General features: G+C 44.9%; 9 protein-coding genes across 12 annotated transcripts; 5 read left to right on the forward strand and 4 right to left on the reverse strand.

The window, feature by feature from the left end:
* The first annotated feature begins 3877 nt into the window (after window positions 1-3877).
* LOC100839607 (1-deoxy-D-xylulose-5-phosphate synthase 1, chloroplastic) lies at window positions 3878-8396 on the forward strand. Its single transcript, XM_003568419.4, has 7 exons — window positions 3878-4214; window positions 4463-4759; window positions 4908-5058; window positions 5189-5460; window positions 6544-7407; window positions 7500-7784; window positions 7924-8396. Exons 1-7 carry the CDS (start codon window positions 4125-4127, stop codon window positions 8083-8085), a joined length of 2121 nt encoding a protein of 706 aa, XP_003568467.1. The 5' UTR covers window positions 3878-4124; the 3' UTR covers window positions 8086-8396.
* A 17334-nt stretch (window positions 8397-25730) lies between these two features.
* On the forward strand, window positions 25731-27105 carry LOC100843251 (E3 ubiquitin-protein ligase SGR9, amyloplastic). The gene has a single exon (XM_010233076.3). It carries the CDS (start codon window positions 25938-25940, stop codon window positions 26811-26813), a length of 876 nt encoding a protein of 291 aa, XP_010231378.2. The 5' UTR covers window positions 25731-25937; the 3' UTR covers window positions 26814-27105.
* A 22431-nt stretch (window positions 27106-49536) lies between these two features.
* LOC100839914 (lipase) lies at window positions 49537-53528 on the forward strand. Its single transcript, XM_003568420.4, has 8 exons — window positions 49537-50241; window positions 50371-50465; window positions 50604-50707; window positions 50798-50898; window positions 51768-51868; window positions 51979-52416; window positions 52543-52674; window positions 52984-53528. The coding sequence occupies exons 1-8, from the start codon at window positions 49960-49962 to the stop codon at window positions 53141-53143; spliced, it is 1413 nt and encodes a 470-aa protein (XP_003568468.1). The 5' UTR covers window positions 49537-49959; the 3' UTR covers window positions 53144-53528.
* A 718-nt stretch (window positions 53529-54246) lies between these two features.
* LOC100843550 (squamosa promoter-binding-like protein 9) lies at window positions 54247-65010 on the reverse strand. Its single transcript, XM_003566202.4, has 10 exons — window positions 64064-65010; window positions 62667-62839; window positions 60715-60968; window positions 60572-60646; window positions 60366-60473; window positions 60081-60198; window positions 59454-59589; window positions 57439-57610; window positions 55561-56124; window positions 54247-54760 (listed from the first exon to the last, which is right to left on the reverse strand). Exons 1-10 carry the CDS (start codon window positions 64693-64695, stop codon window positions 54443-54445), a joined length of 2550 nt encoding a protein of 849 aa, XP_003566250.1. The 5' UTR covers window positions 64696-65010; the 3' UTR covers window positions 54247-54442.
* A 5206-nt stretch (window positions 65011-70216) lies between these two features.
* LOC100843861 (pentatricopeptide repeat-containing protein At2g30780) lies at window positions 70217-77864 on the forward strand. Its single transcript, XM_003566203.4, has 2 exons — window positions 70217-71822; window positions 76712-77864. Exon 1 carries the CDS (start codon window positions 70311-70313, stop codon window positions 71817-71819), a length of 1509 nt encoding a protein of 502 aa, XP_003566251.1. The 5' UTR covers window positions 70217-70310; the 3' UTR covers window positions 71820-71822; window positions 76712-77864.
* Window positions 77865-91413: 13549 nt separating this feature from the next.
* LOC100840216 (gibberellin receptor GID1) lies at window positions 91414-94412 on the reverse strand. Its single transcript, XM_003568421.4, has 2 exons — window positions 93923-94412; window positions 91414-93306 (listed from the first exon to the last, which is right to left on the reverse strand). Exons 1-2 carry the CDS (start codon window positions 93959-93961, stop codon window positions 92278-92280), a joined length of 1068 nt encoding a protein of 355 aa, XP_003568469.1. The 5' UTR covers window positions 93962-94412; the 3' UTR covers window positions 91414-92277.
* Window positions 94413-103762: 9350 nt separating this feature from the next.
* On the forward strand, window positions 103763-114563 carry LOC100846503 (LEC14B protein). Of its 4 annotated transcripts, none has more exons than XM_024459181.1 (10): window positions 103763-103985; window positions 108223-108668; window positions 108776-108895; window positions 109941-110018; window positions 110508-110684; window positions 111837-111914; window positions 112755-112927; window positions 113034-113189; window positions 113289-113349; window positions 114148-114563. In XM_024459181.1, exons 2-10 carry the CDS (start codon window positions 108285-108287, stop codon window positions 114310-114312), a joined length of 1392 nt encoding a protein of 463 aa, XP_024314949.1. In that variant the 5' UTR covers window positions 103763-103985; window positions 108223-108284; the 3' UTR covers window positions 114313-114563. The 4 variants fall into 4 exon arrangements, with proteins under 4 accessions (XP_024314949.1, XP_014754959.1, XP_010231379.1 ...); XM_010233077.3 differs by lacking the exon at window positions 103763-103985 and adding an exon at window positions 106883-107078 and having other exon boundaries at window positions 108219-108668; XM_003568442.4 differs by lacking the exon at window positions 103763-103985 and adding an exon at window positions 106883-107078.
* A 143-nt stretch (window positions 114564-114706) lies between these two features.
* Window positions 114707-115401, reverse strand: LOC104582660 (small EDRK-rich factor 2). The gene is made up of 2 exons (XM_010233078.3): window positions 115249-115401; window positions 114707-115093 (listed from the first exon to the last, which is right to left on the reverse strand). The coding sequence occupies exons 1-2, from the start codon at window positions 115253-115255 to the stop codon at window positions 114894-114896; spliced, it is 207 nt and encodes a 68-aa protein (XP_010231380.1). The 5' UTR covers window positions 115256-115401; the 3' UTR covers window positions 114707-114893.
* Window positions 115402-126093: 10692 nt separating this feature from the next.
* Window positions 126094-128406, reverse strand: LOC100842958 (probable inactive leucine-rich repeat receptor kinase XIAO). The gene has a single exon (XM_003568430.4). The coding sequence runs from the start codon at window positions 127758-127760 to the stop codon at window positions 126564-126566; it is 1197 nt and encodes a 398-aa protein (XP_003568478.1). The 5' UTR covers window positions 127761-128406; the 3' UTR covers window positions 126094-126563.
* Between the last annotated feature and the right edge of the window lie 7824 nt (window positions 128407-136230).

Raw genomic sequence — 136230 nt, forward strand, 5'->3', positions numbered from 1 at the left:
ATATATAAAACCCACCGCGCGTCTGAAACAAACCGCGTCGTGCGACGCCGACCAAGCGACCAACAACGTATACGTGCCGCTCCCACCCACCTATCGAAATTGCTCTGCCCACCTATTGTACTTTCTCCCCGATCAGTAGGACTCAACACTCTCTCGCAAGCAGCGTGGCCGGAGGGAGCCCGAGCGCGTACGTACGTAACGCCCTGGCCCATCCGTGGCCTCCCGAAGTGGCAAGGCACGACCCCGACCGACGACCGTGCAGCAGGCGCGACACGTCCGCTGACCGCGACGTGCACCGCCGGCCAGTGGCCACGTGGCTCGACGGACTCACTTACCCTCGCGCGCCCCCCCACCGGTCACAGTCCGTGGCTCCGTGCGCCCGGCGTAGCCCGGTGCCGCGGTTGAACCCCCGCCCTGGAACGCATGCACCTTCGGGTTGGCCTGTGCTTCGTCCACGCGCGCGGGCATGCATGTAAATGCACGCATCTCTCGTTTTGTCTCATGGTCGATCGATGCACAATTGCACATGCAGCATGGGATTGGCCACGTTTGGGAACGAAGTTCCGTTTTCTTTGTGCCTCTCCACTGATCGGTCGATGAGTACGTCCAGCTTGCTAGATGAGGCCGCGTCGGTCCCTGTCCCCATGTGTCTGCGTCGGACGGGAGGATCAACGATAGGCACTAGTTACGGCACGAAATGGCACCATCGATCATGTGTTTTGGCAAAAGCCTCGACAATGGATTTGTTTAGATTTTGATGGACTCGGTCCTGTTATGTGAAATAAGATGGCTTCGTCGATTCCAAGAGGTTGATTTCTAAGCTACCGAGATAAGCATTAATGCACTATCCTCCAAAAGTCATGATTTTTTTTCGGATTTGTTAGGGGAGAATTTTGTTTTCTCAGACGACGGCGGAAACGGAAATAGGTTTGCAAGCTAATAACCGAACTAAGTCTGCTAAAGGCTGTTGTCTGCTGGTTTGTCGATATTCAGTCCGTTGCACAGGTCGCAGGGTCGGTTCTCGTCCCTGCCTTTCTTTTGTTTCCTTTTTCTTTTTCTATATTTGGTTTCTAATTTATAAATCATTTCATTTTTTTCTTTAATTTTTATTTCTCTTACTTTTTTGGTTTTTAACTTTATATATGTGCACTGTCGTAAAATTAATAGCAGTATAAGATAATTTGTATATTTATTTATTTGTTTGTATCCCAATTTTGGACGAGTTGCATATTCCGAAAACCATAACGGCGAAAATATTATATGTGCAAGTGTGCAATTTCATAGGTTGCACAATTTGAAGCCGAAATCGCACATTCGATGGTTTCACATTTTTAAACCTGTTCTCGGTTTACCGCACATAATATCTCATTGTGTAACATGATGGTTGGCATATTCTTAAGCATAATCTTTTTTAAATTGCACATGAAATTTTAGGTGCAATTTTAAAACTGGCTACTGAAATTTAACGGGCAATTGAAAAATTGAATGTGAAATTTTATGGGTGTATTAATGTTCGTATCATTACTCTTCCTTTAGTAGTAAAATTGAGCGTCCATCCCATGGGCAATTCGCATGTCAACAATGTGAAATCTTTTTATTAAAAAACTTTAAAAAAAAATATCGTTCCCATTTCACCCGCAATTTTTAGAATTGCGCATAAACTTTCACACAATTTTTAGAATCGTGCATAAACTTTCACCTGCAAATTTTCTGATAATTGCACTTAAAATTTCATGCCAGTAGACACGCGCCCACGCACCTGTACACGCACACGCACGCGCGCACACACACACGTGCGCGGACACAACACAAACATCACCTGAGAAAGTTTCTCAGTCGAGTTAGACCTAGGCACTCCTTTTTTATATACATTGGAACATAGACAAGACATATATGTGTATATATCTATTGTACCAAGAAATTCCAAATCTGCACAGCAAAAAAAAAAGACAAAAACTGTGTAACTAATTCAAACTTCGATGTGAATTACTAATATGAGCAACTGCTTATTGAAGAATTTGTCTTAGGATTATTCTCTTTAAAAACGTACATCTTTTACCATTATTTTAAAACAAAATTAAAAAAAATGTAACCTTTTCGATACCGAAAAATGCACCGGCACCATGTGCTGGCAAAAAGATACGGCTACACAAGATTACATAATTTCTGCACGGAAACTAAGACCCACTATTAGATCACATGACTGTCGCTAGATGTGCAAGCCCGTTGCAGAATTAGTGGGGTCAACTATGACTTCCTTGTCCTTGCCAGTTTGTCGAAGTGTCACATAATTTGCAACTGACTGCAAAAGTGCTGATATGTATGGATCGAGAGGGATGTTGCGGACCAGATTACTAGATCAGACAAGGCAACTTAGGTGCGCGACGGGTAGATGCATGGGCGGATCGGGGGGGGGGGGGGGGGGCGCCATGGGTGTCGTGGCACCCCCTCCAAAAATGCTAATTTGTACCATATACTAGTATTTACACTTGATCATTAGTGAAATTCTAAAAAAATACTAGTAATTCACATGGTTGAACCACCAAGCCAAAACCAACTTCTGGACCAATTGCTGGCGGCGGGGCTTAAAATTTTGTCAAAATTCCCTTAATTTTTCTAAAATTTTGGGTAAGAAATATGTATCTATAAAAGTCATATCCATTTACATGATTAGTATTAATTCATTACAAAATCCAAAATAACGTCAAAATTTCCAAGACTTTGGTCATTTCGGTGAGGACTGAAATATTTTTGTAGTGTTCCGTACTAAAAAAAATTCTTCATAGTGTTCGTGTAAAGTTTATATGGATTTATATCAATATATGAAAAGGAAGGATTGGAGAACTTGAGTTAATGGATATTCTTTCCCCCCTAAAGAACTGGAAATCATTAAGGATGACCAATATAAACATCAACAACTTCAAATTGGACTCGTCTCCCCTCAACAAATAAAGGATTGGGCTAACAAAAACCTATCTAATGGAGAAGTCATTGGTCAAGTCACAAGGCCCTCTACTTTTCATTATAAAACCGATAAACCAGAAAAAGATGGATTGTTTTGCGAAAGAATCTTTGGACCCATTAAAAGCGGAATTTGCGCTTGTGGAAATTCTTGAGCGAGTGGGGCTGAAAACGAAGATGAAAGATTTTGCCAAAAATGCGGGGTAGAATTTGCGGATTCTCGGATTAGCAATCTTATCAACGTCGTCTACTATGCTCGGAAGGGAACATAACCATTGCAATTTTGCTCTTAACCATCTAAGTCTCTAACCTACGTTGAAGTCGGACATCTTACTTTTGAAAGCATCACCCATCCTAGATCAGGTGGTCTGGTTCCTTGTGGTGGAACCAGCCCACCCAGATTCAAGTCCTAAACTTGACATGGGTGACACATTTCCTTGGATTATTTCAGGATTTAACTGGCGCTATTCTTTCAGTGGTAGGTGATGTACCCGTCAACAGCGAGGCGACAGCGGTGACTTCGTCAATCTCTCAAGAACTGGCGGCTCAGTCTTTCAGAGGTGCTCTTAGGGGTAGGGCTGCGTGTGTGGGTTCATAAGGATGAGTGTATGCGCGTGTTGTGAGCGTCTGCGTTTGTACCATGTTCTAAAAAAATATTGATATAAATCTAATGTTAGCCCTACGAATATCTCCCATATTATCCTCTCGTGATACTTTTGTCGAGCTGGCCCAATGGGGTGCCGGATATGTAGCACGCCCATTCTGCTCTCTCTCCCTCTCTATCTCCGCCGATTTGCGCGGGCTCCCGGTGCAGTGAGGAGCGAAAAAGTGAGCACCCAAGCTCTTCATGCACGGCCGAATCAATACCAGCCACACGCGGGGCGATGGCTCGCTGGTCACCAGCACAGCCTATCACCATCCAACCTCACCCCATCACTTCCCCACACCACTATAGAACACACGCACCATCCCGAGCACGGAGCACCTCGTCACTCTCCGGCTCCACTTTTTAGATCCCCACCCGTTTCTTGTACTCCGTATAGTGTCAGCTGGCCACTTGCTTCGGCTTCTTGGACGCATTGGGACATACTACTTATTTGGATAGGAGAACTTAGCTGTTGCAATCTTGAGCGGAAGGAGGAGGAGGAGGAGGGGAAGAAACAATGGCGCTCTCGACGACAGGATTTCTGGGCGTGCTCCCTCAGGAACACCATTTCGCTCCCGCGTTGGAGCTCCAGACTAGGTCTCTCAAGGTTAGCACTCACATGCCTCCTCTGCTCTGCCTCCCAAGGTTGATTTCATTCTTCCCTGCTCCTGTCAATTAAGAAATTCCTGCTCGAGTGAATCGATTGCGGCTAGCATTCTTCTTCTTCTTCTTCTTCTTCTTCTTCTTCTTCTTCTTCTTCTTCTTCTTCTTCTTCTTCTTCTTCTTCTTCTTCTTCTTTGTAATCGTCGGTGCCGTTGCCGTTGCCAATGCCGGATTATTATTCTTGGGTTGCAGCCGAGGAAGAGGTCCTGCATTTCTGCGTCGCTGTCGGCGGAGAGAGAAGCAGAGTACCACTCGCAGCGGCCGCCCACGCCGCTGCTGGACACCGTCAACTACCCCATCCACATGAAGAACCTGTCTCTCAAGGAGCTCCAGCAGCTGTCCGACGAGCTCCGGTCGGACGTGATCTTCCACGTCTCCAAGACCGGCGGCCACCTCGGGTCCAGCCTGGGCGTCGTGGAGCTCACCGTGGCCCTGCACTACGTCTTCAACACGCCCCAGGACAAGATTCTCTGGGACGTCGGCCACCAGGTTGGTAATCCGTTAAACAATGCGCACAGGCCCAACCCCGCCGCGCTTAGCCTTGTCGGACAACGTGCTCTGCCGGCTCCATGTGAGGTTCTGCTAGCTAGCTCGGAGACCGATTTTAATTATTCCATTCCCCGGGGTTTTCGCGCAGTCGTATCCGCACAAGATCCTGACCGGGCGGCGCGACAAGATGCCGACGATGCGGCAGACCAACGGGCTCTCGGGCTTCGTCAAGCGCTCCGAGAGCGAGTACGACAGTTTCGGCACCGGCCACAGCTCTACCACCATCTCCGCCGCACTCGGTAATTAACCAAGGATCGATAAAATAAGAGTACCTCTGGCAGCATCTGATTATATACTTGCTCTGTCAGTTACTCAGTTAGTAATACTAGTTTAGTTAACCAAGTTTGCCGCGTGTGATTATATCGGTAGGGATGGCCGTGGGGAGGGACCTCAAGGGCGCCAAGAACAACGTGGTGGCGGTGATCGGGGACGGGGCCATGACGGCCGGGCAGGCGTACGAGGCCATGAACAACGCTGGGTATCTGGACTCCGACATGATCGTCATACTCAACGACAACAAGCAGGTGTCGCTGCCCACGGCCACGCTCGACGGGCCGGCGCCGCCTGTGGGCGCGCTCAGCGGCGCCCTCAGCAAGCTGCAGTCCAGCAGGCCGCTCAGGGAGCTCAGGGAGGTGGCAAAGGTATGGCCTCACACATGTTATCTTATCTACGCTGAAACGCTCTGGTGCGATGCCAGTCAAATTCTAACTTGCTGCATCACGGATTCGCAAAGGGAATCCTAGTGACTTGGTGAGTCCTGTGTGCATTTGCAACTCAAAAGTCAAAACTTGCTTGAAAACGAAAAGAAATGTAATTCTACAGGGGAATGACAAGAAAATTAGTACTACCTCCGTCTAACAACAAGGGGCGTATTAGTTTTCTTTTGACCAATGTTTTGACCACAAATTACTCTATTAATATATAATTATATGACATAAATTCATATCCATTATATTCCTATTCAAGGATATTTGCTTATGGTTATGATTTTGATCATATTAGTCACGTATTCATGAAATAATTCGTGATCAAAAGTTTGGTCAACTGAATCCTAATTATCAAAAACCTCAACAGCTTAAAATTCAGCTAGCGTGTCAGTATCCCTGTGGGGTATATCACGAACTTTTTAAATCTTAAAATTTTTGTATGCTTGCATGGAACATGCCAAAACAAGCTGTCCTAGATGCAGTGTGCACGTATACTCTATCCATGCCAGGTGTACTAATGCATGGTTATCTCCACAAAAAATGGAGATGAAACTTATGGCAACATATCTAGTCCTCCCACAAGGCAATTTTGTCTTCAACAAAACTGCACAAGGGAGTATCTTAGCCAATGATGTGGCACAAGTCCAATCTGACAGCAAGTGACTCTTTTTTAATCCTAGATTTGACATGGATGATAACTTATGTTCGTCCCATGGAGAGGTCGGAATGGGAAATGCTAACCTCTTTTTGGAAAGAAAGAAAAAACTTCAAATATTTTTTTTGAGCGAAAGAAAAACTTCAAATAACATCAGCCAAACGAAACACTCGAAAGTTCAAATTGGTGAAGTTCACTGGGCTGGGCCGGCCAGTTTTTATTAGAAAATACCGGTCAGATTTTATAAACCAGGCCGTAACCGGGTTAGTGGGCCGAGCAGGATTGCCAGAAGATAAAAAAAAGGCCTAGATAGAAAATCAACTCTGACTCGGCTCTTTTTTCTGGCGCGTTGTTTTGGTCAGGGAGTGACGAAGCAAATCGGCGGGTCGGTGCACGAGCTGGCGGCCAAGGTGGACGAATACGCCCGTGGCATGATCAGCGGCTCCGGTTCTTCCCTCTTCGAGGAGCTGGGCCTCTACTACATCGGCCCCGTCGACGGCCACAACATCGACGACCTCATCACCATCCTCCGGGAGGTCAAAGGCACCAAGACCACCGGCCCGGTTCTCATCCACGTCGTCACCGAGAAAGGCCGCGGCTACCCTTACGCCGAGCGAGCCTCCGACAAGTACCACGGCGTGGCCAAGTTCGACCCGGCCACGGGGAAGCAGTTCAAGTCCCCGGCCAAGACGCTGTCCTACACCAACTACTTCGCCGAGGCGCTGATCGCGGAGGCGGAGCAGGACAGCAAGATCGTGGCCATCCACGCGGCCATGGGGGGAGGAACCGGGCTCAACTACTTCCTCCGCCGCTTCCCGAACCGGTGCTTCGACGTGGGGATCGCCGAGCAGCACGCCGTCACATTCGCCGCGGGGCTCGCCTGCGAGGGCCTCAAGCCCTTCTGTGCCATCTACTCGTCGTTCCTGCAGAGGGGGTATGACCAGGTCGTGCACGACGTGGACCTCCAGAAGCTTCCCGTGAGGTTCGCCATGGACAGGGCTGGGCTGGTGGGCGCCGACGGGCCGACACACTGCGGGGCGTTCGATGTGACGTTCATGGCGTGCTTGCCCAACATGGTCGTCATGGCCCCGTCCGACGAGGCTGAGCTTCTGAACATGGTCGCCACCGCTGCTGCCATCGACGACCGCCCCTCCTGCTTCCGCTATCCCAGAGGCAACGGCATTGGCGTCCCGTTGCCCCCCAACTACAAAGGCATTCCCCTCGAGGTACTACATTTCTCAACATCATAACTCAAGACATTAACGGATTCTGTAATTTCGACGAGACGAAGAGTTCACTGACGATGTTTGGGATGCAGGTGGGGAAAGGCAGGATCCTTATGGAGGGTGAGAGGGTGGCGCTGCTGGGGTACGGGTCGGCGGTGCAGTACTGCGTGGCCGCGTCGTCCATCGTTGAGGAGCACGGCCTCAGGGTGACCGTCGCCGACGCCAGGTTCTGCAAGCCGTTGGACCACGCCCTCATCAGGAGCCTCGCCAAGTCCCACGAGGTGATCATCACCGTAGAGGAAGGCTCCATTGGTGGATTCGGCTCTCACGTGGCTCAGTTCATGGCCCTGGACGGCCTTCTTGACGGCAAACTTAAGGTAATATCAAACCAACATTGCTCTAATTTAGCCATCACCCACCTGACAGGAACTCTCTCACACATTACAGTGATGAACTCTGTAACACTGATCATGGCCTGTGTGACTAATGATGAATTTTTCCTGTTGCCTGGTGCAGTGGCGGCCGGTGGTGCTTCCTGACAAGTACATAGACCATGGATCACCGGCTGATCAGTTGGTGGAGGCTGGGCTGACACCGTCGCACATCGCCGCCACGGTGTTCAATATCCTGGGGCAGGCAAGGGAGGCCCTCGCCATCATGACGGTGCCGAATGCCTAGAGCCAGCGTGCTGCCTGCTATAGAGATTCTTGTACATTTTGGCATTAGATGATTCAGAGAGATTAGCCGGCGTCTTAAAATTAAAGATAATGATCCTGGTCAGGGGAGGGGGGAATGACAGTTTTCGTTCTTTATTTTTGATGTTGGCTGCCTTGAGGTACGTGGTTGTTCACGGATTGGAACACAGCTGTGGTCTTTGTATCTATGTAATGATGTATGTTGATAGATTTTGGAGGACAAAGATACTCTGTATATACATGGAGAATGAGTCGATGTTGTTTGAAGTTGTGGTATTACACATCTTTTTTTTTCGTTGTCGTGTCTCTCGTTCTATGTGGTCAATGATCCAAATAGCTTCTAATCTTACGGGCAGTACCGATGAAATTCAGATGATGTTTGGTTCATTTCACCAGGGGTGTGACTTATGGGCATGAGTTGGTGGATTCGGCTCTCACATAGCTCAGTACATGGCCCTGGATGGACTTATGAGAAGCTAATTTAGAGTTGTAGATGTTGCTAGATTTTTCCATAAATTTGGTGATTTAAAAAAAACTGATTTATGTCAAAGTTAAAAACATCTTATAATTTGTATTAGAGGGAGTAAATTGTTAGATATAGAAAATTCTAGTACCTACAGTTTAGATATAGAATGGGGTGCCCAAGTCCAACTGCCCGTAAAGATGGTTTATAAATAAAATATAACTGAGATTTAAATAAAAATGTTGATATTTCCTGGTTGTCTGATTTTTAAGGAAAAACTTAAATCTCAGTTGAAGTATTAGAGCCAAATGCCAAACTTGTCATATTGTTAAATAGATTAGGTACATAGGCCATCGATGCTAGAGTACAAACTAAAGCCAATCATCGACTTGGTGAATCTGAAGTTAATTAAAAATTAGTAATACTGAAAAACCGTCAAGAGTACAGGGGAAATGGCATTCAACCCTGTCAAATCTCTCTTTGTAGGTCGGTTATCCATGTTGTGATATAGGAGCAGAATCAATATGTTTCACACACACAAAAATAGATTTGTAAATTGGAAGCAATCACGTGATCTTTCTTTGTTTTGGAAATCTGGTGGTGTCTGCCTTCTTCCGTTCAGATCAGATGCTATATGTGATTATTTTTTGGTGGCATGATTAATTGATGGGCTCAGTCTCAGTCTGTCCACCAGCAAGATTGCTTGCTCGTAACATAATCATTTAATGTGATGGGAAAACATTATGAATCAGCTTGAGAATTGAGTGAGAAGAGAAGAAGAAAAAGGAAACAAATATCATGAACAAAGAACACCTAATGAGGAATAATATTTAGAATAACTTGTTAGATCTTTTTTTTCTTACTTATCCCGTGCACACCAAGGTCAAGGTTACTACAATTAAGTTTGTTCTGTCAATAGCATTTTTTGAGCCTAGGATTGGTGTTCAGTTCCAGATATCACTTGTCAGTGGTGTTACAATTACTGAACGATAGCTGCTCGTTTTATGTTTTCTATTTTTGCAATTTATGTTTTCATGAATAAAATCATGGACTAACTCCCTTCTGTGACATGAGTAGGGATACAACAGTCAGGAAATGGTCTTCAAAGTTCAATAAAGCCAAGTAAGTTGCAGGGATTAACTTATTGCGAAGTGGGCTTTTGGTAGAATTTTCGAATCAAAATATCCATGACATTATGAACCATGTTAATTGCACTGGTAACTACTTTAGTCTATTGTTGAAACATTATTTTGTACATTAAGATATCAATCCATAAGGAAAAAATTATCAGTTATGCTATAATTTATGTGGTTATTGATTCAAACATATGTCGATTGAATGTCATCAAATTGACCTTTTGAAACTGGAAACAGGGGAATAATTTGACTCTGTCTTCGGGTTAAGTTTTTTTAAAAATGGTTAGATACAAGATTTGACCCAGATCCGCCGCTGAGTGAGAATTTTCCTTTGAATGTCCGTCTGTCCTGGTGAAGTTACGACTCAGTTTTGTTAATGTCTCTATCCTCCAAGATTATTCTGGTTTCGTTTTATTTAACAAAAGTAGTTTAATCTGATAACAGACCAATTTTTGCAGACTCCGAAACCAATCTTCGGGAAAAAAAAGTTGTGCAGATTCAGATGGATCCAATTATTGGATAATTATTAATTAGCAATAGTGCATGTCAAAAAGGGTAAACAAACATTTTTTGTGTCAGGGTTAACATATACTTTGATTAAAGTTGGATCAACGGCAAATGTACTTGGATCTAAACAAATTAGAATTTGTGCAAGTAGTTTGGTATATGTTGCCCACACACTAGGCGAATTCCTTATTAGAATTTGTGTTGACATAAAAATTTCCTTGTGAAAAATTCTCTTTGAGATAACTCGTAAGCTTAAAACTGTTTGTCCGTAGCATAAAAGTTGATCAATCAGAATGCTTGTGAAATTTCTTTATCCTCCGTGTCTATCCGTGTGAAGGTTTTGGGGTCCGAAATGTGAATTAATGTAAACCAGCTGCACGGGGATCGTTTCTGGGTACTATTCCTTGTTTTGGAGAAGATACGTAGTGCTAACAGGTTTTTAGGTGCTCCCCAATAGTGCCATGCTCATGCTCCGGAGCAATCTCGTCCGCTCAATAAACGGAGCAACTAGAGCACTTGATTTATTTGCATTTTAGCCCCTCAATTTTGTGTGAATCAACCCTCGCTCCACCCATTTCTCTCTCCTCCTCACACTCTCTCTCCCCCGGCCTCTTTCTTCTCCTCTTCACGCGAGCTGCCTCCCCCAAGCCCTAGACGCGGCCGCCCTCCTCCGGCCCCTCCCTGCCGACGCCACCGCCTCCGTCCGCCGGATCCGGCAGCCGGCGCCCGGATCCGCCGCCGGACCGCGGGACTCGGCCGCCCCCGCGCGACCGCCCCCCTCCCCTGCCCGCCCCCGCACGACGCCACCTCCCCTGCCCGCCCCCACGCGACGGGCCGCCGCCGGCCCGCGCACGACCGGCCGCCTTCCCTGCCAGCCCCCGAGCGACCGGCCGCCGCCCGCCCCCGCACTACCCGAGCCGACGCCGGTCTGCTGCCGCAACTGCCGCCGCACGCCCGGAGTTTTTGTGTTCTCGTACAGTTCTTGGATCTGAAATAAGTTGTGAAATTTGTCGTTGTTCTGCGCTCCCTTCCCTCCCGTCCTAAATTCTTATCTCAGTATTTGGATGTATCTATTCTCAAAAGACGACTACATCATGTAATATTTCGTCAACAATTTAAAATCGGAGGTAGTACATAATTTCAATGGTTCCATTGAAAATTCGTAGATTCTCGTTGAAATTTCACAGATATATCATTGAAATCCATGATTTTGTTTCGTACCGATAAAATTTCAAACAAAATTCATTGACACTCATTGAAATTTTGTAGACACACCATTGAAATCCATGATTTTGTTTCGTGACGATCGAATTTCAAACAAGTCTCACCGAAATCTCATTGAAATTTCACAGATGCACCACTGAAAACTCAAATGTGCTGTTAAAATCTCATGGAAATTTCATAGATGCAACTTTGAAAATCCAACCATGCAATTAAAATCTCACTAAAATTCACGGACGCACGTTTGAAAAATTGAAACGTGCAATTAAAATCTCAAATCTCATTGAAATTTCACAGATGCGCCATTGAAAATCCAAACGTGCAATTAAAATCTCATTGAAATTTCACAGATGCGTCATTGAAAATCCAAACGTGCAATTAAAATCTCATTGAAATTTCACAGATGCACCATTGAAAATCCAACCGTGTAATTAAAATCTCATTGAAATTCACAGATGCACTGTTTGAAAAATCAAAACCTGCAATAAAAATCTCAAATCTCACTGAAATTCCATAGATGTGCCATTGAAAATCCAAACGTGCAATTAAAATCTCACTGAAATTTCGCAGACGCGCCTTCGAAAATCCAAACGTGCAATTATTTCAATGGAATGACAATAAAATTTCGTTAGCATCAATCACTGCGAAACCTAAGGGTGTAAAATAGAAAAATGACGGGAGAGAGGAGTGTAGCGAGGGTTGATTCACATGAAACTTAAGGGGCCAAGTGCAGAACTGTCAAATGCTCTATTTTCGGCCCTTGGATCCAGATTGGATGGCCCAGGTTGTTAGGGAGCATGCACTGTGTGGGAGCACTCTATGAGTCGGTAGCAGCAGATCCGGACTCCCTTGTTTTGGTGCTCTTGCTAATCGTCATATGCAGAATTTTTCTCAGTGCCCAATCTGCTAGGTGGACTGTGAGAGTATTGGACATGTCTTCTTTAAATGCCAGCGAGCAAAGCAAATTTAGGAGTACGTGGGTCTTGCACGGGCCATTTGCTGCTGCATGTGAGTTGGAAACGGAAGGGGCAGCGGCCTTGGGATTTCTACTGCTCCAATCTCAGGTGAAATCTCCTCTTCTCCCAGATGTATTGCGCAATGACTTAATTGCTACTACTATTTGGTATGTTGGTGGGAGCGTCGTCAGGCTACGCATGGAGAAAAAGTTCAAATTCCGGTTAGGTCGGCACATGCTATTTGGGTTCTTGTCTCTAACTATTCGACGGCAAAGAAGAAGGGGTCTGTGGGTATAGAGAGGCACGGATGGCAGAAGCCTAAGGAAGATTTCGTCAAATTAAATGTCGATGGCTTATGATATCGATATAGGGGCTGGTGGTACAGGCGCCATTATCCATGACGACCTGAGTTTGAAGTGATCGCCCCCGTACAAGGGTTCGATCTCTGTACTTTAGTGCTAGTTCCTGGATCGACTCACTGGCACACACAGTTTCAAGATGTAATATCATAGAACAAAGGTCTCAATATTACAACGTATCATCTAGAATTTAAAAGGTACTTACAACTCGCATAACCTCACGGGTTAGCTGGAAATAAAACAACTGTTTAGCAGCGGAAAGCGAAAGATACAAGAGCACATCAACACCAAGGTAAAAGCGTGTTGGAATGTAGGCCCGTAACCCAAACAAGCAGAACGTATATCTTACTCGACGTCGGAGCTTCCTGCATCATTAAACGATGCAGCCACTAGGGTCAATACATTGAATGTATTGGCAAGATTCACTAGGAGTTATATCAGAGCCTACCAAGTATATGCATAATGTGGCAAAGTGGGGTTCAAGGCTATTTGCGTGGAAGCGGAACATAAATTACCCTACTACAAAGGAATGTTATAATAATGTTAACTAATAGACACGGGGTAGACACACCCATACTCCTATTAACCTAGAGCACATTGAAGTGGATTCATCATGTGCCCCTACCCTGTTCAAACCATTCATTTTATTAAGAAATTGGAATGAGTGAGACTTTCCTTACAGCCCCACATCTAGTTGCTCAAATTGTCCGTTGCCGGGGACACGGCTAAGTACTTAGTTTTAACGCTCTCGAGAGTTTGTACACATTCCCCACAAGAAACCGACGTGTTAATCCCTTACTGTCCTCAGGGTAGAGTAGCAACGGCATCGATTACGAGATTTTCAGAGGTAATTCCCTAAACCACGAGAGAATCACGCTCCCCCTACACGGCTACCTCAGTACAATTCCTCGGGTCTAGGTTCATACAACTTACTCTTGTCTCGCCAGAGCCCATATAGCATTGTGGTTGTACTGGAAGCTTCTAAATAGGAAACTAGTCCAGTCTCGGTTACCCCAGGTGGCATTCCACATTTGCAACGTAGGCGCTCCCCGAATCCACGGGAGAGACGTCCATGGACGATCCATTCCTGAATCCACAGGAACTCGACTCAGAGGGACTCATAGAAATGGACTTGACGCCGCTAATCCTCAAAATCTTCAAAACAGCCCACCCAGGATGGTTCATTGAATTAATTGTTTTGCCTTACATCTAACAAAACATTTCATATCGCCAAAGGCATAACAATATCATAATGTAGTTATTTTTCCCACGATACTACCATAGCCTAGCATTCAACCAGAATCGATGGCAATTCTGATAGCAAGGTAATGGCAAGGGTAAACTATACTATCTGGGATTTATAGCTAGCATATAGGTACGAGTAATAGTCTTATCAATGCATCTCTACCAACAACACTAATGCGTAAGTATTTTAAAACAACAATAATAATGGGATATGATCAAAGTGAACTTGCCTTGACCAAGGTTGTGATAGTTCTCGCACTCTTCGCAACAACAAGGAAAACACTCCACACAATCTAAAATAAAAGAAACATGCACACAATAAACACAACATTCAATGCAAAAATCATGCCATGATGCATATGCTATGTTAATGCACACTTGGTTACTTTTAGTGTAACAAGTTTTGTTTCTGTTTTGAAAAGTTTTTCAAATGATTTGGACAGATTATACAATACCAAAGAGGTAATTAATATGCATGAAACAAAGATAAGGTTTAAATTAAAAGATTGCGTGGTTTTTGCAACATAGAGCAATATTTAAACTAGTATGCCATGATTATTCACAAAATAATTTTTTTTCTGGTCTAATGGACAGAGAACAAGTTTAAATATATTTACAGCAAGATAACATGCTCAAAACTATTTTGAAACAATTCATTTGAAATTTAAACCATATTCAACCATTCTGTAAATAGCTTCTTTCTAAGTTGTTCAAAACTGAAATTAAAAATTGCCAAAATATTCTACACGTTGTAAAGATTCCAGAAAGGTGCGGAACACAAATTTTGGACAAATGGTTTAAAAGATATGGTGCTTTGAAGTTGTAGGGTCTTTTCTGCAAAATTGCATTATCACTTTCGGCCGAAAAAGAATAAAATAAAGTTTTGCCACGTGGCAAAACTTGACTGGCCCGGTTCTAGGGTTCTGGCCGGCGGGCTAGCTCGCCGGCGGTGGCGCGGCGCGGCCAGGCGGCGGGCGGCGCAGGCGGGGCTGGCAGGCGGCGCAGTCGGCGCGGGGCGCCGGTTGAGGCGGCGGGCGGCGGCTCTGGCGGAGCAGGCGGGTGGCGGCGGCGCGTGGGTACGGCTGCGCGAGTGCGGGAGGCCGGAGGCGGGGCCGGCGCGGCTGGGCGGAGCAGGCGAGCGGCGGCCGGCGTTCGGGAAGACGGCGGCGCGGCGGCCCGCGGAGCTCCAAATTGGAGACAGCTCGTGTCACCACGTGCGCAACGAAGGGAGGAAGAGGATTAGAGGGTCGGCGCGGGGAGAACCTCATCGGAACGGCGGCGAATCGCGAAGAACGGCGATGGCAGCAACGAACTCCGGCGAGCAATTAATTTCTAACCGGTGCAAAATCAAGCGGGGAAGTTGGGGGAAACTGAGGAGAAAAGAGAGGGGCTCGAGGTGACGCGCGGGGTTTCGGGATTAGAGGCTCGTGCGCGGAGAAATCGGAGTGGAGGCGTGGGGTGGTTTCGCGGACGTGCGCGGCAGGTTTTCTCGGGTGGCAGTTGAGGAAGAAGATGACGCGCGGGTCCCACCGGTCAGTAAGAGGAACCGGGCGGTTCGGGCTGGGCCGGTCTGGTCCGGTTCGACTGGTTCGGCCGGTTCGGTTCGGTTTGACCAGTTTTCTTCTGTTTTTCTTTTTCTTTTGTCTATTTTCTGTTTTTGAACCTCAAAATTGATTCGAAGCTCCAAATAAAATGCAACAAAATTTGTAAAATCATATTTTCATATGATCTAACTTTTGGAACAAGAATTTCTTCAAAATAAAATATTTAAAAATACATTTGCCTATAAAATGTCTTTTAGGGCCCTTAGGCTATCAAAACAAATTATTTTTCAAAAATAATTTCAAAAGCCAATTTATGGGATAGCTTTATATATGCACTAAATCTCTTTTTACCACAATACCCTCATGGGTTAAAATGTAAATACTCAAAAGCAAGATCAAAGCCCAGAATCAAATAAAAGCATTTTTGCAAAAGGGTTTTCCGGGCAAATTTTTGGGTTTTTCAAAGTGATCAAATGCAAAGGTGACATGATGGTGATGATATGCAATGCATATGAAGGGTTTTGAAAATTGGGATGTTACAGAGTTTCTTTGTTGCGGCTGCAAAATGCCAATTCCAATTTGTTGAGGACGTAGACACTACGGAGGCGATGGCTCTTCGGGATGGTCTAGCTCTTGCGGAGTCTGTTGGGTGCAACCGAATTGTCATCAACTCGGATGGCATGGAGGTGATTGAAGGGATGAAGGTAGGTGGTAATTCGCTTGGCCTTGCGGCGGCCATCTTTGAAGATTATTTCCTTACTTGTCCTAACTTTGAGTCGCTGTATTTTGAGCATTGTCGTAGAGAGTCTAATAGGGCAGCGTATCTTGTTGCTAGTAGGGCCGTTGGTCCTCTTGAGTGTGTTTGGCAGTCGGACCCTCCCGACTTCGTCTTGAATGTAATCATGGATGAGGTAACTATTTTTGCAAAGCAATAAAGTCAGCCAATAATGGCATTCCTTTTTAAAAAAAAAGACCCCCGAGCTGCCTGTCTGTAGGTGTTTATAGTACAATTTGTAACTGTAGCGCCAACGCGGCATACAAATGGATTGGTGCGTTTTTGACTGTTTATACATCGATAACAAAAGGATCGGCGACCTAGGATGTTCGCTTGTTCTTTAAAAAGTATCGATTGTTGTCCAAGTGTATGCTTTTCCATTTCGAATAGTGCGCCCCGCGTGTGCGTTTTCATAAATGCAATAATTGCAAGCGAGCTGCATGGTTCGTATTCCGACGCGTCTCTAGATAACTAGATGTGGGGAAAAGTTTAACTAGAACATGATTGTCGTTTAAAAGTAATTATAACGATGCTACCCCTCCCTCTGTGAAACTCAGAACAACGAGTAATTATTTATGATGAATTATGGGCATAGAAATCTTGATGAGAGTTCAACTGTTCAGTTGGTTGAAAAAAAAATCAGTTGAAATCTTTCGTTTACTTTCTTGTGCTACAAATTAATTTCGTCCAAATTTGCCTATGAGTTTGGGCAAATTATTAATTTTTTCATTCTCGTGCTGTCCGATTGTACTTTTACTGCTTCCTAGTGCTGATGGCTACAGGTGTTACATTGTTACAATGGACGTTGGTGCCTTAAATTCGGTTCAACTGTGTTATTTTTTTTTTCCCGAAAGAACATCTGTTTCAAGTTCGGCCGCACACCAAACTGGACAATCGAGCCGTTGGGAGGCGAAAGACGGCTAGAATACAATCTGGACAGGAGGAGTACAACGTGGTGGAGCTCATGCAGGTCCATCCTGATGCGAGGCGTGCGGTATCATAAAGAGCGACAAGGGGCTTGGGCGCTGAAGAGAGTTTTTGGTTCTCGCACCTCTTTTTTGTTTATCCTATGTTAGATGTTATTGGAATGATTTTGAATCTAAACTCAGTGGTTTTCATTTATGGCATCTACAATAGGCGAATCTCAGTTAGAAGTCTTTTTGACAAGTATGTGCCTTAGATGAACAATTCTGTGGTTTTACAGGTTTACTTTGTGAACGTATATGTGAAGGACAAATTGAAAAGTGCCCACACTTGTGCTTTTGCGAGAAGTGCTGAGGAGCGTACCATTATTATTGTTACCATGCTGAGGCTAAAGCATGTTGGTATAATCTCTTGGTTTGTTTTCCTTAGTTTAACCATGTGTATAATATTATTTGACATATATTCTCAAATTTCTTCAGGTTCTGTTTGTTTCGCATACTGAAAAATGTATTAACGATCAATAATTTTGTCTTGCAATTATCCCCATAAACAAAGCAAATTAAGTGTATGTACGATATAAATAATAGAATTTTCAAATATGTGATTCTCGTTTGTTAACTAGAACAATGTCTGCGTACTACTACCTTTAGTAGGGTGCACTTTGGTCCAGATGTTGATGTTGCACGTCACATGAAGACGATGTGATGACTTGAGATATTTACTTTTATTTGGATATTATTTAAGTATCTTAACTAAATATCAATGTCTAGTAGGATAACAATGACCTTAGCTCCATGGATCCGCTTTAAGTTGGCACGAACAGTGGTTGGAGCCTTTAATTTGCAGTCAGCTTTTGACCAAGCACACTAGAAGAAGCAAGAAGTTGATGCGTTGGGGGAAAACACGCACAACATCCGTTTGCATTTATGGAAATGAATCTTTTGCAACCACCTTTCGATGCTTATTATGGCCTCTTAGCACTACTTGTGGCATGAATTATGTTATGGTGGATTAGAAAATGTTGCCGTTGTGATGGATGAAAATGTATTATTTGTACCTCGCCACAAGTTATGATATTTTGTGATCAGAATCGTGTCATGTCCCTTGTAAATCATACGACAATAGTGATTTCATACTTTCTATGGGTCTAATTGCAAATGGATATGAGCTTGCTTTGGGAGTCTATTTATTACTTTTTGTTGTGTTGTGCTACACAGCTCACCAGAGATTCAATAAATCAAAGTAAACAATTTTGGTAAAAATCAAACATCAGAATATATAAGTGTTATGATTTTGTAACAATGTAATAAGTGGTTCCTTGATTGCGCACATACACCTTGTTTTTAAGAAAAAGTTAAATAACAGTTGACATATTAAGCTGTTGGATTATTAATTTGAACGTCATCTCACTCTCTTTTTTCCATCGTTCGTTCCGAATCTTAAAACACAAACCATATTCAATTGTTGAGGAATCAACTTATCTCTGACTAAACATCAAATGACTTAGATATAGGAAAACCGGTAGAGATTTTAGGCAATAGCCGATTGATGTGACAATGGACCCACACTACAGTTCAGATTTACACAAGTGCTCAAACACTTACATAATTAGTATGTACTAGGGTTGGCAATAGGGACCTTTTACCCGATCACGGATGAGGTTTTCCTCTATTAGGGGATGGACACATAGATAATTAGTCCCCATGAAGATCTCCACGTCAGAAATGACCTCCCACCGGGTACAGTGGCACGGGTGACGTTCTCATAGTCCACGGACCCAAACCCGTGGGGAACCGGTTAACATACATAGAGTGGCCCAGGTTTAGTAAAATCAGTTAAAATTCCACTAATCAAGTACCTGCTATCCAATTAATCCCGATAATCAGGTGACTAGCAATCTAGTTTTACCATTATATAAATTTATCCTCAATTAAATTTTCATTTTTATCCTTGTCACCGCCATGGTAATGATTGTTAATTTAAAGTTGCTCGTTGAGATGAAAAATAGGAATAGGGACAGAATGATTTTTATTCAAGAAATAGCGATCCCGAACAGGTGGAGACCTGTTGCGACCGTCCTCCCGCGGCATAAATCACATTAAAAGAAGATTTCCCACCACACTTCACTCTCCATTCCGTCCAAAACCTGCTCGCGATCCCGATGGAAGCCAGCCATGTCCACTCCCCTACAGCCTCCTCGTCCGAAACCATAATGGCCGCTCTCCTCACATCCGTCCCCGCCCTGCAATTCCCTTGGCTCGTGCAGTCGATCGCGGCCAACGCGCGCCGCAGCGCTGCCGCCTCGCTTCCCTGCTCCTCTCCCCAGCGCACTTCTCCGCCGCGCCCTCGCTCGGTTCCGCTGCATGCCACTCCAAGGCCGCGCTCCTCTGTCGCGTGCTTCTACGGTCCCTCCTCTTCCTCCTCCCTGCGCTCTCTCCCCCCATCGATGGCTCGCACTTCCTCCGTCCAACAAGAGAAATCTTTTTTTTTGGGAACAAGGAGCAAGCTCCTGATTTCATTGAATGTTCAGCAGAAAAAACAAAAGAGTCGCCAGAAAACTCCTGGAACGACCAACACTTTAACTCCTATAGAAGTCTATTATAGTTCCATCAAAGGACCAAACTTCAGCGAACAACCTCTTGCGTAAGTGCCAGCCATGGGATTTGCTCAGCACATCAGACGCAACCCGCCGCAATGTAGCTGACGCCTCCAGCAGCTGCATCTTCATGTTAGGTTTCTGTAATATGGACCAAGCATCCAACCAATAAGATAGTGCAAACACCAAATTAGTGGGATCACCAGGAAAAATATTCTGAAAACAGATAGCATTTCGGGCTTTCCATAAGGACCAACACAAGGCAGCTGACCCAACAATTAAAATCTGTCGACAATTCCCACTGAAAGAGTCAAACCAAGTATGTAAAGCAGACATGGAAATAGGAAATGAGGATATGCCAAACGTGCAACCAACCACCCTCCAAATAAACTTAGCAACAGGGCAAGTTAAGAACAAGTGATCTATACTCTCATCATACCCACAGAACACACAATCCTTTGGTCCCTGCCATCCTCTATGCAAAAGGTTATCTCTAGTTAAGATACTATTTTTATCAATTAACCACATGAAAACTTTAATCTTAAGAGGTAACTTAATTTTCCAGAAGTACTTAAAAGGGAAAACCACCTGTTTAGCAGCTAAAATATTATAAAAAGACTTAACAGAGAACTGACCATTTTTCTCCAAAAGCCAATGACTACTATCATCATGTGTACCAGTTCTATCTGAGAGCAAAGAGTTTTGAGATCCTCCCATAACCGGTAGGTCTCTGGTGTAAAATTTCTTCTAAAAGTCATATGTTGACAGCCTCCTTGGAGAGGATGAGCCATAGTAATACCATGATTCAGAGAGATGTTGAAAAACCTATAATATTTAACACTAAAGGGTTCATTTCCTAACCAAAGATCTTCCCAAAAAAGTACATTCTTACCATTGCCCACTACTTTCCTACTAAACTGATTATAAACATCTTTAACCTGCATCAGCCCATGCCAGAAATGGGACTGGCGAGCTTTACTTTCACATTGACTTAAGGTCTCTTTGTTCAGATTTTAGCTCTAAGCATCTGTTGCCATAAACCATTTCCATTCTCCAGTCTCCACAACCATTTTCCTAAAAAACAAATATTCTTAATGGTCAAGTCCACAACCCCAGCCCCCTTGATCTTTGGGTTGGCAAACTATTGGCCAACTCACAAGGTGGTACTTTCTAACACCTTGATCCTCGTGCCACAAAAGTCTAGCTCTAAAATGATCTATTGTTTTCTTAACCCCCTTAGGAAGCAAATACAGAGACATCATATAAGAAGGTACATGACTAAGACTAGAATTTAAAAGCATCAATCTACCACCTAGAGAAAGAAGCTTCCCTTTTCAGCAACTAAGTTTATGTTCTACTTTATCTTCAGTAGCTTTCCAATCAGCATTACTCAATTTCCTAACATGAACAAGTACTCCTAAATACTTCATAGGCATAGATCCCACCTTACAGGTAAAGATCTGAGCTAAATTTAAGCTATTCTCTACAGCATCCCCAAAACAGAAAATCTCACTTTTGTGAAAGTCAATTTTAAGTCAATAGACATAACAGAAATTTAAGGTTCCTTGCACCATGTAAATCACCATCGAAAAGAAAAATAGTGTCGTCTGCATGTTGTAACATACTTTAACCTCCACTAACTAAATCAGGAACTAAGCCATTAATCAGCCCCTGGTTTTGAGCCCTTTTAACAAGGACATTCAAGACATCAACCACAAGATTAAAAAGAATAGGAGATGAAGGGTCCCCTTGGCGCAAACCTTTTTTTGTTTTAAAATAAGGTCCATTAACAGTAATCTCTACTCCCCCCCCCCCTTTGACTATTTGCATAACCAATGAGATAAAGTGAGCAGGGAAATCTTTCATATCTAAAACTTGCATAAGACATGACAAATTAACTTTGTCATAAGCCTTTTCGAAATCTACTTTGAACAAAACAGCTCTACTCTTTTTCTTATTAATCTCATGCAAAGTTTCATGTAGAAGCACCACATCATCTAATATATATCTACCCTTAATAAAAGCTGACTGAACCAAATCGACAGCCTTATCAGCCACTAACATTGCTCTATTATTCAGGACTTTGGTAAAAAAAAATTAAGCAAATTATTAGATAAACAAATGGGTCTATACATCTGGATCTTATCAGCCCCCTCCCTCTTGGGGAGCAGGGTAATATTTCCATAATTAAATCTATCAATATTGAGCTTACCGTCATAAAACAATCTAAATAAATGCATCAAATCATGCCATACCAAGTTCCAGAATTTCTGATAAAACTCAATTGGAAAACCATCAGGTCGAGGTGCTCTATTCCTCCTCATGGAAAAGACAGCATGTTTTACTTCCTCTAAAGTGAATTCAGAATCTAGCATGATCCTATCATCATCATCTAAAACTTTGTTAACAAGAATATCTAGACTAAAAGAAATAGAATCACTAGGACCAAATAGCTTTTTATAAAAGGCAGTAGCATAATCTAAAATATGTTTATCACCTACTATCATCCCCTCCTCTTGATTTAAACTAAATTTTTAGTTTTCCTTCATCTCCCACTAGCTCTAGCCATAAAATAAGCAGTATTGTTATCACTTTCCAATAAGTCCTGTTCCTTGGATCTTTGGAACCAAATGATCTCTTCTTCCTTAGAAATAGAGTCTAACTGCAGCTTGAAGTTATGTTTTAAATTCCTATCATCAACAGAAAGACCAGCATGCTCACTATTTCTATCAATTACATCAATCTGTGCTGAAAGATCTTTTTTAAGTCTCTTGGTAGCCCCTATCAGGTTAATCTGCCAACCTTTCAATTGTTTCCTAAGAAAACTAGCTCTATTTTGCCGGAAATCCTCAAAATTCTTACCAGGAAAACCTTTAGTCCAAACATTATGAACAATCAGATACATTTCCTGATGCAAAAACCAGCTAAATTCAAATTTAAAAGGTCTAGCAACTCTGGGTGGTGTTTTACTAAAAGTCCTAAGCAACCCAGCATGATTAGACACATCTCTATGCAAAGCAGAGACAGTAGTTAAAGGATAATGGGCTAACCATTCAGGACTAACCAAAACTCTATCAAGCTTCTCAAATAAAGGATCATCATGATTATTGGACCAAGTAAAACTTCTACCAGATAGCTCTATTTCCTATAATGCCCAATGTTCAATAATACCATTAAACAGGCCAGTCCACTTACTAGGTTTCTTAGGTTTATTCCTATCAGACATTTTCCTAATAATGTTGAAATCACCACCAATAAAAAATGGCAAATCATTATAACCCAATATATGAACTAGTTCTACCAGAAAATCAGCCTTATCATCATAAGCAGCTCCATAAACAATAACCAAATTCCATTTAAAATCATTCTTCCTATCATAAATAACCATTCTAATATGGTAATCACCTTTATCACATTCACCTACTTCAAAAAAGGAATCATTAACTCCCAACAGCAATCCTCCTGACGGACCTTTAGAAGAAACCCAATTCCAAATAAATCTCTCAGTACCAGTCAAGGAATTTAACCAAACATTAGTAAAATTCTTTTTCTTGGTCTCTTGAACACCTACAAATACTAATTGCTGCTCAAAGATAGTTTCCTGAAGAAACTTCTTTCTACTATGTAGACCTAAACCCCTAGCATTCCAGAAGAGACCTGACATTTAACTTTTCTTTTTATTATATCTCCTACTCTTAACCTTAGGTTTAACATTGATATGCCCAGTGTTAACCTTAACACTTTTTTTACTACTGCTATTACCAAACTGAAAGTTAAAGAAGTCAGACAAGTCATTATGTTCATCTTCAGAAGAAGAAAGTAACTCATGCATAACTTCAAGATCAAAACTATCTAACTTTGCATTATGTTCCTGAATAACTTCATTTTTTGTTCTCAAACTAGACATATATAAAGCCGTTCTAGCCTCCTCCAACCCTTTCATAACTTGTAAGTTGTTATCAATATCTACTGCAGAATTACCAATATTGACACCTAGTTGAGTAGCTATTTGATGTAAAGTAAAAGCTGTAGAATTTAAAACAGTAGGGAAAGGATTGTCTGAATCATTACCTTAAGTAGCTTCCAAGTTCTTAAACTTTGCCCTGTCCATGGCCTTGTCCAGTGCTGCTTTGTCATCATTAGCATTTCGACTGCTTCTCCTTCTATTCCCATCATCAATCATATTGGCTTTTTTACTCTTACCCTCTTTAGCTGGCAGAGGGGACTTGACTGGCCCATTCTGTCCATTTCTGACTGCATCTGCATAGTTCTTAGGAGTACCACATTCTTCAATCTATGCAGGTGGAGTACCAATAGAGACAACATTTTCAGGAGATTCCACATTATTGTCCATTGCATTCATCTCATTAATAGCTCGTGTACCCAGGCCACACTTCGTAGCAAATTGAGCGGGACTGTTAGGTTCAGACTCAGCATTAGAGCATTCCAAGTTGTCTAACTGTTCTGTCTCCTTAGCAAACCTCAAGTTAACTTGATTGACAGCAGAAATCCTATCACTGTGTTCAGCCCTTTCACCCTGAAAGTCCAGCATACCATCTATACTTTAACTATTACACCTTAGAATTTGAAATAGAGAGAGTACATGGTTGGATATAAAAATTCTAGTATTTCCTCCGTTCAACAAAAGATTCTCAACGTTAACTAAATTTGAATGCATCTATACACTAAGTCATGTCTACATACATCCAAATTTTGACAAACTTGGGACATCTTTTGTTGGACGGAGTGAGTACATGCAATTTAGATATATTATGGGGTTCTACTGAGAATGGTTTAGAAAGAAAATATAACTGAGATTTCGAGAACGGGTTTGTTACTGAGAAATCATTTGTTTTTAGTTAGAAATCAGCTGGCGTGTTTCGCTGTTAGACTAAGGGTGCGTTTGGTTAGCCTACTTTTCTGCTTTTGCTTCCAAAAAGCAAAAAAAAAAAGCTAACCAAACAGGTATTTTCCACAGCAAAAGGCAAAAAAGAAGATTGCTTTTTTAGTGAAATTCTCAAAGTAGGTTTAGAGATACTTCCTGTGGCTTTTGCTTTGCCAAGTTGAAGTTTTTTACCCACGCTGCCATCCCTCAAGTGAAAAACAGTTCGATGTTTCTCTTCTACCCAAACGAAACACTGAAATGCAGAGCCCCTCGTCCTTCCGCATCAAACAAGCACAACGGCACAACCCTAGCCGACGGCGCTCCCCTCCGCCCTTCCCCGACATGTCCTCGCCCGGCGCCCGTCCTCGACGCCCATCCCTGATGCCAGTCCCGGCCTGCCCCACCCTGACACCCCTCTGCAGCCTCCTGCCACGCCCGACCCCGGCCCGGCCTGTCCCTGCCACTGCAACACGGGTAGACCTCTACACTGTTGGCTGTCTGTGTCTTTTTTTCTCAATTGCTTCTCTCAAATTATTCGAGGATGCCTGTAGGTTCTTGGTTACAACTTACAAGTATGTATGAGATGTTCCAAAATTGCTCGCGGTGTTGTTTAGCTATGTCCATGGCTACATTATCACATCAACGATATTTATTTTGTGTTATAATATAAAACGAAGGTTTCTATTTCTTATGTAAACATAATCAACGTTGCAGACATGAATTTTCTCCTCATCATCACAATCAATGCAAAGATCATCAATTTACGATCAATTCGCATATAAACAGTCATTAGGTCATTACAAAAGCAAAAGCAGATGTTTCAACCAAACACGCTTCCTACTTTTAAATAACAGAAAAGGCAAAACAGTTTTTCCACATTAGAAAAAGCAAAGCTCAGAAGTAAAGCAGAACCAAACGCACCCTAAGACCGAAGAGCAGCACATGAAAAAAATAAATGAAGATGACACACAGATCTTGATCTAACGCCCTGATGTGACCATTGTGATTTATCGAGCAATCGAGATTTAAGTTTTTGCATTAGATATTACTCCTACTCAATAACCGATTGGTGTGAAGATGGACCCATACTACAGTTCAGATTTACACAAAGTTCCCAGACACGGTGCATTGCCCTCCCGCGGCATATAAATCACCTCAAAAGGAGATTTTGCACCACTTCACTCGATCACTCTCCACTCCGCCCCAAAGCTGCTCGCGATCCCGATGGAAGCCAGCCATGTCCACTCGCCTGCAGCCTCCTCGTCCGAAACCATAATGGCCGCCCTCCTCACATCCGTCCCCGCCGCGCAATTCCCTTGGCTCGCACAGTCGATCGCGGCCGACGCGCGCCGGCAGCGCTGCCGCCTCGCTTCCCTGCTCCTCTCCCCCACGCACTTCTCCGCCGCCCTCGCGCGGCTCCGCTCCATGCCGCTCCCCGCCAAGGCCGCGCTCCTCGGCCGCGTGCTCCTGCGGTCCCTCCTCTTGCTCCTCCCCGCGCTCTCTTCAGCCGAAGATGGCTCGCACTTCCTCCGGCTCCCCGCGCCCGACCTTGACGCCGCGCTCCTGCTCCTCGCCATGTGCAACTCCTACTCGCCGTCCGCAGACTCCTCCCCCGTGGACTGGCACGCGCTGCTCCGCGACGACATGCTGCGCGGCGCGCTCTCCATCTCGGGCCTCGGCGCCACGCCCTGGGCCGCCGTCGCGCCCTGCCTCGACGCGGCCGCCAAGTGCCGCCGGTTCGCGGACGTGGCCGCGTCCGAGGCCGGCATCGGCATCGGCAAGGACGGCGAGGGGCGCGGGGCCGCGGCGCGCGCGGCGGTGCTGGCGCTGCCCGCCGTGGCAGGGAACGGGACGCCGTGCGCGATCTGCAGGGAGGAGATGGCGCCTGGTGGTGTTGTGTGCGGGCTGAGGCCGTGCGGGCACCTGTTCCACTGGCCATGCGCGCTGCGGTGGCTGGCGCGGCGCAACACGTGCCCGTGCTGCCGCGCCGAGCTGCCCGCGGAGGACGCGCTCACCGAGACCCGGCGCCTGTGGCGCGCGGTGGAGAGGATGGCGGCCGCCGGAAGGAGGAGACAGTGTGGGCTCAGGCTGTGCGCGTGACAGCGTCGATCGGATGAATGAACCGTGGCATGCTCGCGTTTTGGACGCGCCCGTGTGTCTCGGTATCTAATCGTAGTGTCAGATTCGTGGATGGCGATGGTCATGGCGGCCGGCATGGTCATGGACCTGTATGCTGAATAATGGTGTAGGATCACTGTTAGGTACATAGAAAGATGGATGGGTAAGTCTATTATCCTCGCAAAAAAAAGAAGAGGAAAGTCTATTAATTCGTTGAGTAATGTAGTACTACTACTATTTTGGCGTATGATATATGCTATCATTAGTTTGCAAATGATGGGCATAAACTCTGATGGATCCGAAGTGATCGAGTGGAGGAGCGAGGCTTTGAGGAAGGATGAAGGGTAGGTATCGTCGTTTTGCATCCTGATTGCTGCTTTTGAGGCTTCTTGGTGGTGATGTGCGCGCCTCTCGGAGCACATGCATGAATCGTCGAAGTGTTGATTGTAGTACGAAGATAATGATCATGCTACGTACTATTTCTCGGCACTATACATACTGTTACCGAATGGGAGCTTGCTTACCTGTAGATCCAGTGGTCTGCGTAAATTAACCCTGATGACGACCGTAGATCCGTGGATATCAAGTGAACGAAGTGTTCGGCGGTGCTCAGGATCAGCCCGTCAAAGATTGCATATGTCGACAGAGTTTCGAGTGAGGGTGGGCTATGTACTTTTCCAGTTGATTTGACGACCAAACCGAAAGTGGTTTGCATATGATTAAGCTTATGTACTAACCTATCCTGTACGATTGTGAGCATTGCTATACGATACGTTTTGTGATCGTATGATTTTGATATGTAGGCAAGGTGAGTGAATCAACTTTGTCGTGAGATCAGATCGATGGACGCCGTTATTCAAGAGTTACGTGCGACTGATATGACGTGGGCGCACGGGCGGCCGAGGGCGTAGAAGAGGAGATTGCCGCACGTACGGGATTGGCCGATTGGATCGTCCGATTCGTCGTTTTCCACTTTCTCTTGTTCCAACCATGCAATCGCTCGATGTTCCCTCGTGTACGCGCTCTCCCCTTCTCTGCTCGAGCGAAGCATGTGCATGTGTGCCCATATGTTCCCCATCTTCACCGTAGAAGACTATGTGTGGTCTTTGCGTGTTGATCTGCCAACCTTGTAGCGACTGTATCTTAATTCGCATATCCTTATATTACCAATGCCAACTCAGAAATTTGTCGTGAACTAAGACTACATCAGGTGGTTTGGTTTTTTATGGTGGCACCAGCCCATCGAGGTTTGAATCTTAAAATTGACAAATGTGCTCACATTTTTTTTTGGATTTATTGTGGTAAGTGACATACGCGTCAACATGACTCCACTCACTAGAGTTCAGATCCGGACAGTCATTCATAAAATCTCTCAAAATTTGCCGACTCAGTTGTTGTGAGTACACCTATATACTTATACAATATCTTTTGGACGAATCAACAGCTAGCAATAGTAGCGCGTGAATATGTGAAGAGGCGAAGTCAGGATTTAGTATAACAGTCTTGGAATATTAGCTAGTACTGCCTCTCTTCATAAATGTAGGGACTACTAGCTTCTAAGTCAAACCTCTTAAAATTTGACTAAGTTTATTTACTACGGAATATGCATCATGTAGGATTTAATAAAACTAATTTAAAGTCGTAAATGTTGATAATTTTTTTTATAGACTTATTCAAAAGTTTAAAAGTTTGACTGAGAACAAAATTATGACTTCTTACATTTAGCAATAGATGAAGTATCGTTTTCCCTTTTTTTTTCATCTACTAAGTTTTCTCCTGCAATAAAACTGTCAGGTGTGCTCTAGGCTGATGGAGTGGACTATATATATTTAAGTGCTTGAACAATACTCCCTCCTGTCCAAAATACAAGACACATTTTCCATATGGATCTAATGATCTTCATTTGACACCATAAATGTTGATAGTTTTTGTTATAAGGTTGGTCAAACTTTAGAGACAGTCGGCGTAAGTTATATGCTCTAAAATTTTGAACATGGGATAGATTCTGACTCACGATGATAATCATTGTTTTGTTTTCATACAAAAAGAACTGTACTCTCTTCATCTAACAAAAGATGTCTCAAGTTTGTCAAAATTCGGATGTATCTAGATGTGACTTAGTGTATAGATGCATTCAAATTTAGTCAAAATTCAAACATCTTTTGTTGAACGGAAGGAGTACTTTGGCTCAGTTTTCATTTGTTGTATGATGTAATGCCGTACGGGCCACGTTAACTTGGCATGGTTGGGAAGTTCACAAACTGGGCCCATTTGGAACACCGTATGAGTCCAATTGTCAGCCCGTTTACTGGAAACGGAATAAAGAGCGTTGAAATCAAAAGGCAGACAACAGGTTCCAGAAAAAAAAATGCAGGTGCATAGCACAGTCCAATCTGTTCTTGCGTGGAAACACACCACTAAACGAGCTGGCAACGTTTTAAAAACATACTTGCTCCTTTTCATATTTTTTGTCGAAATCTTACATGTATCTGAACACTTTTTAGAAATAGATACACCTATTTTTGTATAAATTTGAGACAATAATTATGAAAACGAAGGAAGTACCGTAGAACTAAATTAGCCCCTCTTTGAATTCAAGACGAAAAGATTTAAAAAACTGTCGTTCTTGCAATCTTGCTTGTTGAAACAAACACATGACGGTAGGTTTGCCAATCATGTTATGCTTTGACAGGCATTTTGGAAAGTGTTACTCGTACTATGTTTTCCCATACGTGTCAAATGTGCCTTCATTCCACTGTCCACAGAAGCTGCCTACTCACCGGCCAGGGGTGATTCCAGATTATTTCTTCTTTTGAGAAAAAGCTGAATCCAGGCGCGTCGTCCGACTCGAAATGTCTCCCGAAGCTGCACACAGATTCTGAGCGAAACAAAAACAAAGATGTGGGAGCAGGGAGTCTCGGGGGGTTCGGCAACGCGTTTTGGCCCCCCACCGGCCACCGTTTTGTTCTGCGGTGCGATGCGACGCCACGTCCGCGGCTCGGTTAAAAAAACCGGCCACGTGCGCCACGAGCCCGGGCACCCGTGTGGTGAGTTCCCCGTGTTGCTGTAGTATATACTCCTCCCCTCCGTTCCTAAATACTCAGAAACGGAGAGTACTGTCTTGTCTGGGGAGTGGGGGCAGTAACCACGAGTAGACCATTGGTGCTTGGAATTGGATTCAAGCTGTAGAGCGGAGTAGACTTGTAGAGAGTAGATCATGGTGCTGCTTCGCGTAGGTTGGGGCTGGCGGCTAGTCAGAACTGGAGTAGTGCATGTAATTCAGTGATCTTTTGCGCCAATATATGGCCGAGTGTACGTGGTGGGTACGTACTTAATTTGTGTACGTGACAGGATCATCCTGTTTTGGAGAACTGGTCTGCATTCCGATACTGGGGCATTATACATACATAGTCATGCAGCATGGGACGTGTTGCGCCTTTTCCATTGTAATATTGCTTTCTCCGGACGCTTGCATGCATCATGTTATACGCAGCAACGCAGATGTCGTATAACAATGAACCGCCAGGTCGACAAACGGAGCGGTTCCACATTTCCCCTGCAGCGATGCCCACATGCCATCGCTACATCAAAGTGCGTCCTATGTATTTTCTGTAAGCAGTGTGGTTTTGTCACTAGTGCGCCTCCTAGAACAAATACCGAAGACCAGTGTACTATAGACTACTAGTACTAGTAGTTTCCACGGAAGTGCCTGTATCAGTGCCGAGTGCGTCGTCCTGGCGTCCACTGTTGGACTGGACAAAGATGGGTTGCTTCCACGTAAAAGTTCAATGACAACTTGACAAGGCATACAAATTTCTTGCACACATTCCAGACAGTTCGGAGAGAAAAAAGAGCAAGTAGGCGGAGCTAATAAATTGTTGACGCGGACTGGGCACTTGCATTGAGCATATATTTCCTCACCTCCGTTCTGATAAGAAAGAAGAAGAAGCCGATGTCGATGAGTCGACCCTCACATGTGTGTAGGGTCGAGCACCGTGTGTATCATTTGGCTCCATTCCCTTTTTGTTTAGACAAACAGGGACCAGCCCCCGGCGCGGCTCATCATTCTGATCATTTAGACGATATCGCTGTGGAGTGTTCTCGAGGCCATGTCTGTCATGTGGAGTATGTCACTCACTTAACCGCCATGTAACTCAATCAGCTCCGGAGCGTTTGGATCGGGAGCCAGCGAGCATGCGCGCCGTTGCGTACGACTCACTCCGCTGCGGGATTGATCATATTTGACGTACGACGTCCCATTGATCAGCAATTCCTCTATTTTTCTAAGTTAAACCGTAATAGCTGGGCGATTGCAGTCCGATAATATATAAATATATAATTTTGTAAAGTGACACATCAGAGTACGATCTTTGAGAATCGAACTCTGGTGGGCTGGCAGCATATCTCGCTGGCTGACCACCCAAGTTATGATTGGTTCTCAACAATTCCTCTACTAGGCATAACAGTTGAGACTTTTCTTGAAACGGGCCCGCCAGGCCCCCCGTTTCGTCAGCGGCAGGCCCCAGCCAAGTATGGCATGTTCATCCCGTAGCACAGGCACCCCGTTCTTCTACCACTGCTCCTACTCTCTCTGTCCCCAATTAATTGGCGCCGTCTTTTTTGCAAAATAAACCCTGTAAATTTTCGAAATAAACCTGCAGTCAACATTTTCAATTAAACGTGTACTACGCGTTAATTTCGAAAATTTACATGGTTTTTTTTCCGCAAAAGTTCCAATAGAACGCGGACTACAGGTTTATTTCGAAAACTTACATGGGTTTTTTTGTGCAAAAAAAACCGACGCCAATTAATTTGGGACGGAGGGAGTATCTTTTTGAAGGAGTTAGTGCCACTCATATCAGGGTGGGTAAAAAAACCAAGAAACCGAGAACCGAAACCGATTAGACCAAAACCGAAGAACCGCATGAAACTTCGGCCAGAAAACTCAGAAACCGAAGTTTTTCGGTCAGTTCGGTTTCTGGTCTCGGCTAACCGAAAATACACGAAAAACCCTAAGTATTCATATGTCGCGTGCATGACCGCCCCTCTAAACAAGACACCCCTAGCCCAACTGTGACTCACACAAGATTATGTCTTTATCTTTGTGTTCAACTTTGTAAGACTTAAACCTATGTGATGTTGCTAAATCTGTTTTCAGTAATGTTTTTACTCAATCAATTATGTTCGGTTAGTTCGGTTCAGAACCGAGAACCGAATAGAACTTTCGGTTAACCAAAAATTCGGTTCTCGAAAATTTCGAGGTGATTTCGGTTTTCAGTTTTGAAAAACCGAATTTCGTGAAAACCCGACGAACCGAACCGAATTTTCCGTTACAGCGGAACGCCCACCCTGTCATATCTACTTGCAGCAAACTGGCCCAGGAAGATTGTGAGTTAAAAAGGGCCGCAGTTAGCTGTTGCCGTCGTGAGGATCATGTCGGACGACCCTGCATGTCAGCACTCACCGCCAAAATCCGGAAGAAAGTGCACTGCAGTGCCGGCCGTGCCCGTGCTGAGTTGCTGACAAGTGAGCTAGACCAATAACTCCGAGAAAGACAATAGGGTGGCAGAAACTAGTTAAGAGCCCGTCAAAACTAATGAACGAATGCTAGCGGTGACGAAGGGTGGGGAGATTTACAAGGTGCGCCTCCTCGTGTCAAAAATGGCAACGATGGATGCCATGCATTTCTCCGGTAATTACGGTGGTCAACCTATCGCGGCTGTGTCGGTTCCTTCGCGAAATGTTCTTTAAGCTATCTGCACGTACTGCAGTATAATGATTCAAAATTGCAACTCGAGATAACTAGACAGGGACGACAACAACAACAACAACGTGCAATCAAAGCAGCGCAACGCCAACCAGCTTAGGCGGATACTTAGATGGAACAGGTCAATTCATGCCCAAAAAAAGAAACAGGTCTATTCTATAAGCCGTCGTGCATTTCCTGGGTCAATCGTATACTAGTACCAGTACATACTTTTGCCTCTGGCTCATGCATGTTCCCTTTTAAATTGAGATTTTCTATCGGCGAACCGAGCTTACACTGTGCGTGATGTGTAGGATTTTTGTGCCCTGCAAATTTTCCAACATGATGTATGTGCCGCTATCTATTTTCTAGGCGACTCGATGTTTTCTTTTCTCGGGAGCTTCACGTCCTCGAACAAGTAGAAGGAAATGCACATGAACGGAAACGTCGGGATAAGAGGCCTGAGACCAGGCCGCGTGGAAGCCGGGAGTTCAGCTGCCTGACGATGAATCAATTTTGATCCACTTCAAAACTTGATTTTGAATCAATTTTCATCTGCCATCACATGTCTGTGTCCTCTGCAACCGCAATGAGATGGAATCTAGAGATCATCTTTTTTTTCATTGCCCATTTGACTTGGCCCGCTGGAGATATCTTTGCCCCTCCTTTTCACCTCGGCTGAATGTTCTTCATAACCTGACGGCCCTGAGAAGATTGCTCCCTAAGCAATTCAACATGGAGATCACTGCTTTGGTTTGTTGGAGCATCTGGAGGATCCGAAATGATTTTATTTTCAATAATGTGCTGCCTTCACTTTATAGATGTAGGAAGATGTTTCGGGAGGAGATGAATCTTGTTTTTCATAGAGCCAAGAGGAAAAACTCTGAGGCCTTGAGAGATTGGCTGCTAGCCTTTCGATGACCCCTTATATAGATGTAATTATCCTTTTTATTAATATATTTGCAATAGATCAATTGATCTACTGTTTCCCTAAAAAAACAATACTTGATTTTTCTTCGGCTCGAAAAAACAAAAGGAAATAGTAACTCGTTCTCGCGTTAAGTACATGGATTTCTGATTCATCTTGAACATGCAAAATGGACAGGAAAAATTAACAGACATGACTCTCATGAGGGTTTTGATTACCGAGCGATATTTTTGGTTACGATACCGTCTAATAACCGCATTTTTCGGACCTTGCGAAAAAGTTTATGGTACAAATTACTATGTGTTTTGAAAAAAATTTGAACTTTAAGACATAAATGAACATGTGAATCTCAAATTAGGAGCAATTTGTCCGTCTATTATACTATGTTTGCACTTACATTAGTACAATATATGCAATATAATGCATAACCATCTTTAAAAGAAAAAAGTCTCATTTGGTAAATGGCCAGGTTTTTTTTGTTACCCCCACTCCTCCTCCGTGCAAAAAAAGGTGATCAGGGAGCCAAACCTTAGCCGCTACTCTCACCCCCTCTTTTCGTCTCTTCTCTCCTAGTCCCTTTCTCTTCACCACCGTTTGAGAAAATATCATGTGAAACTCGCATGATCAACCATGAAGGCGACGGTGAGGCCTTCAATTTCAAGAATAAATAAATAAATATGTGCATCGAAGATGAAGAGATCGAGATGTCTTGTTAGCTTTCTAAGAGCATCTTCAACACTATCCCCTAAAACAAGGCCCCTAAATGCTCTTTAGGGGCTGCCCCTAAAAAAATTAAGCCCTATTTCAATTTGAGCTTCCGCAGTAGCCCCTATTCATTTTCGCTCTTACAATGACAAGTGGGACCAATCCGTCAGTGACCCATTCTTGATTTCCCCAAATCCCATCTTCTTCCCCGAGCCTAGTGCTAGATGAGAAGCAGCCATGCCCTTCTTCCTCAAGGGCGCCGCCCGGGGGCGGCGAAGGCGGTGTGGCCAAGGGCGCCAACCGTGGGTGGCGGAGGCAGTGTGGCCAAAGGCGCCGGCCAGGGGTGGCGATGGCGACGCAGTGGAAGGGTGCGGAGGGGCTGGATGCGGGTGCGGGTGCGGAGGCGGCTGTTGGCGGCGAACGCGGTGGCCAAGGGTGTCGGCAGGCGCAACTGAGGGACGCGCGGTCAAGGACGCGGGCGGCGGCGGCCAGGAGCAGCGTGCAGTAGCTCGGGGAACAAGAGCGGAGGCCGACGGCGAGGCCAGCAGCCAATAGGGGCGGCGAGGGGGCTGTCCGGAGGCCAACGACGGCGAGGGGCAACGGCAGCAGCGAGGGGGCGTTCGAGGGCGGCGTAGCGCGGCTGCGGTCTGGGGGGAGGAGGCACGGGCGTCGGCGACGAGGTATGTGGCCGGAGACGGCGGCGCGGCGGTCGGAGGCGGAGAGGGCAGGCACGAGGCTGACGTGGCACAGAGGGGAGGGGAATAGGGGCCGGCTCCGGAGCCCCTGGAATGGGGGCTGGGAGGGGTGATTTAGAGGCCTTCATATTTTAGGGGCCCAAGCAGGGGACCGTCGAAGAGGGTTCTGTTTACGGGTCCTAAACAGGGTCTCTACTCAATTTTTAGGTGCTAATGCCAAAAAAAGTTTTCAACAGGAATCCTATTAGATCTCCTATTCTAAACAGGCCCCTAGAGACACCCCTCTGGCCCCCATTCCTGGGGGCTCCCCGTGAGGCCCCGATTCTCCTGTCCACGTCACCTTCTCCTCTTTCTCTGGCCGCAGAACTCAGCCCACCTCGCCACTGACATGCCCCGCTGCCCTGTACCTCGCTGCCGGCCGTCGCTCTGAGCCTCACCGCCGGCCACCACTGCGCCTCACGTCCGGGCCACCTCTGCCGTATTAGCCTGCGCCGCCTCCGCCTTCGCCTCTGTGCTGGTCTGCCGCCTCGCCCTCGGGGACGGAGAAGACCACGGCGAGGGCGAGCTATGCGAGGAAGGGGCCATGGTCATTGGTCATTGACGAAGAGAAGACGACGGCGAGGTCAAGCTGCGCACGCACCGCCGCCTCGTCCCGCCGTGCGCCACCACAGAGGAATCAGAGCCAGTGGCCGCCTTGCCTCGTGAGCAACGGCCTCGTCGCCCCCTTTGCTGGCCGTGCTCCGGCCAGCCATGGGCCATGGAGACCTGCGTCGGCCGACGGTGGAGCTTCCCTGCCCACCTCCAGAAGCTGCTCGGGGAAGAAGATGAGGAGAGGGGGAATTTTTTGACCCACTGACAAGGGGCCCCACTAGTCAGTGTAATGAAACAACTAAATATTTGCTGATATTTTAGGGCTATTGCTGAATATTGAGTTGAAGTAGGGGCTGAAAAATTTAAGGAGAAGCCCCTAAATAACAAGTAGGAGACATGTTTTAAGAACCACCGCTGAAGATGCTAGCATGTTTGGCACATCAAATGAACATATATGGGCATAACCGCGCAAGTAGTGCATGAAAACTGACATTTGCCGTTTTCTCCCAAGATTTCAAGCTCGTCCGCTTAGGAAAAATTGAACGAAAGCAGCAACAAAAATCTCCTTAGCCCCGCTTAAATTTTTCTTTTGTTAATTCGTCACATGGCATTGTCCATACTTATTTTAGTGCATCGCTACTAAACCAAAGAGACAGAGACAACAGATAACGCAGCCTCTCTTGCTCTTTCGGAGGAGACCAAGAGAAATCGAAAGCGAACCCAAGCTTTGTCACGGCTGCTGTGTACAAAGCCACGATGACTAGACGAGGCATCTCATCTTGTCCCAACAAGAGCGCGTGATGGTGTGACCCCCCTTGTTTTCTGAGATCATGATTAGTTCTTGAGAACATCGTGGCTTAAATTTCTTCGTTCGAAAATAAAAGCTTAAAATTATTGCGTTGTACGACAGGCAGTGGATACAGTACAAAGGATCATTTACCATGCCTGCGTCTATTGTCCAGGCGCCTATTGTCCAAGTACCGTAAATCAACGGATATAACAGTTTATACCATTTGAGATTCCGAGGTTAGCAAACGGTTCATTTGTCGAAGCATTTCAGAGTTCTGCTTGGATATCATATCCCGGTGGTCCATTCTTGGCTAGTTGGCGTCGGTGTTCTGTACTACTCCTGTCCTGTGAGAAGAAGTGGACTCGGTGTGGGTGTTCCTGGTATTGATCTCGATCATTCCAGAAGCTCCCCATGCGTCACGGCATGCATAAGTATCCAAGGAAAGGGAAATGAACAGAAGGTGTACAGTCTACGGTTGAAAATTCAAGCAGCTCCGAAGTCAACGCAGAATTATTTTACAGAAAAAATAGATAAAATTTGATGAAAATATAAATAAATTTTCGATGCAAAGTCACACACAGCGTTTCTTTCCACAAACTTTTATTTTGGGAGACAAACCATTACATGGGGCAACTCTTCCCTTCTAGCTGTCATGTGAGGCGATATGTAGGAAAGATTTCGAGTGTGTGTTGGCGAACTCGTCGGCTAACAAGAACATAGGGAACACGATTTACCTAGGTTCAGGGCCCTTGATGAGATAATACCCCTACGTCATGCTTGTCTGATCTGTATTGAAAGGACATTTCGATGTCTAATGAGTTTTGGTGTTAATGACAACATAATATGTGGACTAACCGTATGATAAATGTTTTCAAAAATTATATAGAATCAAGCAAAGCGGTTCGTTGCCCTCAAAGGAAAGAAGCGTAGAAGAATTTACGGCTTTTTATTTATATTGAGTCGTAGGAAAATCCGTACTATAAAGAGGGAGTCCATCTGGGAAGGCTTGGGTGAATCAATTTCACGTACACACAACCACCAAATTGCACCCACCAAATAGCCTCAATCCCACCGGTGAAGATTAGCTAAAACCTATTTTTGAAACAAAGGGTTCTGCCAGTTTTCTGTCCAGGGCGGCAGTATCGGTCATCCCAGGCCGGTAGTACCGGTCACGGTAGTACCGCACCAGTGCTATAAGGTAGCAAAACGCTACTGACATATAGCGGCACTGGTACGGTACGGTGCTGCACTACCGTTGGCGGTAGTACCGCTTGGGCTAGCGGTAGTACCGCTCTGTGCATAAATTGCACATAACGGGCAGAAATCCACCATACCGATCTTTCAATTGGTATAAGAACCTCGTCTCTTAATTAGGGCTTTACCACTCTTAAGAGTATGGCCGGCGATGATGGGTTCATGAAACCCCAAGAACCCGAGGTGATAGATGATAATGCTCCACTAACTTTTAAATCCATCAAATTGCTTTTGGATAGCATGCAAAAGGTGATTCTAGATAGTGTGGACAAAAAGATTAGTGAGCACCTACCTAACAAAGCCTCTTCTTTTTCTACTGAGTCCTTCCATGCCAAGCCACCAAGTGCGGTGGATTTGACTAAGGAAGATTCGGATGCCGAAACCCGTAACAAGCCTAAGGCTATAGAAGAGAGTGCCTCCAAATCCCAAGGTAGGGGTGGCTATGGGTTGTATAGTGAGGTGGCTCCACAACCTCAATATAATCATCGCTACCATAATTTGTCACCTATGTACAACCAAGGTGATCCCCCCATGCTAACCTCTACTAACTACGTTGATTGGTTTCATTCCATGAGGACTCACTTCAAGAGCATATCAACGGGGTTGTGGAGAATTGTTGAGGAAGGTTATTTTGTTTATGATCCAAAGAACATGTCGCCAAGAGAGTATGTCAACAATCAACTCAATGAGCATGCCATTGAAATACTCCTAAAGGCTCTACCCTTGGAGTATAGAACCAATGTTCGTGGAGTTGATTCCGCTAGAGATGCGTGGAAGCTCATTGGTGACCACTTTGACAAGAATGAGAGTGTCAAGAAGTCAAAGTTTGAAGTGGTCATCAATGAATGCAAGAATTTTTTTCATGAAGTATGGAGAGGTTCCGGATGAGCTATATAGGAGAGTCATCACTCTTGGAGCCAAGATGAAGGACCATGAAAGTCGTGACATCAATGATGAATGCATCAAGTGTCTATTCATAGAATTCATCTCCCACACCGAGAGGTCCATGCCGCAATGATTAGGCAAAAAACGGACTACTATAGCTTGACTCCAAGTCAAGTGATGGGAGAGTTCGTGGCTATGGATATTCTCAAGAAAACCTCGGAGGACAACCTCATTCGAGCCAAGTTTCTCTCTCAAAGTTCAAACCTTGCATTGAAAGCCAACGTGGCTCCCATTTCAACTCCAAGTGAAGCTCCCCAACAAGAAGAAGTTGAGGTCACGGAAGAAAATTGCAACTATGAGTTCAATGATCACATGGCTCTTGTGGCTCAAGCTTCTTGAAAGAACAAGAAGTTTGTCAAGTCCAACACCTTCAACCCCAACAACTACTACAACAACGGAGTTTCAAGCTCCAAGTCCAAAGGTCAAAAATCTCGTAAATGTTATAATTGTGGTAATAATGACCATTTCGTTGCAAATTGTATCTATGAGAGAAGGGAGGAGAATGGTGGTCGTCTCATCCTTCAAGGGAAGACCAAGCCCTCCTTTCACAAGAAGCCAACGAAGAAGAGGCAACCAACAATGCTTTTTGTTCAAGAAGAATATACTTTGGGTGACGAAGATGATGATGAGGAAGAGTCCACGGAGAGGGCGAACATTGCCATTGCTCCTTCACTTCCATCCCTCTTCGACTCCCCCAATGAGACCAAGAACCACTCACCCAAATGCCTTATGGCCAAGACCTCTTCGGTAATCGCTCCTCCCACCAAGCATGTCATTGCTAAGAGTTTATCTCTATTTGATTGTGTGGAGGAGAGTAGTGTTGTTAAGAATAACATGAATGAGTTCGAGATCTTCATGGCAAGCTTGGAAGGTGAGACCAAAAAGAGGTTTGAGGACCTCTTGGAAAAACTAGGTGAAGCTCAAGCTATTATTGAAGAACATGATGAGCTCATGGATGAGAAGGTAATACTTGAGTGCGTTGCCGCTCATGAGATTGCGGAGCTTAATGAAGCTCTTACAAAGAACAAGCAAATAGGGAAACAATTGAGGAGTCACTCACTAAGGAACTTGCTAAAGTTAAAAATTCTTATGATAATGCTATGTCCCTTGCTAATGATTACTTGGGTAGCATATGTGAATTTGAGAATGGTCATAGAAACCTCCTTGAGGACTTTGACAAACTTGGAAAGGATCACAAGTCCTTGACAAGTGAGTACAGGTCTCCCAAAGAGTTTTGTGATCATCTTCTATATTCTGTTGTTAAGGAATTAATTTCTAATGATAAAGATGTTTCAACTAACCCTTGTTTTAAGCATACATCTATGATTGAGGATAATGCTAGATTGAAAGCTCAACTTGAAAAGGGCCTAACCACTTGCTTCCAAGGGGAGAAGAACCTCCATGATCTTTTGAATGATCACAGAAAAGCTTTTGGATTGGAGGAAATTGGGTATAACCCCAATGAGAAGAGCAACAACAAGAATGCCAAGGCTCCTTCCCACACTAATGTTTATTTTATGAAGGAAGGGGAGGCGGCCAAGGAGAAGCCAAAGAACAAGAAGGGTGGCAAGGCCACCTATGATAATAGTATCGGGGATTTCAATCCCTCGTATGTTCTTTGTCGTACTAATGATGGACACGTTTATGCCAAATTTGTTGGTTCTCCTTATGAATATGTTTATTGGTCTATTTGGGTTCCTAAGACCCTTGTTGCTAACGCTAAAGGACCGATTCAAAGATGGGTACCTAAAACCAAAGCTTAAACTTGTAGGTCGCTTCCAGTGGATCTTCATGGATAGTGAATAATGGATGCACTAATCATATGACCGGGAGCAAAGAATTGCTGGTGGACACTAAAAGTAGTACATCAAGGTCCAAGCAAGTTACATTTAGAGATTCTTCACAATCAACGGTATTGGGACTAGGCAAGGTTGTCATCTCTCACATCCATTGAGAATGTCATGCTTGTTGAGTCCCTTTCATACAATTTACTTTCGGTACTTCAACTTGCACATATGGGTTTTTATTCCTTCTTTGGCACAACTAGTGTGACCCTTTTGTGGAGCAAGACTCTTAAAGTAGCCTTTGTTGGTAGATTTCGGTAAGAAACCCACTAGAGAAGAAACATGTCTAATGGCTAAATTTGATGTGGGTTCGCTATGGCATCGCCGTCTAGCCCATGTCAATATGACATCTTTGCAAAGTCTCCTCAAAGGTGAGCATGTGCTACGACTAACCAATGTTTCATTTAATAAAAACCGTGTGTGTAGTGCTTGTATTGAAGGGAAGTTACATGAGAAAGCACATCACCACAAGATAATTATCACTTCAACGAGGCCTTTGGAGCTCCTTCATATGGACCTCTTAGGTCCTCCTACATATTATAGTCTTGGTGTTAAGAAATATTGTTTGGTTATTGTTGATGACTATTCTAGGTACACTTGGGTATACTTCTTCAAACACAAGAGTGAGACCCAACAAATCGTCATCGACTTTGCCAATGAAGCCCAACGTCAATACAATGCAAAGATTATGGCTATTAGGAGTGATAATGTCTCCGAGTTCAAGAATTACACCTTGATTGAGTTTTTGAGTGATGAGTGTATCAAAAGACAATATTCCGCTGCGTATACCCCTCAACAAAATGGTGTAGCGGAGAGGAAGAATAGAACTCTCATGGATGCGGCAAAGACAATGTTGGCGGAGTTTAAGTCTCCATACAACTTTTGGGCCGAAGCAATCAACACCGCATGCCATGCTACTAATCGCCTCTATTTCCGCAAGATATTGAACAAGACATCTTATGAAATTCTCACGGGACGCAAGCCCAACCTCAAGTACTTTCGGGTATTCGGTTGTAAGTGTTTTGTGCTTAAGAAAGGTGTTCGTTTATCTAAATTTGAGCCTAAAACTTATGAGGGCATATTTGTTGGCTATGCATCAAACTCCCACACTTATAGAGTCTACAACAAATCCACCGGATGTGTTGAAGAATCTTGTAATGTGGAGTTTGATGAGAATAATGGCTCTCATGTGGGACAAGTTGATGTTGTGGATGTAGATGATGAAATTCCTCCCCAATCCATACGAAGAATGGGCATAGGTCAAATTATGCCCATTGAGGATCCCCGTATGGAAGAAGGAGAAGGACAATGCTCTACTCAAGTGGAGCCCTCATCTCCACAAGATCCACGAGCTAGCCAAGAACAAGAACAAGTCTCTCATGTGAATGAACAAGTTGATCAAGGGCAAGATCAAGTAAATGTTGATGTTGGTGACTCTTCAAGCTTTCATTGAGACTCAATATTTATCTCAAGAAGCTATGGAACGTCGGGTCATGAATATTGCCTCACGACTTCAACTTCAAGAACATACCTTGGACAATGTCCTACGAAGTGTGAGGAAAGGGGTAACTACTCGTAGACAATTAGCTAATTTTTGTGAACATCATGCTTTTGTCTCTTGTGTTGAGCCCCAAAAGGTACAAGAAGCACTCGAGGATCCGGATTGGTTTAATACCATGCATGAAGAGTTGAATAACTTCGATCGCAATAGAGTATGGTCATTGGTGGAAAGACCAAAATGGATATTTCAAGAACAAGCAAGATGCACTTGGACAAGTGACAAGGAACAAGGCATGATTGGTGGCTCAAGGTTTCTCCCAAGTCGAGGGTACTGACTACGGTGAAACTTTCGCTCCCGTTGCTCGCCTTGAATCTATTCGTATCTTAGTTGCATATGCATCGCATCATAACATTACTTTGCAACAAATGGATGTGAAAAGTGCATTTCTAAACGGTCCACTAAATGAGTTGGTATATGTCAAACAACCACCGGGGTTTGAGGACCCTTAATTTCCTAACCACGTGTACAAACTTGATAAAACCCTTTATGGTCTCAAACAAGCACCTCGAGCTTGGTACGAGCACCTAAAGGAGCTACTAGTGGATCGTGGCTTTGAAATTGGGGTAATTGACCCCACTCTTTTTACTAAGATGGTTGGTGGTGATTTGTTTATATGCCAACTATATGTTGATGACATCATATTTGGTTCTACTAATGGTGTGTTCAATGATCAATTTGTTATGCTAATGACCGAAAAGTTTGAGATGTCTATGATGGGTAAATTGGAGTTTTTCCTTGGATTTGAAATCAAGCAATTGAGAAGAGGAATCTTTATTAATCAAGTCAGATACACTCAAGACATGCTAAAGAGATTCAAGATGCATGATGCCAAGAGTGCCAAGACCCCCATGTCTACATCAATCTCTCTTAATCTCGATCCCAATGGTAAAGATGTGGATCAAAAGGTATATCGTTCTATGATTGGTTCTTTGCTTTACCTTGTGCATCTAGACCGGATATTATGTTGAGTGTGGGAATTTGTGCAAGATATCAATCCGCACCAAAAGAAAGCCACTTAGTGGCTGTCAAACGAATGTTTAGATATTTGGTTCATACCACAAACTTTGGTTTATGGTATCCTAAAGGATCAAGTTTTAAGCTCATGGGATACTCGGATTCGGATTGGACGGGAGACAAAGTGGATAGGAAGTCAACTTCCGGGACGTGCCAATTCCTTGATAGGTCTTTGGTGAGTTGGTCTTCTAAGAAGCAAAATTGTGTGTCTCTCTCCACTACGGAAGCCGAGTATATCGCCGCCGCAAGTTGTTGTGCACAATTATTATGGATGAGGCAAACATTGTTGGACTATGAAATCATTTGTGAAAGTGTGCCTCTTTTATGTGACAACGAGAGTGCCATTAAGATAGCCCACAATCCCGTGCAACATAGCAAGACGAAGCATATTGAGAGTCGTCATCATTTCATTCGAGAGCACGTGGCCCGTATCTCTTATGTTGCCACCGGTATGCAACTAGCGGATATTTTCACGAAGCACTTGATGAAGCAAGATTTTTTGAGTTAAGGCATGAGCTAAATATCATAAATTCTAGTGTTGTGGTGTGATGAACTTGCACCCGTACCCACGGTCAACATTTGTCTAATTTGGATGTGCGCATGGATGTAGGGGGAGCATTGCTCAATTCATGGGCAAATGCTACCCTTACTATGCTAACATTAATTTCATACATTGAGCTTCAATGTGAGTTTTGAGTCTTGAGCCCAAGAATCTATATTCGCGGTGTCAAGCTCATACATACTCAAATATGGTTCTTTTCAATTCATTGCAAATCTTATAAGTCAATATTGATGACTCTATATATGTTTATTATTGGAGAGCACTCATCTCTTGTCATTTAGTTTTCGATCTTGCAAGAGTGAGTGTATATAAACATCCAAATGTATCACCCTTTGTGTGTGCTCCAACCTAAGCATGTCTCTTATCTAAGGAACCACACTATTCTACTCCATACACAAGTACTCTTTCATTTCTAGGAGTGCCTGCAGTTCTAGGGCGGTACTGCCGCTCATCCCAGAGCGGTAGTACCGGCGGCCGTACTGGGTCAGTACCGTCCGACACAGACACTTAAAAAGGGTGGGGCCGACCTGGTGAGGAGTTTTCTTCCCCACTCCGCCCGACCCCAAACCCTAATTTCCTGGTGTTCCCCATTGGAGGCCTCGCCAAGCTCAAGCTTGGATCTGCCGGTACTATCGGTGCTTCTCAGATCTGCTCCAAGGAAATGGTTCTCCTTCGTCCTCTCATCCAAGATGACCGGTACTTTTCTTGTTTCCTCACGTTCTAGGGCTCAATTTTTTAACCCCTAGGTGTAAGGTTGAGAATGTATCTTGAAAAATGGATGAATCCTAGTTTTGGAGTAGGGTTTGTGCTTTAGATGTGTAGTTGATGTACTATTGTGGTGAGATTTGTCCCGATCTGTGGATTGAGTCCCTAACCCTAGGGAGTTTCGTGCCTTCGGGCACGAGGCGGTACCGCAGCAGTACTACCGCCCTGGGTTAGGCAGCACTACCGGCCTGGGTTGAATCTTGCTTCAATATTGCTTCCACTACATAACTAATTCATGTTCTCCATGAACTTGTGTATGCTTATCTGTTCCCTCATACCCTATTTCTGTCACATGTGCTAGTTCTAGTCGCGGACGGAGAAAAGGAACCAAGAAAGCCACCGGTAGGGGGCTTACCAAGGCTCAAAGGCAGCAGATTATCAATGAAGAGTATGAGCGTCCTCGCAAGGCTCCTCGCACTCGCAGAGATCCAACCCCTCCACCACCACGTGCCCCTAAGAGGATTGACAAATGGCCCCCTCAAGATTTTGTGGTGGAAAGGAACAAGAACCCTTATCTTGAGGATATGGAAGTCAACTCCGGTATCGGGATTGGAAGGAACTTTTATACGGACTTTCAAGAACAGATCTTCAATGAGAAGTATAGGAAAGGTGGAGAGATCAACCTTGTGGTGCAACATCACATTGATGTGGATCATATGAGAGATAAGCGCTACTTTGATGAGGCTTATCAGATTTGTGAGAACCTTGGCTTGCTCCCTATCATGCAATTCAAGCAAAACTTTGATCCATACCTTGTTGCTCAGTTCTTCGCCATCGTGCACTTTCATGAGGATGAGGATTGGACCATCACTCGGATGTCTAATGATTGCATCTACAGCTGCAATTGGGATGAGTTTGGTGCCGTTCTAGGTTACCGCAACCGAGGTTGGGTGGTCTCTCGCACTGGCACTGGAGTGACAAAGGATGACATGGCTCACTTGCACATTCCGGGAAGAGCCGAGGCTGGCAAGTCCAAAGCTCTCTTGCCCACTTATCATATCATGCACCGGGTGTATCGGAACACCATTGCTTGCCGCAGTGGCAACTTGGATCAGATTCATGGCTACATGGTTGATTTGCTCATCATGACACATCAGAAGAAGGATTCTAACGAGAAGTTGAACGTGATGAATTTCCTTTGGCATGAGATGTTTGCTGTGACTATTCAGAGAAGGACTCCCTACCTTTGCTCCCTATGTGGTGGATTTGATCCTCTCCAAGATTGTCTTGCCACCTACCTTCAGATTCACCATTCATACTGCTAGGAAGTTGTTGGTTAAGGAACATGCCATGTCAAGGCATGGAGATGATGATGAGATTGTTGAAGAGGAGGCTGCCGATGATGAGACCGAGGATGAGACTATGTGGTCCAGACCCGTAGCAAAGCCAAAGGCAAAGGCAAGATGGCCAGAAAGAGAGTTGGATGGCTGCACTTCATTGCAAGCTTGGTCAGTTATTTTGCATCCATAAAGATCATGAGCACAAGATGTATGAGCTCCACTCCACTGGCAAGGAGATTCGCCGCATTTAGAAGGCCATTTGTGAGAAATTAGACATTCCCTTCACGAGCTCAGGGCGTGAGGCTGAGACTACTCCAGAGGATGAATGGCGCTCCGAGCACACTGTAAAGTGGGAAGAGTGCTTGACCTTTGCGACCACCCCTTCAGCATCCAGTGAAGATGAAGAAGAAGATTTGCTATGTTTTGTGATAGAAAAATTCCATGAGTGATTCATTCTTACCCTTGTGCCTCGAGGAGGTATGATCTTCATTATACTTGAATGAATCATTCATATCCTTGTGAAGAACAAATTGAAATATCTTTAATCCTTGCAATTGAGTATTAGCTTATAAAATCTAGGGGGAGTGTTGATCCTAGCTTATATATGGACTTTGCATTCCAAAAGCAAAATCTAAATAGTGCATAGAGTTAGGAGGAGCCCGCCTATATTTTATTTTCTATGTGTTGAGTCTATTGCATATCTTTACAATGCTTTATTGATATACTTTTATTTGCAAATCGTTGTGTTATCATCAAGCACCAAAAAGGGGGAGATTGAAAGGGCATTTCGATCCCTAATGAGTTTTGGTGTTAATGACAACATAATATGTGGACTAACCGTATGCTAAGTGTTTTCAGAAATTATATAGAATCAAGCAAAGCGGTTCGTTGCCCTCAAAGGAAAGAAGCGTAGAAAGATTTACGGCTTTTTATTTATATTGAGTCGTAGAAAAATCCGTACTATAAAGAGGGAGTCCATCTGGGAAGGCTTGGGTGAATCAATTTCACGTACACACAACCACCAAATTGCACCCACCAGATAGCCTAAATCCCACCGGTGAAGATTAGCTAAAACCTATTTTTGAACCAAAGGGTTCTGCCAGTTTTCTGTCCAGGGCGGCAGTACCGGTAGTACCGGTCGCGGTAGTACCGCACCAGTGCTATAAGGTAGCAAAACGCTACTGACATATAGCGGCACTGGTACGGTACCGGTGCTGCACTACCGTTGGCGGTAGTACCGCTTGGGCTAGCGGTAGTACTGCTCTATGCATAAATTGCACATAACGGGCAGAAATCGGGGATCCCTATAAAAGGGGGTTTTCGTCCCCAACGATACTAAGCTCCATTCCTGCAAGCGTTCTTCACCTCCAAAGCTTCAAATCTCGAGATCTCTCTCCCTAGTGCTTTCCTCTAGATAATACTTTGAGGAAGGGTTGAGAAGAGCTCGATTTAGGGTTTCACCAAATCAAAAGTTGATTCCCCTCGTTTTCCTCAGTCGATTTTGTTACTCTTGTGATTTTGGGATCCCTAGCCGGAAGGTGTGTCTTCAAGCACTCCAATCTTGTGAGGAGGTGCTTGAGAATTTACTAAGGAGCCTCCAATTTAGTTATGGATTTGTGCCCTTCTCCTCGTTTGTAAAGGTTCGGCGTTCGCCGTCAAGCAAGCCATTAGTGGAACTCACATCGCTTTTGTGGTGTTGTGAGAGCTCATCCCACCTTTGTGGGGTGATGAGTCGGAGAATAGAGTGAGCCTTTGTGGCGTCTCTACCTTTGTGGTAGAGCACTCCTCCAAACGGAGAGGTACACCGATCCCAATAGGTGGAACTCCGGTGAAATCTTCGTCTTTCTGTGTGGTATCATTCTTGCCCCTTTACTTACTTGTTGTATTTCATTGTCAATCCTTTGCTTCGGCTATTGGACTTCATAGTAGAGTTGCATTCCCTTTAGAGAATCTATTAAACCCTGGAATTAAGTGTTTGTATCTTTCAAGAAAAGAAAAAGAAAAAAGAAAGTAAAATTTGTTAGTCACCTATTCAACACCCCCCCCCCCTCTACCCAACCATACCGATCTTTCACTTCTTCAAGGAAAGCCGTGCGGAAAACCTTAACAAAGAGGAAACACTAAAAACCCAATAACAAGTCGCTACCGCCAAGGCGAAAACCTCCTCCGCTCCAACGACGCCGAACAGGGAACGGCTCCTTGCGCCAGAAGAAGGTAGGCAGAGCGGAGCTTCTTCGACGACCGGAGCCAGAAGAGGTTGCCTTGACGGGAACGGCTCGCGCATCAGCAAGCCCATGTAGCGCAAAGTCGCCCTCCCTGGCCAGGACCACATCAAGCAAACTCCACCGTCAGACGAGGTGTCCAAAGGCAACGCCTCCAAGGAGGACGCGGCGTCTGAGGTCGTCGCCGTTACCCGACCCGGAAACCGGATTAAAGCTTTCGCTCAGAGTCACCTTGTTTGCGAAGAGTGGGATGTGGCGGAGCTGCACAGGACGCCTTTAAGAAGGAAGCGACGCCCGAGGACGCTGTCGACGCCAACACCGACCCCGTTGATGCTGGGTTTTCAACCGCAGCCACCAAACCCACCGCGGACAGGAGCGAATATCTGAGGCTGGCCAAAGGCCACCGCATCACAGCGAGCGCTGGCAAAGCTCGTCGAACGCCACGCGCCAAATCACCACCGGGCACCGGCCAGGGCGCCGCAACCGCCCCACGCACCGGATCAGGCCACGCCAACATGGCCACACAAACAGTGGAACATGGCAGCATGGCCAGGCCCGCCCATGCCAGCCACCGAGCCGGCTGCGCACGCCAAACCGCAGCCTCGGGACCCTCGCAGGCCGCACGCCGCACGCCACGCCCAGATCAGGCCCGCCCACCGCCGGCCACCGAGACGGCCAACACGATGGTAGCCACACGCACTCTAGCGCCCGCCCATAGCCGGCCAGCCAAGCCGCCAAGCCCGCGGAGCCACACCACAGCCCAGATCAAGCCTGCCGCCCGAATCGGGCCAGATCCGGCCCGCGCCACCGCCAGCCGCCACGCGCGCGCACCTCTGCCGGCCACCCCGCGGCAGCATGCCCGCAGGCCAGCGCCCGCCCCGGCCCGCGTCGGCGGCCCCGCGGAAGAGCCGTCCCCACGCGCTGCCCCGCGCCGCGCGCTTGCGGGGGAGGGGAAAAATTGCCCCGCCGCCACCTTCCCAGAGCGTGCCTGACTTCGCCGGCACCCCTCCGACGGCAGCGTTGCGCGGGAGGAAGGAGGAAGGGAGCCTACAGCCCGCCGCGGTTCCCCGTGTCGCCGAGGAGGGCGACGCGGGGCTCTGTTTTTCCGGGTTCCAAAAGGAAAAAATACCAGAAAAACAAGATAGAACCAAAAGCAAGGGAAACTTGCGCGGAAAAATTGCCTCATGTGAAGATTACTACTTGGTTAACTTGCGTGGAAAACTTGACGAGTGGTACTTGGTTAACATGGGTGGTAAACTTTGCGTTCGTAATGCTAACGCTGCCTAATTAATCCGCGGTAAATCGGTAATACTACACTTACCTTTGGTTGCTCGAGAACTTTCATGCCGCAGAGAAGAAACACAGACCACAATTTTGCTAGGAAAACCCAGACCGCAAATATGCACCGAGACGAAACTGGCAACACTGGCGGTCCCGGCCACAAAAATGAATCCCCGGGGATTCCATTGGCCCCTGCCCCTGCCAAAGTGCCAACTGGCCACCCAACCGGCCAACCCCACAGGGCCACGCGAACACTCCCGGAGATGCGTGCGGCACCCTGCTGGCGCGCGCATCCACGCCAAAACCCGAGGACACGACGCCCCCGACCAACAACAACCGGCAGCCGCATCGCGCCCCCATACTTCCCCAGCCCCATCCCAGCCCGAGCTTCCCTTCGACCCGCACCGGCGGCGAAATTAAGCGAGTCCGCTGTCCGGCTGGCCACCCAAAGGCGACCCGTGAAGAGACCACACATCAGCGAACGCGCCTACACGCGCGCGTTTATAAATAGCAAAACCGTATGATTTAGTCCCCCAAAGTTAGCTAGCCAAGAGGAGAGAATAGCGAGAACGTACCACCCAAGCGGGCGAGGAGAGGCCGGAAGCCCAACGCAACGCAACGTCCCCTTCGCCGAGGACAGCAAAGGCAAAGCCGTTTGCCAGAGAGGGAAGAAAGAAGGAGGAGGGAAAGCTGGAAGAGGAAGGAGAGAGATATAAAGAAGCGCGCCCCAGTCCGGAGGCCGTGACCGATCCTTCTCCTCCTCCTCCTGTTCCTCTTCTTGTGGGCCGGTGGCCGGTGCGGCGATAGGAGGGATAGGAGGAGGGGCGGGCCGAAACGCGGCACCAGCCACTCCCCCCGCCTGCGCAGATTGGTCGCTGCACCCGCGCGCTCTCGGAGCGCGCTCGCGGGTTGCTCGGCTGTGCCGGTGGCCGGAGGTGGAGGAGGATGGCGAGATTCATCCTCGGCCTGGTGGAGCTCGGGGTCAGCGCGGCCGTGCACCTGCTCTTCGGCTTCTACGTCTTCAGCAGCGCCGTCGCAGCGGACATCTCGCAGGCCGCCTCCGCGTCCGGGTGCCTCCTCCTGCGGCGCCCGCCCGCCGCGGGGGCGCTCGTCGACGTCGCGGCCAAGGGGGAGGAGGAGGAGCGGAGGGCCGCCGCGCCCGTCGTGCTTGACGGCTCGCCGCCGCCCATCGTCCTCGTGCACGGCATATTCGGCTTCGGCAAGGGGGTACGTACGTTACGTGCGTACACGCGCGCGCTTGTGGGTTGGGGGTGGGCGGGTGTTCGGTGGAATGCCGGAGAGGCGTGCTGACCCGTTCCTTTGGTTGGTCCCTGTTGGTTTTGTCTCTGCGTGCAGAGGCTCGGGGGGCTGTCCTACTTCGCCGGCGCCGAGAAGAAGGACGACCGCGTGCTCGTGCCGGATTTGGGTTCGCTCACCAGCATCCATGACAGGTGGGTGGGTTGGAAAAACAGCAAAGTTATCCTGATTTTGCTGATTAACGTTTGACATCTGTCGTTAATTATGAACAAGATTTTTATATTGGGTGGGAATTTGATTGTTGGGGAATCTGGTGATTCTTGGCACTGCAGGGCGCGCGAGCTATTCTACTACCTCAAGGGAGGACTGGTGGACTACGGCCCGGAGCACAGCCAGGTTTATGGGCACACCCGGTTTGGGAGGATCTACGATACAGGTGAAGGTTTCGAAGAACACAACATCAGTATGGCCTTGTATATGATTCTGGATTTGGAGTTCTTCATTTGTGATTTCTAATTGAGCGCAGGGCATTATCCGGTGTGGGATGAGCAAAACCCGCTGCATTTTGTGGGGCATTCGGCTGGCGTTCAGGTTGTGAGAGTGCTGCATCAGATGCTTGCCGACAAGGTATAACAAGAGATTTCGGATTTTACTCGGATACGATAGCTTTTTGTTGTTGGTAGTAGAATGCTCATGCTTATCATGTGCTTTCTGAGGGGTGTTTCTTGTGATTAGGAGTACAGGTTCAAAACAACCCAAATTAGCATCAGTGCAATTGCATGAAGTTAGAGTTAACCTGGCCTTCTGTTAAAGCGCTTTTCTAGGAATGGTCCAAATAATTTGTTTTTAGTGTGGGCAACATCCGTAATCCTTGTATTTTTGCTGTACGCTTTTGCAACTAAATTGAGTCTCTATTTGATCGCATGCCCTTCTCTTGGCTTTAATCGATCTCCTTCTCTCACTTCTTCTGAGCTGAATTGGCTTCTTATTTCTAATGGAATGAAATAAATATTCATGCTTTCTGACACAGGATCCCCTAGGAGGGTTAGGTACATAAGATATGGGTAGCTTCTCAATGCAATAAAATAAAGCAACGTCGTGTCTATTTTTCTCTCATGTGCATGCTGATCATTCTTGTGTATGTCTATGCCAGCAGCTTGCTGGTGTGCTGTTTTATTATGGAACAGTGGCCAATTTGCCATGACCTATGAGAAATTCATGCTACCAAAAGAATACAAACTTTACAGGATTTTTTTTTACTCAATAATCAGTAATACAACATATTTATTGTTGAACACTTGAATGGAGTTAAGGCTATGCAGGAGGAAGTAACATTGTGAGTTGACTAAATAATGTAATTAAATACCTCATGATTTCTGATTTGAGGTCAAAGGGGCCAACACCTAAATTTTGGCCATCTGATAGAAAGATGTCATTCAGTATCATATAAATAAATATAGATGATATATAATTCTAACACATAGTTTCATTATCAGGCTTTCCCTGGGCATGATACTTCTGAAGACTGGGTTTTGAGCCTTACTTCCTTGTCAGGCGCACTTAATGGAACCACGAGGACTTATTACGATGGCATGCTGTAAGTGTTGCTTTGAACTCAAAGGAATTAATGTGATTCAAATATTTTGAAGACAATGTGATTCCAAATTGTCTCCATTGTAATTGTGTTTTCCTTCCTATTACTTTCAGAGCTGAAGACGGGAGATCCATGAAATCAATTTGTCTTCTTCAGCTCTGCCGGCTTGGAGTTATTGTCTATGATTGGCTCGACATTCCTTGGCTGAAGAATTACTACAATTTTGGTTTTGATCACTTTGAAATGTCATGGAGGAAAGTTGGTTTTTCAGGTCTAGTTGATCTGCTGTTGGGGCACACTGGGCCGTTTGCCTCGGGAGACTGGATTCTGCCTGATCTCACAATCCAAGGATCTCTAAAAATTAACTCTACATTGAGGACCTTTCCCAATACATTCTACTTCAGTTATGCTACAAAGAGAACACGAAAGCTATTCGGAATTACAGTGCCCTCAAGTGTCCTCGGAGTTCATCCCATGCTCTTTCTCAGAGTTCTCCAGATGTGTATGTGGCGGCACCCTCAAAATGCTCCTCTACCTTACAAAGGATACAGGTTAAATCCTCTGCCCCAAGCCAGATTCATTAATAATGCTGCGTATGGTTCCCTTTTAAAATCTTGAAGAACCTTCCAATTCATTATTTGGTGTATGTTCTTATTGTCCTTCCTGATGATACTCAGGGATGAAGATTGGGAAGATAATGATGGGGCTTTGAACACAATCTCCATGACACACCCTCGTTTTCCTACAGAGCATCCAAACCGCTTTGTACTAGATGAGTCTGACTGTCATCCTTTGCAACCTGGGATATGGTTAGTACCACGTTCTGATTCTTGTTTTAAATTGCTTGGTGGAACTAGCTAGATTTCACTTTAACTATTTTTAATAAAAAATTCACTTATGCATACATATTTGTTCTTTCAATAACACTTAGCAACTAGCCTACCCCAACTTGTTTGGGACTAAAGGTTGTTGTAATAAAATAATTCTTAGCAAATTTGACAATAAATTCAAATGGACGATCAACTAGGAGGCACTGAAGAGATGTCACACTTTTCTGTGTTTTGTTCTTGAAACACTATATTAGCTTGCTTTCCTAATTGTTGCATTGATTTATCCAGGTACTATAAGATCATTGAAGGCGATCACATTCTTTTCATTATAAATCGGGAAAGAGCTGGAGTGCAGTTTGATTTGCTGTATGATGGCATTTTCCAGCGCTGCAGAAAGCATGCATTCCGGAAGAACCCCCCAACTGTACCAAACGAAACAAGCCAATAGAAGATTACACCCGAAGCTCCCTACAGCCCCTTTTTTCTCTTCTCTTTGTCTCCGGCCTCCATAACTTTTTGTGAACTGTAAATTGCATTGTCCATTTGATCAGCAGTGCAAACTTGACTTTTGCTGGTTCTTGGAAGGAGGGGTTTTGCAGCTTGCTCTTCGCCACCCTTGCAGCATAATGCAACGAAGGAAGTTTGGAATTGATCAGGAGGACCAGGAGGTTACAGCTCGAAACCCGCATTTGTCTATGACCTTAATGGGGCTTATTGAGATTTAACTCACTTGTATCCCGAGGTGGTTTGTACATATCCAAGATTGTATCAATGGAATGTTTTAGCAATGGTATTGGAAAGAACTGATCTATGATTGTTGTGTTTCTGAGTTTTATCATTGTGTTTGATAGCAGTTATCATGGTTGGTTGGATATCTCGAGTGTGCTGACCAGCTGGACCTATATTATCGATGGTTGTTAACTTGTCGTTAAGTGTCACTACCAACAAATCACCAACTACAGCATTTCTTTGCCACCATGTGTATTGCAGAAGTCCTCGACGCCTGTACTGCCCATTTCCGGTCGACACTTTTGTTCAGTCAACACTTCACAATTCCTGTTATCGACTAGTATTGCCTAGTGTCACCCAGTGACAGCATAAAGTACACTTCACATCAGTTTCTATCATGCATTTGTTCTTCCATGTACTCCTACTCCGTATATGATTTGATTACGTGGGTGCTTTGCTGCCTGGTTTGAGAGGATCACGTGGAATACACTTCCCTTGCATAGTTACATCTATGCTTCAAACCGGATCACAGCAAGTCAGCAACTGCCTGGAGATCTTAACGAGTCTCGATACAAGCAACGAGGCACATGTGAACAAAGTAGCTCGATGCCTTGCGGCGAAGGATATAATGATCGTCTATCTGAGATGATGCTACAGACAGAATCGGTATTCGTTCAGACCTGATAGTGTAAGATGCCGAGTATTTTTCAAATGCATCTTCAGGCCATTCAGATAGATGTTCAAGTTGCATTCAGATCAGTTTGTCCTCCAAGCTTCCCATTATATATCAGGCTAAATAGCCCAGCTGCAGGAGACTGAACAAAAAAATTGAAGCCCAATCTTTGCCGCTCCATTTATTCAGGAATGAACATGTACGCTAGTTTCTAACAAAAGGATACAAGTTTACATTGCCCACTTGGTGGAACAGGTATTCGATCATAGGTGCACACCCTCAACCAAATTGTGCAGATATGGTACAGAGGAAAGCAATAGAAACAAAATTAATCTATCCTTAAGTTCAACTAGATGGGGAGTCGCTAAATAAGAACCTCTTTACTGGCGCTGCAAGCACCCCTACTCTATCTGGGTGGAAAACGACAACACAAGCAGCGAAGCACAATACAGCAGCCACTACCACAGTCTTGACAAGTCGCGTTCTCATGGCACCACCTGGAAAAGGTGCACCCAAGGTGGGATTAAGCCATCTAGCATTCATCTCCGGGCTGCAGCATTGCCTGTGTGAGACAGCTTTAGGACTCACAAGTAGCATCCTTTCTTCCTCTTTACACTCAACATTGGTTGGGTGCAAATCATATTCACTGCCATCACCAGTATTCTGCAGAATATTACAAAAGATCATGGTAGTTTAGTTTTTTTTAGGGAATCATGGTAGTTTAGTTCGATTCAAAAAGACTGAACAATGTGCCACTCCAATAGGTAAAGGGATAAATGCAATACTAAGGCTACTAAGCTGCTTACACTTTCATCAAGCAAAAGATCCTCTACCGTGAAACTCCTAGGATCCACTCAACAACAGTTCTAGACCGACACAAGCTCATGTTGATGCAATAATTCATAGAAATGATTTGACATGGGTACTGCAAATGGTTGAGCGACTTGAATTCTATTTTAGGTGCAGCATTAAGTTCGTTCAATGGTCATCTTTTTCAACAACCAGCATAGACAAACAGAAGCTAAAATAAAACAAAACAGAACACATTACACCTAAATATATCTTAACTCAATGTCGTCGGTACCATGATTTCCCCCAATTCTCTGTGATACTATTGAGTATTGACTATGATTTGCATGCAAATGGTATTTTAGAGCCTACTGCTAAGTCATGATTACATTCTCTTGAAAACCAAAATCGAGCACTCCAGAGCTGTGAACGAGGCTCACGACTAGACTTGCATGTACCAGCAGCAGGATGGAGACCAGCCTGGTGTCCAGGGCATGAGAATGAAACCGGTGCAATAAAGAAATGTTTGCAAGGTTCAGCGAAGTGTCTAGTATTTCCTAATTCAGAGATTTCAATTCTGAAAAGCTATGCCCCTATTGAAGGCTTTTCAAGCACCTAACGATTATTTTAATTATGATCACTACAATATTAGCTTGTAACATAATAGCACTTACTTCTTTAGCGAATGGGACAGAAGTGCCCAAGTTTGGCTGGTTTGAAGCACTATCACCACACCACCTTGTTTCAAGCTGTGTTTGCTTGTCATATTTAGCTCTGTCTTCAACAATGTTTCGAGCATGCCGTACATATCCAAGAAATGTCGTGACATGATGTTCTAACCTCCCTCTTTCCAAGTTAGAAAGAATCTCAGAGCCTATGATGTTGTCTGAAGACTTGACAATTATTTCCAGAACATTGATAAAATCGTTCTGTATCAAGAACTTCAACACAGATGTCCATCTCTTGATATTTGCTGAACTCAGTAAATTTTTTAGTTCATCTGGAGAAGACTTCCTAATTAGCCATCCAATCTCTATTAGGAATCCCGACATTGCAGTTTGTTTAAGTTCCAGACGCCCGCACAGGTCAGAAGTGGCACCAGGAACCTCTCCAAATACACTCTTGTACTTTTCATTAGAACCGCATAGAGCATCTTGTATCCTCTCTAGTTCAGAACACAACTGTTTGCTACCGAAAAGGACAGGGACAAAATTTGATAGCCCAATCATGTTTTCCACCTGTTAAGAAATAAATCACAAAAGTGAACATATAGAACTGATCAACTATCATCATATACAGCTACAGAAGCGCCGAAGAATGACAACTTAATCTGAACAGGCATGCAGTTAGATAAATACTCCCTCCGTCCCATATTAAGTGACTCAAATTTGCCCAAATATGGATGTATCTATGCCTAAAAGGCGTCTAGATACATGTAATAGAAAGTCACTTAATATGGGACGGAGGGAGTAGTAATTGTTGTTCTTAAAACAGTACACAATTCAAACCCCCAAACGTTGCAAGTACTCTAAAATGCATGAATTTGATTCTGCTATTTCAAGGTGTTATTCTACAATGTGGTCTTAATACACCTATACTGTTAGTGCCATAACAATAGTAGGTCACTAGCCAGTATATCATTATGTCGAAAGAGCATATCCCATCTCTGCTGAAATTCAGCCAAAATATAATAATGCCTTATGTGGTATTCCGTGTGATAGGGTAATGGTTTACCGTGTCTTTATCATAGGAGAAATGCAAAAAAGATCCCCATTTCTCACTTATTTTCCTTATAGCTCGACCATCTAGTATTTGTAATCCACATATTATGTGATACAAGTCTGTTTTGTTTGTCATTATGCAAAGTGCAGATAAGATCATATTTTTGCACAGAATTTAGCAACCTTACATGTTATAACTGACATATCCAATGTCTATGATGTTCAAAAAACAATGTGGGTGCACACAAATCCCTGTGTACAGTAGAGGGCATAAGTCTTGGGTAATGGTGCCTAATTTAAGGAACCACTTCAAAAGCACGCTGCTCGGGATGGCGTAAGCTTAAGCCCTATAAGCAGGTTCTATCAATTTCATACAATCCTTCAGGTTGATCTTGGCTAATAAGGATGTACAAGCATAACATAATTTTGTGCACAACACAACCATCTACTACCTCCACTCCTAAATATAAGATGTTCTAACTTTGTTGTAAGTCAAACTTCTTTGAGTTTGACCAAGTTTATAGAAAAATGTACCAGGACAAAGCTAGAACATACTCCCTCCGATCCATATTAATTGTCTCAAATTTTTCCAAATATGGACATATCTATGCGTAAAAAGCGTCTAGATACATGTAATATTTCGACAACTACTATGGATCGGAGGGAGTATTATATTTAGGAATGGAGGGAGTGCATAGGACTGTCAAGGCATCATTACCAATATAATGCCAAACATGTGGATTCCAGAAAAAAATGGTACCGATTAATATGCACCAGGCTCTAAAGTATGGAGGAAAATTAATTGGTTTTGTTAAAGGCAGATTAACTTACTTCCACAAACCCAGGTCCATGAGTATCCGCCTTTGTTTGAGTGATGTTTATCCGGAAAATTTCATGTTGAGAATCAAGTGCAGCGGCATTTTTTACGCAAGCAATGGTCTCGTGAGACGTTAAACGGCAACAATCATGCTTCAAGTACTCCCCATCAAATGACAAAAGTGATCTGCCATAAGAACATAAATGGAATGCAAATCAGCCATCCATCGAGCATTGAAAATCCTAAAAAAGCATAAACAGCTGCCATCTAATAAATAGCTTATCTACAAGAACAGTTCCATGGGGATTCACTTCATGCACACTACCAATCAACTGCCATGGTGCGCAAACTGAAGGTTAGAATTAGGAAAACAAAACACCATTAATGAGCACATAAGGTGCATAAAGTATAACCACCCATCCACCAGTGTATTACAAAGCCAACATAAAATGCTTCAACTCCATCTGTTTTCTGTTAAATTTGCAAGTTTTTTCTTGACTACAAGAAAATGCACTTGCAATACCACAGTACTAATAATCTACTCCCTCTGTGCCATAATTCTTGTCTCAAATTTGCCCAAAAATGGATGCATCTATTCCTAAAAAGCGTCTAGATACATGTAATATTTCGACAAGAATTATGGGACGGAGGGAGTATTCTTTAATTGTGTGGTTGTTAAAGTGGTCTGGAGAGTGGTTGGCTCTCTGTTTGGTACTACACTGGTGCCTTCCTCTTAATGGCAATTCTTTGTGTGGATGAATGCCTTCTTACCTGGACGCAACAAATTCTATGTGGTTGGTCTTGCTTCTATCATATGGGCAATTCGGAATTGCAGGAATAAAGTGACTTTTGACAAATATTTGCTCAGGTCTCCGTTTGAAGTGATCTTTGCTGCCTGTGCTTCTCTGTTATCTTGGGCAGGTCTTCAGAAGCTTTCGGATGTTGACCTGCTGAAGGAAGGTGCTAAGAAGCTGGTGGCCAACGCTCAGGAGTTGATGCGTCGCATGGGGGAGGGCGCTATGTCTGTCTCTGTGCCGGTCAACACCATGGGGAGCGCCCGTCTCACTGATGCCTGAAGGACCTTCTGCACTTTTGCTGGTTGCTGGTGTTGCTTGTGTTATGCTTTTGGCGCCGCTGTCATCTATTTTGAAATGCTGTAAACGCTTGAACTCTGATAGGTTTAGGTTAGAGGCAGGTTTTCGTCCCAGTCTCAGGAGCTGATTGCAGCTCCTGGTCAGTGGGTTTCCTGTCTGTAGTTGGTTCCTGGGTTTTTTCTCATCCTTAATCTTTCGTCCCCCATTCTGTTTATCGTTAAGACAATTTGTATTTCCGTTATGCAAGTAATGGAAAGGGGAGAGATCCCGGGTTAAAAAGTGCTATATTTTAGGGAAAAACTACGGGAGAGGCTCCGACAGAATAAATCTATTAGACATATAAAAACTATGTCCAAGTATTTACAAGGGCACAGCCCAGAGGAACAAGAAAAGAAGGGCTCAGCCCGGTGATACAATGGAACAAAGCGACAGCAACAGGGAGCCCCTAAGCTCCACCTTCAGCTTAATAAAGTGTCACAAGTTCAATAGAGTTATTAATGAAAAGAACAGCTAAATAACTTATTTTTGCTTGGCCCATAGAGATACTTAATGCCGAAATTACTAGTTATGTCTACACAGTTTGTGCCTGAACTATGACCAAACGAGATAAAAAAAATACTGGCTTTCACTTGCCACCACTTACATTCATTTAGTTATTTCTCCAAGTCGATAGAAGTTGGCTAATATCTGGTCATTCAAAAACTTGGCCAACTAAAAAACTCAAAATATAAAACACAAGGTTTTGGGGAGACCAAACACAGCTACAGAATAGTTTTGATCACAATGATGATCAAATCTCATGATTTTATACTTCTATGATGAAGATCAAATTTCAGTCTTCACAAAGCTAGAGCTATAGATGTTCTCAATTTTTGTACCACAACCTAGAAAAATAGCAACCAGAGATCACCAGAAGATGCAACGGCATGTCATACCTGAATTTGGGATGGTCAAGGGAACTTCCACAGAGGAGGAGCTCAACAGGCTTTCCTGCTTCAAACCATGTTGGATGAACATAATGGATCCTGGGGGCTTGTACCTCCAATCTGGTACTCATCAATGTGGCCCCATCTTAAGTACAGACATAACAAATTTCAGTTAATGGTAAGGTAACATTTTTCATGAACAGTTCAAAACAAAGGTGCAATAATCCATACACTTAAATGGCAAATGTTCCCATGTTAATTAAGAATTGTTCAAATGTTTGTACATGACATAATTATTGTACAGACCAAAACGATGTGTGTCAGTCGAAGAGGACAAGGATCCTCAAATAGAATAACTGACAAACAAAGGGTTATCTAGTCATGAGAATTCTCCTGAGCAGATGCATAATCCAAAGATTCTGCAACATGTTACATGTAGTGACACATGCAAATAATGCCACTTTTTGCAAGCACAATTGGAACTTTAACCACTAATTATGGCTGTGAGTCTGTGATAGATATCGATGTGTTGCACATACTATATATGGTGCGTAGGAAGTAGGAACGACACAGTTCAAATGTGATGTAGAAATATAACTCAATGTGCCAGGGAATTAGAAGTTGTGTGGAACACACCTTTCAATACTTGAAATATCATGTTATTGACATGCACGAAGAAAGCCCCTTTACCCAACAGAAGACTACTCGGAGCATTTACCAAGTCTCTGACAAGATTTGCTGCATCCTCTGATAACTGTCAACAAGAATGCACATAGAAATGATATGTTTGTAGAAGTTCAAAAGGTAATGATATAATGAAGTTTCCTGGCAGCAAGTCCGCTTATTTCCTTTTCAAGTGCTCACTCTCAAAAGTAGCAAGAATTGACTGTACTGACTTTGCTTTAGGAGAACTATACATACCTGGTCCCACATATGTTGTGGCATTGCAATAAACACAGTTAAAATTGTACATCCAGGACGAATGTAGCCCTCCAATTCTACCGGCATACTAGACAGCCACTCAAATATCTGCATATGTCAAGTGTAGTATTGACTTAGGATAAATTGTTTGAGCAGGACATGTCATGTGATGTTAGAAACTTATAGGCTCTAACCCAATTACATACTTGGTTACGTAGACGTCGAGGAAATTCTGCGGGATTCCAGTCATACAACTTGAATGAAATGCGTCCTGTGGGACACTGAATGGTGATACGAACCATTAGAGAGAGAGAGAGAGAGAGATTTGGAAGAACAAAAAGGAACTTACCGAGGATGAATAAACACTCTTGGTGTCATGCATCGAAGAATTGGTAATATTGGCATTTTCCTGTTCTGTACCAAGGCAGCCTTCAACAGAAGCTGCAAAAGTCACTACGCTTTTACTTTGTTCATTTTGCAAGCTGGGCTGTGTACAGGTTGGAGCACTTAGCACATCTTCAGACCCCACAGGTGTTTCTCTGTCCAAAACCTTATTACTAAGGACAGTCTCAACCATCTCGCAGGTAGTTCCATCTGTATTCTCTGCATACCAAAAAATAATAATTAAGATGTTCTGCATCATACAGCACAGACTTACATAGTGTACGGAAAAGGAGCATTAGAAGAAAGGGAACTGGACCACACAAAGCAACAACAACATTTAAGAAAATATCCCACCAAATAAGCCTAGTTGGAAGAGACTGATGCAACTGGAACTCAATCGAATCAAAACCAGAATTCCGCAAAGATCCGATATGCTCTAAACAAATGATGTTTAGCTTGTTATATTCATGTTTTTATCGGTGGCTGTAAACAGAACCTTTTTATGTTAACCTATTTTTAGTGGGCTCTTCCCGTTTCCATTAAAAAAAAGGTTTCCTCAGTCAAGTAGGGCATCAGATAAAAGCCGGCCTCCATTGATTTGTTGACAAATGATTTGTAACACGGTTTATTTATTTATTAAATAAGACAGCAAGTGTTAGGGGTTACGATAAATGAGAGTAACTTGCAAAGTGTTAAGCAGAACATACGCTGCCTTTGCAAACCAAGCAATTGCATGATAAGGAATTTGAACAATATTGACATATCTATAACTAGGACACTCTTGTATGTTATTGTTATGTCAACCAAGATGACACAAATATGAAAGAAACACTGTGTCAATAAACTACCAGTGACACATTCTGAATGCCTCTTGAGTCTTGAGACTGTTTAGTTTGCCACGGTCCCACGGAAGCCGCAACTTACAGAGGTAAAGGGAGGCATATGCTGATTTTCAGGTAAGCATTGCCAGAGGAGGGTCGGGTAGCATCAGCTCTTTAGGGAAGTAGAGATTCCGACTCCCTGAGTAACTAAAGCCCTGTGTGGGTACATGCGGTAACAGTAGCCCCCATCGTCATGTCAAAATCACCGGACTTTTCCAAAACTATCTTTCAAAAATATTAGTATCAAAACAGAGCCTTAAAAACATTTATAACTAAAGGCCTGTGTGATTTTGACATCATGATGTTGGGACGTTTTCATGCCTGCAGATTAAAACACCGGGGTTTTCCAAAACTGTGGTTTTAAATATATATGTTTCAAAATAGAGCATTTTAATGTATTTCCTAGTTTTGCTCCTGATTGTACAGCCAGTATCCCCAGCCATCTCTATTTTGGTGCATCGCTCTGGGAATGGGACTTCAGTCTAAGGTCTATTAACCTCTGTTAGGACATTGATTAAGATGGTGTTGTCTTGTCATTAAAGCTTGCAATAATTGGGATTTTTCTTTGCTCTATATTTTGTAGCATGTTCTTGTCTTCTGCTAGAAGATTTTGAGTACCATTAAGAACATTGATATCGAAATCCGCAACATTACTCAGATATCAACTCTAACAAAACTATCAGTAACATGTATCCTAAACAAATCAAATTTACCAACCTACATTTAATTAGATATAAGCGCTCCCAAATATTTATGATTCTGGTCAATAAATTCATGCCTAAAGACAAAGTACTAAAACTTGTATTTTCTACTTGAACATAAAATCTTCTACCAGAGCAAACAGACTAAAAAAAATCAAGGGAAATTGTTGGTCCTTTGTAAGTTATTTAAGAGACAACTTCTTTTCAGCCACGAATAATCTCTTTAGAATATTTTGGAACGTTAGCAACTGAGCAGCTACAAAAAATATTTAAGCTAAGATGACTAAATAGGCCAAAATAGTTGCCTTAGAAAGTTCAACGACGTTTTGTCCTACCTTCTCTTAGTTCACAGCCACCGCTACCATCTGCTGACAAATCCAATTGTTCATCTACCTCTTTCTCAAATGCTCCTTTTGAATCAGGTTTTCTTCGTCTTCTTTTGTTGTGCCGCTCCAGCTTTCTTCTACAACTCCTTTTGTCTTCATCAAAATCAAGTAAAACATGGAACCTGCAACAGAAATATATATTGAGAGAGAGAGATAACTTATTATAGCAACCAAACTAAACTATTACTACAAGTCAACAAGAGCAGCATATACATCACAATTGTTAGACTGGCCATAGAATAGGCAACAATAGATTGTTTGGGGAAGTACCTATTGTTAAATGTCAAAGGCAAAGAATTTGAACAGCTGAGGGTTATGCATGCATGAACAGGGACAATAGTAATTGCAGTGTGATTGATAAATGGCCCAACATCGTCATGTCAAAATCATATACGACCACTCCAAATTGTGCCTTTTTAAGGAAACTAACTAGACCCATAAAATAGATTGTCGTTAGAATTATCACGAAATGATATTTGCATGCAAAGTTCAATGACCATGTATAACATACTAACTCCAGAAACACCTCTTGGTGGATTTATGGGTGTACGACTCCAGCCACCAGGGGTCAAATCCTAATGCATCTACTTAAGCTCAGTGCGAACATCGTGAGATGGCGGATGTATCCCTGGGCTCCATTAATTATGGCCGCGTGCTTGGGGATATGATCACGTGTGGTGCGTATGCATTCCTACCGTATGATGACAAAAATAAATAAAATAAAGAAGCGTACATACTGACCCTACATGGAGATGTAATTTACTGGAGGTTTTACGTGAATTCCAGCCAATCCTAGATGATACACCAGGATGCCTGGACGCCAGGTCCAAATAAAATAATAAATAACCCATAGTTGGCATATCAAACCATTTCAACAATTGAACCTGCCACTTCAATGTAGGGGATTGTACAACAAATATAGCACGCCACTGTACTGGTATATCCTACTGCAAGAAACAAAAACATCTAGCGCTATAGGCTGGTAGCTTTTCACGTAATTATTTCATTACACCTATGATCTTGTGTTGCAAAATACCTTCTCAAGATGATCTGAAGCCAAAATTAAATATGACAGTCCAAATATTAAATAACATTCCTACGAACCAGCCGCAACAACATTTACGAGGAAATACGCTAAAAGATAATGTATCTGTCATTGACAAAGGAGTGAAATAGTTTGAATGATGGAAATTAGAAATAGTATGCTGAGTCTTATAGAAGTACTATATATAATACAGAGAATCACAAGGCAATGACAATTGTATAAAAGTTCCAAGCATTTAATTATGTATCATAAAGATCACAGTGGGTCTTCTACAAGCAAAAAGGGGCAAACTGTGGCTTACTTGCCGCACTGCTGGCAGTAGCGCTGCTGGACGCCATCGAGCATGACAGCCGTAGCGTGCGCGCAACGCAAACACACCCGGTGCCGCTTGTGGTACCCTTTCAGCTCCCGAATATCTGCCTCGCAACCTGGGACTTGGCACTTCATTTCTACTGCTCCCCCACGGCCAGCTACTCCACTACCACCACCACCACCTCCGGCTGCCACTCCGTTGCCCCGGCTGGCAGGCCTCGACTTCTTCCTCGGGCCAGCCAGCATCTCCGAGGCAACTTCCTCGGCCTCCGCAGCAGCCGCCATCTCGTCCAACTCGGGGCACGCGCACGGCACAATCCCGGCGAGGTAGTTCGGGCACACCAGCCGCGGGTCCCGCTTCCTCACGCCGGACCTGCTTCCTCCAGCCTCAACAGGTGGCGGCGGCGCCACCGGCTCCGCCTCCACTGGCAGAGCCGGAGACGGGGCAGGGAGAAACGCCCCTTCGGCGGGACCAGCCTCGGCGGTGCCGAGGGTGTCATCCCACGGGAGGATTAGGGAGTCGTCTCCCCGGACGGCGAATTCGAGGATGTGGTTCCAGTCCCAATCTGGCTCGCCGGCGTCCGGCGCTGCGCTGGCCCCGCCTGAATCGGAGGCGTCCATTCCCAGAGAACCCACCCCCACCACCCCCCCCTTCAGCCCTATCCCTAGCCCTAGACCCCCGGCCCGTGGCGCGATCGGCTCCCGCGATGCGGGGTTTTTTCTTACGGTTGAGGCGAATGAGACGAGGGGAGGGAGAAGGCGACCGGCGAGCCGGCGAGGGCGAATGAATTGGTCGTCTCGCTGGGGGGAAGGGGTCGAGAGGTAAAGCTTCGTAGGTGAGCGGCGTAGGAAGACCGAGTACCAGTTGCTAGGTGCCTAGGTGGTGGGGGATGCACTCTATGACGCGTAGGCCCTCATTCCGGTGCGGGGTTGGTGACGGGGAGCACCGGAGCAGGTGCTCGCGCAGTGCGGTGTTCGGCGAGTGGGCGAATCTTAACGCCCCAGCGACGCCGGTGCAGGCCCATCAGGTCAGTGGGAGCGGCTGACCACATGGTGACCCCATCTTGTTGCTACAAGCCGTCCGATTAGATATCTTGGCGATTGGGACGCGGACGGACGGGAGCGGATGTGCCGATAGGTCTCATCATGTCGACACCGCCTCGCATTTTTTGTTAGTCTTCCGTTACTAGTACATTTTTTTTCCCACAGCATTGAGTTTTCCCTTTGAGGGCTTCTTTGGATCATAAGAATCAAAAAACATAAGGATAGAAAAAATGTAGGATTAAAATATCATGACACGTTGAAAACTATAGAAATAAAAACATAGGAATTACTTGAAAGAAGTGTTTGGGTGCTATGTAAGAAAAACGCAGGAATTTGGAGATCATATGGTATTTAATTGGAGTAAGAGGTGAGAGAGATAGAAAGAAGTTGCATTGAAATTTTCAAAGAAAAATTTCCAAGAGGTTAGACCTCATGTTTACATTCTTACAAAATTTGGACGAAAACTTCCTATCCTATGAAATTCCTTTGGTGTCAATCCTATGATCCAAAGGCTAGGTATAGGAATTATTCCTTAGGGCTAGAACCCTCTAGTTTTCCTCTAAAATTCCTTTGATTCAAAGAGGGCCTGAAGGTCAATCCATGGTGTGAGTTGACATCGGGCAACCAGATCAGAAGAAGGCTTCGCGCAAGAAATCGACACCCGTCACTGTTTTCTAGTCCAAATGTTGATAATTCAGTGCGAAGAACGAAATAATAATAGAGTAAAATACACCTGAGTTCTCTATTCTTTCGCGAAGGTGTCAAGTAGGTCCCTAATTTTTTAAAATGCACGTTTAGGTCCTCATTATTTGTTAAGTGGCTCATCCCAGATCTCTCGCCCGTATGCGCAGCTCCGGCCGCATGACGTGGCTACCACCTAAGCTTTGGACCCACACGTCAGGCGATGACATGGCGTTGCAATCTTACAGAACCCCCCCCCCCCACCTATTTTCCTCTCATTTTGCGGCCCTCTCTCCTTCTCCTCACCTCACTGACGTTACTTGCGGCGCCCCCGGCAGCCGGCAGACTGGTTTCATCTCGCCGATCGTGAACTCTGCCGCCAAGCAATCGTGCCGGAGCCGCTAGCCCTCTCAGCTGTCGAGCATCGCCTCGCCGAACGCCAGTAAGGTGAGCAGAAGGAGAGAGGGACGCGAAATGAGAGAAGAATAGGTGGCGGGGGGGTCTGTAAGATTGCAACGCCACATCATCGCCTGGCATGTGGGCCCAAAGCCTAGGGGGCTGTCACGTCATGCGGCCGGAGCTGCGCATACAGGCGAGGGACCTGGGATGAACCACTTAACAAACAATGAGAACCTAAACGTGCATTTTCAAAGATTAGGGACCTACTTGACACCTTCGCGAAAGAAAAGGGACCTCGGGTCCATTTTACTCATAATAATAATAATAATACTGTAGTTCTTCTCAAATATTTGTACTCCATTATTATACTTCATTCTCTTTCAAAAAATATATTTTACTTCATTACATATAAACGTGCAACAATTTTTAACCCTGCCAAATGTATAGTTTTAAGTTATTTTTTTGGGTTCATTATGGACTATGTGGACAAACGATCATAGAAAATAATAATCGGAGCATATCTATCCTTCTCATTTCTAGTTTGATCTCTCCCAGTTGGCACCTCGACTGTAAATGGTTTATTGATTTGTCGATGCAACGTTGTAAATCCATTTTCTTGGAAATTGTACAACAAAGGTTCGATCATATGTCTTGAAAATGTTCACTTTAACTCATACAATCATGATTACTTACTACTCCCTCTCTCCGGGTATCTAGGGCCGATTTTGAAAATTACTTTAACCAAGACAATGGGGAAAGAACGACGGAAAGATCAGAAAAGGAAAAATCGCGTTAATTTAGGTGGCCCCTGATGCAATCGACCGGCCAGATTGGCCTCGTTAGCCCTAGATTGCCGAATTCAGTTTTTGGGTAAAACGGCCCTAAATACCGGAACGGAGGGAGCAGTGTTAATATGTTCTGTGCCAGGAGCACTAAAAGATAGATATTGAAATGAAATGTATCTATTAGGATACATGATAGAATATATTGTCAGTCATTTTGATGAAAGGGTTTTGTTTAAAAGAGGGTACTGTCCTCGAGCAAGTGTTTCCTGCACGCAACATGTGTCGTTCCCCAACAAACTTTTCAATCGAGCATTTAGATTATTTCATTAATATTTATTTGTTAATTTCTCAGAAAAGAGTTTCAAAACCAAATATGTTTTGGTGAAAAAATAGCATTATTTTTTGTACTCCCTTATGTCTTACGATTGTTTTACCAAATATGTCTGAGTTGTCCTACCTTGTCTCTCTGTATCCACATGTCTTGTAGGTGTCACACCTAAGGTATCCCATTTGTTGTTGCGCCCTATATGCCCTAATTCCCATTGTTGTTTTGCCTTGTGTCTCCTGGTTAGTTGTTTCATGTGTCTTTGTACCATGTTTTCTCTCATGTCCTACCTTTGTGTTCTTCAAGTTACTATGTCTTGTCTCAAAGTGTCATGCATTGTGTCTTTGTCTTGCTTTTTATACTCCCTCCGTCTCATATTAAGTGACTCAAATTTTTTCAAATATGAATGTATCTATGCTTAAAAAACATTTAGATATATGTAATAAAAAGTCACTTAATATGGGACGGAGGGAGTATCATGTTTGTCTTGCTCCTTGCATATGTACTAATTGTCGCGTCGGATAGATATCTTGACACTGTTGGAATTTTCAGAACTTATGTTGCAAGGTGATCCTTTCTATGTCTCATGTTTCATCATGCCTACAATTTAGCTATGCCATATATGAGTAACAATCCAATCCAATGTTATCAATCACAATAGTACATAAACAACAATTTTGAAACACATCAACATGAGATTCCATATTAGAAATCTCATCGGGAGGAACCTAACGATGAAAACCATTCGCTGTTTGAACACTCGGTGTAAAAGCTAGTGTAGTTGCGTTTCAGACCTAGAATAACGAAACAAAACACCCATCCCCTCCTTGGATACCACATGTCGCATCCTAGGACGTCTCTGTCAAAACTGACATTGATATAATCTATACCTATCTAAAAAATACGAACCGTTCCTTTCACCGTCGTCTGTCAAACTTCCCATAAAATTTGTGGGCCCTAGGATTGCATCGCTTTTTCGTAAGCCCGTCGTCCATTACAGGGTCTTCCCTATCCCCTCTTTTTTTTATAACACACGCCTCTTTATTAATGACTTCCCTATCCCTGTTTGCCTTCTAAACCAATACAGCCTCCTCCTCTCCCCTGAATATTGATATCCTCTTCCTCGCTCACCCTGCGAGCCGCGCGCGGCCACTGATCCCCTTTGGTCCGGCACCACCGACCTGGACCTCGACCTCCCCAACCTGGCAATCTCCCTCGCAGATCCTTCCCCGGCCCCCTCCCACGGATACCCCTGCTCTTTGGATACCACGACTCCACGAGCCAGCACCACCTCCGGGCACTCCTCATCCTCGCTCCTCGGAGGTCATGGCCAGTGGTGCCTCAGCAGCCGAGTTGCTGCTAGGGTGGCGACAGGTCCGGGATCCCGTCGATCCCTCCTCCCCTGCCCAGCCCCGCGAACTACAGACTAGGGACGGGTGAACGAGGCGTTACTGGGCGGCGATAGCGAGGACGATGGCGCGGCCGTGTCAAGCTGCGCTGGTGCACAGGGCGAGCGCAGTCAAGTCAACGAGCGGGTCGTTGTAGTCTGAGACTGCCACCGCCGACCTCCGATCTCAAGAATCCCGGCGTCACTACAGCCTCTTGACGGGATCCAACGGCGTCCTCGATAGAATCTGGGGTCCGGCGGTCTCCTCAGCGGATCTGGCGTTGAAGTGGGTGTGGATATATCGATGGATGTTGCAGAAACATGCAGACGCTTTGAGACTGCAGAAAAGTTACTGCTATCGTTTGGGATCCTCATGATAATTAAACTGTCCACTCGTGTTTAAGGACCTCAGGTTACTGCTTGCTGCTGGTTCAGATATATGCCAATGATTTTTGTTAGTTGTGCTATGCTTCTTGAAAGAGAGATAAGCTCATGCATCATTAATGTACGTTTATGTGAATTGCAAATCTTCTAAAGAGTTTCTTCTTTCAGATGAGCTTATAATTCATTTGTACAACCGGTTGCAATAGCGGAAGTTGTTCACCTTTTGGTGTCTCCTGAAACCGTTCTGAAAACTAAGTATAGATCAATGCAATCATGATGGTGGGAGATAAGTAAAAAAATTGTAGGTATGAAGTGTTCAGTAAATTTTCAGTCCTGTGATACTTCCAAATCGCAATCTGGCTTCTGGTATTGTATTAAGACTTAATTCACATGGATATTTCTCACGTCCTTTTATATTATTGGAACCAAACTTAATGTATAAAGAATAATGTAGCATGCTTATGTTGTTTCCTTTCAGTAATATGCAAGGGCTGGAGACATAATAAAACATGTCACTTAAAACATTTATGTACTCATCACAATATAGCATGCTGAAGTAGCAGCGGCGCCAGGCGTACTGGAGGACACGAGGGCATATGAGAGTAGAGAAATGCTGCCGGGGACCGAGGACGGAGACCAAGAGGTCAGTGCAGAGCTCTAGAGGCGGCGGCGGAGCTCCTGGATGGCCGAGCCGGTCAACTCTAAATCAGAGGGTAAGTGGGGTCGAGAAGGCCGCAAACGGAGCAGAGAGAAAAGCTAGCTATCTTTTCAAACTTGTGGAGCGGGATGCAGCGAGCCGTGGTAACGCATGGGCATTTCCGCTAGTAAATTAAAAAATATTAATCAATGAGACATATGAATAAACTAAATAAGTAAATACAATTTTTTTAAAGGAAAACAACAATTAAAAATAAAGAAATACGGAAAATAAAGACAAACGAAAAAGAATGGACAATACCACCCTAGCAGGCCGGCCCACAATAGTCGGGGGAGATGAATCCCGTAATTTGCAGGCCTCAGCAAACTTCGTCAACAGGCCAGGCCGGGCTGTCTCAAAAAAAGGGCCAGGCCGGGCCGTCTCCAAGTCATCTTTCTCGCACACGTGCACACATGCAAAAATGCCACGTCAAAGGCCAAGCTGGCCGCGTTTGCTCCCCCCTTCTCCCTCCCACGCCCCGATCCCCTAAACCCACCGCGCCGCCGCCGCCGCCGTCGAACCCTTCCTCCTCCCATGTCCCGCCGCTCCGGTCGTCACTTCCTACCGTTACTCCGCCGCCGCCACCTCCACCGCTCCGTCCATCTCCCCTACACATCCGCACCCATTCCTCCCGACACGATCCCCTCCACCTCCATCCCCCCGTCCCCGCCCCCGCCCCCGCCGGCCCTCCACCGCGCACGCTGGCCGCCGGTGTGGTATCCCACCTCCTCGCAGCTCCCACCGTTCACGATATCGCACCTTCGCGCGGCCGTCTCCTCCCTCGCCGCTTCTCTCCTCGCCCTGCCCGATCCGGACCCGGACCCCTCGCCCGCCCTCCACGCCCACTCGTTCCCCACCCTGCTCGCAGTCTCGCCGCTCGCCTCACTCGAGCTCCTATCCCTCCTCCGCCCAAAACCCTGCCTTGGCCTCGCGGTCTTCTCATTTCGCCGCACGCTCGCTCCGCCGCCCACACTCCCCGAGTTTACCCTCGCCATCTCACTCGCCAGCCGCGCTCGCGACCCTGCCACCGCGGGCATCCTCTTCGCCGACGCCTCCAGCTCCTGCTGCCCCGACCAGGCACTCTACAATGCCCTCATGTCCGCCTACATGCACAGTGGCCTTGTGGATCGCTGCCTGGAGACCTTCCAGGACCTGCAGCGTGACTCACGGTGTGGCCCGCCCAATGCAGACTCTTACAATATCCTCATCGCCCTTTTTGGTCGCTCCCTCCTTGTTGATCACATGGAGGCCACACTCCAGTCGCTGGATGCCTCAGGGCAACCCCGGACTATTGGCACCTATAACGCAATCATCGCTGGGTACCTCACTGCATGGATGTGGGACAAAATGGAAGCAATGTTCCATGAAATGGTGGAAAGTCAAGTTGATCCAGATACCACCACACATTTACTGATGCTTAGAGGTTATGCACATGCTGGGATGATTTATAAGATGGAGCGGGCCCATGAGCGTGCTTGCGAGCGTGCTGGCAAGATTGATATGGTGCATATTCGTGCAATGCTGTGCGCATATTGCAAGTTCGCACATGTGGATAAGATTCAAAAGATCGAGAAGTTGCTTCAGAAGTTAGGTCCTGAAGATTATAGGCCCTGGCTTAATGTATTGTTAATTAGGGTGTATGCCAATGAGGGGTTGGTTGACGGGATGGAAAGGCGGATCACGGAGGCATTGGAACGGAATACCACTGTCACTACAACGCACGTGATGAGGTCCGTCATAACCAGCTATTTCCAGTGCGATGCGGTCGATAGACTTGCACATTTTGTCCAGCAGGCTGAGGAGGCTGGGTGGAAGCTATGCCGTAGTTTGTATCACTGCAAGATGGTGATGTATGGAAAACATCATCGTCTGGAAGAGATGCATGGGGTGTTGGAAGAAATGGAGTATTTTAGGTTTGACCGGACAAAGAAGACATTTTGGATCATGCACAAAGCATATGTGAGTTGTGGGCGAAGATCTGAGGCCGATACAATACTCGGCATGATGTGGAAGGCCGGTTTTGGATTCCCCTTCGTTCAATAACATGTGAGTAGATACTCTACTATTGCAGTGACTGCTATGTCACAAATTTATATTTTTTTTCTTTTTGCATAAGTTGGCTTATTTTCACTGCATACACAGCCATTTGAGATAAAATTTAGAGAAGTTGGACAACAACATGACAAACACTCTTCTAAACTTAAACTAGGTATTTAGTCCAATTATCATATAGCTTTTTAATGTTAAAGCGTCTGATGTTATTAAAGCAATTTTGTGTCAAGCAGATATATGTCTTTTGCTGCTCACTTAGAGATAACAAGAAAAAAACGCATGGCTTCATGGTTGGATGATGGATTATAGTTGTTGCTATTACAGCATAACCCGCTGGGAGTTATGTTTCAATGGATATATATGCTTGCCTTTGCACTTATATATCCTTATGCTTGAACTGCTGAATATATATGCAAGTAGAATCTTTTGTTAGCTTATGTTTGCCGCACCCATATTTTGTTTACTACCTTTTATTATAGGGAATTTTTTTTCCTATGTAGTTTATCCATATTTGGTGCTTTACTGCTTTTAGTTTTGGACTTCTGCGAATTCTTTGGTGGTTCATATTTGTGCTCTTAGTTTTAGGAATTCCTTGATGCACAAACTTGTTGCAAATAACTTGCACAATATTGGTTAGCAGTGCACAGCTGAGGAAGCTTGTATTGATTGAACGTGCAAAGTAATACGCTAATGAGTGTATGTTTCGGTTGGAGAAACAGGATGGTGAATTGACCATCTGGTGTTAGCTCCAAACCTAACCTACCTTTTTTGTTTGAGGAACAATTATCAATCGCTGCTTCATCCCTGATAACTGAAAGGCTAGTAGAAGGTCATTCCTCCAAACTTCATGGGATAATTCCCTGATGGACCAACCTATCCTAGGGTGAGTACTCCCTCAAAATGTAAGCACCCTATAGTACTCCATTTGGATCATTACCAACAACCACTTACCAAGGCATATCAAATGTCATGACAAGACCGAGTTTTATCCATTAAATGGCACAGCAGTGGGTATCATTGTACTTATGAAGTCAAATTAATATGAGTGTGCAAAGATTCTTTCATTTTGGGTTTTGGAAGGAATAAACCCTAGTGTTTTGAGATAAACTTGTAGTACTATGAAGATTATCCAATTTAGGAGTCAGGGCGAGATGGCCCTTTGAGGTTTGGTTTAAGTTTAACAACAGTAGACGTATAATAGTGTGAACTGTATGTTGAAGAATACAAGAGTTTAGGCCACACAAGGATCATTTTAACAAAGTGAGGACTGCCTGGAGACTAGTAACATAGCTAGTGGTACCAAGAATAAAAGGAACATACAATATGCTCTCCAAGTATTTTAGAGCTGTGTCTAGTATTTCTTAACCTTCAAACTGCACATCAGGATGTTTTTGGACATTTGCAATCTATTATTGTGGATTGCAGAAGTTGACACTGAAAATCTACATGCTTATCTGACATGTGTACCTTTTGTTTTAATTTGTACGGAGTAGTAAAAAACAATCACCTGAAGGTTGCCAATGTTATTTGCACCTATTCATTCAGGTCAGGGTGGGCGTTGGGTTATAACTTATAACCAAAAAATCAATTAATTTTTAAAACCAGTTAGTCACAAATGCTAACCAAAATTTGCAAAGAAAACCATGTAACCGAGAATACGGTTAACCAGCAATTCGGTTTGGTTTTTGGTTATAACCAGAATTTCGGGCTTCTGGTCGAGATTCAGTTTCTTGTTGAAATGGAGATGGGGGAGGAGAGGGACAGAGGAGCAAGGGCTGCTGAGCTCATGTGTGACGAAAATGGGATTGTGGCTTTATAGAGAACCAGGAGCGGACGTTGTTTTGGGGTGGTGGAGCATGGGAGGGACGCTGGTGAGGTCATTAATGGCGGGACGTCGCTGATTTTGGGATGACTGGCCACTGGAAAAGGCTGAGAGGAAAGAGAAAGGAGAAGCCCAGGCTGTACCAGTACAGACTGCCATCTGCCACGTGTTGCCTTTGCCTAGATCAAGCGCTACCGCCCTGCTTGGATCGCCAGCTTGCCTGGGCTGGAACGAGGGCCACCGCAAAAAAAGCTAGAAGCTATGGTTGCGTTTTGCGATTAGTTTGATGCAGCAAGCGCTTCACATGTGGACGTGGGCAGCTATAGCAGTGCATTGGATTTTTTTTTTCATTATATAGCTAGGCCTTGATAGAAAGATGGGCTCCAGCTTGTTCAATGGTAGACACCTTTGCTACCTTCCATATTTGGGTTTTGATTCGGTTTTCCGGTTAATATGATATGAGTACAGACTGAACTGAACGAAAAAGATTTCACCCACTTGGTCAATCCGAACTAACAACCGAAACCAAACTAACTGACATGGTTAATTCGGTTTCAGTTTTGGTTCAGTAGTTCAGTTTTATGCCCACTCTGACATTCAAGCACCAGCTTTCTAGACATACTTCTGATAGTATTGTGGCTTTTGCCTGTCATTGGACCTGGGATTTGCCTCAATCTCATCCAGTCCCCTAATTGATGTAACACGTGCTTGCTGCTTGGATGTCCTATTGTCTCGCCACAAATTGATCACATGCATGTCATATTATCATAATCATCCATTCATCTCTGCCGTAGGAACGAACACACCATCAATTTATGCTTGATGCCTGCTCGCAAGATCTATTTGTCCAACTTGTTTTTCTCTCATGTTTATCCTATCTGTTATGCCAAGAAATTGTGGTGTCTTGTTGCTGATTATTGATTCCTGGATGTGATCAGTATGCTCATAAGTAACCAGTACATGACTAGTGCCATTATTGTAGTTCAGCAGGGCACTACTAGTTTATGGCAACAGTGACTGAAGATATATGAACAGGAAAGGACTAACTTATTTTATCTGTCGTCTTGACCTGAAGTCAAAGTTTAGTTGTAACATGCAATTTACGAGAGCATGGCTTTGCTTTAGTCACCAACTCACCACACTACTGAACTATCGCCTAGATTTTTATGACTCCTGGTTGGGTTAGCAATATAGGCCATTCACCGTAGCTTCTGAAGACTGGAGAGTTCATACTGGCCGAAATTGGTTAACACATTAGTGTGCCAGTGGTTTGGATGTCAGGATAGATGTCCCAAATCTTTGATTGTGATTTGGGAATAAAACAGATTGACCACAGAGGTGAGAAAAGGATTATAGTTAATGATAGACCTTGTGTAAATCAGTTGAAGATTTTGCCTAGGAACCCAGAACAATAGATAAACAAAAATATAATCATGAGTTCTGGAACATCAATTATGCTGCAATGGAGCCACATCAGCAACAAAAACAGTTGTCTAACTGTTGATTTTCTAACAGTTAGACATAAAATGTTACCGCTTACAGAGATTGTTTCTCCTAGTGCATTTTAGCTGACAGATCTTCAGGGTCCATCTTTCGTGTTATCCCATGCTGCAACTATATAGGTATATCATGATGATAACTTTTAGTGTAACCTCTTCGTAACTGGCAACTTCCACGGACCAAGGGTCTGCTCGTTTCTTATGCAGTCAGGTTGGTTCTAAAGAGTGCGGCAAAGCATGGTAACTTGGGGTGTGTTCGGTTTGCTACCAAAACATACCAAGCCAATTTTTTGGTCATTGACCAAAATATGGTGATTGTTTGGATGGTGACCAAATATTTGGCTGGCCAATGTCTCATAGCCAACTTTAGTTTAATTTTTTGGCCAAAGTTTGCCAACTCATGGGCTAGCAAAACCATCAGCAACTATTTGGCTAGCCAAATTTTTGGTAGGGCAACTTTGGGCTCAAACCAAACAGCCTCTTGATCTGATTGTATGAAAGGATGACAGGGAGTTAGTATGGCAACATAATGCTGAGACATTACTGTTTCTTTGCTCATAATAAAATGGGTATAGGCCCACATTTTCTCAGCTGGTTGGTATGGACAGTCTTTCCTCGACGAAAGCACTTCAGATGAATGGTCAGTCATGTATACTTTGTATTTCTAGAGCCAAGCTTGGATTTTTGAATTAAAAAAAGAAAGAGGTAGAGGATTAGTTGATGTACACTCCGCGAAAGATTAATCTGAAGTTTGGTCTACACTAGGAGAAACAAAAAAGATGTTTTGCTGCATCAAGTAGAAGAGGAGGGGGGGGGGGGGGGATGACTGATCACAAATGACACTATACACTGAAAACGTGTACGATTGTATTTAATCTCCAAAGGGACTATTTTTCTGAGTAGAGCCTAGTGTTTTGAGTTTTTTTTGTGTTAAAAACGCACAATTTGCACCTGTATGCATGACAGGTGGCATGTGCATATACTTCATAGTATTATTGTACACTCCTTTAGCTCAGATAGTCTGCAATACCTCTGTGGATAAAAAATATATTTATTGAGATAGCTACTCCCTCTTTATTTAGCAGTGGATGGTAAGCTAACCCTGGTATGAAAGGATGTCCATGAAACTACATTATTGCTTGTAAGATGGGTGTTAGTACTCAATATGCTACCAAACTGTTTTTACGCTAATAGGGTACTGCCTTGCTGATCAGTTCTAAATACTATAACTGTCACGACCCAGCTCTGAAGGGCTGAGAACACTTGGTGGTAGCAGAATCATTCTGCATTCGTTGCATGGAGTTAAATAGCTGCCATGTCCACTTAACTGTGTTGTAATTAGTTCTGAGTGCTATTACTACTCCCTCCACCATATTAAGTGACTCAAATTTGTCTAAAAATGGACGTATCTATATACTAAAATTCATCTAGATACATGTAATATTTTGGCACTTAATATGGGACGGAGGGAGTACTTGTGATGATATTAGTGTGCGGTTGTCATTGATGTTTGTATGTTGCACTTAACCTAGTATAAGTGGCTGACCGTAATACATTTGCAGGATTCATCTGCTCCACTTGTTGGGGAAAATTTCAAATTTTGCTTTCTGGCAAGGTAGCTGGATGGAATATGAGGCTGTAAACAACATATGCTGCTCAAAAGAGTAAAAGTACTCCAGATGGAACCCTAGAGCTCTGAAGTACCCCAAAACAGGACATAGAACATTGCTTTCTATGGAATTTAGGCCCCGAAAAGGCAGCTGAGGTCGATCTAAGCAAGCGGAGTTTGGATACAAGGAAGCTGCTATCTTGCCCATTTTTGTTCTGCATACTGCAAAAACAGCTAAAAATGGGATTTGAAGTATCATCTCTGGTGTTTATCATGAAATATGTCATCATTACACAACATAGTGGCGCGAAAGGAAAATAAAACTGAGGTTTATTCTGCATGCCTACTTGTACCCAAAAGCTAACCCCTGATTGCAAATTCAATCTGAGGTTCCTTCTCGTTTTGTATTTGCACTTTTGGCTTTATGAAAGTGGAGGCTCTACCGGGAAATCTGAGGTGGCGGCATGCCAGGAGGTTCTCTGGTTGCACTTGCATCTCGAGTTCATATCATGTCAGTTGTTCAACTCAGGGAATCTGGGAAGCTTGTTCTGCAGTAAAGTTTGAAGGTTCACTGTGCAGTCGAGGATGCTGCTTTGTGATCTATACCAGTGCCAGGTAACCTCCCAATCTTGGAGCATTCAGTTTATAGCTTGCAGAGCAGTAATGAACAAAAGTGCACTTCCAAGTGGCTATAGTGCATACAAACCACCGGGCCTTGTCTGTCGTGTTTAAAGAAGGAACAGAACTTGCGCTGGATACAACTACAGATCTGCATATACTTTTGTTTGGAACATTTGTTGCGGTGCCAAGGCACTTTACATGTTACTTCATTTTCAGGCTAGATCGCAGAGGGTATTTGTTTCATTTCCCACTAACATATGCACCAATTTTTGACATGCGTGCAATGATTCTTTTGGCAACCACACAAGTTGTACTCAGCCGGAAACATAGTTGTCAACCTAGTCATATTGTTGTCATGTACTCCGTTATTGCTCTGTACCATGCATCGTGATATCTCGTTTGGCAGCTGCAAATAATTGTAAGCTGTTATGTCAACTATTGCTTTCAGATTGGAATCCAAACGATCTGATTTATTTGGTTTCCTCGATTCTTGCTCTGTACGTTGTGATTTGGAAAGCATCAGTGAGATATGATCTCTGTACGTCCTTTTTATATTAGGAACATTCTTATGAGTCTCCTATAACAAGTCCCATGTTTGTTGCTGTCAAAAAAAAGTCCCATGTTTGTTCTGTTAACTCCTTACTCCCATGCCTGGAAATAAGAATTGGCCTACCAGGGAAGCTAAAGGGATAATATATCCTGTTCACAGTATCATCCAGTTTATACCTCGCTGGCTGGCTTGATCAGGCCTACCTATGGAATATTAGGATTCAATGAACTCAAAAGTTGGCAATCAACGGAGATAGTTTACCTTCCTAAATTATTGCCAATTGGTACTTTTGCAGCGTCACCAAGCTAAGGGTCAAGGATTAGAGTTTAGATGCTGTGCTTGAACCCTCTTGCTAAATGGTTTACGTACTGTGCTTGGGATGAATCATGAATGAGGTCAACGGCGTTTTAGAAAGTTTATTCACTTGGTCCAGCAGCGGATTAAATATGGCAGCGGACGGCGAGCCTTTGTCCCTAACTACAATCGAGGAAGCATACTGTGCTATCACCGTACAATCGAGGAAGTATGCTGTGCTATCACCGTACAATCGAGGAAGTATGCTGTGCTATCAAAGTACTGTGCTACCAATAGTACATTTATTATATCGCGAAGCAATGAAGAACATTTCTGAACGTCATCGTAGTAGTATATGAATGGACCACGCCACAAAGTTTGAAACTTAAATCCCAATCGCGACAGCGAAAATCCAGAAAGAAAAGAAACTACAAAATCCTGCCTTGATTAGCACCTTATCCAAAATGTGACTTGAATACTCTCTCCGTCACATATTAAATGACTCAAATTTGTCCAAATATGAATGTATCTATGTCCAAAAAACGTCTAGATACATGTAATAAAAAGTCATTTATTATGGTACGGAGGGAGTAGTAAATTGGGGCTACTGTTCTTAGTAGAATCTGTATTTTTTTTTGTTTCTCAAAATGTATAATGAGTTTTTTGAAATTTGTAGCATGGTAGATATATCCTGTATCAATGATGTAAAAAATTTGGTTCTCAGTCACCTAATTATACGTTGATATAATGTGGTAACATCTACTCATATCTCCTTTAAATCTTGTCATAAATCAAAGGTTCCTCTCACATGTCTCTTTCTAAACTAAATGCATTAATTCTCTTATTTCCAAAAAATATTGGATTTGCATGCATAGAGCCATTTTTACTTTAAGATTACTGTTATGTTTTCATATCAGTGTTTCGTTTTGATATTAGTCTTTTCATCATTAAATTTACAATTATTCTCTCTTACTTTATTATGTTTTGGTTATATCAGTTTTCAAGATAGGCTTTTCAAAACAAATAGAGGGAGTAATGATCTAAAGAAAGGCCGTAGCATTCGATTCTCAGATAGAAGTATCTCGAATTATATTTCTATTTTATTATTGCAACAGAGGGGAATGCAAACACGGCAGCTTTGATTCTTTCCAGCTTGACCACTGCTGGCGTCCCAAACTGGAATGCTATTCACCAGCTAGATGCCTTCTCCTAGTACGAGACAGTGAGCCCATGGCACAAGTGAACAACCGCAATTCTGGGGTTTAGGACTAGCTTGTCGTTGTTGTCGTGTAACACGAATACCTATGAGATCAGGATGCTCTCGCCACTTCAGGTTTTGTTTTTCCGTTCAAAGGGGTTTTAATTTAGCTTTTCTGTTAATAGCTTAATTTATACCATGTTTTTCTTCAGATGTTTGGGTGCTACAGTACTACATACGGAGTACCTCTGTTTCGATTTATAGGTCCTGCTAATTCACATAAGAATTTGGGAGCCGCTACAGCTGAGTTGACTGGTGTTTCGCAGTCGACCAGCGTTACTTTCCGTATCCTCGATCGATCGATCGATGGACGCGTACGCGTGCGTAGCGTCTCCAGTCGGGCCTCCATCCATGCAATCGGTCAGCCATGGACGCGCACGGCGCACGCGTGCGTCTCTGGCCGGGACTCCATCCATGCATGCCATCGATCAGCCCTACGGCCCCTACGGCCCGACCGTAAACATGCATTGCATCAAGTCCATGTCCAAGCCGTACCAACTCCACAACGCAGAAAAAGAAAAACTCCGGCGCTAATCTATTAACTCTATAAATATATGAAGTTGAAACCCACTAAGTGTAGTTAATTTAGCAAACTGCACATGCAACCTATTCACATCAGCATTCATCTAATTAACACCCCACTCATGAAGCCACGTCATCGTTTACTCCGCACACGTTTTTCTCCCGATGAGTGTCGCACGCACGCACATCTGGTCTCTCGATATGCGCAGACTCCGTCCGTGCTATGGGCTTTTTTTTCACTACCCTGACGCGGCCCATTACCCACCCGAATCCTCCATGGCCCATTCCCACCAATGCTGCTTAGCCCAGTCTCTAGACTCCTGAGTCCTGACAGGTCGTCTTTCTCTTCCTCTGGCGTTCCAGAAACACACGCAAACTGCAGCCATTAGCCGCTGCCGTCGTTTGCAATCCCCTCAAACCAACTGTTTCTTGCAAAATTGACACCGGAAAATTTATTCCCGTGGCTCCACGAACCGATTCAGGCCACCAGTCATCTGTCGTCCCCTCTTCAATCTCCATTTGCAACTGACACGCTTCGAATGCCAGCCGTCGGAATTGAACTCTCGATCTCCCTCCACGGCCTATAAAACCAACTTCCGATCGTGTCATCTCGTGCCACTTGCCGTCCTCTCTCAAATCCCTCTCCTAATTTCAATTGATAGAAACAGAGGAGTCCGTACAGAGCAGGGAAGAAGAGGAGATAGGAAAATCACACGGGGGCTCACTGTGGAACACGTTGGTGCGTCCTGGCAGTGTCGAGGAGTAAGGAGGAGGGCCGACAATGTGGAGGCTCAGTGTATGGGTCTCGGAGCGAGATCGCCAGGAGGTCCCGCGTCACTGTCGGACCCTGTCCGGCTGCTGCAGCCTCTCCACACAGACGCGCCGCCGCCCATGTTGATGCCATGCGGCCCTGGTGGTCTGGTGCGCATGCCCACGCAGGTAGTCCTCACCCCCGCTTCTGTCGCTACTGCCATGCCGCTGCCTCCGGTGAGAAATGGTGGGTGCAGGCAAAAAATGGCTTTCTAAAATCTCTAATTGAGTTGATTTAATTTATTTTCCATTCAAACAATTTTATCATCAGACTGGAGAATTTTGTAATATGATTTTTGTCCAAAAGATGGATAAAATCATCGGAAATATTAAGCTTGATTAATAACTTCCTCTCTTCTATCTTGAGATTAAACATGTGGTGAGTGATGAATGCATGTGTTATGTTCAATGGATGAGTCAGCTATTTCGGTGAGGGCATGGTAGGCCAAACATGCATAGGCTCATCTGTTCATATATTTCAATTTCAAAGAAATTATTTTCACTATAAGATCAATTTAATAACATGTCACTTCCTTCTTTTGAACATTAATGCCACTTGATCATGTTTTGGCTGTTGATAACATGGGTCAGCTAAGTGACAAGCTAAGTGATTTCGGAAGCTCAAAATTGGTACATATTTCAGTGGAGAGGCCCAAGTGATTTTATAGAGATTAACCATTACTTGCTTTTACTCACATATGCAATACAACGGATCAATAGTCGATGAATAAAACGTTGTCAATAAGGCAATTGCTCAGCGAGCTATTGTAAGTTCAATTTGAAGCAAAGTTGTACCGTTGGCTATGCTGTTTCTCATGTTATGCATGGAACAATTTTATTTTGTACAGTGCAATTGCGTTCGTTGATGCGACATTTTGCAAGCATCCTACATCAACTATGGTTCCTGAGATCTACTTTTCTTTCCTTATATTTTTGTTTTCTCACTTTCACTATTTATATTTAGCGTATACACAGTTTTCCGCGGCAACGGGCGGGGAATCATCTAGTATTAATTAAAGCAAGCTCCACAACACACACCCATGTACAGGTCGGCCCGGTTCTCCACGACGCACACCCATGTACGTCAAACTTAATTTCAGGAGCAATTTTAAAAATTACACCTGAAATTAAGTTGAAACAAGTTGGAAAAAATGAAATTTCAGGTGCAATTTTTTCAGCTAGTATCAAATTATAAAATTACAGTTGAAAAGAATATAGTTGCACCCATTTTGCAGCTGAAATTTTTAAAAGTTAGCATGCAATTAACCCTAACTAATCACTCTACAAACTAGATTTGCATATGGAAGAAGAATACAAAAATAGAAGGCACGATGAAAAGAAAAGAAAAGCCAAGGGAAACAAAAAAAATAAAACAAACGAAGCAAAAGAAAAAATGGAAACAAAAAACATTTTTAAAATTAGAGTTGTATATAAAGACAAGAAAAATCAAGAGATAAAAGCAAAAAACTAAAAAATAGCTAATAGGATTTGAACTTTCAACCTCTGCAATCCACCTAGCGCACAAGTGGTAGCCACCGGACCAATCCATCCATAATAACTTGGTACAACTGTCAGGCTATATATATCTGCTTAAAGGCTCCCATGAATCTCAACGTATGATCCGACGGCTCAGAACATCAACTGAGAAAATCAATTTCTCAGGCGATTGAGAACTAGCAAATCTGTACGAATTTTCTACGGCCCATACCAATGTGATAAATTCTTATAGAATAAAAAAGCTTGACAATAATTACAGCAATGTCTTTCAACACCTGTGTTTTCCGGATCAAACTAGCACGAGCCTACGTGAGAGTGTCATGGTGAAACCGTTTTGGTGTGGTCGTAACGTTGGAGTTAGTACTTGAGAGCTCTAGGCGCAGATCTACGGAACCTAGTATAGGAATTACTCCCTTGATTTCATAATTTTTGTCGAAATCTTTCATATATTTAGACACTTTTTAAGAATAGATACATTTATTTTTTGGTAAATTTGAGACAAGAATTATGAAACTGAGGTACTCTCTCCATTCCATAATATGAGGCACGCACGCATCCCTTGATCGTCAATTTAACTGATTAAATATAAATTAAATAATTTAAAAAATATATCATTAGAAAGTTCTTTCGATAACGAATCTAATGATGTATTTTTTTTAAAAGCCATTCATATTTAATTAATCAAATTAAGAATTTAGACATGTGTGCGTGTCTCATGTTATGAAATCCATTTCCATTGGCAGGCACGCTCACCTTCAGGATTTTAAATGGGAAACGCTATTGTAACTTCCGTACATTCACCGCTGTATCTTTCTTGCTAGAGCCTAGAGCCTAGAGATACAAACGAACCTGCGCAGCATATACACGCAGCCGAGACACGTATCCCGCACGTCGACCTTACACGTTTCCTTCCCAACTTGCCCGCGCGGACCACACGCGCACGTAGCAGTTGATCTCTTCCTCCAACAATATCTAAGTTCGTCAAAATTTAAATGTATCTAAACGTGACTTAGTGTATAAATGGATTTAAATTTAGTTAAAATTGAGACATGTTTTTTTTTTGACGGAGGTAGTATTACTTTCTTGCGTCGCCGATCTTTTACTCGTGCCTATCCATACCAGAGGCTCAATCTATCTCTCGTCGCGACCTGCCGTTTTGTCACGACGCGTTTCCTAGGCCAGGCGGCAGGCGGGGGGGTACGCGCGTCGCTGCCTGGTCCCCCGGTCCTCTCGCCTCCTCGGGGCGCCGGGTGGGTGGCGACCTGAGCACGCGGCCGTACGGACCTTGGCGGCGCGCGACGGGATGTCCTTTGCCTTTGCCTGGCACGCGCCAATCGTTGGCCGCCGTCCGTAGTCTCGGCTACTCGCCCCCGTCGCTCTCCAAGTTTTGCCCATGTTGCAACGCTTCTCTCTTCTCTCTTCCTGTCCTGGCCTGGCGAGGAAGCCCAAACCTAGCGGTGGTAGCGAGAGTGGTTTTAGCTTGTTTACCTGGCCGAACTCGGCTCGAGCGAGTGCCAGTTGAGCGGCAGAGTCGGATGCACGTACGAGCAGTTTGTAATTAATTAAAGCTAGCCCATCGCCAACGTTTCTTTCAGCGATGGATGCCGAGCTTGATTTTCTTTCATAAACTCGAGGTCGGCCCTATAGCTCTCGCGCCAAACCTAACTCGACACGAGAGCGCAAGTCAAGCACGCGCGGCTAAAGGAAAACTTCCGTGTCTGATAAAGAAACAAAATGCACGCCCTGCCCCACCCCGCGCTTCCTTGTAAAACAGCTGTAAACCCATACCCAGCCAGCCATGATGGCGAATTTGACAAGTTTCTTTCATTATACTCCCACAACCCGCCGTCTCGTACTCGGAACTTCGCCTTCATCCCGTAATTAAAAACAACGGAAAAGAAATAGTCTTGTTCCAAAGCAGATCGCCGTACGCTACTACAGTAATCAAGGTACTGGGGCTGCTTGTTCGGCTTGTCCCGGAAACCCCCGATTTGTCGCGACCCGCACGACGCACGCGCCCTAAACGTCCCCTTCACCAACAGCTAATTAAAGGCCAGCGCCAAAGGACCAGCGGTAGCTGCGCCACACTACACGCCAGAAGCCGCCGAGTCGTGGTCACACCCCGCGGCCGCACCGCAATTAGCGACGACTAATTAACACCCTCCACCGGGCCCCCACCAGCGCTAACCTGACTGCAGTTTACAACTAACTAATCCGCGGGCGGCAAATGCGAACGCGGGTAGCTCCACGGAGGAGGCTTTTTGTCGCGGCCATCGTGTCCGCTTTGTCGCCGCTCTGGGAGGCTGGGAATAATAATTAATCATCCACCCGCTTTTCGCTAAGTTGCGCGCGAGTGATTAGTTTCGTTGGGTGGTCCTAATCGGCGAGCTTAAAGGCAACGTGTTAGATCCGCTCGTTGCTACTACTACCAGTAGTACTGTAGAGACGGTCTCGTGGACGAGCGGCGCACGTCAGGACACGGCGGCCACACGGGACGGGCCCCGGCCCGTGTGTTGCTGGGAACGAACAGGGTGGCGTGCGCGGAAATGCAAAATACAGTGATGTCTCCAGGTGGGGAGCAGGGACGAGGTGGACTTGGTTCCTCGACACGTTTGAAGAAACCCGTAGTTCAAAGTGAAACGTCGGAAGTAAACTGGTTTGATCGAATGACTCGATCGGTGTTTCAATTGGAGATGCCATGATGTGGTGAATCCTTTTGGATCACGACATTTGACATGACGTTTGTTTAAATTAAGTGATCACTCAGTTCACTTGCAACGTGTTTACAGCAACCTTCGTCCTTGGGTTCATGCGGAGAATCATCCCAAGTTGCACCTAAGCCTGCGCTAGCTATTCACTTCGTTTCATAATTTTTGTCTCAAATTTGTTAAAAAATGGATGTATCTATTCCTAAAAAATGTATAAATACACGTAAAATTTCGACAAGAATTATGAAACGGAAGAAGTATCTGCTTACTCCACGCGCATCCTTTACATGGCGGTGCTGCTACTTTAAACGAAAGATTTTAGACCGCAGCCCGTGATGGAGAGGTATCTCAGCACGCGAGCTTGGAAAAGGAACGAGTCCTACTGCCCAACTTGTGCCCCTGCGATTCCATGAAGGAAAGAATGGCCGATCTCTCGTTTACTCAGAGTGTACGACTGGAGTAAACAATATCCAGCAGGACGTCCGTGGGGCTCCCATTGGTGGACAGAAGATAGCCAGAGGGCACACGGTCGGGACAAGTCAAAGAAGGAGGAAGGAAGGAACGAGGTGGGTGGTGTAGGGGTGGCGCCCATTAATTGGTCATGTAAAGGCAGTGCCGACCTCGTCCTCACAGGATCCAGGACAGTGAAAGAGGGGATAATCGAAAGCGGGAGAGAAAAAAATAATACAGTACGAGAGGAGAGGGTGGGGGCAACCGGGCAAGCAAGAAAGCATAGCAAAAGGAAAAAACGAGGGAAGCGAACACGTAGCGCAAGGAGCCAAAGGCGAGGAGGCTGCTGGCTTGGTTGGATTCTCCACAACCACAAGCGAACGAACCCAAAGACAAAAAGAAAGCCAAGCCATCCTCCTCCTCATGTGCGGAGCAGCGGGTAGACATGTAGCCCGCCCCAACCAACCCGCGCTGCTGTCACCATCCGGCTCCTCCTCCGTGTGCCGACTGCCGATGCCTCCGTTCCGTGGATGCACACACAGCCGCGCCAGGCGCTCGGTCTTTCTTCTCGTGGGCGCAGGTGAAACGGCCAAACGGGCACGTGAAAGGCCGCGTCCGCGAGAAGAAGAAGAAGAGTGGAGGCGTGCTCGGCTGCGACACGAGCGTTGGTGCCGCCCTGCCTGGATGCCTGGGCATGGGCAGCACACGATTGTGGTCATTCCGTGCCTGCTTGTCGCGTCACGCGGTCCAGGATCATTGGACGCACTAACTCAAATCACTCGATTGACAGGGCTAAACCCCACACGGCGCCGTGAGAGTGCTTACGGCGTGCGAGAGGGACGCGGTGACGCAAGCTAGGGATGAGCTGCTATGACGGCTAGGGTGCCAGCGGTGGGCTAGACTTTCAGCCAAACCCTGATTTACGCACTGTTTTGGCGGCTTGTGTTACATATTGAAGAAGTGCATTTATGAAAAAGTAATCCATCCGTCTCATATTAAGCGACTCAAATTTTCCTAAATATGAATATGTCTATAATCAAAAGTCGTCTAAAATACATGTGACATAATTAAACAATGCACCATCTAATCCATTTTCTCAGTGAATCTAGAGCTTTTGATGAGGTTTCCTGTTGGACTATATATGACGCTATCCTGAGGTCCATGAAGAATGTCATAGGATCACAGAGGAGAACTAATCATGTGACGCCCATGTCGTCGTCACGTAATATGTTAGTGTTGGGTCCGACCTATCACATTTATTAATAATTATTTGGAAATTCCTCAATATCGGTAATAAATATTAGGAAATTTGTGCAACATGGCCCAAATGTCAGATAGCAATTAGGATGAGTTCTCCATCTAGTTCTCTATTATAGCCGGTGGCTCGATGATCCGTGGGGGTCCCACAAGAGGTGGCATGCGTTGTTCGTCGACTATAGGCACATGACAACACGGCGAGTAGAGGCACGACAGAGATCAAAGGACACCAGGGGCAGGACAGCATGGCGACCAAAGGCACGATCGAGACCAAATGTCGCGGCAACCATATTACTAGTGGGAGGTAGCAAGGAAGTTAAATGTCTTTTAAGGAAAGAAAAAAGGAAATTTAAGCGAGAACGAGCAGCTAGCTCGGCAGTGGTTGGCTGGCAGTGGCCATAACCAACTTAGATCCTAGAGGGAACGAATATTTGGACGTCTCATCAGGACGTTGTCCCTTTAATTTTGTTGTGGCCTCACTTTTTCGTCCATGAGTCACCGGAGAGGATGACGTAGCCGCCGTTCCCGAAGCCCTCATCCTTGGAAGTCTCTCAAGACCTACTTGGTATAGGTTCTAGATCTCGTTAGGAGCATACCAACTATGTGTCTGTTGTGGTGTGCGTGAGTGCGGTGTTTGTTGCTTTGCGTCTGATCAAATATTACGACTTGCATCCCAGTTGAGGCTAAAAAAAACACCCTAACAGCTTGCTCGGATCCAACTTATTAAGTCATTGTCCATGTCACCACATGTACCGAGACTTGCAGGGGATAGAGGATGAAATGAGCTAGATAGTCGAGGGACTCATTCAGCATGAAACTAAGCCGTGGAGGAATAACTTTCAGCACAAAGTTATGGATTAACTCAAAACAGACGGGGCAAATTTATGTTTGTACCCTGAAACGTAGTACAGGCAAGTGTAGATAGACTGTTCGACTAACTATTCATAGGACTGTCGGTTTCATGGCTGTCCAGCCCTCGAAATAAGCACGTCGAGCCGTCTAATAAGTATGCCCCTCCGTTGTACAGACGCAAATAAATGAATCTTGTGTAGTGGTAGGTTGGTGACGGAGAAATCATTTTACACATGGCCAGGCCAACCAGTAGCATCGGTACCCGGTAGTACCAACCAGCCAAAAATTAAACGGGGCTGTGGATTTTTCTCCCAGAAAGATTTCGATTCCGTAGTACTCCGTACCTTGCTGTGCATAATTGATAATTGTACCGCACAAAGTGAAACACGTGGCGTTACTGTTTTCGCACTGTATGGGTACTGGTGCTACATGTGCCCTCCAAAAATATCTCGTTTTAGAGGTCTAAGTGAAAAAACACAACTACAATGAGTATCGTGCGATCTTCTCTATATTTTTTTCTCAATTTTGAGGACAGAACATGAGCGGTCCATTGTCCGTCTGGCACCATTTTCAGCCAAAAGAAGTACAGTACCACTTTCGTATGAAATTATTCCATCCTGATTCTTTTCAGTTAGGTTCAAATTAACCTTGAATTATTAATGATGTCCAAATCATATGTATGTCGGTACAAAATATAATAAAAATGGAAAAAAGTGAAATGGACAAATAAAATTTTCATTGGGTACCATGATATTTTCTCCATCCATATTGTTCGCATAGTCCTAAATAGGCAAATGGAGACAACAAATGGGAGCTCATCTTTGAGATGCACTTGCCTGGCAAAATACTCAAACTTCCTAGAAATAGTTAAATAATACTCTTCTCCGGTTCCAACTATAAGACTGTCTAGTTTTGTCAAAACCAAATCAAACTCCAAATTCTAGTAACATGTACCGTTTTAAGTCTATTAAATTCTTCATGATATATATCTTCATATAGTCTTTAATATTTTAAAAAAATTTCAGAAACCTGCGAGATTGCACGTCTATTTTTCTTTTCTAAAAAGATATTGCACGTCTATATTCATTGAGAGAATGACGGAAGAGCTGACGACCACATTATTTTAGATATTATTGTTTTCTATAAATTGAGTCAAGCTTTAATTCTTTTTAACTTAAACAAATCTGAAACATCTTCGGCAGGCATAAGAAAACCTAGAAACAAAATGCATGCCTTCGCCTCGGCGGCAATTCTTCTTCCATCGAAGCATTTAGGGTGTGTTTGGTTTGTGCCAAATCTAGCCCTACCAAATGTGGGCAAGAATTGGATTGCCAATTTTTTGGCCAACAATTTGCCAATCCTCACTTTGCCAACTATTTGGCAAGAATATGTGAGTGAGAAGTAGTATTTCACATTGGCAACCAAATTTTTGGCAACAAACCAAACAAGAGCCAAAAAATCATTGGTTGCCAATTATGCATGGCTAGTGTTGGCTCCCAACCAAACACACCTTTAAACAACCACGGAGGTCCGACGAGCGCAACGATTAAAAAACTTTCTCCGAGCGAGAAGTGACACCGACTGGCGGTGACAGGTGTGGTAGCCCAAACAAACACAAGCATAAAGGAAAGGTATCGAGGAAAGCCGGAGGCGGTGGGAAGCTCCAAAAACCGCTGCCCCTTTGTTCAGGTATAAAATCTTGGCTTCACACGTAGAGATGGATCGATGGAATGGCCACGCTGCAGATGCAGAAGCAGAAGCCACCACGCCATGCCATGGCCGCGGATAGTAAATGAAAACAGTGTAGATTTCGACAAAATAGACCTCGGGCCATAACTATTTCATCAGATGAACCCCGGACAAAACTTTTTCACAGGAATAACCCTTTTGCTCAGCGCCCGACATTTAGGCGTTATACTCCCTTCCATAGCACCACTTACTTGTGCGCTATGGGGCCTGCCAACGTGGCAAGTCCGAGCCAGCGTGGCGCTTCCCGGCCCCGCATGGAAGGTTATGTAGCGCCTTACGGTAAGGCGTTAGACAGTAACATGTAGCGCCTTCTCTTAAGGCGCTACATGATAACAGATCCTTATATGGTTAGCTTCTTCCACGCGTTCGCACGGACCTAGCTTCAGTCGATTCTTGCACGCAGGGCGCTCGCACGCGCGGACGAATAGATGGCGGTGTGCGCCATCCCCCCAAGATCGTGGAATCAGAGGTGGCTTGGTGGGTCGACTTCGCCCCCCAACCCCGACAAGCGAAGTGCAGCAAGGTACCCCCCCCCCCCTTTTCCTTTCTTTAGCTAGGTTTTTGTTGGATCTGTTGGATTTCTTTAGCTAGGTTTCGATTCAGTTAGGTTAATTGAATCCGAAGGCTAGGGTTGAGTTAGGTTTCGATTCAGTTAGGATTTCATTACCATATAAGGTGCTAAACGAAAGAGATTTAACCCATCATTTTACTGAATTCTCCCTCTTTGGAGTGCTGTCAACAAATTTTCTATGAATGTTCGCAAATCTAGGGCTTGCCCCAACTCAAGAATTATATTAGGATTAAACTAGGAATTATACTAGGAACAAATTAATAGATGAACGGCCGATTCCTAAGAATTAAACTACGAATTCCTAAGAAAACCTAACAGATCTAGGGTTCGCCTCAAATAGGATCAAATCGGACAAAATTTACGGATGAAACTCATGCAAACGAAGTTGAATACCTACGGGGGAGGAGGGGGAATCAATTCGAAGGCCAAATGTGGGAGGATTCGAGGAATACCTACCAGGTCGCGCAGAGGGAAGCGCCGGACTGTTCCTGCGGCCGATGCAAAGGCAACTGCCCGTGCTGACAGGGAACGGCTGCGCCTTAAGTTGCAGAGATTATAGCGCCGAACGCCTGGGCGCTACATGACTTTCTTCGTGGGCCCGTAAGTGCCATGCTGTCGCTACATGACCACGCTGGCAGGCATTCAGCGCCTTCAGGGCAGGCGCGATATCCACAGGTTTAATGCCTAAGAGTTGAATGCTGAGCAAAAGGGTTATCGCTGTGAAATAGTTTTCCCAAGGTTCATCTGATGAAATTGTTTCGCCGAGAGGTCTATTTTATTGAAATCGACGAAAACAGCCGGCCGCTGCGCAAGGGCAGCAGGACCCCGTTTGTCTTTTTCAGGAGACTTCTGCCACCTTTTCCCAGCGTCAAAATTTTCAACTGCTGCTGTGCTCCGTGACTTTAAAGGGGCACGCACGAGAAAGCCACAGCCTCTTCGGCCTTTCGGTGATATGCTTTTGTTTTCTTTTTCACTTCTTTATCTACCATTGGATGCACGGAAGATTTGCACATTGGCACAGGCCTGAGCGCAATATATCTCGCTCGGATCCAACGGCTGTGCCGCGGCGGGCAGCAAGGGCTATTCTGTCGGCCCCTGGCTTGAGCTGAGCTGATCCGTTCCCGTACGAACGAGCCGCCGAGAATAGACAGCAGCAGTACTCCATTACCATTAGCAGCAGGCATGACCCTGTGCAATGCACGGATCGAGCAGAATAATGTCACATTCATGCCGGCCAGCAGCAGCGTGATCAGGGGGAGACTGAGGATTGAAGTGAAATCCACCCCCAACCCCTCAACAAGTGGCATTCGAGAGCGCGTTAACAGCGGGATCACGCGGGCAGGATTGAGTTAGCCTTTGCTCGCAGCAGCAGCAGCAGCAGCAGATCACTTTCTCGTCGCCGACGACAGGCGACACCGCAATAACTGTCAGGATACATCCATCGAGGTACACCCGTCACGGAATTAGCTGCCTAAATTTCGCGTTCAAGCTCGACGCCACGCGGCACCAAGTAAAATGCAGCAATAAGTACTCCTTGCATAAAATGTGCAAAAGACAAACAGACACTTGCACATGCGTGCAATCTTTCTTTTACATTCACCGACACCCATGTAGAGCGAAAAAAGAACCCAGAGGGGTTTGATCGAATTACACGCGTTACAGTTCAAACATCTATACAAGGATCATGATGATTGACTGAGTGAGTAGTACATTGAAGAGAGACAGACAAACAAGTTAGAAGGGCCTAGACTGGACTGGACTGGAAACTCCGTATCAAGCGCGTGTGAGCTGAGAGCCTGAGAGAGAGCACCATCCAATCCGTGTAGCCGAAAGAAGAAACTACTGGAGTACATCGACAGCAACAAAAGAACCCTCTCCCCCATCTTCCCGTTAATCGATCACTGTACACGTAACGCTAGATGGCAATTTCTTCGCTGAAAGATAAGCAGCAGCAGCAAGCAGGAGAGGATGAAGGCGAAATAATATGCTCCTCTCCATCAACCAAGTCAAATGCGGTACACATTGGAGTGGCACTCTCTTATCTTAGCCCCAAGCAAAACATGGATTCGGATCAGAGATCCAAGGTTACACCGATCGATCAGCGGGGACATGACTTTCCTCGATCCGGCGAGGAATGAATCGAGTTTATCAGGCATCGGGATTCCCTTTAGCTTGCCAGAACACAGCTCACTGCAGGCAAGCCATTGCCAGGCTCCAAGATGATCCCCAAGCAGCACTAGCACAGTATAAAGAGATACTAGTAGTAGTATAAGTCAATCTTACCATTCAGCTTCCTATAAGCAGTATTTTGATTGTGTCGGGACGATGATCGAGCTTATCCACGACGACGAAGACTGTAGTAGTGTATATACGTACTCCACTAGAGGAGGTTAGCTTGGAGGAAGTCCGAGATCTCCTCCATGACTTCGTGGTAGTGGTCCGTGTTGGACAGCAGGTAGAACCCTATGGTGGCCTTCTCCCGGTGCACCACTTTCACGTCGAGCCCGTCCTCCCGGAGGTTCTCGGCGTAGGCCAGCTGCCGGTCGCAGGTGAGGTCCAATCCGGACACGATGATGAGGCTCTTGGTGAAGGGGAGTCCCCTGAGCCGCCGCCCGTTGGGCCCGAAGGGGTTGCAGGCCGGGTGGTCCCTGTCGGCGTCCTCCGGCAGGTACGCCTTCCAGTACCAGTCCCTGTCCTGCAGCGTCACGAAGTACTTGCCGTCCAGCCGCCGCTCCGACTCCGTGCGCTCGTTGCCGCCGAACATGGCGTTGAGCAGGATGTTGCCGTAGATCTTGATCCCTTCGTCCGCGGCGCGGGCGGCCACGTGGTGCGCGATGTTGCCCCCCGAGCTGTCGCCGGAGAGGAACACGCGAAGCTGCGAGCTTTCCCCGCTGCGCAGCCACGGCTGCGCCAGCGCCCACTTGAGGGCCGTCCAGCCGTCGTCGTAGGCGGCCGGGTAGCGGTGCTCTGGCGCGCGGCGGTAGTTGACGGACACGACGACGCCCTTGCTCAGCTTCACGAAGCGGCGGCAGAGGTGGTCGTAGATGGCCGTGCTGGACGACGAGTGCGCGAAGCTGCCGCCGTGGAAGAAGATGATCACGGGGAACGGCTCCGGGGACGGGGCGCCCGTGAGGAACTCCAGGATGGGCAGGGTGACCGCGGCCGCGCCCGCGCCGGCATCGGCATCGGCGGCGGCGGCCGCGCGGTAGATGCGCACCTCGAGGCCGACGGACTGGTCGATGACGTGGTCGAAGGAGGAGACGCCCTCCACGGGGCGCGCGTTGGACGGCACCCGGCGGTCCAGGAACTCGGCGAGGTCGCGGTCGAAGGTGCCGTCCGGGCGGCGGAGCATGTTGTAGGCCACCTTGAAGTTGGAGATGAGCACCATTGTGGTGAGCGGCACCACCGTCTGCACGCACGACAACAGCAACCAGCAAGCAAACAAACAAATAGTGAGACCATGATGAAAGCACAAATCCATCCTTAGGCAGTGTATTTTCTTTGCTGTTTTGCGATCGGACAAGAGCGCAATGCGAGCGGCCATCTTTCAGTTGCGTGTTGCTAGAAAAGATGCAAGCTTTCTCGCGCGGGCGGGCGCTCTGCTCTGCAGCAAAGTCCAGCCAGGCGGATGGACGGGGATGAATGAATGATTTCTTGCTGCATCCATTCCAGTCGACCTTGTTGGGTAGCTGTATTAGTATCGGGCATCCTAAAACAACCGAGGCAGGCGAGAGGGGAATAAAATTGGGATTGAGCCCAAAGGGGAAAGAAAGGCAGCGACGGACCGAGAAATCGCAGGCCAGGGGCGGCCCCAATCCACTCCCACCCAAATCGTAAAGCGGCGCGGCACAAATCAAGAATCGCGCGGCGCCCGGCTGGTGCCCACACGGAAGAAGAACACCCAAAAACGAGAACCAAAACACAAAGGACGGAGACACATGCTACCGCTAGTACCCCCAAACTGGCACAACAAGCGCCCAGGCCAAAAAACACAAAGGATGGATGCTCAAGCAACGGGGACGGACCTTGCACTCGTTGCGGTTGACCTCGTCGCTGCCGGCCATGTCGGCGGCGACCCTGACTCCTCGGCTTCAGCTGACCGCAAGATCTCCCACAGGGAACAAAAGGCTGCCGCTTCTTCGCTCACGGCATGGGTTGCCCGGCTGCCAGCCCCGAGCCAAGAACAGCAACAAGCAGGATCCCGCCTACCGAGCCCGGCAGCCGCCGATCTCCTCCCGGCTCCGAATCCCCTCACCGGCAACGAACCAGCCAACGCCCAGGCCACAAGCGGCCGCAAAGAAACAGTCCAGAGAGCGAGAGTACGAGAGGAGGCGGGCGGCGCAGGTCACGAAGAGGCTTTTAGAGTTGGACAGAGAGAGCGCGCGCGCGGGCGTGGTGCGAGAAGCGAGAAGGAGGGCACGGGCAGGGGAGAGGAGACTTGGGGGAAGAGCGCAAGGGGGCGTCTTGGCTAATAGGGAGGGGAAGGAAGAGAGAGGGGAGGGGGGCTGGCGGACGGACGGAGGAGACGACAAAACCGGGCGGCCCAAAAAGTAAAACTTGTGGGGGTGGGGCCCACATCCTCCCCAACCCCCACTTCCCTAGCTAAGCTGCAAATATTATTATTTTTTTCCCTTCTCTATCCATCTCATCTTCTCTCTCCTCCTCTTTCTTTTCTTCCTTCTTTGTTTTGTTTTTCGTTTGGACGGTTTCGGGAGGTTTGGATGGATCTGCGTAGGCGGGTAGGGCCCTGCCTGCCGTGCCTTTGGGAATTGAGAGCTCCTCTTTTCCTCTTCTTTCTTTCGCAACATTTTCTTTTGGCTCTTCTCTTGCTTTTAGCCGGAGATCAGGAGAGAAGCTGGACGAAACTGTTAGGTGCACCAAATGATAGATAGATGTATGTACTACGTGGATGTCGCGTTATGTGCGGTGGAGGTATGCCACTGTTCCTATGATGGCTATTATGATGTGCATCAAGCGTGGGGCTTAGTAGCTTTGTTCGCGAGTGTAGACGATTATTAATTCAGCCAATTTATCATGTTTGCCTCTGGGAAAATGTTGCCATTCTTTTCGGGGAGTATAATTCTTGATGGGCTGTTAAAAATAGTCAACCAATGATGTAGCTCTGTTTTGCCACACATGGCCACAAGAAACAAATTATGTGCATCCGAAATTTACTTGGTATGCTACGTACAGGCCGAGTGTAGCAGGTTGAAGGGAGTTGTTAGACATGCTGCGTTTTATATACGTATGTGCTAATAACTAGGCTTGATTAAGCAAAGCCTGCCAAGTCCAACCCTTGTCCTTAGCTTTACAGCTTAGGTACGATAAACTTAGATTTCAATTCCCAATTGTAGTATATCTTGGCCCCAATCTAGCCTGGCTGCCGGCCTTGATGCAGCTACTTAGACTTTTCAATGCTTTTCCAGCTCCGGTTTTGAATTGCTCGATCTGCAGATACTATACTTGTACACGTATTACCTTCAGCCCGTGTATTTAAGGTCAGCGTAGCATGTACATTTGTACGTATTACTAGATGGAGTATTATTACGTTACTCTCAATCCAGCGGAAAGTATCATTTTGACATTTTCCCAGAAGTACAAAGGATCTAATCACCGGGTTTTCTGCTGAGAGGGGCTTATACAATAATGCCCGAGACAATCACAAGCTGTGGGCCGGCCCCTGTTGCATGTGTGATTTTTCATCCAAGCATCTGCTCTCTCGGCACCGCCAGATTACTTAAATTGAAGCACTTCCCTAAGCATCCGAGTATAGAACTGTAACCTCTGTTCGTTTCACATGGCCGCGGGCCGCCACGTCCAATATTCCAACATTAACTATGGCTCGCTTTAGTCTTGCCGGCCGGCCGGCCGGCCGGCCGGCAGCGCGGCGCCGGCGCACGTCGTCCACCGTCGCCACCAATGGCAGTCTCTTCTCCGTCTCGATCATCCAATTAGCATTCCTACCTGCTACTCCTCAATTGTCTTTTCGATCCCTTCAGCCTTCTTCTCAGATTTGATTATATCAAGGCAACGCATAGCATCGATTAAGCTGATGGAAAGAAGCTTACAATCAATCATGATTTTGTTTTTCTCTTAAAGTAAAAGTGTTCTATTAATACACGGTCTCTGCATTTAGAAGATACACACCTTCCGCAATTTAGGACTAGAAAGTTGTACACGAAGAGGAATGAGCGAAAGTAACTACTCCTCCGATTCATATTAATTATCAAAATATTACATGTGTTTAGATGTTTTTTAGTCATAAATACATTCATATTTAGTCAAATTTGAGACAATTAGTATGAATCGGAGGGAGTACTAATAGGCTGGTACATAAGATGCGAAATCTCAATTTTCAATAGTCCATTAAGCGATGCAAACATGGATTAACGGCTAGTGTTAATGTAAACCATCGTGTCAATGCATCAATTGTTGGAGGAACAAAATTAAGACAATGGTTTCAAGTTGCCAATCTTTTGATGATACAAGGCCTGCTTTGGATAGAACTCCTGGAAAGCATAAGTTTACGTGTACTGTATATTATTTTCCTATTGGAACCACTTGTACGCAAGCATAAACTGTGGCAATTATTGTGGTACATGCACATGCCCGGATTACACTCACCAGTCAGCTATATTCAAATGAAAGACTAGCCTTTGCATCTGAATAAATATGTACTAAATTTTTGGGTGCCAACTACAGCTTTGATTGGAAACACAAGTTGCCACGATTATCTACTTTACAAACCGAGATTATCTAGTACCGATCATTTTATATGGCATATAATGACTTTTTTTTTTGAGGGCGCATATAATGACTTCTTGAGCTACACACGCGGAAAAGGCCACTAGATTGGGCTAGATGGGCCCTGTCAAGCCAGCCTAAGTAGGCCTAAAGTTTAAGGCCCGTTCTGCCTGGCCATAACACAGACATACAGGGGACAGCTCTACCTTTTTTTCCTCTAAAAAAAAAGCTCTAGCTTTTTTTGTTGTTGTTGTTGCTGCTGAAAGCAAGTATTCTGCGTTGGCATTTATAACATGTAGAGGAATAGTCACTCACCGATGGTCTTGGTGTATAATAGTACAACAATATTTTTTAATTGTAAAATGTGGCTGTTTTGTTGTCATTTTTAAATAGTAAAACCCACAATTTTCTCTACCATTGTACTATATGCTAATATCTTGCTCTCGATTCTAGATTTGATAACACACGTCGATATAGATCACGGTAGTGTTTGGTTGCTATAATATAGTGAAACTAGCGTGGCGACCTGCGCAAATTGCGCGACTAGAGTTATATAACAAAATGATATTATATAACACCAACCTAGCCTTGTTGCGAACAATAACACCGTCCTCACTTTGTTTGTTTTTAAAAACCTAACGTGTACCAATAAGGGTATGACCTGGAGGTGGTGAAACAAGAGTCCAACTTGGTTACGCTCAAAATTTTCTAATTCCTCATGCATGGCATTGAACCACGATTCATCAGTAAATGCATGAGATATATCTTTGGGCTCAAAAGAAGCAACAAATGCAGAATGATTGTGAGAGTTAGAATCGATAAACCTTGACCGTGTGACTCTCTCAGTCATGCTTCCAATAATCTGTTCAGGAGGGTGCCTCTTTTGAATGTGTCGGGGTGCTGAAATATTTGACTCAGCAGCTTGCTCAACCCCAGCTTGAGTAGTCGAGGTAGTCTCCTGAGGGTGATCAACTGTAGCAGCAGTAGTAGTAGGTGTAGGAAGAGCTACAGATGGTGCATGGACAGCAGGGGGCACGCCATCCTCCTCATCATCTTCATCATCCAAAAATATTCCCTCCCCCTGAACATATGTTCCTGCATTAGAAAGAAGAGGACTAGAGCCAGAACTAGCCTCATCAAAAGTCACTTCACTGGTTTCCATCAGTCGGTTAGTCTCGTAAACATAAACACGGTAACCACGTGAATGAGCAGGATATCCAAGAAACATGCCATCATATGATCTAGACTCAAACTTATCTAGATTGCCAGATTTAAGAACAAAGCATTTGCATCCAAAAACTCTTAGGTGAGATATAACAGGTTTACATCCAAATCGTAGTTCATATGGCGTTTTACCAATTTTGGATCTCAAGAACACACGATTTGAAACATTACAAGTAGTAGATATAGCTTCAGCCCAAAACTTTCTAGGAGTAGAAAATTCATCAAGCATAGTACGGGCCATCTCAACTAGAGTTCGATTCTTACGCTCCACTACACCATTTTGTTGTGGTACATAAGGTGCAGAAAATTGATGTTCAATGACAAGTTCATCGCAAAACTGATTAAAATATGAATTCTTAAATTCAGTTCCATTATCACTCCTGATAGTTTTCAAAGATCCTGGGTGCACAACACTTAATCTATTCACAAGACTCTTAAAATGACTAAAAGCCTCATCCTTAGATGCCATAAAATAAACCCAAGAATATCTTGAATAATCATCAACAATCACCAGAACATACCACTTACCACCAAAAGATTGTACTCTTGATGGACCAACTGTATCAAGGTGTAGAAGCTGTCCTGAAGCATCAGTCATGACACCAGTAATGCGTGCATGAGAACCTGCAACCATCTTACCATGTCTACAAGGAGAGCATACAACATGTTTTTCTTCTTTAAGTTTAGGCAAACCATTTAAGACATTTATACCACTGATGCGAGTAAGATGATCAAAACCAATATGCCCAAGTCTACGATGCCAAAATAATAAATCTGTAGATGTGTTGGCAACTAGACACCTAAATTTTGCATTTGAAGCAGCATGAAAATCAGCCTTAAAAACTTTTCCAAAGCGTGAAACAAGATCACTCGAAGCATCTAAAACTTTGCAAGCATTATTCTTGAAAGATACTTCAAGATCCTCATCAATCATTTGGGAAACCGACAATAAGTTGTATTTTAGATTTTCAACCAAAGCAACATCTTTGAACACAAAATTGTCGGTTACCTTTCCCAACAACAGTAGAGGTAGAAGCATCTCCATAGGTTACACTTTCAGCCCGAGATGCACGTTTGAGGAAGGAGAACCAATTTTTATCACCGGTCATGTGACGAGAACAACCGGAGTCCACTAACCATATGTTCTCCTTCCTCACGCGAAGTGCCTACAAACAAACACATGCCGAGATCTTAGTACTGGGGTTAGATAAAAAGCTTTTAGGTATCCAGTACTGAGATACACGGCGAGTGGGCAGAGCACGAGTTTCTTTATACATTGGGACAGATTGTACATGCCTCGTGCAAGTGGAAACGGAAGGTAAAACATTCACCCTAGGCACATAACGGGGAGTAGTAGTTTTATCATGAGCATAATGTGCATTGAAGGAATTAGATCTAGCTTGTTTTCTTTCCTTTTTAATTACTCTAGCTAGTCTAAAACAAGAACCTACAGCATGTCCAGGTTTATTACAATAAGTGCAAGTGTACCTACTTCCAGGTTTAGCATGTGATGTATGACCTACATTTGCACTTGTTAAAATATCATTAGACATGATGCCAGCAGATCTAAAAATCACATTGGTTGACTTGTCAGTTGTTTCAAAAATTCCATTGCCTACTGACTTAACTATAGTGGGTGGATTAGCATTAAGATGAGCATATGCATTAAAACCAAGTCCGGTCTTGTTCTTACTCACTTTAGACTTATCTAAGATCATATTCAGATTTTTGTGCCCACTAGAAAATTTCTACAAAGATGCTTGTAAATAATTAACTTGGTGAGACAGGCAAATACAATTATCACAAGCACTATCCATGATTTGTTTTCCACTTTTACAATTAGCGCACAAAGAAACCTCATGGATGTGTAAAGCATTTTCAACATGAGAAACCCTAGCATTTGCATCTTTCAACTTCAATTCAGGAATATGACAATTATTACAAGAAATTGAATCTGTCAAATCAGAAGTATCCATGCTAGCATCATTAATTTGTTTACGTTTATGCACAATAGGTTTCTCGTTGTTTTCTAATGCAACTCTAAGCTTATCAAGAGTATCATCATGAATAGAATGCAAAGAGGTAAGCTCAGAATATATAAAATCACAAGACTTGCAGGAATCATCATCAGGAATCATAGACTTAAGTTTAGTAATTCCAGAATTCAAGGATGCAATTTTCAAGTCATATTTCTTAATTCTTTTAGTAGCATGATCAAGCAAGGAACTCAATTTACTAGCACTTTTAAGTAATTCATCATAAGAAAGTTCTACCTCATGGTTGCTGTCACTGTCGTAGTCGTCGCAGGAGGTACCACTCTTGTTGCTAGCCATAAGACACATCCCATTAATGTCGCGCTTGCCATTGGATGCATCATCTTCTTCAGACTCGATATCCACATCACTCAAGCATGGTTCACCATATTCATTGATTACAGAAAAAATACTGTGAGCTACCGCTCGAGCAAAGTCGCCCCTCTTTTTATTCTTGATGTTGAAGGAGCGCTTCTTCTTCTTGTCCTCCCCATTTTCTTCTTTCGCCATCTTGGATAAGAATTTAGGACAATTTTGGCGAAAGTGATTTGGATCACCACATTCAAAACACCTTGGAGCATTGTTCCCACCTCTTTTCCTTGAACGAACATTTTGCAGGACACGTGTAAAATGAGAGGTGGGGAGTGCCAATTCTTCCTCTGGGTATTGCTGTAACTGTTCATCAGTTAGTTGAGACAAAGAAGACAGAGCATAGCAATATGTAGAAGTACCATCATTAGAGCTGCCAGGGTTAGTAACAAGTGCAATTGATTTGAAACCGGTTCTCCTAGCAAGAATATCTAATTCATGAGTTTTCAATTTTGAGTACAGAATATCAAGTGTAAGTGTGCTCATGACAGTAGATTCTCTAATAGATGTAACTTTCATCTCCCATATGGACATATCTAATGCACTCAAAAGTTACCTAGAAGTGTCAGCATCAGTATAAGTAACACCTAATGCACGTAAGTTGCTGAGAATCTTATTAAAGCGTGCAAAGAATTCATCCAAAGATTCACCTGTATTCATCTCAAATCTCATGTACTCCTTTTTGTACATGTCCTGATGCACCTCCTTAACAGACTTTGATCCTTCATGATAACTACAAAGTGTGTTCCATACCTCATGAGCGGATGCAAAGTGAGCGACACGGTCGAAGTCACTTCGTTGTAGACTTTGGATGATGTAGTTGCTCGCCTTGTAGTTGTTCTCCACGTGAACCAAGTTTGTTGGTGTGATCGCATTGTCCGTGGGAAGCTCATAGGGCTTGACGATCTTCTCCCATATGGCGTAGCTTTGTGCCATGATGTATGCCTTCATCTTCGCCTTCCAAAACTGAAAATCAACACCATCGAACACACAGGGTTTGGTAGAATACCTATCCATATCTAGCAAGTCTAATCAACCGGTTAAGATAAATTAGAGAGACCTTGCTCTGATACCAATTGTGAGATCGAGATAGGCAATCAGAGGGGGGGTGAATGATTGCGCGGAAGCAAATTAAAACTTTTCCCGAAAGTTCAAACCCTAAATCACCTTTCTGTCTGTGATAGTAAAACAGCCGTAACTTTTGATTGGATGAACCAAAATATACGTATGAGTATGCAAAAGAAAGGTATTGAAATTATCTAACCAACACAAGAAGAATAAGCTCAATCGGACATACCAATCAAAAGATATGATCAAAATAGTAACAGCTGATAGAAAGTTACGAGGATTAATCTAAAACCAATTTCGAGGAATAACAAGAAAGATGAATTAATCGCAATCTTCACTTGATCTCGTGATAAACCTGCAGCAAAATATTATGAACTCGTGATGAACCTGCACCAAAGTGCTAGAAAGATCTAGCACGAAGAATCCACGAAGATCCGAGAAGAACAGAGATGACACCGCCAACGAATGTCTTTATTGCAACGATGTTGATCGATTACAAAAGATGCAACCATGCATCCAAGAACTCTCCAAGAATTGATCTAGATCTAAAGCTTTGAGTTCCCTCACGTCCTTACTAAAACCCTAGCTAGGATGACCTCTATTTATAAGAGAAAATTCGCGACCCTAAACCGAGTCCGAATCCAACACGAACTTCTCTGTCCCGGTCGGTATTTTGTCCATGAAGCCCGCATACGACCTCGGATTGAGATGACTCCAAAAGCAAAGTTGTTCGTCTCGACGACCCGCACAACTTTCATGTGGACTACTTTTCCATCCGACGCCATCTTGATGACGCTGCTGTTTAATCTTCAAACAGCTCTCATCCAGCCATGGCTGAACCTACATATCTTCACGTCGATGACATTCCTTGCCATCAACTCTTCTTGTGATGTTTTCAAAAGTCGACCATCACGTATCGAATATCTACAATACCGTACATCTCCGGTATAAACAACGTACGACAAACCGGCGCCCTCCTGGATCATCGTAGCCTTCACTTTCATTGTTTCTTCGCACGAACGTCCCACATGACCTTGATCCTCGACCTCAGCTTCGTCCCTCGATCCCGTCATCGACCACGTTCCTCTAGCTCCGGCAACACCTGAAAGCGAACACACAAATAACCAGTACGAGCACAAGTCCACGACTTGACTCAGGGTAAGTTTCACATAACTTACGCCATGTTTTCACATAAGAAACTAATGGATCAGCACACCACTAGCAAAGCACTAAGTCAAACAAGATAAATGTCATCACATAAATATCCATATTATCCAAAGTATCCACATCAATGTTTCATCTAAAACACTTGCCAATGTTACACATCACATATAATTTCACATAGTCGGAATACACACCGAGTCCTGCCAGGGCACGGACATGCGCTTGTTTCGGTGGATTATTTGATAGATTATTTGCTAGATTGAATCTCCACTGTTTGATAACTTTTGTAAAATATGAGCCGTAGAATTTGTGCTACTTTAATTAGATATTAGATGTAAATGGATCCATTCAGATTTGGGGACGATCTTGTGATTAGTTCCTAGAATATCGAAAACTGGAATCATTCAAGAATATTCTCCAACATGATGAACCATATGGTAATTCAAAAAATAGGAATCATTCTATTCCATTTGAGAGAAGAATCATTTGGTTCCATGTGCAACCAATGGTTTTAGGTGTTTAGTTTATAAAATATTTTGAACAATTCCATTTTTATATGAATAGAACCATTATATTCCATTTCATCCTATTTTGCAAACACTATCCAAAGGTAGGCGAGGAATGACCAGAGAGATATCAAATTCCATCAAAGTGTAACTCTCGCAGATGGACAGCATGCACGAACCTATGCGACTTGATTCTTGAGAAGCATCGCCCTGTTGATCAGGTGCAAAACCTGTCTGACGAGAGTGACTGCTTTGCCGTTCGATACAGGGGCTCTGCCGTGTGCAGTCTCCAACCAACTTGCTCGTCCTAGTGTTTAGCGTATCTGATTGGCGTAACTGAGATTCACCGCAAGGAATTGATCCGGTGCAATAGATGTATTACCACGATGGAAGGAAAGATGACGGATTTGCTTACACATCGTAAACTGTAGCTGATCAGAAGACGACGGGGGGAGAGAGTGAAGGGACAGGATGGCAGCTACCAGAGTCTGGAGAGGCTTTGTAGTGAGAGGGACGCGCGTGCCACGGGGAGTGCGAAACGTGTCCCCCCCCGCACCGCACACACCTACGACGCCGGCACGCAGCCTCTAGGGTAGGGTACGTGCCCCTCCCTCTCTCTCTATTATTTCGTGTCTGCGCTGCTATCCTTTCCTTTTGTGTCCACGGTGGAAAAGTCAAGTCTGGCCTCGCGCTGCTGCTTATCTACTCGTATATCCATCTGTCGCTCGCAGGTAGCTCACTGCCGTATAGCTGCCTCCGCCTGGGTGCTTTGCCACAGTACAGTCAGTCGTCCCCTTTCTCGCTCTGCTCTGGGCTGGGTGAGCGAGGAGAACCAAAGCAGGGGGCAACCAGAGATGGTCCAGAACTTGTGCCGCAATTGCGAGCTCAGCTCATCACAAGCGTCGCGCTCATTCACATCCACGGTCGACCTGATTCCTGCTGAACCGCACCGGTGAATAAAGCTACAACATCGGATTCAGGTGGGACACGGTTGTTTCTAGCCCCAACCCTGTTGTGTTGTTTTATAAGTTGCTGGCTGAGAAGACAAGTAGATTGTAGCATGCATATGGGTGTTCCAAGTGAATGGCGTCGATGAAGTGTGTCAGGTTATCTGGTCACGTCACGGAGGAGTCCCACGAGGCCCTACGTGGATGTTCCCATCCACCGCGGTAACAGGGCTATCAGATGGACATGTGTCCGTCTCATGTCCGTCCAATCACCCAACAATGTTTCCTAAATTCTTGTCCCCAAATACTTGTTCTTTTTTTTTTTTCTTTTCTGCCCTCCTCGTCCGCACTACCACACCAGAAGTTCTCTTCCCGCACAACGAGTGGCCGAGCCAACACCACCTCCGATATGTCGCCTTCGCCATTGCGGCCTGCTGATTGTACAGGAGGAGCGCCTGCTGTGCTGCCAACTGTTGGTTCCGCGCCGCCTGCGCCGCCTCAGCTACAAGGTCATCTTCTTCCACGGCGGCGGCAAGGGCTCAGACGGCGGCATCCTCCTGCGACCTCTTCAACTCCGCAGCCCGGTGGCGCTGCTCCTTGCGCTTCAAGCTCTCGGGATTGGGGTCCTTCAAGCTCCTTGCGACGCCGGCGTGGATAGCAGCAGAGGACGCCGGCCTGGACAGTAGTAGAGGCACGCCGTCCTGGGCGGCTAGGGCACGAGGAGGCGAAGGGAGGCGGCGGGACTGCAGAGGCGCGCCATCTATGGAGCCTGGGACGCGAGGAGGAGACGTGAGGCGCTGGCTAGAGGCGGGAATCGGCCTTCCCTTGCCGTCCAAGGTAGCTCGTGGGGAGGCAAGTAGTTTGGGAGGCAACGGGGGGAGCAGTCACGGGAGGAAGAAGGTCACGTGGGCAGAAGAATGTGGGCAAGGACGGACGGGCGGACGGACGGACAAACAACACCCCAAATTTGTCCCAATTTTGGGAGAGATTTGGGGGATTGGCTCGGACAAAATACACAAAATGTCCGTTTGGGGTAGCCCATATGGAGATATTTTTTTAGCCCATATGTCCGTTTCGGACAAAACAGACATTTGGGATGGCTTTGGAGTAGCCCATTGGAAATGCTCTAACGCGTCCAGCGTTCGGTGCAATGCATTTGACCGGCGTGAGTGACTTGACACTTTGACATTGATCAACTATGAGGATGCATGTGCTGAGCTGCTCTGTTATTTTTTTCTTATATCAAGTATTATTTAATTAAAACTTCATTTTCTTCTTTTCCACCTATATTTTATTTTTAGCGGAGGAGGCCTTGGGACTTCCCTCCTTTTCGAAAAAAACATATATTCTATTTTTAACCATGAGCTCCGCGTCATCAGCACTTGCATTGCACTGACTATAAAACACTCTTGTTCTTGCCGTCGTGGATTGTCGGCACAACAAACCTAGTTAGTGCGGCACAAAGACCTCGGTGCCACATTTGATGGCACCGAGAATGACTTAGTGTCAGTCGCATATATGTGGCGTCACCTCCACTAGGTCGAGATAGTAAGGCTTTGGGTATCTGAACATATGCGACGCCTATACTGCTGACTCTTCCTCTCAGGCCCAGTTCGGTTGATTCCATCCCAATGGGGATTGGAAGGGATTGCTGGTCAATTTTTCAATCTCTATGGGGAATTTCTCAACCGAATGGGGCTTTAAAAAGCACTGCAATTATTCTTAGAGCCTCCGACTACACACTTAGGCTGTCTTCTGCCCGTGTAAATGGAGCTAGCGTCCTTGCCATCGGCATCAAGTTTAGTGGACTAAATCGGCGCCATTTTACCAACTTTTTTTGTGAATCCTCCACTCCATCATATGTTAAGTAGACTAATTCACCATAAACTAAAGGACTATGAATTTTTGTACTACGTATTGAACTTTAAACAATCCAGCAAATCCCTTTTGTCCTCATTTCTAGGGAAAAGTTTTTTGAAAGCTCTAAAAATCAGTTTTTTTTCCTCCCAAAGCAAGTGATTCTGGTCTCCGCATCAATTGATCCACATAATCATGATATTATCAAAAACTCCGTCATCAGGTTGTTACGCGGGGTTACTTGAGAGGTCTCCATGCCGACGCAGCGGGCATCACTCCTGTGTGACCAATGGGAGTACTAGGCCATTGCTCGGCACATTGAGTCTTTGTGCTAGGCCGACTAGGGTTGGTGTTGAACAACGCCATCAGCGAGGGTGTCGCTTAATGTAAAGCAACGATGGTGATGATGGCGTTCTAGGGGCAGAAGAGAAAAAAACCGTGTACGAAGAAACCAAATACTCCCTCTGATCCATATTAATTGTCACAAATTTGTCCAAATATGAATGTATTTATGCTTAAAAAATGTCTAGATACATGTAATATTTCGACAACTAATATGGATCGGAGAGAGTAACAATTTAGTGCTAATTGAGATTATTTAGGCTGCGATCACATATTGTTAGTACGATGCGATCAGTATAACTCCATCCATTTCTAAATGTAAAATATTCTAGCTTTGTTCTTGGACGAACTTTTTAAAGTTTGATAATGTTTATAGAAAAATTTACCAACACCTATGACTCTAGTTTAGTTTATTAAATCCATCCCAATATGTATCTTCATAATGTACTTGTTTAACTAAAATATCATATATTAGGAAAGGAGGTACTGCAATACTGCCTTGGACATCTGCAAAGCTGGACACGGAGCATGTCCATTTGTTTTTTTTAGGGGTGGAGCATGTAGATTTTTTTTTTGGGTAGATGGGCGTGACCATACTGAAATCGACGAGCAGGCACGCAGCCAAATTCGGCCCATGTACCGCGCGGTTGCCGGCCCATTCCTAAAAGCTGAAAATGGGTTGGCTGTTGACACGCAGTTGTTGTTAGTTAGCGGGGCCCTACAAACTCCCAAGATAATTGGTGGCAAAAATCACTCCGCTCGATTCTCACGGCAGAGAAGGAGCAGGCAGAGCCCCGCGTGTCGAGTGACGGAGTGAGCAACGACGGGAGAGTCGACACGAGAGGTTTGGCTCGATTCCGCTCGAGGTCGATTCGATTCGATTCTGCGGCCTCTTCCTGCTCCCGGTCGAACCCCCCTTCTTGCGCGGTTAGTCCCGTTCGCATCGAATTCCTTGTTGTTTTGGTCCTATTGATTGCGTATTGTTAGCAAGGGTTTAGGAGATGTGGCGGCGCTGCGAGAGAAGTGCGTAGCAGTGCAAGCGGGACTGTGGGAGGGCGACGAGGATCAGTGGTAGCACGCGCTGTTAGTGCTAAGTTGGTAGTGTTTGTACGATGCGGCTGGCTTACGCCGATTTCAGCATGTTGCTACCTAGGGGGATTTGATCATTTGTCCCACTTTACTTGGACTTTGATCATTTGTCCCGTCTCTGTCTCACTTACAAGTGAACAAGGCAGGGCAAATCATCAAGTATTCAAGTGCAAAGTAAAGTGGGTCCTGGCTTGTGTTGCTATTGTTTCTTTATGGAGTATGTTCCATGCTGAACTGAAGAAATGTGCAGCGTGGATTTTAGTATCCTGACGGTGTCATTGTGTCAACACCTTTTTGGTGTACCTTATTGGGATCATACAGTATACTGACTACATTATCTAAAAAAGATGTGCTGATTTTGCTCTGACCGAATTGGCTACTGAGGAAGGGCAAGGATGCAAGATTCAGATGGAACTGTTTGTTCTTGCTCACTATGTGGTCATAGCTCATAACTTTGACCATGCATGCAGACACATATAGTCATATAATACATTTTGGTAGCAACCAATTACTTTGGCTGCAACTTTTAGCTTGGAATGTTCACATCATAGGAACATGCTAAACTGAAACTTCCAAGTTGTGTAATAGTGGGATGAACTGTTTGTACACATATATCTGTTTCTGCTTTTTCCCTTCATAGCTCACTGCTTTGATGTACTCTTTGATAATGAAATAACTCCATTTTTTTAGAAATAAGAACAATTAAATCATTGTAGGGAACAAGCACACAATTTCTGGGTTGGGAGTTATTACTTTCAACTACTCCCTCCTTTCCATAAAGATTGGCACAGTTTTGAACTAGAGCTAGTTCAAAGCCGCGCCAATCTTTATGGGACGGAGGGAGTAGCATGTTTCACAATCACGGGAAAGCATATCTTGCTCTTGTCCTGCATATAGAGCTTCCCTTTATCCAGTGTATACTTTTCTTTACCTGCATACTCACAGCATTTTTTTTTTAATTTCTTCAATCTATGGTAGACAGGTTTGGATTCTGCATGTCGATGGGCATTTCAAAGGAGCATTGATATATAAAAGTTGGAAAGGATGGGTTATGGCATGAGTAGGCTAGAGGATGAATACAGCGAACATGAAGGGCAGAGTAGTGACGGACTAAGTTCAGCCCAAATGAATAATGAATTTTCCAAATTGCATAATGATATTTTCCATATGACTCATCTAAGATCAGGACCTAGTGAAAGCATCCGCAAGTCGATTGGTATCAACAAACATGCAGTCTCAGTAACTAGGTTATTACGTGGACGGGAAGTTAATTCTTCAGGAACTGGGAAGTTCTTTTCGGTTGACCGTGCATTCATTCTTGGTCACTATCTTCCAGTGGATGGTCCAGAAATAGTGGACAGGATGAACTCACGAGCATATGTTTCACAGTTTTCTGCCGATGGTTCTCTTTTTGTTGCTGGTTTTCAGGTATGCTATGCTCCTCCTCCTCCAATCCTCCAACCAACAATAGTAAAACTTTACTAGGATCAAGTAAGATCGGGTGGTCTTAATCACCCTTTTGTTTTCAATATCAGGGTAGCCACATAAGAATATATGATGTCGACAAAGGTTGGGAAGTACATAAGGACATTCATGCTAGAAGTTTGAGATGGACAATTAGTGATGTATCGTTATCACCAGATCAAAGGTTTCTTGTAAGTTTGACTACAACTTAACTAATAAGCTCTTTGTTGTCACTTTAGTTTCATCTGATGTAGCTTACTCCCTCTGGTCTTCTAAAACTTGTCATTTTGGACATCTGTACCGTCTTCAACTACATCTTGGGCATTAATTCCTAATAAAGTATGTATAAAATCGAAAACAATTGTGTATTTTTGAGGGGGGACAATTGTGTATTTTAAAGTAGCTTTCGAGACAAATATCACAAATCATTTTAAGTGTAGACAGAGAAGTCTATTTCCAACCCTCATCTTGTAGACAAAATTGAAAATTCCAAAATTTTGATTATTTTAGTCTACCTGACGGTTTAGTTTTCCCCTAACTCAGTGTGCCCTGGCTCAGTTTTGGAATGTGCGTATCTGTCTGGTGCAACTTGTTATCAACTCATGCAGTCAATCTCTTTCTGACCTTGAACTGTCGAGGATAAACTAAAGTAGATCAAATATTAGATGCAGGACTAGTGAGGGTTGGCAAATGGTACTACTGTGTTCATTTCGGCTACTGTCCAAGATAAACTACTGAATTTTGCACTCTTGTTACTATCTGGTTATCAATGCGAAACATATTAGTAAATTTTAACAATTGAGAAAAAAATAGAATGACAAAATATAGGGACTATTAAGCGGAATCCCACATTCTAAAGAATGGCCACTGCTATTTTTACTTTGCTATGTAGATGAGTTACTCAGTCAAATATGTCTTATTTCAGTATCTCAGTCTGCATAGCTTTGATTTGAATTTTTATTAAATTGGAATATAAGAAAATGTGAATGTCTAGCTATGGAGACATTTTAGTTGTTCCAATTCATTCTGTTCTTGCATGGCATTAGATCACATATCTGATGGTATGAACATCTGTTGTAGATGTTTTGTTAAATTTCTATCTGCATTTTTAATGTATAGCTTTACTTTGTTAGCCTCCATTTACAATGATATGCGATACGCCGATACCTCATCCTGTTCTCTCTCCTTCATGCGTAGTTGGATTTGTGATCTTTCTAATGACATATCAATCTGCAGGTCTACGCTAGTCTGGCACCTATTATCCATATTGTCAATGTTGGGACTGCTTCAAAAGAATCATATGCTAATGTCACTGTGAGTTCTCATCAATTTCTTTAAGCAAGAAAACTGAATAGTTCCTTTCCATTGAGATAGTGCCACTATTGTCTTATTTATGCTTCTAATTTATTTTGTATCTTCACTATTCTTTTTTCTCTTCAAAATGGACGATAACCCCCAGCCTCTGCATCAGATGATGTCTTCAGTATTCTAGAAATATACTCCCTCCGTTCCATAATTCTTGTCGAAATATTACATGTATCTAGACGCTTTTTAGGAATAAATATATCCATTTTTGGGCAAATTTGAGACAAGAATTATGGAACGGAGGGAGTACCATGTTACAACTTCAACCATCTTTCATTTATTTTGCGATTTAAGAGGTCCAGAACTGACCTGTTCTGTACTTAATCATCCCGCAACACATCCCTGCACATTATTATTTTTTCACTGCAAAAATATGCTTGTTATGCATTTGGAATAGTTTTATGTTAAACTGCTAATGCTCCTTATGTCTTACTGTAGGACATACACGATGGATTGGATTTTTCACAGCATGAAGATGTTAGATATTCATTTGGACTGTTTTCAGTTAAATTCTCCACTGATGGCCGAGAGCTTGTCGCTGGCAGTAACGATGATTCTATATATGTGTATGACCTTCAGGCAGACAAACTGACATTGCGTTTGCCTGCTCATACAGTACGATAGTTTGTTTACTTTCTTGGATTGTATTTCATTTCATCTTTGCCTGATATTTTTTGTTAGACATGCCTTCTTTGGATTGATACTATATCACTTGAAGTGATTAATAGCCCAATGTTATTATGATGGTTATGCTCTCTTATCAGCCAAGCAACTTCATCCATCATATGATTTATCTGTCTATTCATTTCTACCCCAGTTAGAGGTGGGCATGGATGTAAAATAAGGAAGTTGTACCTCAGTAATTGATCTAGACCTAACAGTAAAAAAATTGATATTGTCGAATACGAAGATAGATGATGGTATTAGTTAACGATATTTGGTTGGCATAATATATGGAAGTTCTCATGTGGTTGATTCTCTAGGTGAATGTTAATGGTAGGCCCTGCCTGGCTTGCAAATTTTGGTAGCCATTGGCATTGGTATCAACGTAATCTCTGGCCCTATTTTTATGTGCCCGCCATGAGTTGGCCAGTTTGTTGGAAAGACATGTCTCTGCACCTAACAAGACATACCATATACCGTTAAAGTCTCTGATGTTCCTTTCATACCAATTAATTTTGATAAAGGGTTTTGCTTATCAACTTAAAAAATATGTACAACTAAACCGTTGGCATTACTCTTTTAAGTACAACACTCATGTGAACTCAATTTGCTAAGTCGGCTGAATGATTAATTGTTTTTCAAATAGGATACATACAAAAGCTAGGGAGTTCTCTGCTCCAGTCAGGGAAATTATCCTTAACTTTAAGACAATGACTTGATTAAAATCTCCCTTTTGTTTTGCAACCCAGTGGTAGTGGCATCAATATATATTCTGGAAGTAGAATCATGCAATCACTAGCAGATGAAAGCTTGGCTTCTTGCTCTACTGGTTGGTTGGGCACAGTCAGCTGAAGAATTAAATGTCCTAATACCTTGTTAGTCCGCCCAAATATACTTGGGCATCAGTAGAAAATCTTAGCTTGCCTGAAAGCTAAATACAAGATATGTAGATGGAGGGAGTTACATTTAACTTCCTCATTATAGCTGCAGTGCGATGGAATCCTTGCTTGTTTCCTTTCTGGATTGTTAGCATCTCAGTAATTTTTTGTATTGGGTATTTGGTTTGCTAATTGATAGTGTAACCGAAATTTTCTTTATTTTCAGTCTGATGTCAATACTGTAGCATTTGCGGATGAAACTGGTAATCTCATTTATTCTGGAAGTGATGATAATTTGTGCAAGGTAGCTTGCTGTTATAAGTTATTATATTGTAAGCTCTTCTATATGAATGGATTTCTCAGATTTCTTCATCGTATCTGAACATATGAAGTGTGAAGGTTTTTTTAAAGCTGCAACTTCCATATTGCTGGAAGACTGAGTATGCTGATCCTGGATGTTTTTGTTTTCAGTTCACTAGAGTAGCACATTACATGTCCTGAAATAAATGAAGTGTCTTACACAGCCTTTTATTTTTTATACCTGAAAAGTATTCTTTGCGTTGAAATGAGGTGGTTCAAGACTACGTTGGATATTAGGAGCTATGGCATTACCCTATGTTATCCTTTTTGTTCCTTAGGCCAATATTATTACCTACATAAAAAAAATCACAGTACTGCTATCCTAATTCTTAATTCTTAAATGGAAGAAGTGATCAAACTCGATTCTAGATTTACTCATTACAATGTTGCAATTTTAGCATTAAATTAAAACATTAAAAAAAGTCCTATTATCAATCTTCTATGTATTTCTTCAGAGATTGCCAGTTGCACTGATGCAGTCACCACGTCTTCTACCATTGGCCTCACCGGTGCTCCACTAAATTAATGATTTTTATTGTCTAGAGTGCTGGATAAGCAGATACTCTAGAGTAAATTACCACATGCCTTTGTATATGTTTAATATTTGAGTACTGTACAAGTGCTTAGAACCCACCTTCAGTAATTCCTACATGGTTATGCATTACTTGATAACTTATGTGTTAACTAAGATAAATTTTGATGTTTCCTATGGAATAAAGACAAAGTTCTTTTCTAATTTTATTCATTGTAGAAATGTTTTGGTATGTAACTTGGTAGCCTGCAGGTCTGGGATAGGCGTTGTTTGTCCACAGGGGAGCCTGCTGGAGTTTTGACTGGACATTTGCATGGCATTACTCATATCGACAGCCGTGGAGATGGTCGATGTTTCATATCAAATGGAAAAGATCAGGCTATTAAAATGTGGGACATCAGAAAAATGACATCCAATGCTGATGGGTGCGTGTTAAGCAACAGATTGATTGTTTAATCCATTTTTTGGTTGCTCCGATTTGGACATATTGGCTGATCTGGTGAGCAACAATGATCTTGTTTTTTGATGCAGTTCCGAGAACAGAGTGCCTGCTTGGGACTACACAAATTCAAGATACCCACAACAATACAAGCAACAAAAGCATCCGCATGATCAGTCACTAGCTACATACCGGGGCCATTCAGTTCTACGCACATTAATCCGTTGCTACTTTTCTCCCACATATAGGTGGCTTCCTTTCTTGATATGTCATGTCAAGTAGTATCCTTGTTCTTGTGATTAGTTAATATGCAGTATGTGGGTACTAATATCATGTTCTTTCTACAGCACAGGACAGAAGTATATATATACAGGATCTTATGATGCCAGTATCTGCATCTATGATGTGGTATGTTTTTTCTTTTTTGACGATAGAGCACGGTAATTCCTGTTGTACTATATCCATTCTCTTTTAATAGTTGTACTGGACATCAACACAATTTCGATGAAGTGCTTTTGATGAAAAATCTAGTATTACTTCATGTGGCAAATCTGAAAACTTATGCAGTATTTTTTTAATCGAAATTTGAGAAGGTCGACTGCATGTATTCTACAGCAAGTAAAAAATAACGCAGAGGAAATGCAAAGAATCGTTTCTCAGATACATTTTGTATTTACTCATTTCTTTTATATTCCAATAGAGTTCCAATTTCCAATGCTTATTCAGTTGCAGTGTGTGATTATTCTATAACCACATATATATAGCCCATTGCTAATTCAGTGACAGTAGGTGATTGCTGATTCACCGTGATCTTTGTAATGCACTGCTTGTGCTCATTGCTTGCCAATACTTGAATCTACTCTAATACCATGTTAAATTAGATGCAAAATGGTATTCACAATCATGCATCTTATATCAAACCTAGACTATATTGGCTACATGGCATGATAAGACCTATATAAATGTCCTGCATTAAGCATATATTAGTTGAGGTAACAAATCCTTCCGATCGAACCGAGGATACAAAGTCAAGTTCGTGTGGGCATACATCACATAGATCTTTCGATCAAATGCCTGGACTGCACGATAAAAATTTGTGATGCTAAAGGCCTTTTTGCCTCTTCCACCTTGTGAGAAATTGAACTAGTACTGTTTTATTTTCATTATTTTCCAAAAGCTCTTCCAACGGATTGGATTCGTTTTCAGGTAAGTGGATCACAAGTTGCCAAACTGCACAAAGGTCATGAGCTGGCAGTTCGAGATTGCAGCTGGCATCCGTTCGATCCAATGCTTGTTAGTTCATCCTGGGATGGTCGGATTGCTAAATGGTCTAGAACTTGTTCCGAGCAAGATACTTGTGAACTCGATTGAGGATACTTTCTGTGTGAGGTAATCTTCAGGTAGCTTACGGACCTTGCGCTGTGCAACAAAACAGTGGGTAAATACATCCCTGTACATGTCATTTGTGAAAATATGTTCATACCGTATCTGTTCTGTACTTTCGACGGGCATGCGTAGCCCATACTGTTCCGTGCTTTTGTTCCAGCAAAATGTAGCCTGTGTATATATGAATCTCTACCGGGGGAAATATAGTGGTCCTGCCCTCCATTAGTTTGCTTTTATTTCATTATTTGTACTCAATACTCTACTCCAGGTTCTCAATAGAAAAGACAAGTCGTAATGTTAATACGTTGAGTCCCATAAGGTTTTGAGAGAAAGAGAAACTGACCTACAGATGAAATCAGTCCATCAAAGATCCAACGAGTACCGACACGGGCGTAATCTGAGGCCGATCACGGTGGAAAGAATTGTCTTAACAAGCTCTCGCATCTCACCGATTTACATCAGAAGAACACCTCGACGTCCTAACAAGAACATAGTAGTACAGTATAACAAATCCATGCGACGGAACGGGAACAGATCCAGCGCGGCGTTCGAATCAGATCCCAATACTATTTCTTCCCGGCGTTTTTCTTCTTTGCGTCGGCGGCGGCCCCTTGCGCGGCCTGCGCGGCCTTCTTGGCGGTCTTCTCCTGCAGCGCCTTGGCGTCCCTCTCTCGCCGCTGCTCCGGCGTGAGCCCGTCGTCTTTCCCTTTGGTCGACGGCTTCCGCGCCTGCGCCCTCTGCCGATCCCGCTCCCTCTGGTCGCCGCGTGCGCTCTCGCCAGGTCAAGGACAACACCGATCCAAAAATACAAACACAGCAACACCAAAATACAAAATACCTAGCCAATTCTTCTACGCTAGAATCAACAGCGTTAACGGAAGATAAAAGCAGAAGGCAAATTTTATTCGTGTTGAAGGATATGAGTCATCGCTGCTCCGGGGATCAAGAGATTGCGAGACGGGAGAAAGATAGAGGTGGAAAAGCCTGGAAGGTGTCTTGTGGTTTGGATCGTGAGGTCGAGACGGCTGTGATGCGTGTGGCCTTGTATATGTAAGGGGCCGTTGGGGCAGCTTCCGGAAGCGTCTCTCGGTTCTGGAACGTTCCTCTGAGCTGTATAAAAAAGAAAGAAAAAGGAAAACGGAGGCGGCTCGCAACCGTCCACTCGTCCAGCCTTTCCACGCTGAGTTCGGGCACGGCTTGGGGCGCGTGACGGCATCACGTGGGACTTCCGTGTTCAGATCCGGTGAGGCACTGATTTGCGGTGCGGTATGTTGTTGGGCTGCTGGCCTACGCGACAGGCGAGTGGGCTATTTGGCATGCTACTGGACTTCGCGATTCTGATGGGCTTTTTATGGGCAGGACTGCAGAGCTTGTTTTCCATAAAACCTGCGCCTCCCTAAAACAACAAAACTGTGTTCCTGCGACATAAACGAGTTAAAGACGGGCCACCGTCATCGCCCCTCCGTCATCAGAGCCGGACAAAACTTGTAAAAGCATAACTTAAGCTTTTTATTTATGGCATCTACAACACGTCGCTTATAGAAAGATGCTGGAATCAAAATACCAGCCGATATGTGAACTCAAATTCTAAGCTCATTCGTCTCACTGGAAAAGAGTCGTTGAGCGCTTAGCATTTTGTTTTGCTCCGCAATATACAAACAGGTCCAGCGTTAGCATTTGAAAAAGCGTTCGAGCTCGTTGCTGATGTTTTAGATTTCAGGTTTTCTATTGAGAAGTCGACTGATTCTTAGTTACAAATAAGTCGACGTGTTGGCCATTAGCTCTTAATCCAATGGCAGTGTGTGGGAGCTGAGAAAATGAGAATGACGTCTAGATCTTAATCCAACAGGATTAGTGCGTTGACTTATATTTAATTCATTTTTATTAAAACTCAATAGATTGAAAAATATCCTCAGCCTTTAATTTTTTTTATTCCCTCCAACCCACATTACTTGTCGCTTATTTAGTACAAAGTTGTAATAAATCAGCGACGAGTAATATGGGTCGGAGGAAGTACTTTTTCTTTCTTTCAGTTTAAGCGTCTAGCATTGAACATGCCCTTTAGTAACTTAAATCTGGGATAGAGCTAGGCTCAATGGAGACAGGAGGCTGGACTTTGATGGTCTTTTCGTATATACTATTTGGAGCGTTTGGAAGGAGAGAAACCGCCGTGTCTTTCAGCATCAAGACAAGGACAAGGATTGGGTCGCTTTCTCTCTCTCTTTTTTGACGGAAAGCTTTAGGTCATAAGACCTATTGCTGTAATTTTATTAATGAGGATATGTACAGGTATATAAAATTACAAGAAAATGTGCTATCTAAAGTTATCAATCCATGATTGAAAAGCATGGTAGTTCTTTCTTTTTGCTCTATGGAAAACCAAATTGAGCTCTTCCTTAAATAGTCTTCTGCATCTGTAAAGTGATGGGGTAATCCCATTGAAGATACAATCGTTGCAAATCCTCCAGATACTCCATGCTGCCGCAGTTATGATTTCCATGTGAAAAGGCATGCGAAGCTCTTGTTTGATGGCTGCAATATGCTCATGGACAGATTGTCCAGGGGTGAAATTGGGGCAAATGTATCTCCAGCAAGTCATGGCAAAAGGGCAGTGGAAGAAGAGATGATCCCTGGTCTCCATATGTTTCTGTTGCAAAGAACACATGAGTAAGACTGGAGGGGGAAGTTTTTCTTGTGCAGCATTGCTCGGGTATTGAGTCTGTCAACCATGAGTAGCCATATGAACACTTTGTGCTTAAGCTGACAACAGGATGACCAGATCCATGTGATAGCGGTAGGGATGTCAATGTGCATGACTAGTTTCTTATAGATTCTAGATGCCGAGTATCCAGGAGAAGACCATGGGAATGTCCAAACATCATGTTCTTCTGTTCTGACAATGTCTTCCAGTAGGTGTAACGGATCCTGGAACTGGGAATGTGCAACAATTGATAATGGCAGGTGAAATTGCATGGTTGGGTCAGGGCATTGGACCATATTGTGGAGGGAAATGTTCTTTTCAATGGCAAAGGAGCAAAGCTGTGGCCAAGTTTCAGCTAATGGGTGTTCAAGCCATGTGTCTTGCCAGAAGAGGATGGTATTGCCTTGCTGTGGGTGGCAAATGATCACGTCTTTAAATGTTTGCAAAAGTTTAATTGTGTCTCTCCACCAGAAAGAGGCATCAGGATTACAATGAGGGGGCGGGTTTTGGCCATAGTGTTGTTCCCATACCAGATGAACCCATGGTAAGTTGACTTTATTGTAGAATTTGTGAAGGTTCTTCAGAATGAGGGCTTGGTTCTGAAGCTCAAGGTTAATGATTCCAAGTCCACCTTCAGCTTTGGGTCTGCAGATCATTTCCCAGGCAGCCAGGGGGTTCTTCTTAGTGAGATCTTGCCCACGCCAGAGACAGTGTCTTCTGTACTTATCAATCTGGGTGATAACTCCTTTGGGGAGGACAAAAGTACTCATCTGAAATGTGGAGAGTGCAGAAAGGACAGAGTTAACCAGTTGAAGCTTTCCACCATATGAGAGCATACTAGAGAAGCACATCAGTCTGTTTTCAATCCTCTTGATCATGGGCATGAAGTCAATAATTTTTGGCCTGGTAGTACCCAATGGAAGCCCCAGATATGTAAATGGAAGTGTGCCAAGCTGACAACCGAGGAGATCTGCAAAATGAAGTCCTCTCTCATTGGACATGTTCAATGGGATCAAGTTGGATTTCTGGTAATTGACCCTCAAACCAGTGGTGTCATGAAATTGTTGTAGAAGGTTCTGAAGAGTTTGAAGTTGTGCAGCTTCAGCTTTCATGATAATCAGGGTGTCATCAGCATATTGGATTATGGGAAAATCAGGACAAGCAGCACTGTCAATTGGACTTTCAATCACACCTCTGTGCAGAGCATCATTAAGAGTGGTTTGGAGAAAGTCAGCCACAATGACAAAAAAGAGTGGTGAGAGGGGGTCACCCTGCCTAACCCCTCTCTTGCAATGGATCAGTTTACCAAGAACTCCATTAAGAAGAATCTATGATGTAGTAGAGTGAAGAATTTTGCTAATCCATTGACACCATTTGTCTCCAAAATCCATGGCTTGCATAATTTGAATGATGGCCTTATATTCAACTTTATCAAATGCCTTTTCAAAGTCCAATTTAAGGAGGACAATTTCTTGTTTGGATTTGTGGCAGGCATGAATATATTCAAAAGCCCAAGCAAGGCAATCTTGTATGGTTCTAGTCTTGATGAACCCATACTGATTATGATGGATCAGCTGCATAATGACTGTCTGAAGTTTGTTGGCCAGCAGTTTGGTCAGGATTTTCAAAGTGCGGTTTAGGAGTGAAATGGGTCTGAAATCATTGACTTTGTCTGCAGAATCAATTTTTGGAATGAGTGCAATGTAGCAGGTATTTATGCAGGTAAGATTGAGCTCCCCATCATGGAATTGGTGGCACAGGTCATAAAAATCATCCTTGATGATGGGCCAGCATTTCTTAATGAAGTCGGTGTTGAAACCATCAGGACCAGGAGACTTGTTTGTGGGGAGGTTTTTGACAACTTCATCAATTTCCTCACTAGTGAAGTGTACTTCTAAGTCTGACATATCAGTGTTGTTGTGGAGTAATTCCTGGTCAGGGAGGCACAAATTCTGTCCTTGAGATGTTCCCAACCTATTCTGGAATGCAAGCCAAGACATATTAGCTTTTGTGTCATGATTATAAACAAGTGAATCATCCTCTCTCTTTAGACATGCAATTTTATTTTTCCTGTGTTGGATAGTTGCCAGTGAATGGAAGAACTTGAAGTTTTCATCACCCAACTTTACCCATTTAATCTTACCTCTTTGTCTCCAGTATGCATTTTGATTAATGAGACATTCCTGAAGTTTAATTTTCACCTCCTTTCTGAGATTATTTTCTGTCTGTGTAAGTCCTCTGTTATCTTCAATACCATCTAGCAGAAGGATGAGTGCATTGAGATCCTCAATAGTAGAGTCCATGTCACCTTTAATTTTCAGCCACTTTTTCATGTGACCCCTGAGTTTTTTAAACTTGGCTGCAATTCTTCTATCAGCTTGAAAAATAGGAATGTTGCTCTGCCAAGTATCTTTGACCATGTCAAGGAAGCCTTGTTGATTCATCCAGTGATTTTCAAATTTAAAAATTTGAGCCTTGGGAATATCATTGGCAATGTTAATAACATAGGGGATGTGGTCTGAGATGGGCTTGGCCAGTGGAGTTGCCTCAGTGTTAGGGAAGTTGATAGTCCAGTTGAGAGAAGTGAAGCACCAGTCAAGTTTTTCCAGAAGAGGTGAATCTTGCATATTGCTCCAAGTGTACTTACGACCTTTTAGTGGCAGTTCAATCCATCCAAGCTGACTAATGATTTCATTGAATTTGAGCATATCATTAATGTTGCCACCTGGCCTATTCCTATCATCAGGTGATCTCAGTGTGTTGAAATCCCCTGTGACCAACAAGTTCCTGTCTTTAGGCACGTCAATATCATGGAGCCAATCAAGGAAATCAGCTCTTGTCTCCTCCTGACAGGGACCATAGATGTTGGTAAGGAGCCATTGTTTATGAGAGGCGAGACAGGTGAATTCAGCAGTGAGAGAGAACTCGTTGCTGAAAGCAAGGATGCCATCGTATGCATATCCAATCCAAATGATCAAGAGGCCACCCGAACGACCAATAGATGGCAGGAATAGGAACTTGTTAAATCTTCTAGGGCAAAAATTCTGGATGAATGCCGAGTCGATATCCATTCTCTTAGTTTCCTGCAGGCAGATGATGGAGCAACCACTTTCCTCAATTTTCTTTCTCAATTGTGTCAATTTATCCTTCCCATTCAGCCCCCTGATGTTCTAGGACAAAATTTTCCAATCTTTGCAACTCATTGGAAAACCATGGAGAAGAGAATGACAAATGATGCAAACATAGTAAATGTTACATCACATGACCATATAAAAGTTTCAGAGGAGTAATCCTTAGGAGGAGTGCATGAGAGTTCAAAGAGCAAATAAGACTGCTTATTACATTTACAGGAGCACACAAAATAACTACAAATATGACAAGTTTGCAGACACTTCTTGCCAGCAGCATCATCACTTCTTCTTCTGCTTCTTAGTTGGTGTGGCATCATCATTCTTCTTCTTGATCTTTTTGCTTGGATCTGCTGCATTTGAAGAGAACTCTCCTGCAACTAATCCAAATCTCTCACTAAGACTTCTAACAATCTTATGGTTGATTTTAGGGGCTTGAGCAGCACAGGCAAGACAATGCTTATTAATGCAGGTCTTGTGTTTATATCCACCATATTTGTCAGCCAATCTAGGACTTCTCCTAACTTCAGTGATAACCAAAGGAGGTTTCCTTGCTCTCGTGACTCTGGCAGCAGAAGTAGACATGTGGAGCCCCTCATCCATCTAAACAGAGCCCTTAGGGGCTCGGGGTGTGGAGAATCCCTGACTTGCTTCAATTGCCCTAGCAGCAAGCTTACAGACAGGGGCCATCTTAGATGGACAAGTGTCAGGAAGGACAAATGGTCTAGAGAAATCATTGGAAGCAGCAAAGATACTCCACATGTTGGACATAAGTACCTTCCTTGCTTAGTCAAAGTTATCTGGTGATGCAAGCATAGCAGTAAAAAAGTCAATCCATGGGCCTGGAATTGTCACAGTGTGAGTGTGCTTATCTGATGGCCTAAAGTGTTAAAGCCATATGTCAGTGCCTTCACCAGAAATGTGGATCTTCTCCATCTGAGGCTGGTGGATGTCTGTCTCATGCAGAGCAGGGAACTCAGGGACACTGTGAACAAACTGTGGAATGATAGCTCTACCCACAATCACATTGTGCTGATCAACATCTTCGTTACCCTGGAACACAGGAGGGACCTGCAAAGCTGCATCATTAACATTCATTTCAGGCAGAAAAGGCTGTGGTGCAAGAAAGTGCTGGATTAGGGCCATTGTTAATCTCCTGCTCATTAGCCTGATTCTGTTCCTCATTAAATAAATTCATGAGGTTCTGTGTCAATAGTGGGTCCTTAGGGATATTCTGATGAGCATTGTCAGCATGTGGGGCAGGCCATGGCTGCCATTCCATCACATTTTCATTCAGATCGGGTAAAACAGGTGCATGCTGGCCATGGTCTTCGTGAAATGGCAAAGCTGGTAGGGGGTGTGGTGTATCCCATTATCAGGAGGGACATCCTCTTCTGGTGGCTCCAGGCCCATAAGCCTCTGACTAAGGATGAACACAGGAACAGTCCATGATTCACCAGAGAAGTCATTCCCATGGGACACCTGGATACTGAATGGGATATCAGCAAGTGATTACACTCTGACTTTGATGACAGCCCTAGTCAGATTGCTAACAGTTTTATCCCAGCTAATGAGTTTCCCCCATTTGGCCACAGCAACATTAACATGAGCAGTTTCCCACAAGTCCAATGGCAGATTGAGGAGCATCAGCCAAACCTCTCTATTGTATGCAAATGCCCTCCAGTTAATACCTCCGTTATGCTCAGTAAAGACATAGTGTATTCCATTATGCAGGTGTGGACCATGGAGAACAAGCCAATCTTTATCACTAGTAGCAGTGAATCGAATAATAGCATGACCTAAGGTACTGCGCTGCATGTAATCGACACGGATGCCCAGGTGACCGTCAAGAAATGCAAGGAGATTATCTCTAGTATCATGAAACGGAGCATCCAGGTTTGGGGAGGGAACATGGTAACAATGGCGACATCCTCATTTTTGGCGAGAAGATTACCGATGACATGGTACCGGCATTGCTGTGGATGACCCGGGACTTCGATGATGTCGAAGCGGCCTGGGAGGAAGGGAGCGGGGTCGACGGGGAAGTTCGCCATCGCACCCGCCGTGCCGCCGTCGTTGGTGGTGAGCTTCTCTACTATAGTGGTCTGGAGCTTCGACAACGACGGAGAGACAGAGGAAGGGGAAGGGTCTCCCTGTTTCTTCGATAAAAAAATCCCCAACTGCGTGAAGATGGTAAATGTTGGTGGTGTCCCTTGTGCAGGTTCATTCTTAGCCGTCAATCTGAACCACGTGGCAATCTCACCAGGCTTCCAGTGAGAGATAGGAATGCCCGGGAATTTTGGCCGGAAAACAAAACCCTGATTTTTCAGAAAATGAGAATCATGCTCCTGAGTGATTTGGGCTTGCCTTTTTCTGCAGAACCTGTAAATGTGCCCCGGGATCAAGGAATAACGGCAATGAATGGGATTAGGACAATTAGCAATAAAGTGCCCATCCTGAAGACAGCGTGTGCAACTGGGCCTTGGGCTATGCTCCGAAATGGGCCTGGATTGCGCCAAATCAGTGGAAGGTTCAAATTTTAAGTTGAGCCCCCCAAATGACTCTGACCGTAATTTGCGCCATAATCAGCATTATGTGTTGTACCATTAGCAGCATTAATCTCTGTTGAAGTGCCGGCGTAACTGTTAGGACCCTTGACCATTCCGGTCATCTTCTCCATCGCCGGTGGCACATGATTGGCTGGGAATTTTAGGCGCTGGAAGACAGTGTTGACAGGGATAGCTGGCTGATGCTTTTTCTTCAGTTTGTCAATGTGATCAAGCTTGCATGTCTCGATGTCTTCATCGGTGTAACCGGCGTCAGCAAGATCAATCTCTTTGGAGCGAGACCGGGGAGACATGGGTGGAGATTCATCCAGGTCGTGTATCTCGGATGACGTCTGATAATCCAATCGGGTGAAGACAGAGTTCCGAGAAACCGGAATGGCATTGGCCCCGGTGAGGATGTCAGTGCCGGATTTGGCCACCTGCACAAACGACTTCTTCATGTCTGTAGGAGGGAGCGTCTTCTTGGGTGATTCCCATTGGAGATTCTCCTCCTTCTTCCAGTCAGCGAATTCCTTAACATAATCCGGTCCCCCAAAGCCGCAGAGATGGAAGAAAACCACAAAAATTGAAGAAGTAAAGCAATTCAATTTAGCAATGTGGAAGCCAATCCATTTGTTAGTAACTGAGAACCTGAATGTGCGATCCCGAAGGTGAAATACCCTGAATTCTTCAGGAATGCCACCAAGACAGACATTGAGGAGATTTGCACCGACTCTTCAGTGAGACGGAATTTGCATCTCCCAAATGAAGCAACCATGAAGAAGTCCGGTCTTGGTGACGTCGGAACAGTGATAGGATGGTTCCATCGTCTCCACAATGATTGGCGAAGCTACTCACGAGGATGACGGTCAATGGAGATGTCCATACCTTTGTGCAAATCCTTCGACTCAGGCACCAACTGATGGGCAGGGTTGGGGAGGGTCATCGTCTTCAGAGCTACCTTGGGTGCCGGACGTCGCTCCATGGTTGAGAGGTCCAGATGAGTTCTCGGTGGAGAAAGACTCCGGGGTTGTGGATGACGGGGGGAAGGTGGCCGCCGTTCCATGGTGGAGAGATCGATGGCGTCCGGCAGAGAACGCCGCCTAGAGGGTCGCCGTCCGGCGAGTCCTAGTCCGCCGTCCCTATAGCTCTAGGATGTTGTACCTGAATCCAGCCTCGTCGCTTTCTCTTCTCATGAGTTTCGGGTTTTTAGGATGGCCACTAAGCCTTCGGTTGTGGGTGCTCACGATTTGTGTGCATAGTCCGTTGTTTCTGGAGGATTTCTTTCTACCTTTGCCCCCTGTTTCTAAAGCTAGCTGTACTCTTTCTTTACTTAACTGAACCGTAGAGCTCTTGCCATTTTCATAAAAAAAAAATCTCTTGCCACAAGCATCGGCTGAGTCAGTTGCTGTGGTAAAGATCACGAGTGCATCGAGTAGCATCTTCTTTCTTCCTCTCTCTCCCTTTTCTCCGTCACACTCGTTGGTGTCTTTTTTTTTTCATGAATTATGTTACGAAGTAGTACTTGTTATTTTGCGTATCCAGATTCCTATGTTCAAACGTTGCTCGATAATTCCTATGTTCAAAGCGAGATTGAGAGCGAGAGCTCCTACGGAATCCCACAGAAAGCAGAGCATGAAAGCGGCCTCGTCATCTCCTTCCACGACAAACCTTTGCTTTTGCTCTGGCGACGACTGCGGCAGCACGCTGAAGTTCTCGCGATCTCGAGCGGAAACGCGAATCGAAGGCATGCCAAAAAGGGGGCCAAGCCGAGCGGTCAAAAACGAGCCGGCCGGGAACGGAAAGCGACCAGTCGGCGTCACGCTTCCAGACCGGATCCCAACCGATGACGTGACCAAGGAAAAAGTTGACCCAGGGGAGGTCACCATGGAAGGCTGCACGCAGGAAGATTGTGACTGTCCGCTTTGCTGCCGCGGCAGGTGCCTACCGAAGCAAATGCTTTTGGTACTGTACCCTCATTTCACTGTCGCGTGGGGCCAGGCATGCGGCGACCTTACAGCCATCCGTATGACCATATCCACTTTTATGCACGTCGGCTGGTGGGCGGCGGATGGGCCCCGGTTGTTCGCCTCCCAGGAGCGAGGACGCCGATGAGTAGTTTAACCACAGGGTGTGGACTGAAGGGCAGACAGTGGCATCAACCGCGTTCCCCTGTCGACCATCAGACCATGGTGCGGTGAAAGTAGTCGTAACATAAAACACGTCGTCACGACCGATCAGAAGACACCACTCACACGAGTAGTAAATGCTCGTCACGCTCACCGCAACAGGGCCAATAAATTAAGATCGTCTCGTTCGCATCTCGCTCGGTACGAACTGTACTGAGCACGAATCGCCTCGTATAGCACCGTAGCACTGCGTTACGCGCGCGCGTACCGGCGCCGGTGGCGCGCGGTGCACGGCCACCCGCCAGCCCGCCCGTGCCGTCTTCAATGCCGAGGCCGAGGAGAAGGCAACGCACTATATAGACTCGCAATTGCTACGGAGATATTACGAATGGAACGATTTCTCAAGCTTAGCGTGTTCTCGTGGGTACAGAACTTTGTACGTGCCAACGGTTTTTAAGACACGTACGGTTATCTATTGTCTTCTCGACATCATACCGTCCGTAGTTCGGAGGAAGCTTTAAACAGGAGCGTAGAGAAGAAGAAATGAGAAAGTGGTGCACGGTTACACGTACGCTCATACTGCTGTCTGCTCCAGCGGTCCAGCCATTAGTATCATCAGCTGAGTGTGAGCCATTCTGCCGCCGAGGGTCTGATCTGAAGATTCTGAACCGATTCTGAACTGAAGAAAATGTCCGGAGATTTGAGGAAAATCGCTTCTCGAATCATGGAGCAAATGGATAGACCAGAAGAGGACGTGTAAATGAATCGAATCATGTGCAGGTCGTTTTTCCCTCAAAAAAAATCTGTTGCATTTCCCTCAAAAAATGTGCAGGCCGTTCCAACTAACCAACACATGGCGACCATTACATCATAGCCGTAGATAAGAGGAAACAGGGCAAGAGACAACGAAACGATAACTGAAGATTCACTACAGGCAAACATTTTTTCTCTCTCTCGCAAACACTGCGAGGAAACCATAAGTTAACAACGGCCCTAAATTTCTCATGATAGGAAACTGTCACGAATCAAAACCATTGCAATTGACAATGAGTAAGCCCCCTCTAGTCAGATTTGAGTTTTTTTTTCCCGATAAAGAAAGAACTTCTGCACAGGTTTGAGGATTGCAAATGCATGTATACATTAATTGCTCAGAGGGCTGTAGCGTACAAGCGAAGTACAAGGTGCATGTAATGATCGATCTTAACATATAAGATCACGAAATACAATCACCACAACACATGCTAACCAAAAAGAACTGTACCAAAAGGACAATAACAAACTGTTCATCATTTTCATTCCATCTCGTACAACACTGTGCCGCATTGCCCAATTTGATGACCATAAATAACAACACCGTTTCTAATTGTCGTCAGGGCATCACCACCTCACATCACACAACATCAAAGAGCCAAATATTCACTACCCACTCATGCATGGCCTATACAGCAGAGTCACAAGCACATAACACTTGCCAACTAAACACAAAATTACACCTATAATAAAATCACGATTATTAAATAACTTACTTGTCTGTCTGTGACTATCCCCATCCCCAACCAAAAAGAATAGTAATCCACGGGTAGAACGCTAGTAAAGTGAACAAATTTAATCAAAAGAATCAGAGACCACCCTTTGCAATGTCCTCAGTTCTTTTCCGGCCGACCGATCCGAGGCGATCCCGGCAAGGCAACGGTGTCATTGTCGTCGTCCTGGGCGAGCGACGCCATTCTTGTCATCCCCTCCACTCGGGGCACTGGTCGGCCGGCCGGGTGTTCTGCGTGCCGGCCTTGATCGGGCACGGCGCGTACACCGGCGGCACCATGCAGTTGTACATGAGGCAGAGCGAGACGCTGGACGGCAGCGACGACGCCGGCGATATCTCGATGCCGCTGAGGAAGTTGTGCTGCAGGTAGAGCAGCTGCAGCCCGCCGGTGCCCACCAGCTCCTGCACCAGCCGCGACGGCACCTCGCCCGTGAAGCGGTTGTTGTTCAGGTACAGCTGCCCGACGCCCGCCAGGAGCGGCGAGAGCGGCCCCCAGAAGCGGTTGTAGCTCAGGTCCACAACCGGGATCGTCACGTCGCTGGCCGGCTGGAGGAGTCCCGAGAAGAAGTTGCGCTGCAGCTGGAGCACGGACAGCGGCAATGTGAAGACGGACGCCGGGATTGGGCCTTCCAGCTGGTTCATGCTGAGGTCGAGGAAGTTGAGCCGGGTGAGCCGAGGCAGCACGGAGTCGACGCGGCCCGTGAGATGGTTCGCGGACAGCGAGAGGTACTGCAGCGAGCCCGGCAGCGTCGGCACGCCGCCCGTGAGCGCGTTGTGCTTGAGGTCGATCCGGAGGAGCGGGGACGAGTCCGGGAACGAGGGGATGCCGCCCGTGAGCTGGTTGTGGCAGAGGATGAGGTTGGTGATGGACGGCAGCGACGCGACGGACGGAGGGATGGCGCCGGAGATCTGGTTGAAGCTGGCGTCGAGCGTCCGGAGGTTGGAGAGAGCGCCAATGCCGTCCGGTATCTGGCCGGAGATGAGGTTCTTGCTGACGGCCAGGAAGCGGAGGTTGGAGCACGAGGCGAGGGACGCCGGGAGCTCGCCCTCGACGCGCCCTGGCACGAGCGAGAGCTCCGTGAGCGCCGACATCCGGCCCAGCGCCGGGTCGAGCATCCCCGTCAGCCCCGGCGACCCCGCCCTCGGGTCGCCGAGCGCGAGCGCCGACACCCTGTTCCCGTCGCAGTACACCCCGGGGAACCCGCAGGGGTCCGCCGTGAAGTCCCACGAGTCGAAGAAGGACGAGCCCGGCATATCGTCGAGCGACCTCCGCACGGCCTGCAGCGCCAGGAAGTCCACCGGGTCAAGAATCCCCTCGACCGCGACGGCCGCGAGCGCCGCCGCCGTCAAGAACGCCACGACATTCACAGCGCCGAGCCGCGCCATTTCCCTCCTTCACCGCCTCGGTTCGCGCGCGCGCGCACAAAAGCTCAGCTCGTGGCGCAGGAGCGAGGGAGCCGGTGGGGATCTTTAAGGTGTGGCGCGCCGTCCTCCCCTTGGTCTTTAAAGGCGCGCGGCGTCGTGGGGGGGTGGCGCTGGGCCTTTGTTGCTGGCTGCTCCCGTGAGGGGAGGAAAGAAGCGATTCAACACTCCTCACTCACTCTCTCAGCTCCCCTTTCTCGTGGAGGAGGAGATGGCGGTGCGTGAGCGCCTTTAATGGAGGGGCGTGATGGTGGGTGGCGCTCTCACGCACACACACACACTCTCGTATATTGTTGTACCGCCGCCACTCCACTCCAGTACCACGACCGCAACCGCAAGAAGAAGCCTTTGCCGAGAAGCCACTACGGCAGCAGTAGCTCGCAAGGAAAGAGTAAAGAAACTGCTCCTACTGAGCTGGGGGAGAGAGATCCTGCGGCGGTGGCGCAATGATGGTGGCTTGGCGAGGACGGGTTGTGTTCGGTCGGAGGTGGTGGAGACGAAGTGGTGGGAGTAATCAATCAACTCGCCTTGCTCTCTCTCGCTTCCTCTGCTTCTCCTCTCGCCCACTACTATCGCAGCACTCCGCTGCTCTATCCTTTTTCCGCTTGTCTGTGGCATTTTTTAGTGGCTTCTGGGTTGGGAGGAGGCTCGGTAGCGCAAACGGCTGTCCGAGCCTGAGGCTCGGGTGGGACCGCACACGCGCTTGAAGGCAATGACATAGGGGTCCAACGGCTGTCCGAGCCTGAGGCTCGGGTGGGACGGGGCACACGCGTGAAGACGATGACACATGGGTCCCGCACTTGCTCATGTGGCTGTTGGGCGCCATCAATGCTTCCTGGCCTGGGAAGTCGAGCTGGTTCTGCGGCAGTAAAAAAACTAGCTGTTGGTGGCGATATGAGGGGGAAACGCTGCGGGTGGGTCCAGGGATCGGTTGGGCCCGCGTGGCATTGGTGGCTGGCGGTCGAGAGGGGTTCAAGGACGAGAAAAGTCTTAACTTCAGACCCTGATCTTACTTGTCCTGGTCAATTAAGCTCGTTAATCCTGAAAATGATGTTTGGCGGACTGATTTTATTTACGTAACACCGGGATTGCTGGCTAAGACTAGAGGAAGAACCAAAATAATGCTCTCGTATCTCTTATTTTTTTATTTTTAATATTTTTAACTATGTTTAGGAAATAACTAACGAGAATAACTGTTACTAATTTTTTTAGAGCCCCGCCTAAGTATTTTTAACTATGTTAGCTAAGATCTTTTGATATATTTTCTTTGGCGGGGCAACGGCTTGGCTCGCCGCTCGTCGGAACCAGCACTCCCTGCGCGTATGCTCCGCTACTGCTGCCCAGGTCGCTGCTCGCCAGGGTCGGGAGGGCTCGCTTCGAGAGAAGAATGCCGATGTCCTCTCCAGATGTCCGGTAGTTTTTCTAAAAAAAAATTGTGGGTATTTTTTTGGGTAATTTTTCCAGGTATAGCCGTATAACAATAAGTAGCCGGGACCCACATACAATGCTCACTCATCAGATCCTAAGACACATCGTTATCCCGACCTAGCCAAACAGGAAATTTCGGGCTAAGGTTTAAATTGACTGAAATTACATAAGTTATGGGCTGAAACCGGGAATTAGAAGGTTAGGGTTTGATTTAGACAACTTCTACAAGTTCAGGATTTAAAATGGATTTTTCTCGAGGACGGAACGGAAGAGGACGCCGCCGTAACGGGCTGGCGCCTGGCGGTGGGTACCTTTGGGTGGTGGTGGTGACCTGGCTGCGTACGTGTAGTCTCTCCATAGCTGGCGTGGCGTGATTGTTTTTGTTCGTGTCGTTGGGCTCCAACGTGAGCAAAAGGACATGGCTAGGCTGTGGAGGTTAGGCGTTTCCTCTGGCTTCTGGGATAGTCGGATGGGAGCGATGAAGCGTCGGGATGGAACCTACACTCCGACCATCACCATTTACTACTGTTCGCACGAGACACTGCTTGAGACAAGATAATTGACTTAAAAATAATTTTAAGATGATATTTTCGTTTGCGCACCGAAAACCAGTACTTCCTCCTGTCCACACGATTGTTGAAATATTACATGTATTTAAACGTTTTTTACATCTAGATACATTCATATTTAATTAGGCAAATTTGAGACGTGGTTCAGAACTTTAGATCTATGCCGGCACAATTTTCGTGTGTTTCAACAGACTAAATATACTAATCCCTCCGATTCATAATAAGATGTTGTATTGTCAAAGTAGTAAGGTGTTGTATTGTCATATATTGCTTTCGATCGTATGATTCATATTTGTTTTCATTTGATTGATGTCTGCCAACTCAACAACTAATGCAGTTGGAAGATGTTATGTACCACCATCACCAATTCAATCTTCTTTTATAGGAGTACTAGCCGAAATATCCGTGCGCTGTCATGGAACAGCAAATAAAGTGATACACTCAAAAATATGCATCAAAACTTTTTCTTGTCTTCTTTAACGACCACCAAACATCCTTTTCTTAATAAAATTGAAGAAACAAAATTAATCGAATAAAGGATTGCCAGCCAGAATTTGTTGCGCTGGTTGAACAATCCTTCGCGCTCGCCTCCCGTGCGCGCCTGCCGCACCGCCAAGTTGTGCTACCGCCTCAAGCTGCGGTTGTACAGCGCGGCCCTCGCCAGCTACCCGTCCTCCTCCCCTCTTGACCTCATCCTCTGTCCGCGCGTTCCCGACGCCGCCCTTGCCGCCCGTCTCTTTGATCCCCTCACCCCCTCCGCGCCGTTGCCCTTCCCCGCACCCACAGCTGTGGCACGCCGGGCCTGACCGCATAAAATAGTACAACAGCTCAGCTTGGCTGTTTGTTAGACCAAGCATGCAAAGTTGCTGCTAAACTATTTGCTGATATGAACAATGTGACAATTTAGACAAGAGTCGGAAAATCTCGTGATCTCTTTTTCTTGCAAACAACCAAATCTCGTGATCTCTACCCATCCTTTGATCCTCTCATCACCATCATCCATCCACCCCCTAGCTAGCTTAGCTATTTCCCTTTGCAAGCACCATCTCTTCTTCGATCTCCAGTGATCCATCCAGACCAGTCCAGGTTTCTTTTGGTGAACAAGACAAGGTTTCAACGAACGGTCAAACGACGAAGTAGATCGGATCGGATTACCCAGAACAAAGCTTGGGTAGCTCGCCACTCCAACACTAGCTGTGGCAGTTGCGTCGCCTTCCGCAGTTCCGCCCCAGCGCCGATGAGGTCTGCGACACCCTGGCCGACGCTGTGGAGTCGACCTTGCTGGCGGAGGAGTCCTTCTGCTTGTCTTTGAAGAAGCCGAACACCGGCCGCGATCAGACGGGGACGTTGAGCACCACGGGCGCCACGCGGACGCTGCCAAAGGAGTGCGATCGGTCGAGACTTCGAGGGAAGTGCTGGATGAGAGGGGGCTATGACATGGGGAGGGCGCAGCAGGGGTCCAGGGACCTGTACGTCGGGGGTCCGATCCGGAGACAGAGGGGGCCGATTCTTTCTTTCGATGAAGGGTTACGGGTTCGAGTCGGCTTCTGTGGTTTGTATTTTTGGCAGTTATGCCGATGGGTGGATGAGTCTGTATTGCTTGCGTTATTGATCTCTCGGGCGAGGGCGAGCGAAGTTTGACAGGCGACGAAACCGCGTGGTGAAGAGAACGGTCCGTATTTTTTAGATATGTATAGAAATATAATTTTGCATTTGCATTGGTCAAATAACCTTTTCAACAATGTAAACCCTTAGCAAAACCCTCTGCATCATTTTTAAATGCTCTTTGTCCATATACCATTATGCCACATTGGTATTCTCTCTCTCGCCACACATCTGCCACCCCATCGTCGGTAAGAGTGCCACCCAGGGCCGCCATCCTCCGTCCACGATAGGTCGTGATGTTCGAAGTCGGGTGCACTGCAACCTATGGCTGTTCTCGCCCACACAAGTGTCCTCCATGTGCCAGGAGCTTCCCACTGGTGCATGACTGACATGATGTTCAACTACCGCAATTGCTGGAGAATACGGCACACCGATGGTCCGCAATCTTGGCACCACAATGGGCACTGAGCTAGAGACGAAAAGGGCCCATGTCAGTTGTTTTATCGCCACTGTTGTAAACTAGACTATTACGAGGCTCGAAATAATGTGTATGGTCACTAGCTAGCACGATGGTCCTTTTAGTAATCATCGAAGAGCTTCGACATTGCTTGTGGCATTTGGATGATGGCCTATTTAGTTTGGAACAAGAGAAAAAGAAAGAACACATGCTACCTCCGATCCATATTAATTGTCAAAATATTACATGTATCTAGACACTTTTTAGGCATAGATACATGGATCGGAGGGAGTATATCATTTGCATTTCGTCATTCACTTTCTTTATTATAAGGTGGAACCGGCCATCCAAGTTCACCAGAGGATTGAAGATGGTATTAGGTGTGTGTGAGTACCAGGAATTTGGTTACTAGGTGGTATTTACGGTTACAATGTTTATTAGCACCCTGGTAAATGGATCTACCAGATAAAGGATTTGTTTTAGTTAGTTTTTTGAAAATTTTGAACTTAGGCATGGATGAAAAGTGACAAACCTGTGACCCTCTTGATTAGGGGAGATAATAGTATTACTCCCCCGTCCCGAAATAAGTGACATGGATTTGTATAAGAATTTTCAGGACGTAAGGAGTATTACATTTGAGAAATCACATACAATCAACATACTCCCTCCTTCCAACAAAAGATGTCTCAAGTTTGTCAAAATTTGGATGTATGTAGACATGACTTAGTGTATAGATACATTCAAATTTAGTCAAAGTTGAGACATCCTTTATTGGACGGAGGGAGTAATGTTCTTTAACGGCAAAATTTGATCAAAATCGTCATGTTAGTGGCTAGGATTTTGTTTTAGTTATCATGGTTATCCACAAATCCCATTTGCAAGAAAAATAGGGATTCAACATCCAAACCTTGGCGAGGATGGAGGGTGCTGACATGATGAAACTCTGTCAAAAACCAGTCAAAATTAGGGTAAGACAATTTGATGAAGGTTTTGAAAAAGTTAAGGGCTCTTTTGATTCAAAGGAATTTCATAGGAAATTTGGAGGGTTCTATTCCTAAGGAATTTTTCCTTTATAGCTTGTTTGATTTGCAGGATTTGAAACCACAGGAATATTTTCTATGGACTAGTTTGCATGCAATTTCAAAGAAAAATTTTCATGAGGTCCAACCTCGTTGAAAGTTTCCTTTGTCTCTATGACAACAATGAGTAGTACATAATCGTTTAAGCAAATCCTACTTTTTTTTCTGTGGTGCAATCAAACAACTTCTAATACACATTTTTGTATTTTGAATTTTCATAGGATTCAACATGCCATGACATTCAAATCCTATATTTTTTTTATTCCTGAAATTTTGAAATCCTACGAATCAAAGTAGGATAACAATTTTGGGCTTGAGCGGATACTCCATACCAATTTACATTTTCAGGAACAATATGGACTTGTCTCAAACGGATCCGCCGCATGTGTAGGACATCATGGGTCGTTCATCACACGTGAGAAGAGAAGAAACTGGAACCAGCCAGCGGCATGCCATACCGCATCCGACATGGAAGTTGCTATCGGGAAGATGACAAGATCGCAAATAGTGCCCAGAGTGTGCATATCCATAAAGTTACATCCAAACCTGTCGGTAGCTTCAGTTTTACCCAAAGAGCCAAAGGGTACGCGACTACGCGCAGCTGGCGAGAACGTGCTTGCCTCTATGGGTAACCGGACCCACTATATCAGAGAAAGTAACAACAGCGGAAACAGGGCAGTTAACCGGGAAAAGAATTGCTCAGCGAACTGTCAGATATGTAGTCGTTGCCCCGTTGGATCTTTGTGGTCTGCCATCATGGACATGGAAGCAAAACTTGGTGGGGTGATTGACGTCCTCTCGGCCTGAGACCAGAGGAGCCAGGAAACCCAACGGTAAAAAGCAAGTGGGATACGCTGCCGCGTGGCGACGCGATGAACACGTGCGGGCTGTGGCCACGGAAGCGGGTAGCCGGGGACAGTGAATTCCTGTGTTCGTGTTACGATCTGGGCTCGATGACTCGATCTTTGTTTGATCGCCACGCCACAACACGATATCGATGGGGCATCGGGCCTCTGTCCGGGTACGCAGGCGAGAAGCATGCATGAATTCTTCAAGACTCCAACTCGATTCAAGGAAAACTGACAGTAACGAGTATTGACAGCTCGTCTTGATGACTTGATGTTAAAGAAAAAAAAAAGACATATTCATATTTTTGGTGGTCAAATCGGGGCATTAGGACGAGGAGAGAAAGCAGGGATATCACCGCCCGTGGTTACTAATTAAGAGGTGTAATAGAACATTAATTAGCATGTACTTGGTTTTTTTTCCTTGAGAAAAGGCTAGGCTCAGAAGACCATAACTGCCGATCGGCATCAATAGATCGATAATCCTGTCCCTGTGGCTAAAAAATACGCATTTGGCTCCGTCACGGGAAAAAAAAAATCCGAAATCATGGCTAGGTTCATCTCGTCGAGTTGGTCGGAAGCGACTATATGGTTGATCGGATGAGCTGACAAAATCGACCAGATTTGACTTTTTAAATTGAGAGAACAAATGAAATTCTTATAGAGTTCCATCCTCGTCGTGTTGCATATCCACCGAGACAAACTAATTATATCCATTGTGATGATTTCAGTAAGCTTTTGTACCTCCCACGTTTTAAACGTTGTATACATGGCCGCCTGTATGTATTTATATGGTAAAAATTGTATACATGACAATGCTACGAAGGTACAAAAGGAATGCACCGTTTGGTTATATCACTGGATTGATACTTTCTGGACAATTTTGTCCTTCCACGTTTTGATACTCCATTTTGACACTCCTGATTTGACTGCCAGCATAAATCAATATAGACCTTTAGATCTAATAAAATGTATGGATGGCTCAGAACGGTTTAAAGGTACCGTAAAAGACTTCATAATTTACTACTCCATCCGTTTCTAAATACTTGTCGTGATTTTAGTGCAAATTTAGGAACGGAGGAAATACTTACTATACAATTATATCACTATATCTATACGAATACTTTCTTTTCTGCGAGAAGAGTATACCTATGCCTTGTGGATGTGATAGGCGAATCTCCTGGACTGGACTTGTGACAGACAGCTAAGTAGCTGCTCATCCTGAGGAAACCGCGCTTCGTTCTCTTTTTCTACTAGTGACTTTACAAGACATAATCATGGCACCCAAATCTTCGAAGGCAAGAGTACGCTCATCTGGATTAGGTATGCTAACCGAAAAAGAAGTTTCAAGCAGGCTGGCAACTGTCCACACGACCACACGGCTATACAGAGGCATCATGATCAGGTTCATGGATGACCGCCTAGCTCACACACAGTACAACTGTAGCACATTTAGACATGCATAAAAGAGCGCTATACTTTCCTTCGGAAAGTTCAAGCTCGGAGAAGGTAGGCGTCATGATGCTTAAGGTAACCGAAAGCACTTTTGCATCTTTAATTGTGAAGCTCGGAAGTTTTTTCATACAATCACGTACTAGTACTAGTGCTGCGTACTGTCCACTGTCAAGTCGTACACAGCGTACTGTTCAGATTTCACGGTGTCCTCTATTGACGTTATTTGCCGCAGCCTCTTTAATTTACCCGTACGACTTGCCGGAACTTCTTGCCTAGTTGCAGTTCAATTTATGTTTTCCCTTGATGAAGAGTGAGATCTACGGTGAATCGATCAAGAAGATCAGCGCATCCAATTTCTGAGCAACGCTACGGACGAACTAATGTTGGGCGGTAGTGACTATAGTTATAATTCCTTTTGGCCCACTCGTATGGATAAGCCGGGCCGTATATGCTAGTGTCCTTGATGTCCATATATATACCTAGGCGTCCTGGCTCAGTGCCAGCGACCGATGAGGTGGTCTCGTTCCTTGCCCGGATCGACTGTGAGATTGTTCCGTCCACCGCGCCGTGTGGATGGTCCTGCAGTCCACAGCGATGCGCGCGGCCGTAGCGTAGGCGCCGTGGCCAACCTCCATCGACCGCTGCAGCTGGCAGGAATGGAGTTGCTGTTCCATCTACTATAAGAGCATCATCAACGGGGTCCTTCAAATTTTGTTAGTACTAATCTTGTCATAATTAAGTTGTGGTATTTAGAAAAATCTAATTGGTTGTTAGTACATGGAGTTAGAAGTATCCAGGGTATGTAGGAGTCTTACTAGAGGTAAGAGTAGAAGTGTTTAAGTCAGTTTTGAATAGGTCAAGGAGCAGGTTGTAATAGTTTCTAGAAGAACAATACCCGATCTAAAAAGCCTATATAAAGATGTAATCCCTCTTGTAGGAAAACGAAGCTTCTGCTGCATTGAGAAGAATATATGTAGCTTCACATCTTGTGTGTTT

This window comes from Brachypodium distachyon, chromosome 2, assembly GCF_000005505.3.
Source record: "Brachypodium distachyon strain Bd21 chromosome 2, Brachypodium_distachyon_v3.0, whole genome shotgun sequence".
Lineage (NCBI taxonomy): Eukaryota > Viridiplantae > Streptophyta > Magnoliopsida > Poales > Poaceae > Brachypodium > Brachypodium distachyon.

Coding starts and splice junctions, on each gene's coding strand:
- LOC100840216 (XM_003568421.4), bottom strand. CDS start 93,961: ATGGCCGGCAGCGACGAGGTCAACCGCAACGAGTGCAAG. Junction 93,307..93,922: donor TCAACCGCAACGAGTGCAAG/GTCCGTCCCCGT, acceptor TCGTGCGTGCAG/ACGGTGGTGCCGCTCACCAC.
- LOC100842958 (XM_003568430.4), bottom strand. CDS start 127,760: ATGGCGCGGCTCGGCGCTGTGAATGTCGTGGCGTTCTTGACGGCGGCG.
- LOC100846503 (XM_024459181.1), top strand. CDS start 108,285: ATGGGTTATGGCATGAGTAGGCTAGAGGATGAATACAGCGAACATGAA. Junction 108,896..109,940: donor CACCAGATCAAAGGTTTCTT/GTAAGTTTGACT, acceptor ATCAATCTGCAG/GTCTACGCTAGTCTGGCACC. Junction 111,915..112,754: donor GTGATGATAATTTGTGCAAG/GTAGCTTGCTGT, acceptor GGTAGCCTGCAG/GTCTGGGATAGGCGTTGTTT.
- LOC100843251 (XM_010233076.3), top strand. CDS start 25,938: ATGGAAGCCAGCCATGTCCACTCGCCTGCAGCCTCCTCGTCCGAAACC.
- LOC100839607 (XM_003568419.4), top strand. CDS start 4,125: ATGGCGCTCTCGACGACAGGATTTCTGGGCGTGCTCCCTCAGGAACAC. Junction 4,215..4,462: donor TCCAGACTAGGTCTCTCAAG/GTTAGCACTCAC, acceptor CTTGGGTTGCAG/CCGAGGAAGAGGTCCTGCAT. Junction 5,461..6,543: donor AGCTCAGGGAGGTGGCAAAG/GTATGGCCTCAC, acceptor TGTTTTGGTCAG/GGAGTGACGAAGCAAATCGG.
- LOC100843550 (XM_003566202.4), bottom strand. CDS start 64,695: ATGGACGCCTCCGATTCAGGCGGGGCCAGCGCAGCGCCGGACGCCGGC. Junction 60,969..62,666: donor TGGCTGTGAACTAAGAGAAG/GTAGGACAAAAC, acceptor TTTGGTATGCAG/AGAATACAGATGGAACTACC. Junction 60,199..60,365: donor CACAACATATGTGGGACCAG/GTATGTATAGTT, acceptor TCTTGTTGACAG/TTATCAGAGGATGCAGCAAA.
- LOC100839914 (XM_003568420.4), top strand. CDS start 49,960: ATGGCGAGATTCATCCTCGGCCTGGTGGAGCTCGGGGTCAGCGCGGCC. Junction 50,242..50,370: donor TATTCGGCTTCGGCAAGGGG/GTACGTACGTTA, acceptor CTCTGCGTGCAG/AGGCTCGGGGGGCTGTCCTA. Junction 50,708..50,797: donor TGGGAGGATCTACGATACAG/GTGAAGGTTTCG, acceptor AATTGAGCGCAG/GGCATTATCCGGTGTGGGAT.
- LOC100843861 (XM_003566203.4), top strand. CDS start 70,311: ATGTCCCGCCGCTCCGGTCGTCACTTCCTACCGTTACTCCGCCGCCGC.